This window comes from Peromyscus californicus, unplaced genomic scaffold (assembly GCF_007827085.1).
Source record: "Peromyscus californicus insignis strain IS unplaced genomic scaffold, ASM782708v3 Scaffold_20__1_contigs__length_68692818, whole genome shotgun sequence".
NCBI classification, from domain to species: domain Eukaryota; kingdom Metazoa; phylum Chordata; class Mammalia; order Rodentia; family Cricetidae; genus Peromyscus; species Peromyscus californicus.
The window spans coordinates 68,123,101-68,263,194 of NW_026294503.1; the positions used below are offsets into that span (position 1 = coordinate 68,123,101).

The window sequence follows — 140,094 nt, forward strand, 5'->3', positions numbered from 1 at the left end:
CTATGAGCCTATGGGGGGGCATTTTCATTCAAACCACCACAAAATTTAAAGAAAAAAAAAAAGAACAATACTGGCCAATTGCAGTGGTTTATCTCTTTAATCTCAGTTCTTGGGAAGCAGAGATACTCAGATCTACCTGAGTTGGAGGTCAACCTAACCACATAATGAGTTGTAGGACAACTAGGCTACATAGTAAAGAAAACATGGTGGATGTAGAGATGGTTCATCAGTTAAGAGCATTTCTGGAGGACTGATGGTCACTCTCAACCCTCTGTAATTCCAGCTCAAAGGAACTGAACACCCTCTTCTGGCCTTCTCAGGTAATAGGTATGCAAGTGGGCAAGACATATATGCAGACATATTCTGTGAGTCTTGGGACCTGGAAACCTGACCAGGGCTTTGAGGGAAGAAGAAAGGAAAAACACATAAACAAACATACAAAAAAGCTGGGATCACATGGGCTGTGGGCTCTAATGGAGTCACACCTAATATGAAGCAATAACCTGGAACCTCAGTGCTTTTATTATATATAGCATGGGGAGGAGGAATTAGGTAGCCTAGATAGGAGGTCTATGTAGGCAAGCAGTTTCAGGCTATAAACATCTGAGGGGAGGAAACTGTAGTTGCTAATTTTTGTACACACTGGTCAATTGCTAGTAAACCCTCATAGTTGGACCAGAGGAAAGCTTTGTAGGTCCCATGGGTCCGAGGCACTGGTCTTTGACATGGCCATGTTCATGTCAACAATACATCTACTCAGGACTTCATATATTCTTTACACATTTACTCAAGGCTTCTTCAGCAATCTGTACAGACAAAACATCCCTAGACATAAAAACTAACAAGCAAATACAAACAAGAACACCCCGCTCCCCAAAAAATTGCAAAGCAAGAAAATGAAAAGAAGTTTGGGGCTAACCTGGGTTACATAGTGAGACCGTCTCAACCTTCTAAAAAAAAGTTGTAAGAGTTTTGTTTATTTTATCTTGTTTTTACAGTGGTAGAAACCAAATTCAGGGCTCTGGCACTGAGCCCCAAACCTCAATCCATGAAGTCACAATTTAAGGACAAACTCAGCTAAGTGTGATACTGTATACCTGTAAACCCAACACACAGGAGTCAGAGGCAATTGCTAGGGCTACAAGGCTTGACAGTGTCAAAAAAAAAAAAAAAAAAAAAAAGGAAAATCTGGTGTCATGGCACATGTCTATCATCCCAGCACTCAGAAATTCATGCAGGAGGATCAGAAGTTCAAATGCAGTCTCAATCACACAGCAAGTTCAAGGTCACCCTGTGGTACTAGAAACTCTGTGTCTCAAAGAAACAAACAGAAAAGATAAAGTCACAGTCTTCTCCTCTACAAATCCTCGCCTGGCATCAGTTGCCTGAATATCTGAGTTCAGTCTCCAGAAAGAACCTACATGGTAGAAGGAGAGAACCAACTCTCAGAAGTTGTCCTCTGGATTCCACATGCATGCTGTGATGCAGGTGTGTGTGTGTGTGTGTGTGTGTGTGTGTGTGTGTGTGTGAGAGAGAGAGAGAGAGAGAGAGAGAGAGAGAGAGAGAGAGAGAGAGAGAGAGAGAGAGGCGGGGGGAGCGAGGGAGAGAGCTTGCAAAGTTGCCTGGGCAGCCTTGAGTTAACTCTAGCTCAGTCTTTTTTCTCTTTTTCTTTCTTTCTTTCTTTCTTTCTTTCTTTCTTTCTTTCTTTCTTTCTTTCTTTCTTTCTTTCTTTCTTCCTTCCTTCCTTCCTTCCTTCCTTCCTTTCTTCCTTTCTTTCTTCCTTTCTTCCTTCCTTTCTTCCTTCCTTTCTTCCTTCCTTTCTTTCTTCCTTCCTTCCTTTCTTTCTTCCTTCCTTTCTTTCTTCCTTCCTTCCTTTCTTCCTTCCTTCCTTTCTTCCTTCCTTCCTTCCTTCCTTCCTTTCTTCCTTCCTTCCTTTCTTCCTTCCTTCCTTTCTTCCTTTCTTTCTTTCTTTCTTTCTTCCTTTCTTCCTTTCTTCCTTTCTTCCTTCCTTCCTTCCTTTCTTTCTTCCTTTCTTCCTTCCTTCCTTCCTTAAGTTTTTGAGACAGGATTTCTCTATGTTTCTGGATCGCTGAGCTAGAATCACAGGTGATTGTGAGCCCCAGCTGTAGGTGCTGGAAACCAAATTACAGTCCTCTACAAGAGTGGCACACACTCTTTTTTGTTTGTTTTTTGTTTTGTTTTTGACAAGGTTTCTCTCTGTTGCAGCTCTGGCTGTCTTGGAACTTGCTTTGCAGAACTCCCAGAGATCTGCCTGCTTCTGCATCCCAAGTGCTGGGATTAAAGACGTATGCTACCACCGCCCTGCAAGAGTGACACACACTCTTAACTGCTGAGCCATCTATCCAGCTCCAAACATCAGATCTCCTGGAGCTGTAGTTACAGGCAATTGTGAGATGCTAGATGTTGGTTCTGGTCCTCTACAAGAGCAGCAAATACTCTTAACTGTTGAGCCATTTCTCTAGCTCTAATTCTGAATTTGTGAGCCTCTACCTCCTCAATGTCTGAATTATAGGTATGGGCTACCACACTTGGTTTATGCGGTACTGGGGATTGAACCCAGAGCTTCATGCATGGTAGACAAGCACTCTGCCAACTAAGCTGTATGCCCAACCTTGCCTCGCCTTTCTTCTTTCATTTCTTTCCCAATTCCCCCTTCTTTCTAAAGCAGTTGTTCTCAACCTGTGGAACTTGACCCCTTTGGAGTTGAACAACCCTTTCACAGGGGTCACATGTCAGATATCCATCATATCAGACATTTACATTATGATTCATAACAGCAGCAAAATTACAGTTATGAAATAGCAACGAAAATAATTTTATGGTTGAGGGTCATCACAACACCAAGGATCTGTATTAAAGGGTGGAAGCGTTAGAAAGGTTGAGAACCCAGTGGTTCTAAGACTCTAAAGGCTTTCATGTAGCCCAGACTGGCATGATTCTTGTTATATGGCTCAGTAGCTGAAGCTGGCCTTCAACTCCTGATCTTTCTGCCTCTGCCTCCCAAGTGCTGAGATTACAGATATGGGCACCATACCCAGCCTTGTATTTTTTTCCCTTTTAGACAAGGTTCCATGTGCTTCAGGCTGGCCTCAAACTCAATGTCTAGTTGAGGATGAACTTCTGATCCTCCTTCAACCCAGGGTTTAATACCAAATTAAACTATAGCCCAAGCTACTTGCCTCTCTTTTTTTCAAGAGGCAAGACCCTACTCTCTTGTCCAAACTGGTCTTAAACTCCCAGACTCAAGAAGTGATCCTCCTGTTTTAGCCTTTCAAATAGAATTAGAAGAGGTACAGGACAGTCTGGCCAAAAGCCAGATTCTACAGGTTTTTAGAAAAATGTATCAACAATTTCATGTAGCTAGAGTTTTCCTGCCTGGCCCACAGTCAGGATAAATCTCTCTCACCTGCCAGTCCCACAGCCACTCAGACCCGACCAAGTAAACACAGAGACTTATACTGGTTACAAACTGTATGGCCGTGGCAGGCTTCTTGCTAACTGTTCTTACAGCTTAAATTAATCCATTTCCATAAATCTATACCTTGCCACATAGCTTGTGACTTACCGACATCTTCACATGCTGTTTGTCATCATGGCGGCTGGCAGTGTCTCTCTGACTCAGCCTTCCACTTCCCAGCTTTATTCTCCTCTTTGTCCCGCCTACACTTCCTGCCTAGCCAATGGCCAATCAGTGTTTTATTTATTGACTAATTAGCAACACATTTGCCATACAGAACATCACACAGCAATTTCAGGCCTGTTGGTTCATACCTGCAACCCCAGCTTGAAAAACCAAAAAAAAAAAAAAAAAAGAAGAAAGAAAAAAGGAGAGGTGTTGTGAATGAATATGATCAAAACGCATTGTATGGAACACTGAAACAATTAATAAAAAATTAAAAACAAAAAACCAACAATAACAAACAACCCCACCAGATCTCTCTCTCTCTCTCTCTCTCTCTCTCTCTCTCTCTCTCTCTATATATATATATATATATATATATATATATATATATATATATATATATATATATATATTTTATTTTTTTTATTTTTTTATTTTTTGGTTTTTCAAGACAGGGTTTCTCTGTGTAGTTTTTGTGCCTGTCCTGAATCTCACTCTGTAGACCAGGCTGGTCTCGAACTCACAGAGATCCGCCTGGCTCTGCCTCCCAAGTGCCGGGATGCCGGGCATCAGATATATTAAATAATAAATAATTGAATGATTGAGCGTTTAGCAAAAAATGTTAGTATTACCATTAAGCTGCCAAAGCAAGTTCTCAGAACCCAAATGGCAGCTCACAATCCCACTGTAACTCCAGTTTGAGGGGATCTGATGTCCTTTTCTGTCCTCTTCAGGCACTGGGCATGCAAAGGGTGCACAGACATACTGTCTTAGTCAGGGTTACTATTGCTGCAATAAAACACCATAACCAAAAAGCAAGTTGGGGAGGAAAGGGTTTATTTGGCTTACACCTCCACATTGATATTCATCATCAAAGCAAGTCAGGACAGGAACTCAAACAGGGCAGGGACCTGGAGGCAGGAACTGATGCAGAGGCCATGGAAGGGAGCTGCTTTCTGGCTTGCTCAGCATGGCTTGCTTAGCCTATATTCTTATAGAACCCAGGACCACCAGCCCAGGGATGGCCCCACCCACAATGAACTGGATCCTCACCCATCAATCACTAATTAAGAAAATGCCTTACAGATGGACCTTATAGAGGCCCATTCTCTCTTCTCTCTGTCACATAAATTAACCCATTTATTGCAGACTAGGCAAGTCTCAAATGGTAGCACATCTATGGTCTTTCAGTTCCTCCAGTCTTGTGATGGCAGACTTGACTGGGACAGAAGCTGTAGGTCTAAGCCACTGTTTTCATCCAGGAACAGAGAGTGCCAGATGCCAAGAGCTTGTCTCTTCATCTTGGTCTTTCCACAGAAGAAGCAAGTGTACTTGGCATGCTGGCTGATTTCAATTTTCTTCACTATTTTCTGGAGGGAAGGACCAGAGCAGGTCCCATATTTCCCAATGATCACAACTTTCTTGGTGCATTTTAGCCATGTCGCTGGAACCAGCAATTTCTCAGGTTCTCTCATTTTAGATAACTCTAGCTTGTGTCAAGTTGACATAAGACTATCATACCTTCAGGCAAAACATCCATATAACAACAACATTAATAATAATAAAATAAAATAACAATACAAGAATAGTGTAGTTGTTTTTTTACTTTTGAGGGCCTGCCACCCAACTCCCAAATAAATACATGGAGACTTATTTTTACGAATGAATGCCTAGTCTTAGTTTGGCTTGTTTCTAGCCAACTTTTCTAACTTAAATTATCCCATTTTGTAGGCAGAGTTTCTCTGTGTCCCTGCCAGTGCTCCCCAAATAACCACACAGAGATGTAATATTAATTACAAATGCTTGGCCGATGCTTTGGCTGGTTTCTTTTTTCTTTCTTTCTTTTTTTCTTTCTTTCTTTTTTTTTTTTTTTTGGTTTTTTTGAGACAGTGTATCTCTCTGTATTGTTTTGGTACCTGTCCTGGATCTCACTCTGTAGACCAGGCAGGCCTTGAACTCACAGAGATCCGCCTGCCTCCCGAGTGCTGGGATTAAAGGCCTGAGCCACCACCACCCGACTTGTTTCTTTTTGTTGTTGTTGAAGATTTATTTATTTATTATGTATACAGTGTTCTGTCTGCATGTATGTCTGCATGCCAGAAGATGGCATCAGATCTCATTATGGATGGTTGTGAGCCACCATGTGGTTGCTGGGAATTGAACTCAGGACCTCTGGAAGAACACTAATGTTCTTAACTGCTGGGCCATCTCTCCAGACCACTTTAGGCTTGTTTCTTAGTTAGCTCTTATAACTTAAATTAACCCATTTCTATTAATCTATGTGCTGCCTGGAGGCTCGTTTACCTTATGTACATACTTCTCATCCTGCTCACTCTGTATCTCATGTCGTCTCCTCAGACCCTGCGCTTCTACTCCCAGCATTCTCTCCGTCCCCCAAATCCTGCCTAGCCTTCTGCCAATCAGCTTTTTATTAACAATGAGAGCAACACATCTTCACAGTGTACAGAAGCATTATTCCACAGCACTGTTTCTCTTTAACTACGTTTTGTCTCTGGGCTTTTTATCTTTCTTTATTCTATATTATCTTTCTTTCCTTTTCACTCGGTGGCTGGGAGGCTGACCCCTGGCATCCTCCTCTCCTCCTTTTCTTGCTCCTTGCTCTTCCCTAAAATTCTCCTATTTATTCTCTCTGCCAGCCAGCACCACCTATTTCTCTCTCCTGCCTAGTTATTGGTTATTCAACTCTTTATTAGACTAATCAGGTATTTTTAGGCACACAAAATAACACAGCTTTACCAAGTTAAACAAATGCAACATAAAAGAATGCAACACATCTTTGCATTATTAAACAAATATTCCACAACAGGATAGTGTTCAGATTAGATAACTGTCCATCAGTAGAAAAGGTCAAACCAGGCTGGAGAGATGGCTCAATGGTTAAGAGCACTGGCGGCTCTTCCAGAGGTCCTGAGTTCAATTCCCAGCAACCACATGGAGGCTCCCAACCATCTGTCATGAGATCTGGCACCCTCTTCTGGCATGCAGGCAGAACACTGTATACATAATAAATAAATCTTTAAAAAAAAAAGAAAAGGTCAAACCTAGCTGAATGTGAAGGTACGATGACACACAACTGTAATCCCAATACTTGGGAGGCATAGGCAGATGAAATTCTGTCAGTCAGGGATACTTAGTGAGACCCTATTGAAGAAAACAAAACAAAACAACCTTCACACACACACACACACACACACACACACAAAAAAAAAAAAGAAAGAAAAAAAAACCTGCCAAATTTTCATCTTGTCTAGATTTGAGCCTTGTCAAGAGAGACCACCAGAAAAATCATTACTTTCCTTCTTGGAATTAACTATGTAATTCGTTTATTAATGAATTTTTTCTCAGTTCTGTTCTGAAAGTATAAGAAAAAGTTGGTTAAGTTTGAATTCACATTTAGAAAGTTTCTAGAGAAAGATTTCAAAGGGTAGTGGTTTTGATTTTTCTAGGAGCTGGGAACTGAGGCATGGGAGAACCAAACTTCTACAAAACCCTTCCCTATTGTGAAATCCCGTCATTCACTCTCTCACTCTCTCAGAGAGAGCACATATGTGTGTGTGTGTGTGTGTGTGTGTGTGTGTGTGTGTGTGCGCGCGCGCGCGCGCGCGCGCACACGCGCGCCCATATATACCCGAGAATTGTACCAAGGTCTTCTGGAAGAGAGCAGCCAATGTTCTTTTTTTCGTTTTCTTTTCTTTTTGTTTTGGTTTTTCGAAACAGGGTTTCTCTGTGTAGCTTTGAAGCCTGTCCTGGAACTCACTTTGTAGACCAGGCTGGCCTCGAACTCACAGAGATCCACCTGGCTCTGCCTCCTGAGTGCTGGAATTAAAGGCGTGCGCCACACCACCTCCTGGCTAAGGCCAGTGTTCTTAACCACTGTCTTACTGTGTAGTCCTGTCTGGCCTGGAACTCTTTATGTAAATAAGGCTGTCCTCAAACTCAAAGATCTGTCTGCCTGGGATTAAAGGTGGTGTCACCACGCCCAACCACAAACCTTCTCCTTTACTCAGAATATACCATTCTGATTCCTTTCTGCCTTGGTCCTTGTTCTTCCAATTCTCTCTGGTTTCCAATGACCTAATATCCTATTTCTTATTAAGCCAAAGGTTTAAAAAAAAAAAAAAAGTGTAGTGGGGATTGTCCATGTAAATGCAATCCCATCCTCCACCTGCAAGCCGAAAATGGGCGGCAGATTCCCTGGAGCTGAGAGCTGGGAACCGAACTCAGGTCTTCCACAAGAAGAGTATGAGCTCCTAACTATTGAGCCGTTTTTCCAGTTCCCAGACATTAAAAAAAAAAAAAAAATTGTATTACATTAAAATATTTATTTATTGGATATGTGTTCGTGTGACCCGGTGCACACCCTGGGGATATAATTCTGGAGACCTTGACTTTCTAGTTAATCTCTGGTTATAGCTGGTTAGCTCTAACGGCGAACTCTCTGTGAGGTTGTTGGAATGACCCAAGCGAACTACAGCAGTTGTGGATATCCCGCAGGACCTAATGGGGGCGCTAGGAATCCGGATTCGGGCAGGACTCTTCTGCAAAGCCCATGCTAAGGGCTAGAGAGACGTAGCACCCCCTACAGCGAGTGCGGATTAGAGGCTGGCGAGATCACGTGGTCTCCTCCTACCAATCGCAAAGTAACACTCGCTTCCTCCGTTCCCCATGGAAACAACTCCGCTCCCAATGACCCTCCCTCCCCTTCTGTGGTGAGGTTTTGGCCTTTCATTGAATATTCCGGGTGACAATCAAATACTCGCTCCTTCTGGCTGGACAGTTCGCTTCCGTAACACGAGCGACTACGCTGACTGGTCAGTGAGCGACGCTTGTCATAGCCTTAGCCAATGTTGCTTTTCTGGGGCGGGGCCGAGTGAAGACTCGGAGCCAATCAGCGGTGACGCTGCTTGTGCGCCTCCACGTCGGCATCAGCTGCGGTCAAGATGGAGGCACTGATCTTGGTAGGAGCTGGAGGGCCGGTGGCGCCGCGGTGGTGTCCGGAGGGTCCGGGAGGCGGGGTTTAGCAGCTGGGCCCGGGAGAGGGGAGTTCAGGCAGGCCTCGGGGGCCGAAGCTCCCGCTGTCCGAGGAGTACGAGTGTGGCCTACATGGGACCTAGAGCTGCGGTTCGGAGTAGGAAGCCTTTCCGGGAAGAGAGCAGAGTCCTTAGGACAGTTCTGAGTGTGCTGGCTGGGGGTCCTTGAGGTTCTCCCGGATGGTTAGTATGGTGGATCACACCTGCTTGAATTTCCCCACACCATCATATTCCCTCCAAGTTGCAACAACAGAATAGATGTGTTTTGTCACCCTCAGGTACTCCTTGTGGTGGTCAGAATTCGATTATCTATTGGTAATTCTATGTCACGTTCCTCATGTTTTCGATTTCTTGTTAATTCTTAGTATATAATTATGTCATGATTGAGAATCAGCACTCCATCCAAGTTCTAGAACACCTAGTAGAGCTAGTATAGATTCTGGAATATTTTCCCTGACTCCTTATTCTGCCCTCCTCCTTCAGACTTTAGGAACTCATACTGTAGGGTCCGTTGTCAGACTTCTTCCTCTGGTTACATGAGTGTTATAGTGGCTACAGGAGTGCATTATCTCTCTTGTCCGTTGATCTTTTCTGCTTGTTCAAACAAAACACTATCACGTTAGAACAGGACAGGGGCATTGCTTTCCAGTGCACTGGTGGGCAGTTTGGAGATGCGTGAGTCTGCCTGTCTGTCTGTGTGTTAGTGTAGGAATTTAACTTCCAACTTCTTTCTTTGGGTTGGGTTCCAGGGTTGTTTCCAGAGTCTTCCTTGGCTCCTGTTTTCCTTTAGATTCCTTATATGTATACATGTCAAACCCTGTCAGTAAAAGAGAAACAAGTTTACCTTCTCTCTTTTTTACAAGAAGAAAAAAGTATGTATATATATATATATAAAAAAGTATGTATATATATATATACTTTTTTCTGTTTTTTGAGATAGGGTCTCTCTCCCTTCCCCCCTCCCCGGAACCCCAGCTATCCTGGAACTTACTATGTAGACCAGGTTGGCCTCAAATTCAGAGTTTCGCTTACCTCTACCTCACAAGCTCTGGGATTAAAGGTATGTGCCACCACCACAACTTGTTTTAGTTTTTTGAGTGAGGGTTTGTAGGTTATACTGGAATCAACTTTTCCACATAGCCAAGGCAGACCACCATGCCTACCTGGCGTTTATGTGGGGATTTGAACTCTGATTTTCATATTTGTATGGCAAGCACTTTAACTACTGACCCATCTGTCTATACCTTCTTACTTCCCTTCTTTCAAATGTCAGAGAATTTATTCTTATATGAGTTGGGCAAGTTGGAGCAAAATGCTCACTATCTTTGAGTAGTTTCAAGTACTTACTGTACCAGTCAGTTAACAAATTTTTCAAATCTGATGACATGTGGATAAAGTCTGTGGAATTGGTTTCCTTGGACGTTTTTTTTTTTGGTTTTTTTTTCGAGACAGGGTTTCTCTGTGTAGCTTTGCGCCTTTCCTGGAACTCGCTCTGTAGACCAGGCTGGCCTCGAACTCACAGAGATCCGCCTGGCTCTGCCTCCCGAGTGCTGGGTCCTTGGACGTTTTTAACCTTTTTAGTCAGGTGTGGTGGCTCACACCTATAACCCCAGCTCTCAGGAGACTGAGGCCATATTGCTGCTAGTTTGAGGCCAGCCTGGGCTACCTCGTAAAACAGAAATTAGCCGGATGTTGGTGGCGAGTGCATGACTTTAATGCCAGCACTCTGGAGGCAGGGTTCGAGGCTAGCCTGGTCTAGAGTGAGTTCCGGAGTAGCTAGGACTGTTACATATAGAAACCCTGTTTCAAAAAACAAAACAAACAACACCCAAAATTAATTTAGTGGAACCAGCTTAAAGAATCAGGAAGGTGCCGGGCAGTGGTGGTGCATGCCTTTAATCTCAGCACTCAGGAGGCAGAGGCAGGTGGATCTCTGAGTTCAAGGCTGGCCTAGACTACAGAGCAAGTTCCAGGACAGCCGGGCTACCCCATCTTGAAAACAAAAATAAACAAACAAAAGAGTGAGGAAGGTGATAATTGAGCATCCCTTTTACCATTGGCTCAGTTGGACTGGGTGTAGTGTAAGAGCACATGGTCTAGCTGGCTTTAAAGGCCCTATACTTGGCCCCTAGCACTGGGAGGATTGAAGTCATGCAGGGTAATCTCTGTCATTTCTCTTCCTCCTCTGTCCCTCTTGTACTGTATGGTCTCTCTTAGCCTGCTTCTTCCTCATTCTTCCACTTTCTGCTGAACTGACCTGCTGCATGCAGGAACAGATCCTTGCTAACTTGCTTGGATACCCTTTACCTTTATTTTTAAAACTACACTGAGTCTTTGCCACTAGTGTACTTTTCAATGAAGCAAAGTACCAAAACTCCATTCCATTTTGGTTTCTTTGTTCCCAGAACAAATCTCTGTTTTTTGAGACAGTCTCATTATGTAGCCAGGGCTGGGCTTGAATATGTAATCTCCTAGCCTCACCAAGTTTTTCTCTGATGTTTCTGTAGGTTCTTACACTTCTTCAGTGTACAGAATTTTCCTTCAGTGATCAGTTATATAAAGTTTTTGTTGAGGATAAAATACCTACAGGTAGCTGGGGTTTGTAGCTCCTATCTTTACTACCAGCACTTGGGAGGCAGAGGCAAGTAGATCTCTGTGAGTTCAAGACCAGCCTAGTCTACACAAAGAAACCCTGTCTTGAAAAACCAAAAAGAAAGAAACAAACAAAAAACCTAAAACCTCGTGTGTGTGTGTGTGTGTGTGTGTGTGTGTGTGTGTGTGTGTGTGTGTGTACACACACGTGTGTACACATATATACACCTTCTTCTGACCTTGGGCTTCAGGCATGCAGGTGATACACACATAAGCAGGCAAAAACAGCCATACACATAAAATAAATCTTGAGGAAAAAAAAAAAGCATTCCGGCCTTAGCTGGTAGTCGGATTTGTGTGATCTTCCTTCAGTCCACTGTCTCTGGGTTTCCAGCCTGTCCTGGCCTTGGCCTCCTCTTCTGCTGTCTCTCTTTTTCTCAGTTGTTAGTGGAGAAGGATCTACAGGTCACCATTCTCCATTTATAATCTGGAATCTTAATAACTCACGCTTTCCTTTGGCCTTTGCTTTTTTCCACCCTCAAAGCTGAGTTACTGTGGCAGTTCAGATCCGTAAAACCTTCGTACGTAGATTTTTTTTTTCCTCTTCCTATTTCCAGGTTTTAATTAAGACACTACTTTTCCAATGTCTTACAGGTTAGACTTCAGTCCTATCCATTGTCTCCCCTTAATATTTTATCCTAAAACTGACAAAATTCTGATTTCCATGTCTCATTCAAATATCAGGCCATCTGAAGTGCACTAGAATGTACACGTATCTGGAGGAGGAAGCTGTGGGACACATCAGTGACTCAAAGGTTGATATTGTCTCCGTGGCCTTTGCTTCCTGAATCATCTTAATGGGGCTTTTGTTAAATTCCTTTGGCACTAACAGTAGAGGTACTTGGCCTAAATGCCCCTCCCCCTGCTTTGGGCAAAGGTATCAATTACATTAAGCCCCCAAAGCACTCCCATCTCGTTCCTGGCAGTCCCCTGTGCCCCTCTCCCAGCTGTGTCCTCGCTGGTGCCTGGCCCCTCCATTTCGTTAGGAGAAGCAATCTCCTCGTTCCTGCACTGTGGAGATATATTTCTCAGCTAGGGCTTGAGCAGTGCCAGCACTGCCCCCGGTGAGGTCCCTGGCAGCCATAAAAATTTTTATTGTGATTATGTTGGTGTCGGGGTGTCCATCTGGGTTATTGCACACCTAGTTTAATTGATTGAAGTTTAATTTATTGACACTTCAAATTAAATGATCAGAATAAACTGTGCTGTTACTCTGGCCGGCTTGTTTTAATGGTTGATTGCTAGAAGCAGACCTTGGCTTGAACTAAAACCCCCAAAGAGTAATTGACGCTGCTTCTAACTCTCCCCATGTCTTGCCCTCCAAGAAGACCTCGTTATAGATTTCCGACATATTTATTTATATATTTTTTCCCTCTCCCTTCACAGTGTTGGGAAAGAGTTGGTCCCTGGCAAGGTATAAATTATATCAAAGGTCTAGGGGAACCATCACATGGTCAGAACGGGAGGAGGAGGTCTCTACATAAAGAAAACCAGACCCTGGAGAAGCCAGGTCCTCCCTGGGAGGCAGATTGAGAGTGCAGTGGCCTAGCTGTGTGTGGGAGCCTCGAGGCAGGTTAGGCTCTTTCTCATCTGCCTTCTTGCTACTGTTTCTTATTCCAGTATTATGACTTGGCTTGATATTGAAGAGTATTGTTAGAAAAAGAGGAGCTAGAGGGGACAGTAAGGATGGAACAGGTGTCATCAGTGCTTGTGCGGCCACTTATGCTGGAGTAATAGAAGGAATACAGCTGATGAATATGCCCTGGGAGGCTAAATCCATGTGCACTGTGAGGTGCCAGTGTTGGTGAGGGCCTCCACATTTGTCTCTTGTAGTTTGGGCCAGAGTGGTTTTCTCTCACAGCAGACTGTTAGGTTTCTTCTGTCCTTAGATTGCCTGGCTTCTGTCACTTTCATTTCTTCAGGAAATCTTTTTGTGTAACTTAATTCATGTGCTGCAGATAAAAGCTTATCTTGGTGCTGGGGATGTAGTTCAATTGGTAGAGTTAAGCTTGCCTAGCATCCTGTAATTGGGCATGGCTGTACACATCTGTAATCTTAATACTCCATAGATGGAAACAGGGAGATCAGAAAGTCAAGGTCATCTTCAGCTACCTAGGAACTTGAAACCAGTCTGGAATATATGAGACCCACCCCCACCCCCAAAATAAAGAAAAGAAAGTCTATCTTTTACTGTTTTTTTCTCCCTTCTTCCTCACAATCAGTATATATGACTCCATTTGTACTCAATTGATCTGAATAAGTTCTGTCAACCAGTTATCCTGAACTCCTTTGTGTGTGTATGTGTATGGGGGGTGGGGTCCTAAATATGTAGTCCAGGCTGTCATCAGTTTATGATCCTCTTGCCTCGTCTTCCTGCACTCAGGAATTATGGGTATGTGCCACCAAGCCTGACTTCCATCTTTTCAGAGGCTACTCATCTAGTTTTTAGCTCTTTTTCTCAGGAGCAGCTGGCAGAGGGCAGCAGGATTAATCATGATATAAACTATGGCCAAGGATGCACCAGAAATGGATCTGTAACTCCCAGCGCTAAGGAAGCTGAGGCAGAAGGACTCCTATCCAAGTCTAAGAGTTCGAGGCCAGGCTGAAAACTGTAGTAAGATCCTGCCTTGAAAAAGAAGTGAAATTCACATTAAGAAATTAAGAGTTGGCTAGGTAGTGGTGGTGCACGTTTTTAAACCCAGCACTTAGGAGGCAGAGGTAGGCGGATCTCTGAGAGTTCCAGGTCAGCCTGGTCTACAGAGAGAGTTCCAGGACAGCCAGGATAGTTAAACAGAGAAATCCTGTCTCAAAAAAAAAAAAAAAAAAAAAAAAAAAAAAAAAAAAAAAAAGAGAGAAAGGAAGGAAGGAAGGAAGGAAGGAAGGAAAAAGAAAGAAATTAAGACTTTAGGGTCTCTGTCCAGTCAGGTGTGGGTACATACCCATTTTTCTATTACTTGGGAGGCTTAGCTGGAGGATTGCAAATTCCAGGCTATACACTGAGCCCTTGTCTCAAAACAAAATATCCAAGGGCTAGGGATATAGTACAGTGACGTAATACTTGCCTAACATATACTCAGCCTTAGGTTCCATCCATCGCTAGCACTGGAAAGAAAACAAAAGATGTCTCTAGCCTCGTTTGATTTTCTTTTTTTTCCTTTACTGACTAATAATGTAAGTGTGAGCTTCTGAACTACCCAAATCAGGTGGTAAGATGTTCTGATGTAGCCCTCAGGCCTGGCTGAGGAGTGCATCTGATTTCAGCTTGCTCTGTTCACCTGGTTTTCAGCAGTACTACCTCATTTTTGTGACTCTTTTACCTTGGTAATGGCTGAAGAGTTAGGAATTGTGTGACCCCTGTGGAGAAAGTTCTTCTGCAGCTAGATGTCCTAAGCTTTCAGAAAATACCTAGGCGTCTGGAGAGATGACTTAGCACTTCAGAGCATTTGCTGCTTTTACAGAGAACCCAGGTGTGGTTCGCAGCTCCTACAGTAGACCATAGCCTTCTCTAACTCCAGTGGTTACTCAGACATGTAAAATAAATCAGTCTTTTAAAAGACAAAAGCAAAGACCTGGTACTTTGCGTTCCCAAAGAGCTCGAGGCTTGGTTAACTTGTCCAGTTTGGTCCCCAAAACTGGCCATTGAAAACTAGAGGGTTATACATAGTTCTGATCCTTATTCTCCCTGCAGGCTGTGTGAGATTCTTGGTCATACTAACTTATAAAGGCCACATATTTTTATTGAAGTTGTTAACTGGTTGAAGGGAAATCACTCATTTTCTCAAATTTTCCTCTTCATATTCTTTTTTTCTTTTTGGCTTTTTTGAACAGGGTCTCACTATGTAGTTATGGCTGGCCTGGAACTCACTATGTAGACTAGACTGTCTCAAATTTTCAGAGATCAGCCTGCCTCTGCCACCTGAGCGTTGGGACTAAAGACACATGCCACCAAACCAGGCTCTTCGAAAAATCTTATCTTCAGAGGAAAAAATCATTTAATTCTAAAGCTAGTCTATGAACTTCTTGAAGTCATAACTGTGTGGTGTGGTTTTTTTTTTTTTTTTTTTTTTGATGGGAACAAAGGCCATAGACTTTATCAGCTTATCACAAGGGTCTGCTGTAATTAAAAAAAAAAAATAGAGGCATTAACCTTAGCTTATCTAGGTCCAGCCTTTCACTTCTTTGAGGAAGCTGAGTCTCAGAGAAGGCAGGGTAGGCAGGGAGCTTGAGTTAATGTCTCATCCAGAATTTAGACTTCAGCTCCTCTAATTGGCAGAAGTTTTGTCCCATGCCTGTGCTTTCCATGTTTCCATGTATGGGCTAGGAAGATTGGTGTGTGTGCGTAGGAGGCCAGAAGCTAACCTCAGGTGCCATTCCTCCCCAGCAGCTGTCTACCTGGTTGTTACTATTTTTGATTTGACAAGGCTGTCTGTCTGGTAAACCCAAGGGATCCTCTCATCTTTACCACCCAGTGCTGGGATTGACAGTGCAGACGGTGCATGTGATTAAATGCACTTGGGTTTTTGCCTCCCCCCATTTATTTATTTATTATGTATGCAGTGTTCTGCTTGCGTGTATCCCTTCAGGCCAGAAGAGGGAGCCAAATCTCATTACAGATGGTTGTGAGCCACCATGTGGTTGCTGGGAATTGAACTCTAGACCTCTGGAAGAACAGCCAGTGCTCCTAACCTCTGAGCCATCTCTCCAGCCCACACTTGGATTTTTTTTTTTTTTAATGGCTCCTAGGGCTCAAGCTCATGTCCTCATGCTAGCATGACAAGTATCTTCACCAACTGAGCCATCACCCCAGATCTTGTGTTTTGTTACTTTATTATTTTTTAGGCAGTGAACTTGTTATAGCTGATGATCTTGAGCTTGTGATGTGGTCGTCCTATCTCTACCTCTTGAGCGGCACTAGGATTACAGACTGGTACCATGTCTGGTTTTATGTAACACTGGGGCTTGAACCCAGGGCTTCATGTGTTCTGGGCAAGCACTACAACTGAGCTATAGTCTCAGTTCCTAGGAAGATTCTTCTTCTTTTTGTTGTTGCTGTTGTTTTTTATTTTTTCAGACAGGGTTTCTCTGTGTAGCTTGGCTGTCCTGAAGCTAACTCAGTAGACCAGGCTGGCCTTGAACTCACAGAGATTGGCCTGCCTCTGCCTCCTGAGTGGTGGAACTGAAGGTGTGCTCTACCACTGCCCAGCTTTGTTACAGTTTTAAATTGGTTAGATCCATTGCTAAGCCAAGGCACCCCCCTTTTGCTATGGCCCCAAGAATGTCTTTCTAACAAGGGAACCCAGAACTTTCCAAGAATCTCAACCAGATTTTTTTTAAAATTTTTATTTTATTTTATATGTACAAGTGTTTATTCTTCATGCATATATGAACACCATGTGCATGCTATACCTTCAGAGGCCAGAAGAGGGTGTCAGAACCCCCTGGAACTGGGAGCTGAGACCTGAACCTGGGTCCTCTGCAGGAGCAGTAAATGATCTTAACCTCTGAGCTGTCTCTTGTTGATTCATAGGTCTTTTGGTTTTGTCACCTAAGTGAATCAAATAGTTAGTCATAGTTTTAAAATATTATGTTTCTCTGTGCTACACATTGTTCCTCCAAGCTTTTTGGTGTCAGTACAATGATCTTACCCAAGTATTCCCTCACTGTTACTGTATATGTTGTCAGTAGACTTAATTCCATAGTTTGTTGTTGTTTGTACTTGTTTTGAGACAAGGTCATTTGTCCCAGCCTGTCCTAGAATTTGCTAAGTAGCTGAGGATGACCTTGAACTTCTTATCCTTCTGTTTCTACCACCTGTATTCCAGGGCTACAGGCATGTGCCAGCCACTACTGTCAGCTTTCCGTGTTTTCTTTTCTGAACCCATTTCTATTAGTTTTACTTAAAATACAAAATACACACAAATAGAGTTTGGTGGGTTTTTGTTCTTGAGTTTTGTTTTGTTTTTTGCTTGTTTTGATTTGTGTGTGAATTAAACACAAGATCTCTTGAGGTCTCATACCTTAGGCAGACACTCTGCCCAAATAGCTTTGGCCCCAAACCACTGCCTTTCTAGCACCATTTGCCTGGGCTATAATCATGAGGAAGCTGCAAGTCAGTAAGAAGGCCCACAGAGGGCAGCACTTGGAAGGACTCTTCTCCCTCTAATCCTCCCATTGTGGGTAGTGGGGCTCCGAGACATGATATTTTCACCAGGCTTCCAGAGTCCCTAATTGAGATCAGAGAGCTATTTGCAGCAGTCTAGTTTCATTTAGCATTTCAGCTGTCCTGAGGATGAGGACAGCTTTCTAGTTTTCTTGATAATAAAAGCAGACATGAAAATCTATCCTTGCTACTCCTCCTCCCTCAAGCCAATCTCCCTATCCATCATTTCCAGGCACTATTAGCATTTGAGGTGAAGTTCTGTTATACACTCAGGCTGTGGCTCTGAAAGTCAGTGCATCACAGAACTTTGTCTCGAAAGCTTTCTAGCAGCTGCCCATTTGGGAAGTGAGAGGAAAGAATAGACCTTTTCAGTCCTTTGAATATGGTCCTAAGATTGTAGAGTCTTTTTTTTTTTTTTTCAAGAGTCAGCATTAGCCTAGTCCATCGTCCAGGAATCATTTCTTAGTATCTGGGAGTTATTTATAAATGTGCCCTTTGCAAAACTTAGAGGGAAATTGCATTATCAGTAATGGCTCCTGGAGCCTTTAAACTGGCTGGTTTTATGACATGAAGGGAACTCTCAGGCTTCCCCACTCCTGAGAGATAAAGGCCATAGGGTGAGGAGGGCCCAGCTAGAGTTAGGAGGTGGCGGGAGAAGTAAGAGCCGGCTCCACTACAGCAGAGTGATGCTTTCAAGTGGCATTCCTCCTGCCTGAGCCCTCAGCTTTCCTTGTTGTGGCTCTTCCTCTGCAAATCTGAAATGGTCAGACTTTTGTCCTGCCTTCCCTCTGTTCCCAGAACATTAGTGCCTGAAAGCTGGTGTCTCCTTCCTTACCCTGTCTTTTGTCCTACCCAAGAAGACTCTGTGCTTCTGCTTTGAGGTTTCTTTGATCATATCTTCTAGGAAGCCAGTGAAAAGAGCCAGGAGCAGAACCCTGGGCTATGTTTCTCAGTTGTCAGCATGCCTGTTTAGGTGCTTAGACCGTGTTGGCCACAAGAACATTGGCTCTCCTACTTGGCAGATAGCCATTAAGGATTTTGGCATGCGCTGAGGTGGGGGAGTGTGCTCCCATTTCTTCCTGGAATGCCAGACTCTGGCTGCAAGAACAGTCACTAATGCCAGATTAAGGTCCAGTTTCAACTTGTGGGCAGCTAGCCCTCTATGGTTGCTGTGAGTGTGGATGGAGGGGTATAACCATTTCCTTTTATTGGGACTTTTTGTCCGTTAAAGAAACTCATTCCTATTGAGGGCTCGATTTTGGTACTTGAGAAACCAAGTTACATAGAACAGAGCCTGCTCTGTGTGCTGGTCTTTCTGTGTGGAGCTGGGAGTTAGAAAAGCAACTTCTGTTTGTGGCTTTTTAGACTAGACTCCGAAGGCTTCCCTCTGTCAGACAGCACAGCCCCGCTGCAGAGGAGGTGCTCTTGTCCGTTGTTCCAGGGAGCAGTGTGTCTGGGGTGGGCAGTTTTAAGTGTGTCAGAGAAGGTGGGTTGGTGATAATATCACCCCAAAATAGTCTCACTACAAAATCCACTTAACTGTAAAATCCAGTTCTAGCACATCATCACACTAAGAAATTTCTTTTTAAATTTTATTCTCAATTTTGAACAAATACTGAGAGTTCAGGATGTGCCAGGAATTGCTCTGGATACTTGAGACGAACTGACTGACAAAACCCAGAGGTTGATAAACGTTTTGTTTTGTTTCTTTTTTCCTTTTGAGACATGGCCTCATCAAAAATTACCATCCTTAAGAATTCAAGTCTGGCCAAGTGGTGATGGCACGTGCCTTTAATCCCAGCACTTGGGAGGCAGAGGCAGGTGGATCTCTGAGTTCAAGGCCAGCCTGGTCTACAGAGCGAGTTCCAGGACAGCTAGGGCTGTTACACAGAGAAACTCTGTCTCAAAAAAACAAAAACAAAAACAAAAACAAAAAAAAAAGTTGGGAAAACAAAGCTTACATTTCTTAGATCATTTTCTTTTATTTTCTTTCTTTTGATTTTTCAAGATGGGTTTCTCTGTGTAACAGCCTTGGCTGTCCTGGAACTCACACTGTAGACCAGAGCTGGCCTCAAACTCAGAGAACTGCCTGCCTCTGCCTTCCGAGTTCTGGGACTAACGGTGTGTGCCACCACTGCCAGGCTCTTATCCCCTTTTCTTTTTCTTTTAATTTATTTTATTCTTATGTACATTGGTGTTTGTCTACATGTATGTCTGTGTGATGGTGTTAGATCTTGGAGTTACAGACAGTTGTTAGCTGCCATGTGGTTGCTGGGAATTGAACCCTGGTCCTCTGGAAGAGCAGTCAGTGCTCTTAACTGCTGAGCCATCTCTCCAGCCCTCTTATCCCATTTTCGAAAGACTGGGTTAGTGAGCTGTAGGGGAGAGGTTAGCAGTTAAGAGTACTGGCTTCTGCTGGGCAGTCGTGGCACATATCTTTAATCACAACAACTTCAGAGGCAGAGGCAGGCGAATCTCTGAGTTTGAGGCCAGCCTGGTCTACATAGAGAGTTCCAGAACAGCCAGGGCTACACAGAGAAACAGCACACTGGCTTTTAAACTGGGTGGTATGGTAGTATACACCTCAAATCCAGCACTGGGGAGGCAAAGGCAGGCAGATCTCTGTAAATTCAAGGACAGCCTTGTGTACAGAATGAGTTCCAGGACAGCCAGAGCTACATAGTAAGATACTGTCTCAAAAGTCACTGGCTTCTCTTCTAAAGGACCACGGTTCAATTCCTAGCACCCACAAGGCATTTGTTGTTTTTTTTTTAAAAGATATATTTATTATGTATACAGTGTTCTGTCTGCACATATCCCTGCAAGCCAGAAGAGGGCACCAGATCTCATTACAGATGGCTGTGAGCCACCATGTGGTTGCTGGGAATTGAACTCAGGACCTTTGGAAAAGCAAGCAGTGCTCTTAACCTCTGAGCCATCTCTCCAGCCCGCCCCACAAGGCATTTGTAATCCCAGTTTTAGGACCTCTTCTGGCCTCCAAGGGCACCAGCCATACAAATGGTACACAAACATACATGTAGACAAAACACCCATACACATAAAATAATAATGTAAGTGATGGTACTTAGGAGGTAGAGGCAGATGAATCTTGTGGGTTCAAGGCCAGCCTGGGCTACATATTGAGAGACCCTATCTCAAATAACAGTAATAATAAAAATAAATAGAAGTTAGGAAAGCCTGGGTTAATCCCCAGTTCTCTTTTTTTTTTTTTTTTTTTTTTTTGGTTTTTCGAGACAGGGTTTCTCTGTGTAGCTTTGCGCCTTTTCCTGGAACTCACTTGGTAGCCCAGGCTGGCCTCGAACTCACAGAGATCCGCCTGGCTCTGCCTCCCGAGTGCTGGGATTAAAGGCGTGCGCCACCACCGCCCGGCTCTAATCCCCAGTTCTCTTAAGCTAGGGTTGCTTCTCTACATGGAGTCCCCTCCTGGAGCCTTACTTTACCTCTGCGGGTTGCAGTTTCTGGATCCTTTGCAGTGACTCTTTTTTTCTTTCTTTCTTCCTTTCTTTTTAAATTTTTATTATTTTATTTTATTTTCTATTATCAGCTTGATACAGTACAAATTCTTATTCTAATAGTGAAATGTTTCACTGAAGCTTGCCCAGTGATTGAGTAAAACCAAAACTTATTATAAGCCACAGTCATCCTAGGGTCCGCCCTGCTATGTCACCTCCCTGCCAGTGACTCTTTCTTACGCCTCGTGTCTTTGTTAAGCATGTTTTGAAGATGGGTGAGTTTCCTAAGACCAGAAAAGCAAAGCAGACAGTCTTGCCTTGGCACAAGAAGTAGCAGAAAGTAGTATTTATTGGTGAGATTGTCAAATAATGTGAGCAACAGAGGCCTTCTGTACACAACGCCAACTTCTCTCACTTTTCCCTTCTGAAAGTTATGAGGATAGAGAACACCAGACTTAGTAAAACAGCTTTTCCTAAGTCATCTGTTTGCAATTGAAGGTGTTAAGTGTAACTATTACAGCTGAGGCTGTGATGCCTTTGTGAGCCAATGTCAGCAATTCTGTTTTATTCTGGGATTTGTTCTGTTTTGTAGGGGAGTGGCTAGAGATTAATCCCAGGACTCCCTGCATACTAAACATGCACTGTAGCACTGAGCCCCACCCCTAAGCCCTTAGTTCCTTTGGTAGTGAAAGAAAACTCCCGGACCCTGGACTTCTCAAATATTTTTCTGTTTGCCACACTTAAGATTCAGGTTGATTCTTATCCTAGCAGATTAAGTGATAATGGTTCATATATAGTAGAGGAAGGGTTTCATATGTGAGTTTTTGGATGGTGTCTGTCTTGGGGAGCTGGTGTGTGTTTATGTGCACAAGCATTCACACGTGTGTGTGTGTGTGTGTGTGTGTGTGTGTGTGTGTGTGTGTGTGTACACAATGCTTTCCTTCTCTTCTGTGTTTGGACAGCTTAGAGTGGCTTGCTTTAAACCTCTGCTTTGGGATTACAGTGACTTCTAAGCACACAGCCTTCTTTCAAATTGAGTAGTGCTCATTCATTAGCATGGTCACATTCCATGCCCTACCTGTATCCAGGAGGCCAGGGAGGATGGGTGATTTGGAAAATGACTTGGCCTTAGGACCTGGAAATAGCAGCATGACCTACCTGATGAAGGCCTATGAGTCTGAGACTGTTTCTCTGAGTCTGCTTTGGAGCCCTTTATGGAAACCTTCCTCCCTCAGTTCAGTTCATCCTCCACTTGGTTATTCTCAGGGGGAGGTATTAGACCTAACCTTGCTGCAGTAGGGGACACATACAGACCCCTGTGTGACTCTTTGCAGCCCAGTGGGACCAAGGAAGGAAGGTATTAGGCTTGTTAGTAGTGGGAGAGCCCTCAAAACTGAAGGTGTGTTCATGTTTCTTCAGGAGCCCTCCCTGTACACTGTCAAGGCCATCCTGATTCTGGACAATGATGGAGACCGACTCTTTGCTAAGGTGAGATTTCCTTTCATATTAATTTAGGAGCAGGACAGAGACATTGGAGATTTAAATGTTGGGACTGGCCCTACTAACTCAAATTCTTCAGGAATATGCTGATTTTGAGAATTCTTCATCCTAACTTGACTACTCCAGATAAATCCAAGTTGGCAATCTTCTCTTCCTTAGAGTGCTTTCTTTCTGCTGTGCTCAGACCTTCAACTTCCTCTCTCATTCTCATCAGAGCAGGGAAGAACTTTAGAACCTTAGTTCCAAAACAAAACGCTATATCAGTTTTAGAAGCTGCCTGTCTGTGTCTGTTCCATCTGTCCTGACTGTCCTTTCTGCCCCTCTGTCCCTCTCTTACCTTATCACTCAGCCTGAGTTTTTCCAGGGAGTCTTCCAGTTTCTGACTTGTAGCCCTAGGTTTGTGGTCTTCACCAAGCTGCATGCCCCAGTGAGGTGTTACTAACTTTGGATGGATTGAGAGGAGAAAGGACACCCCTCTCCTTCATTCTCCCCTCCTGTAGAAATATCTTCTGTCCCTGGTGTATTAACTCTGGGTGAGCAGAGCATAAATCACTCAGCAGGTGGAGATTAGTTAGAATTCACCAGCTGTTCCTCCCTGTAATTGGATGTAACTATGCAGGACACCTTTGGAAACAGTTATCCAGTTACTAAATGCCAGACCTGTCATAGGTCTTCAGCTGACTGCGACGGATTAGCCCCTAAAGAGCAGGCGATTTAGCAGCCCTCATCTCCACCCCCTTGCTAAGAGTGCTTGGGAGTGGGCTCAGTGAAGCGCTCGACTGCCCCCTTCTCTCAGCTGGCAAGAAGAGCCAAGATGTACAGGAGAACAGGGCAGAGACTTGCCTTGCTGTGGAAGAGATTTGAATGGCCTTTCTCCACTGCTCAATAAAAGAGTGGTCTTCCAGCCATGCTGTGGTGCCCCACAACTTTAATCCTAACACTTGGGCACTCAGGAGGCAGAGGCTGGTGGACCTCTGAGTTCAAGGCCACCCTGATCTACAAAGCGAGTTCTAGGACAGCCAGAGCTACACAGAGAAACCCTGTCTGAAAAAACAAAACCACCCCCACCCCCCCACCCTCCAGAAAAAAGGGACTGGTCTTCCTGCAGTGAGGGGAGTCTGAGGAAGCATCTCTGCATCTAATGTTGCTTATTTCTCCAGCACTGTCCCTGACAAGGGCAGCTCCTAGGAAGCATGTGGTGGAAGTGTCCTTAGGACAGTTGGTAGGTCTCTGCCTTCAGAGTCTTAGAAATGGCGTGTAGGACTGTAGGATTGATTACAGCACAGCCCTTTCCTTTTTTTTTTTTTTTTCAACATTTATTTCTCTTCTTTTGTGGGTGTATGTGTGTGTGCTTGTTAGAGAAGGCCAGAGAACAACTTTCAGAAGTTGGCTCTCTCCTTCTACCTTGTGGGTTCTAGAGATCAAACTCAGGTTGTGAGGCTTGGCGGCAAGCACTTTCTTTTCTCTCTCTTTTTTTTTTTTTTTTTTTTTTTTTGGTTTCTCGAGACAGGGTTTCTCTGTGTAGCTTTGCGCCTTTCCTGGAACTCACTTGGTAGCCCAGGCTGGCCTCGAACTCACAGAGATCCGCCGGCCTCTGCCTCCCGAGTGCTGGGATTAAAGGCGTGCGCCACCACCGCCCGGCTCTTTTCTCTCTTACTTTCTTCTTTTTCCCTTTTTTCTTCCTTCCTTCCATCACTCACTCCCATCCCCTGCCTCGGTAGTCTTTTCTTTTCTATCTTAGTATTCCTCTCCCACCCCATGCCTTGAAGGAGAGATATACAAGACCCCAGAGTAGAACAGTCTAATCATTCTGGGCTCACAGCTATGATGACCCAGCCCTGTCTCCTTTCCCTCCAACTAGTACTATGACGACACCTACCCCAGTGTCAAGGAGCAAAAGGCCTTTGAGAAGAACATTTTCAACAAGACCCATCGGACAGATAGTAGGTCATTCTCCTTCACTATTCCCTGTGTTGGGGGGAACCATGGGAAGGGGGTGTCAGCAGAACTGCAGAAAAAGATAAAATGACTCGGCCTCCTCTTTCTTTTTTCCTCCTCCCCTCATATAATAAACTCTTCAGAAATGTAATGGGGAGGTGAGTGTACCTCACACGGGAATACCGTGCTGGAAGCTTGGCTGTTAGCTACCTGTCTAGTCCCTGGATTTATGAGCCTCACTTGACAAATTTAACTGCAGCTCTGCTCATTGTACCGCAGCCATTAGGGCAGGTAAATGGAAGCCGGTAAAGGTGACCGCTCTGCATTTTACCTCCGAAGGATCGCTGGTATCCTGCCTCATACACCGGGAGGGGAGTAAGTGCAGGGGCAGGGGAGGGCTAGAGAGCGTACATTGAGACTCCTGGAGTTCCTGTGTCCCTTCTGCCACCCCCCAAACGATGGATGGCTTTAGTGCTTGGGGTCACTTCAGTTGGCCTTTCCTTGGCCCACATAGCTGTCCCCAGGAATTCATGAGAAGCTTGTTCTGCCTCCTCTTCTCTCACCATTCGGTTTCTGCTTTCTTCCCCAAGGTGAAATTGCCCTGTTGGAAGGGCTGACAGTAGTCTATAAAAGTAGCATCGATCTCTATTTCTATGTGATTGGCAGCTCCTATGAAAATGAGGTGAGAATCCCTGCACATTTGCTACCTCTGATGTCATTTCTGAAACCATAGATGGGACACAGCCATGGGTTTTGGGCTTTGTAGAGCCACATTCCTCTGATGTCTGGCAAGGTCGTAAAGAAGTCCTTTAGAGATCCCTGTCAGGTTTACAAAATGGCCCAGCCAAAGAATCAGTCAGAAAGGAAGCTTTCCCCAGGTCTTTTTTTTTTTTTTTTTTAGGGGCAGGATCTTACTGTGTAACACAGGCTGTTTTCAAATTACATCTATTTTCCAGGTGCTGGGATTACAGGCATGAGTCACCATATCCAATTAGAATGTTTTTGGTATCCTTTCCTACACAGTGGTGTTTTAGATTTTGTTTGTTTGGTTTTGAGACGGTGTCACACTGTAGCTCAGGCTGGTTTCACACTCACAGCAATCCTCCTGTCTTAGCCTCTCCAATGCTGAGATTATAGATATGAGTCAGTATGCCAAGTTCCCACAGTGTTGTTTAAAGGTAGATTTCTGAGGTGTGGTCAAGGGTGTGTGTACTCTAGATCATGGTGAAGCCATACAGTATGAAGAGGTCACTGATGAAGTCTCACAGTGTAAGTGGGGCTGTGAGTGTAATTCTAACCTTCCTGTATGCAGGAAAAACTGTTTCTTTCAGGTGGTAGTAACTTCTGGGAGAGTAGACAGGTAAATAAGCCACCAGATAATTTTCCATCACAGTTAAGAGATTGAGAGACCAGGTCCTGCTGAGCTCTTACTGCTGTGCATGTGCTCTGTGAAGTACATTGTTTAAGCTTGGCAGCACTTCTGTGGGTTGGAGGCATTACTGTTTTTGTTTTGCCAACAAGGAATCCAAACCACAAAGAACCATATAAAATTACTTGTATTTGGCTTTTGTCAAACTACAGAAGTGGCTGTTTCATGAAATTCAGCCCATTTATTCTCTCAGGCTAACACATGTAGAGTCAGTCAGCTGAGATTCAAACCTAGTTCTGACTCAAGAACCCAAGCTGGGGCTGGAGATGCAGCTTAACTAAGTGAAATGTGTGCTTAGCAAATTTGAAGTCTTGGATTTGATCCCTAGTACCATTTTTACAAAGGACCTCAGGGTTGGGGGCGGGGCGCTGGAGAGATGGCTTAACAGTTAAGAACATTGGCTGCTCTTCCAGAGGTCCTGAGTTCAATTCCCAGCAACCACATGGTGGCTCACAACCATCTATAATAGGATCTGATGCTCTCTTCTGGCATGCAGGTATACATGCAGAGCAGTACTCATACATAAAATATGAATAAGTAAATAACTTTTTAAAAAGGACCTTCTGCTACCTTCCTCTGGCCTCAGCTTTTGCTTGGTTAATGATTTCTCTCTTTATTAATCCATCAGGTAGCTTGGTAAAGACATAGAAGTAGGGGCTGGAGATGGCTCAGCTGTTAAGAGCACTGGCTATTGTTCCAGAGCACTTGGGTCTGATTCCCAGCACCCACATGGTAGCTCACAAACTGTCAATGACTCCAGTCCCAGGGGATCCAGTGCCTTCTTCTGGCCTCTTTGGGCACTTCATACATTTGATACACAGATTTAGATGCAGACAGATATGCACATACATTAAATAAATTAGCCAAGTTTTAAAGAGACATAGAGGCAGAAAGGCATGGCAGTGCACACTTGTTATCCCAACACTTGGGAAGTATAGTCAGGAATTCAGGATCATCCTCAGTTATATAGCTAGTTGAAGACCAACCTAAGCAACGTGAGACACTACCACAAAACAACAAAAACACAGCTGGAGAGACTGCCAAGTGCTAGATCGCTTGCTGTTCTCTCAGTGTACTTGAGTTTGGTTCCCTGCATCCGTGTGGGGCAGCTCACAACCCTCTGTAACTCCTGCTCCAGGGGGATCCAGTGTCCTCTTCTGGCCTCTGTGGGTACCTGTACACATGTGGCACACACACACACAAATAAAAATAAACCTTTAATTAATAAAAAGCAAACACTCAGAGGACTAAGATACATTGAGGACTATGTCAGCCTTAAAACAAAACAAACAAACAAAAAAAAACCTCCACTTAGCTGGACGGTGCTAGAGCATATCTTTAATCCCAGCAGGCAGGCAGATCTCTGTAAGTTAGAGGCCAGCTTGGTCTACAGAGCTAGTTCCAGGACAGCCAAGACTATACAAAGAAACCCTATCTCAGAAAAAAGAAAGAAAGAAAAGAAAAGAAACCACTTGTGGAATTGTTTAGCAGAATTAACTTCTCTGAGAAACTAGAGTCCTTCATGTTATGTCTCTGGGCATTTGTGAAAGCCTGTGCATTGGCTGAGGAATAAAGTGGAGGATTTTGCTTTGGGTTATCAGTTTTAGGGCCTTGAACCTTCTGTCTCCTTTCTCAACAGTTGATGCTTATGGCTGTTCTGAATTGCCTCTTTGACTCCTTGAGCCAGATGCTGAGGTGAGCCGACATTCTCCGTTTAAATTTGGAAAAGAAAGTACTTATCCCTCAGGGCCAGGAATTTGTGGGAAATCAGAGCCACACCAGGGAGATAGTTCAGTGTAAGAAGCTGGGCTTGCTATTTGTGGGTAACTCACTGAGGTGGGTAGTGGAGAGCGTGGTCCTCATATGGAATAATTCTCTTACTAAGGGACGAAGGAGAGTCCCTACTAAGGATGAATACTCTGTGCCTTTTCTGTCCCTCCTTTGGCTGTCCTAATGATTGAAGCCAAGGGTAGGCAGCTGTTCTACTACCGAGCTACTCACCCACACCTTTTATTGTGTTTTTCTTTTAATTTAAGACAAGGTCTTACTAAGCTGTTTTAGAACTCTGTAACCCAGGCAGCCCTTGAGTGTGTGATCCCCTGCTTCAGCCTCCGGAGTAGTTGAGAGTACAGACATGCACCATGGCGGTCTGTGTCCACTCTGTCGTGTCCAGTGACTCTGACAGTGCTCTGAGCCCCCAGGTGCTTTCCTAGGCTTTGTTCTCTGCAGTTGAAGGTGGGGAAGGACAAGGGAAGTGTCCCAGGTGAAACATCCCTACCTTGGGAATGGAGGAAGCATTACTTATTTCCCATTACCAGCCTTTATAGTCTTCCCTTGTACATAGAATGGGTTCACTGTGCTCTTTGCTCTCTTTACCTCCCCAGTAGTCCTCTGTTCCCGTGCACATGAGCAAGAGAAAACATAAGATACTTTCTCTGAAAACATTCAAGGCTCTGAACTTTACCCACTGCAGCTCCTAAGTGAACGCATTATAGAAATCCATCCGGAGTAGAACAGCAGGCGCTCTCAGCCCACAAACCAGCAGGCCAAAGGCTCAGGTTTCCTCAGGAAGGGGGATGATTTATTTCCCAGCCAGGTGAATGAATAGACTTCATTTCGGGTAATCTAGAGAAAAGAGTCATACTGACGGATGTGACAGGCCCCATGCACAAACCACTGGATCTGTGACTGGTGGATGCAGCCCCAGACTGTTCCTAGCCCCTCCTTGGCCTTTGTTTTAGGGCTTGAACAGACCTGGGGGGAGGGGGGAGAAGCAGAGAGACTTCAGAAGTTTGTCAGAGCTTGAGTGCAGATAGGATTTGCATTCCACCATCATCAACTCCAGATTGTAAGCTGTATTTTTTGTTGTTGTTGTTTGTTTATTTTACAAGCAGCTTCACTAGCAGCAACACTCTGGATAACCAGCCTAGGAGTCAGAAGCCGGCCATTTGAAAACCTTTCTTGACATTCTGATCACTATAGCTCAAGGGCTCTTACCTTACTCACTTCTTAGTGTGGGACAGTCATTGGCCTAGCTTAGGATCTCCTATTCAGACAGTGACCCAGGATTCCTTTCACACACAACCTGATTTTTCTCTTCTTTTGGGGATTCAGGAAAAATGTAGAAAAGCGAGCTCTGCTGGAGAATATGGAGGGGCTCTTCTTGGCTGTGGACGAAATTGTAGATGGAGGGTGAGTTCTCTGCCCTGTCTGGATTTGGAGTGGGGAGAGGAGGTTGCTTCCCCTGTTCCAAGTCAAGTGGGCTGACCAGCCAGTGATCCTGACCTCACAGTAAGTTGGTCCTTTGGGACAGGACAAGCGAGCAATGATCTTCTTTGTATTTGTAGGGTGATCCTAGAGAGCGACCCCCAGCAAGTGGTACACCGGGTGGCTTTGAGGGTAAGCAGGAATGTGCAACACCCATCTCTCCACAGGTCCTCCCAAGCCAGTCCTGCTGAGTGTAGCTGAGGATCCGGCTCATAAATACATCCTATCTTCTCTTATCCTCTCACATGCATGGCTCCTTCCCCTGGCCTTTCCATCTCAGTGTACCAGAGAAGCAGAGGAACTTGTTTATGTTTCTAATGTGGCATCTAGAATTTTGTATGGTCTTTGCACAGAATGGGCACTTTAATGTAAACATATTGAATGAACAAAGAAGAAAAGAAACCTTAATTTCATGGTTCTGAAACTATAAAGGAACTTGAGGTTGGCTTGTTGCTTCTTTGAGAATGGATCCAGTCATCAGAGGCATTGGAGTGTCTTTCCTGCCTTAGTCTGATGGAACTCTCAGGAAGTACTTATTTACCAGCACCTCAACCCTCCTTGGTGCTAGTGACACCAGAAAGGGGGTCTTTGAGTTACTTGTGGGAAGCTTTGTGTTTGCTCAGGGATATGACAGTGAGTGTAGAGAATCCACCTGTAAATTGTATGGTTCAAAGCTGAACAGAGCAGCGCTTCCAGTTCCCAGAATGTCCCAGCTCTGACCTCCACAGAGTGAAGGCTGCCAGTGCTGGGTAATGGGAAGTCTTCTCCCTTAACTGCCGTGGGCTCCATTTGCATAGTTTAATCTTCTCCTCTAACATATGTCTCTATGTGGCAAGAGAGAGCCCCCCCCCCCCCCGACTGGCTCCCCCCTTCCCCTTCTCAGGCTGCTGTTGCAGCAGTTTATTTCTTCAAATTAACATGCCGTCGTTACCCATCAGGCCTTGCGGGATCCATTAAACTACCCCTGGCTCCCTCCATCCCCCGCCCCATATTGATATTCAGGGAAGGTCTTCTCTGACTAGGGAATCAGGTCCCCCACCCCAGAGTTGAGGGAGGTAAGGATCAGATATCCTGCTGATTACTTGGAATGAAATAAATCTTTTAAGAAGTCGACTATCCTGCCTTTAAGTGGGGGATGGATAAAAATGACCCTTTTGTGTTCACAGTCCCTCTGGCCAAGTAAAATTGTGGCTCAGTCTTTGGAAGAAGAGACTGAGAAGTTTAGGGCATTTGCCTTTGCTTCATTTTAAAGGAACACTTATTCCTCTATCAGGCTGCAGTCTAAGTGCTTATCTCTGTGTACAGGGTGAAGACGTCCCCCTTACAGAGCAGACCGTGTCTCAGGTATGACTGTCTTCATTCCTCCTCTCCATGTGGACAGGGTTACTACAGAGACTAACAGGAACCCCCAACCTGCCAAGTCTGGATTGAGACCTCACACTCAGTGAGGTTCCCTGGCTCCCTCTTATTCCAGAGCACTGAGACTCATTGAACAGTGTCCTCGGCCCCACTCATCCTTTCACTGAGATCATGACTGTCAGCCTTGTTCTCTGTACCCTTCAAACCTTTCCTGCCTGATACCTCAGTCAGTGATTTATTCCCCAGCAGAGGCTTGCCTTAAGCAGATGGTCTGTGTGCCTGTGAGCACACACTCCTCTTTCTCTTATTATTCAAATGAGGGCTGAGCTGGAATTGCATATTCTGGAATGTGCAGGCTTTGCAGATCCATCCTTCTACCTTGACTGCAGATAGACTGTCTACCTGACCTGGGGGCCTGCAAGGCAGTGGTTCTGGGTTTGCCCAGTAGGAATCCTCACCATCTGGATGTGTAAATCCCCTCTTTATAACTGTGTCCAATAACCCCCAGCTTTTTTTTTTCTTTCCTCCCAGGTATACCTCTTCTCTCTTCATCCCCCCAGTGGATTTGAATTCGGGGGGAATTTCCCAAACTGACAATCCTCTAGGGCTTTAGAGAGCTTCCTCCTATTCTTCCACCCTTGGGATTTTCTATCCCCAGTTCTTCTAAGGAGAGGGAAGGCAAGTGTGGGGAAGGAGAGCCTCAGCCTGCTCACACCCTGTGGCTTGCAAACCCTCCTCAGTGCTGCCTTTGTCTCTGCAGGTGCTACAGTCAGCAAAAGAACAGATCAAGTGGTCCCTCCTTCGGTGAAGATATTCCATGCCCAGTTCCTTGCCCCTCAAAACCCCACATCTGTTGTGACTTCTTATCCAGGCCCCCAACAGATGCTCTTAGGGTCATCGTGGAGAATCACAATGGACCCTTGCACCTCTATCCTTTGTGGGGTCGTCCCCCTCTTCCTTCCCTCTCAAGGGCAGATTTGAATGAGGCAGAGGAAACACCCTCTTCCTACTACACTGGTCCTCCCACCCCCACATTCTCTCCTTGGTTTCTTGGCCCTTTTCTATGGCTGTACTTCAGATCAAAGCAGGAGAAAGAATGTGCTGAGTGTTTTCCTCCCTGTGCCTTAAAGGCCCTCATCCCAGCAGCCCATAAGTCCAGCACAGGGGAGGACTGCTTCCTTCAGCACAAGTGGGTGTGGAGTGTTCAGGGCTGTGCATCTTTGCCTCAGCAGCTTCTCCCCTTCCTGCTGCCCTGTCCTCTGCCTTGGAAGAGATTGGGAACAGCTTACGGGAAGGGGACAGAGCTGCAGAGGAACAGTGATTTAAATGCTGTTGGAGCTTATGCAGTGCAGTCTCTGCCATGATCTGGCCTTCAGCCTCAAAGCTGCTGTGCCTGCACATGAGAACATCCTACTCTAGGTCTGTACCACACCTCTCTGCCTGTATCACCTGTGAGATCTTTGCCTGGTGTGGCCTCTGGTACCCTGGAGCAAAGCCAGACCTTGGAACTAAAACCACTGTAGTGTCCAGAAGAGTTTCTCCACAGAACCGGGGAAGGAAAGGGCCTTAATGACTCGGGCCTTGCCGTGTTCCTTCTCAGCTCTTCCACTCACATTCCTCTGCCTTGGTTCTGCAGTCTGCTGTTGAGCTCTCCCTCTCTGCCTCAGCCTTCCCCGGAAGCGGAGGGTCTGGTGCAGTACCTTTCCTCTAGGATTTGGATTCCCATTCTTGGGTGTCATGTTGCCCCTTGACCCCACATCGCAGTGAAAAATGTCTTAGAAAAACATTCCCGAGCAAGCATTCTGCCCCCTACATTGACTGAAGTGGGCATTCTGGAGGTGGCCTCTGCAAGAAATGGAGTCAACAAAGTCCACCTTGTACGCTACTGTGCGTCAGAGGAATAAAGTGAATCTTCCAAACTGCCTTTGTGTGATGGTTCTGTTCCTCCCTTTTTTGGCATCTATTCCTGTACCTCCAGCCCCTCGCCCCACCTCTTCTTATAATATTTCTTCCTTCCTACCTCAGAGACTCCCCAGCACTCCCCCCTACCCCTAATTTACGGGGCTGTTTGCCTCCTTGGCATCTCTTGGTCCCCTTGCCTGGAAATTGGCGCCAGGGGTGGGGTGGGGATGGTATTTTCTCAGTGGGAGACTCAGGGAACTGAGTTCTCCCCCACACACCCCCAAAGCCAGCTGCCTGCTCCCGCCTCAGCCATTAGTAACCCGGAGACGCGCACCTGCGTGGGGGCTCTCCTCCAGCCCCTACTCCCTTCCCGCACCTCCCATTCCTCTGAAACGGCGCTGAGCGGGTTATTTATCGGAGCCAGCGCTGCTCCAGAAGGTCAGGACGGTGGTGTAAATAACCTCTTCTCGCCATTTCCCCGTCCCTCCAGAGCCTCCTCCCCTCCCCCTCCTCCACCTTTATTCGCACAAATGAATGTGGCTGGGCTGGCGTAGAGCCTGGCCCTGCATCTTAATGGGGCGGTGAGCTCACAAGATGGATTTAGCTGGGGGTTTTATGGTTGCTGCGGCGACAGGAGAATGCTTTGGTTTTCTTTCCCCCTTCCTCTGCAGGATTTTAAGGAGGGGGCAGTGTGGGGACTCCTCCTCTCCACTGAAATTTGAAGGGTCTCCTCAGTCACCTCTACTGTTCCAACATGGGCCTACAAATCCAGGACCTACAAGGATAAGGGAAGGAGGAAGGAGGCAAAATGGGAAGAGCCTCTGCAGGGCATGAAGCCTATGGTTTGAACAGCCCTTTCTCTGTGAAAACCTGGAACTTGGGTTCAGCAGCTGTGAAGCACCTGGGCCCAAGATCCCCCTAAGCATATAGAAAGCTATATACTGGACCATCCCGGCTTGGTCCCTGCACTGGTGGGAAAAGAGCTATGATGCCAAAGCTATGATCTTTGACTGTCTGATCTGTGAGGAGCAATGCTCAGCTTTAGCCCCTAACCTGCTTCTCATGGCCCTGTATAGCCCTTGGCTCAGGAGAGCAGGATTATTGCGCAGTTGAGGGCTGACAAACAGATACAGCATGGAGAATGTAGTTCTTTCTGTTCAATTCTCAAATCCCAAATTCTCTGACCTTGTTTCTTCAGCCTTCTGTTTCCCAGCAGAACTGAAATGTTGGTGCCCCTGCCTACCCAGACCTTTGGCCAGCAATTTTCTTTTGAGACTCTGCAAACCCATCCTTAGCACTGACTAAAACAGACACAGCAGGGGCTTGGACTGTCTGGTTTGCCTCCCCCTCCTGTTTGTGAACCTTTCTCCCTTCCCTAGGGGATTCAAGGAGGCCCTCCTCCCTTTTTCCCCTTTGGCTGGGAAAGAGACTACAGTCTGAACAGTGCCAGACACCTGCCTGCCAGATGTGGCGATTCCCCATGCTGGCCCTACCCCACTGTCTCTCTTTTCCCCACCCCACTGAGCTCAGGCAGAGGGAGCCCCCCACAGAGTGATTTACTGCTGCAGTCTCCTCCTCAAGTGCCCCCTTCAGGCCTCTCTCTCTCTCTCTCTCTCTCTCTCTCTCTCTCTCTCTCTCTCTCTCTCTCACACACACACACACACACACACACACACACACACACACACACACACACACGCCTGGTGCCCATGCTCCCCTCTTTTCCAACCAAGACCAGAAAGCCTCCTCCCACTTCGGGGCCCTGGGCTGGGGGAGCTCTGGCTCCCTCTCTGACTGAAGAAGGAATGGGTGGGTGAAGGGTGACACCCTTGCTGCACCCCTGGGAGAGAAATCAGCAGCAGGACTGAGGACAGTGGCAGCCAGAGCTGATGTCATTCTCAACAGGGAGGACAGGAGTGGAGTAGGCTAACAGAATGGGACCAGCATTCCAGAACTAGATACAGAGGTCCGGGGCCTCTGAGAAGTTCCTAGGTAGACCAGAGACATTGACTGGGGCTGTGTCGTGGATATCAAAGTTTCACATGTCTGGCTGGGTCTCATCTAACCCCACAGGCGCCCCTTCAGTCAGACCCCAAACACTCAGGAACTCCAAGCCCTTGCCCTTCTTTCTTTGGTGTCTTCCTGGGTCTCCCTAGGTCCTTTTCAACGTGGCACTTCTCTCTCTGTTCACCTCCTAGGCACCCCGTCCTCTACTTCCTGGCCATAGCAGAACCCACCAGGATTCCACTAAACAGGGACCCATGTAAAACCTGTTTTCCTCCCATCCATCCTTGTAACCTGACATCCAAAGGTCTCTGCTGGGTTGCAACAGGGTTCATGGTGGAACTGAGGCAGGAGGATGAGAGTGTCAGAGGCTGGACACATGGAGAGTCCAAGGAAGTAAGGGAAGGGGAGGAGGGCAGAAGAAGAAAAGTGAAGCAGTGAAGGCAGAGGCAGAGAGGAGTGAGTGAAAACCTATACAAAGAACATCACAGGCTAGAGCAGAGAAAAAGAATGGAGGTGGAGATAGGAAGGACACAGCAAGAAAAGGCTGGGGGTGGGGCAGGAGGGGGCAGGCTGGCTCTCCTGGGCTGCTTTATGCTGACAGGTCATAAATCATGTATATGCACATGTGCATATGACACATGTATGTAGGGGCCTGAGGTGCTGAAAAGGATGGCGTCCACAATATTATCCTTTTAGTTGCCTCTTCCTTTGAGGCACCTCACCATGTCCCAGTATTCTTGATGCTCCAGGGACCATTCTGAAGGTACTTCCACATCTTCTCAGGAACCCTGGCTTTCTCACTTGGAATACAAGCCTGCTGGAATGTTCAGGATCCACAGACTAATCAGAAGGCCCCATCCCCTCAGAGCACACCCCATGGCTGCCCACCAGCTGCTCCTGTCGGTCTTCTCCTCCCCCTCTTCTTGTCTGCCCCCTCCTCTGCAGCAACCCCTCCCCCAGACTCTGACCCTCAGCCTGCCTGGGGCCTGGGTCAGAGGGGAGACAAAGACAGGATTTATTACCAGTGTAGAGAAGCAGCCAGAGAGCAGGGCTGAAGGCAAGGGCTGACCTCCCTGAGATACAAGAAGCTGGAAAGCGGGGCTCTCCTGGCTCCTGCTCAGCCTTGCTCTCTTCATCTTCTCTGAAAACAGAGAAGATGCCCCTGAGGCAATCTTTGGCCTCTAAAGGAAAATTTGAGAGGGAAACAGATGAGACTCATGTCACAGGGTCACTCTCCTACGGATATTGAGTAGGAACCAGGCCTCCAGTTGTTTCTTCGGTTAGAAAGATCAGGGAGGAGGCTGCCAGATGTGGTACAGAGGACTACTTTCTAATATACAGAGGGTCCTCACATGGCAGGCCGGTCAGATCACCAGCAGGAAGGGAAATGGGGGTATTGAAAGGCAGGAGGCACAGTCCCACTGGAAGATGAGGCAGCAGGACTGGTTAGGGGTTACCAGCTCCATCTCCTGGGTTTCCTCCCTGAGATGGCACTCAAAGGGTAAGGAAAGCTGCCTTTGAAGCAAACACAGTCGGCCTGAGATTGTCTAGTCAGCAGACAGGATGTGCTGGAGGAGAGGCTAGTATGATCCAGGGGGTTCCGAGAAACCAGACTGTCTCTACTGTGGGTGGATCCTGAACGTCTCCCGCTAGCTGCCCTTGGAGGCCCCTCCAAAATCTTGGTGCCCCTGGAATACAACACCCTGCTTTCTGCTTTACCCTGCTGTTTCCAAAGAAGGACAGACACTAGAGTAAACTTCAAGCAAGGGCAAGGTGGAAGTACCTGCAACCCATTCCTATCCAGGGCTGATGAGGGAAAACTTGGGGTCTGCTCTCAGACTCCTCTACAAGGAGCAATCATTGTCTAATTTCTGATGAAATGCTAGAAGTTGGAAATTTTACTGGGAAGGGTAATGGATTGGGAGAAAACAAAAGAATTGGGAGGGGGCAGGAAAAGGGAGAGGAGATCCTGTCTTTTTTCCTTACTCCCCCTTCCCTCGATTGAGGAGGCAGATTTACAGCCTTGGTGTTGGGGGGAGGTGAGCATAAGGAAGACAGATCTGCAGTTTTGCCCTCTGAGTGTCTGGGTACTTAGCTTTAACTCCCCCATTAGCATCAATCCCCATCTTGCTGCCCATCCGTCTTCTGACATCAGCTCCTTCCTCTCTCTGCAGGCCAGGCTTTCTGACCCTAAGTGGCTCTTAAAGGGCCAGTCTAGACCCTTTTCTTTCCCTCCTCTCACTGGGGTGGGGGAGGGGGGGCAGCAAATTGGTGCCTGTGCATATGTATGCTGTGGCCATCCTTGCTGAGGCCAGTGTCACCCAGGGTATGGGTGGGAGCAGGGTGACTTCCCCAGTTCTCTGTAGACCTCCCTATGTCATGGCCCCTATCCTTTGTCTGCTACCTCCCCAAGCCTAGAGCAAAGACGCTGCTGGCCAGGGGCTGAGGACTGGAGAAAGCATGTGGATCCTTAGGCAGATGCCCCCCACCCCCACCCCATTTCCTGGAGGCCCAGGGCAAGGAGTGTTTTTAATTCTCAGCCAGCAGTGGAGGTGGGCAGGTTGGGAATGGAGACTCTTAGGAAATGCATTGGGCGCCACATTCCTAAGCCTCCTTTCCCAAAGATCCAGGCTGTGGGCTCGGTGGGAGATTTCAAATCCCTTCTGTGAAGGAGATGTCAACCCGGAGAAACCTGATTGCTAGCGCCTCTCCCTAGTTCATTTCTCAGCAACTGAGCTTAGAGACGCAGGAACAGCAGACTCCTCCTGGTCCTCTGAAGAAAGGCTGTAACTGCCCTCCAGGGTCTCCAACAACGACAGGATGCTCACAAAGTTCCTCCCTGATCTGCCTTCCATCCTATCTGTAAAACTCTGCAGGCATCAGAGGGGGCTCTCAAGGATCGAACCGTTCTCTCTTACTGGCATCAGACGCCCACCACCCACAGCCCCGGAGCTCCCTCTGGCTTGGAGATAAGAGGGAGCCGCTGGTGGGGTTCTTGGGAAAGTGGCCGTGTCCGAAATAGGAGCCCTCACCGCACCCCAGCGGCCCCTTATTTATCACCCTCCAAACCTCACTCTCAAAGAAGCATAAATATTCCTAATTCCTGAAGGCCGAGCCTGAGCTCGTAAATCTAAGCGGGGTTGGGGTGGGGTGGGCTGGGAGGGGTCCCGAGCAACAAACGCGACAGAGCTCCCACGGGCTGCGCGCCGCCGGCCTCCTGCCCGGCTCGGCGGCCCTGCTCCTCCAGCGGCGCGGCGGGCACGCGCGGATGCGGGGGAGGGGCGCGCGGCCTGGCTCCCAGCCGCGCCCGCCCCCCCCCCCCCCGCCTTCGCGCCCACCAAGCTGTAAATCAGGGCCGAGACCGCTGGGCCAATAGCAACGCGACTCGTAAATCGGCCTGTCAAGGATAGCCAATGAGAGGCGGCGTTAAATCAAGTCCTGTCAGCGCTCAGCCAATGAAAGTCTCTGGGCTGACCATAAATCTGCCTGCGAGTGACAGCGAAAGTGAGAGAGTGTGTGCGCGCGAGCGAGAGCTGGCGGGCGGGGCCGTGGAGAGGCGCGAGGCGGGGACGGGCGGGCGGGAGTGAGACTGCAGTCGCCCGAGAGACGCCCAGATGGAGAGGGACAAAGAGAGGCCACGACAGCGCGCGGGCTCGCGCGGGAGGTTGACAGAAGTGGGGATACAGGCGCTGACTTCTTATCCGAACAGTGCGCCCCAAGAGAAAAGCCCCAGGAAAGCCGTTTCCCGTTCCCTTTCTCCTAACTCAGCCTTTATTGAAATTAAGAACGGAGATGAGTGCAGAGCCTCCCCACCCCACCCCAAGGGTGAAAAGGCAACTTCCTTGCTAAATTTCTGTCCTTTGGTCTTGGGACACTTTGTGTCCTCTGAGTCTCCCAGCCCCTCACCCCCGCAATTGAAGATTAGGAAGTCACTCTGATGTCTACTTGCAATACCTACCGTTGTTCCCTTCTACTTTGAGGAAGCTTTTGAATTGCCTTCAAGGGATGTGAAAAGTGAACCCTTTCACAAGCCTTCAGAGAGTTGTCAACCTTCAGAATCTTGGGAAGACTGAGCAGGAAGGACTTTTAGGGTTCGCCTGGTCACCTGATCCAGCTTCCACAAGGCAGCTGTTCAGTGGTGGTTAGTCCTTAATGCTGGCAACAGCTCTGGTTAGACTTTGCCCTCAAACCACAGTTTATCACTTAATAGCCTTTTGACTTTGAACAAATTAACCTGTTGGTGTTTGCTTTCACATTTGTAAGAAAGTATAATAGATCGTCATGGGAATGTTATGCTTACATGAAATATCTTTGCATGGTTTAGCACTACACAAAGAGTGTCCCCCGATTTCCAGCTTTCTACAGATCATGAAACCTGAAGCCTAGAGTGGCCTAGAGGTCTCAAGTTCATGGAGCTTGTCACTCAGGTCCTTGGTCAGGTCTCAGCTCCACAATCCCAGGCAGCTGTCTTTGCCCTGTCTCCATAGCCTCAACTTTTGTTTGTTGGCTGTGGAGAACACCTAGAAACACAGGCTCTGAATTAGTTCCTGAGTGGGGTGTCTTTCTATTCTTATTTCAATACTTAAATTTTTTCTTGTTTCAAAACAGGCATTTGGGGATAGAAAGGGGCCACATGCAGCAGGGGCATCTTGTCAACCCAACTCACATTCCATTCCCAGTACTCTCATGGTGCTCACCCAATACCTTACTTACTCTGTCCCACCTTAGATAAGGATGGAGGCTCCAGTAGCTAAGCACAGTGACTCACACATGAAATTCCCACCTTCCAGAGCCTGAGGCAGGAGGATCAGGTATTCAGGCCAGCCTCAGCCACATAGTGACACCCTGTTTCAAAAGAAAGAAAAAACAATGGTCTCAGCAAGGATTACATGCCTGTAATATTTGTTTGTCTTGAAAAAAAAACACACACACACTCACACAAAAACAAAACAAACCCAAAAAACTAAACCAAAACAAAACCCCCAAAACATCCTCATTTTCCTTTCCAAGCTTGTTTTGTGTGTGTGTGTGTGTGTGTGTGTGTGTGTGTGTGTGTGTGTGTGTGTGTGTATATGCTCGTGTAGGTGCAAATCCTGAGCCTCCACCCTTGGTCAGGGATCTTGCTGGCACTTTCAATATTCAACCGGAAGTCAGAAAGGAAGCGCAGAGAACCAGCGCCATCTGGTGGACATTATGCTTTCAGGCGATCGTTACAGAATGATGATGCTTGGGAAGGCAGGGGTGTGCCCTCCCAACATTTCTGCCGGGCTTTCCTGGGCCTGGACAGGAAGATCGGAGGAAGAGAACTTCCCATGTACAGCTGCCACCCGCTAAGTTCGATTCCATTTTCCCAGAGCACAGTCTCCACCTTGACTGCCCTCTTGCTTGGGGGCACAGTGGACAGGATTCATCTCAGGGGCATAACCTGTAGAGTTAAATAAACCTCCTGGCCTAGATGGGTATCCTGGCAGCAGTGGTGAGTGGTAAGGCCTGTTTTATTAAGGAAAAAGACACACACCTGTAATCGGGCTGTGACTAGGGCAGGACGGTCTCAAGTTTGAAGGCAGCTTGGGCTATATAGCAAAACTATCTCAAAGGAAAAAATAAAAAGGGAGAGAGAAAGCTAATTCTCTCCAAGTACCATACATGTCCTGCAACCTAGAACCCTGTCAGTCACAGGCTGTGTCTATCCCTGGATAGCTGCTCTCTACCTTGCTCGAACACACCCCAAAACCTCAAATACTAGGTTCCAGTTCCTGACTTAGATCTTTCTTTCCCAGGTAACCACTCCTGGGCCTTAAAAGCATGCAATGTGGGCTAGAAACACGGGCTGGTCAGTGAAATACTATGCAAACATGGGGACCGGTGTTTGGATCTCCTGCACATATGTAAGAGTTGTGCATGGCTGTGCATGTCTGTAATCCCAGCACCGGGTGAGGCCATGTCAGGAGGGTACCTGGAGCTTGCTGCCCAGCCAATCTAGCCAAATTTCTGAGTTCCGGGTTCAGTGAGAAACACTGTTGCGAAAACTAAGGTGGAAAGAGACCAGGGAACACCCCACCATCACCACACACACACACACACACACACACACACACACACACACACACACACACATGCGCAGAGTGAGATGCATTTATTAATAATTGACCTTGCATAACGCAGGGCTGACACATTGATTTCTGGATGGGAAAGCAGTGTACCCCAACACCACTGAGGTCGTCTGTGAAAATGTCCAAGGACTGAAAGGCGGGGCCTGCCCTCTGTGGGCCACTCCTGATGCTGGCCTGCCCTGGTGAGTGAACTGACAGCTCTAATGGAACCGACGGAAACTCTGTGGCCCACGTTTCAGGATGAAGCCATATGCGTGGCGGAACTGGCGGTTCATGGCTGCGTAGAGCACCGGGTTGATGCAGCTGTTGAGCCAGGTGAGGTTGGCAGCCACCATGTGCACTACCGGCGGAGCGCGGCCCCTGGCGTCCAAAATGTTGAGCAGCAGGAAGGGGATGTAGCTGAGGGCGAAGCATAGGAACACTGCAAAGCACATGCGCGTCACCTTCCCGAACTCCGAAGGGGCATTCGGGGCTCTGCGCGCTCCTGCAGCTTCCTGGGGCCTGTGATGCGCTCCAGAAAGGCCTGTCTCTGCAATGTGCTGGGCTGCCTTTCTGGTGCCCTGGCCCCCCGCTTCTGACGAGTCACCTTCCAGGGTCTGAGTAGTCGCAGCACTGACTGGCTCAGATGAAATCCCCTCACTGGGTCCTCTTGAGGCAAGCCCGCTGTCTAGCTCTTGGAAGTGGCCAGGCATGGCCTCATCTGTCCCAGCCACCTGGTGAGAGCGGATGCTGGCTCGCTGCAGCCGGTATTGGTCTAACGCTCGAGCCGCACGCTTCACTTGGCGGTGGATGAGGCAGTAGAAGACGCCCACACTGCTGAGCCCAAGCACAAAGAAGATGCCCATGAGGATGGTGGTGTAAGGCCGGCCTCGAATGCGATCAAAGCTGCAGGTGCAGACCACTGGCACCAGGACAAACACGTGCCAGAGTGGGGCAAAGCTTGCCACCCCCACGATCCAACTGCCCACCAGTGCCAGCACGATCCCCTTGGCACTGAAAACCTGGGGAAAGAGCTTAGGGTGGGCAATGAGGAGGTAGCGTCCTAGAGCAATGAGACAGAGGGTGAGAATGGAGACAGAATTGGAAGTAAAGAGGAGGAGCCCGAATATTCTGCAGAAGATGGCGCCTGTGCGCCAATGGAGGTGGAGGTATGTGTCCACGGAGAAAGGCTGCAGGAGTGTGCAGTAGAGTAGATCAGCCAGGGTGAGGTTGGCAATGAGCAGGTTGAAGCGAGTTCGGAGCTGAGGACGGATGGCCAATGCCAGCAGGGTGAGCACATTGCCCACGGTGCCTGTCACAGCTACTACCACGCCCCAGATAACGGCAAAGTACCGATAGCTCAACACGGACTCATGGTAACAGGAGAAGTTGGCATCCGAGGTGTTCCACATGATGGAGACTGAAGGGAGAGGAGAGGAGATGGAATGAGAATTCGCTCTTCATCTTGCCTCCTTTCAACAGCTGTGTCCCTCACACCCTTCTGCACCTAGAACTTCAATTCATGACTCTGAAAAGCCACCGTCACACCACTTCATCTCCAAGTTCCCAGCTCTCTCCTTAGGCTCTCTCTGTCCTTTCCTTCCACATTCTTAGATTTCTTTTCTAAATTCTTATCAAATGTCCCTTCCGGAAACGTTAATTCTGTGTTTCCCCAAACCCCAGGCCCCTTCAATATGTGTGGGATGCTCCCCGTGAACCTGGCAGCCTCCAACATAATTCCCTCCCAGTTCTTGAAGACCAGCCAGGAGTCCTTTGTCCTCTTTGTTATGTAGCTCACACTGGCCTTAACTCACAGTGATTCTCTGGCCTCAGACCTGTACCGCTATTCTCATCACCTTAAATATTCTGGTTGTAACTACCTGGAAAATGAGAGGACTAAGAAAGTAAGACTGTGTAACACACACACGCACACACACACACACACACACACACACACACACACACACACAGAGTGTACACACAATATGCTTACCTGAGGTTGCCAATTTTCACACTTTCTTCAGTAAACAAAGTCTAGCTCACCTGAAGAGCAGCCCTTCCTTGGGGCAGTCAGCCTTCCAGCTGGATATACAATGTCTCCTACCATGTTAGACCAAAAGAATAAGAAACTCCCTAGTTACCCAACCTTCGCCACTTCCTTCCCCACCTCCAGCCAGTCCTACTAATTTTATCTTGGCTACTAAAGTCCGAGCTTCTCTCTTGAAATTCCCCTGCAACTTACTCTAGAGTTGTCTCATTCTTTTCTTTATCCTTCCTGAAACCCAAATGATGTTTCCTTCCGTTCTGCGAGGCAGGGCCTCTCTAAGGTCATTGCTGAGAAATGTTGAGCAGGGAGACAGTGTCAGATCCTCCAGACCACTTCTGTTTTTGTTTGTTTGAGACAGGGTCTGACTCATTATCCCAGCCTACCCTAGAACTCCAGAAATTCCCCTGCCTCAGCTATTTGAGTACTGTGAGTATAAGCATGAGTTACCACACCTGACTGGGCCATTTCTCAAGAGGTCAGAAACCAAGACCAGGTTCTAGAAGCAATGGTAGAACCACTGGGCTTGAAACCCAGAGAGCTTAGGCTTGTTTTGTAATAACAGTTCCTTTCTTCTCTTCAGAGTTCAGAGATGATTTACATCAGAGGGTTCCAAATGAAACTTCAGTACATCTGAGAAGTGGAGTCAGATCAAAAGATAAGGGTTTGGAACTGGCAAGATGGTTCAGCCTGTAAAGGCACTTACCATGGCCTGAGTTGTATTTTAGGACTTACATGATAGAAATAGAGAATCAATTCCTGCAAATTGTTCTCCAACTTCCATACAAGTTCTGTGTGACATGTGCATCTATAAACATACACATAAATAAATGCAATAAAGCTTTTTTTGAGGCAGGGTCTCATTATGTAGCCCTGGCTGACCTGGAGCTCATTATATAGATCAGGCTGGCTTTGAACTCACAGAGATCCACTTGCCTCTGCCTCCCAAGAGCTGGAAATAAAGGTGGGAGCAGGGACTGGTGGTACAGGCTGATAATCACAGTTACTCAAGAGGATCACAGTTCTTAAGATGTGTCAGACTTACATAGTGAGTTCTAGGCCTTGGTAATTTTAGTGAATGACAATTTATCTCCAAACAAAAAGTTAATTTGGCTGGCTGGTGGTGGTGCAAACCTTTAATCCCAGCATTGGGAGGCATGGGCAGGTGGATCTCAATGGGTTCAAGGCCAGCCTGGTCTACAGAGCGGGTTCCAGGATGCCAGAAATGTTACACAAAGAAATGAAAAAAAAAAAAAAAAAAAAAAAAAAAAAAAAAGATAAGTCAGTGGTAGAATGCTTGCCCAGAATGTATAAGGTCCTGGGTTCAAGTCTCAGAATTGTGTGAACCAAGTATGCAAGTATGGTAGTGCACACCTTTAATCCTAGCACTCAGGAGGTGGAAAGAGCAGAAGTTCAAAGTTATCCTCAACTACTAAGTAAATTTGAGGCTAGCCCAGGCTACAGGAGACTCCTCCTTAAAATAGATAAATAAATTGAGGCACAGTACTCAGGAGGCAGAGGCAGGTGGATCTCTGAGTTCGAGGATAGCCTGGTCTATGTAGTGAGTTTCAGGATAGCTCGGGCTACACAGAGAATCCCTGTCTCATAAAGCCATACCAAAACAAAATAAAACCACAGATGCTTAAGTGATCCAGGCTGTTGACTCCTGCTTGCAATCCCAGATCTTAGGAATCAGAAGCAGTGGGCTTCCGGACATTTTGAGGCCAGGCTGGGAACAAACTGAAACTGTGCTTCAAAAACAAACAAATGGCCGGGCGGTGGTGGCGCACGCCTTTAATCCCAGCACTCAGGAGGCAGAGCCAGGCGGATCTCTGTGAGTTCGAGGCCAGCCTCGACTACCAAGTGAGTTCCAGGAAAGGCGCAAAGCTACACAGAGAAACCCTGTCTCGAAAAACCAAAAAAAAAAAAAAAAAAAAAACAAACAAATGATGACTCCGTGTTTTGTGGTGGGTTGGTGGGGCTGCTAATTAATGAGACAGAAGATCTAGGGTGTGGCTCAATGGGTAGAATACCTAGAGTTCAGTTCCTAGCACCGAAAGGAAGGATAAGGAACATGGCAGGAGGAACAAGCGTAGAGAGAGGAGTGAATAATATATTCCATTTTGAAACATCAAGTTTGGGGCATGTCAGTTTCCCAGCCTCTCCAACTCATTTCATCTAGTCCCTCTGCCATCTTCCCCACATCAGACTCAGCCTATTTACATTTTTCTTTTTATATTTATTTATTTGTTTGTTACTTGTGTGTGTGTGTGGCAGGGGAGAGAGGAATGTACATGTCACAGTACAATGGACAACTTGAGGGAGCTGGGTCCTAAGGATCAAGGACTAAAGTCCTTAGAGTTGGTAGTCAGCCCCTTACTCACCAAGTCCCTCATTCCTCCATTCCTTCCTCTAAAGGGTTGCCTTTGCCCTCATCCTTCAGAACCTCTCATCTCTCTTTAATATATTTATTTATATGAATGGGTGTTTTGTCTGCATGTATGTCTGTGCACCATGTGCATGCCTGTTGCCCAGGGAGGCCAGAAGAGGGCTTTAGCTATCCTGGAACTGGAGTTACTCACTTGACATGTGGGTGCTGGGAATTGAACACAGGTCCTCTGGAAGAGCAGCCAGTGCTCTTAAACATGGAACCATCTCCCCAGTCCTAGTCTCTGTCTTTTTTGAGCTCCAAAGTAAAAAACCTATTTGCTAGGCTGGGGCCCCACTTCAGTTGATAAACACACCTCCCCTTCCTCTTTCAATCAACATCCTACCCTCCCTCCTGTCTTCTGCAAGACTGGGAAGTGGGGAGAGAAGTGAGAAAGACAACCATTCAGGGGACCAGTGCAGACTCTGGGTTTGAGTCTGGTGTTTTTGGTTTTCTTGCCCACTACCCAGTAGAGCTGGATGGCATGGCATGAGGGGATGGGGTAGAGAGGTGTGTCACTCAATTCTTATGTGTTTGGGCTTGATTCTGCGGTTGAAGAGTTACCCAGCGCCCCAAGACACAGGCCACTTGGGGCCTCATGAGAGAGTATTGTAGATCTGTAGAGGGCACAACCTCGATGGTCTTAGATAAACAAGGTCTCGAAGAATCCTCAAAACTCAAGTCTGCTTGCTGGTCGAAAACTGAGGTTCATGCAGGACAAAGATGGATCCTGAGTCAGTATATGAGGCCTATCCCTGCTTTCTCTGTTTTGTTGGTGTGGGTCCCCATTATAGACACAAAAGCCTGGGTTCTTTCCTTTGTCTGGGTTTAGACCCCTCTCCCTAGAATTGTGAGAAACGCTAAGGGAACAGAAGACTCCTTTTCTGCGTTCTTAGCGCCGCCTAGTGGAGTTGTAGAGAATTCTCAACAGCCTCGGCTGAGGATTCCTTCTGGCCGAGTTTACAGGGCTTGGTACAGACTAAGATTCCCAGACTCTGCTGGCTTCACACGACCTCTTCCCAATCTCGTTTCCCGTCCTCCTCCTTGGGTGTCGGTCGGGCTTCCTCACCGTAAGACACACCTTCCAAACGAATCGCGCCCCCAAACAGCAAGCAAAGACAGTTTGAGTCCGGGGCGCCGAGGGCAGAACGAATCCAGACTTTATTGTCAAGGAGAGGGAAAGAGGGAGGGCGAAGGTGGGGGGCCGGGGTTGCTACATTGTCAAGCAGAAAGAGTCCATGGGGAGGGGAGGGCCAGTGGGGGCCGGTCCCCATCCCGGGTCGGCGCTGGAAGGGCTGACCACACGGAAACCACAGAAGGGACAGGTTGGGGGTCACGCCCCCGCCCGAGTTGTGCAGTGGAGGTGTCACGGGAGGGGCAGCCATGAGGTCTAGGGATTGGGATAGGGAGGCTACAGACGGCAAATCCTGCGGAAAGGGGTGGGGCGGGCGGGGGCGAGGCTTCTATTGCTTTTTGCTCACAGTTTTGCGGAAGGCGAGGCGGGGGTGGGCTTGGACTGGACACCCCTTGCCCCCCTTGGTACCCCTTGGGCGATGGGTGCTGGTGAAAAGAATGGAACCCGGACCGGGGAGGAAGGTGAGGAAGGTGAGGGTCTATGAGGGCATCTCCTTGGTCCCACCCAAGTGCCTGAGACGCCCCCAAGTGCTGCCCCCTGCAATGGGCCCTACTGGACCTGGGGATGGGGCATGGTGCGGGGCGGGCACAGTGAGGTTGCAGGCGGTAAAACCAAAGTGCTTACGAGGGACCCAGGATCCCGCCTGCCCCCCTCCCCCTGCGGAGGACGGGTTTGTTCACGGAAGCGCTTTAGTTTGGGGTAGGGGGGCCGGAGTCCCAGAGTCCGCTTATTGCCAAGAAAATCCATATTCTCCCCCCGGGCCCCGACCATGGCTTGTGAACCCCGTTTTGTGCTAGGTTTGGAGGGGAAGGGTTGGATGGACATGGCTTTTGGGAGGGGGTGTCTCCGAGGGGGCTCGGGGGTGAGACGGCCCCCCTCTTTTCTAGGGGAGAGGGAAGGACAGGGGGCGGGGTTCCCTGAGATCTGGGGTGTTCCCCCCCTTCTTAAGCCCCCCTCCCCCGCTACCCCTCCCCTTTCCTGGAACCCCGTACCTCGGGGTGGGGGGAAGGAGAGACCTTTCAGGGAGCGCCGGGAGGAGGGGCGGGCTGGGAGCCCGGAGGCCTGGGTCCCGGCTGGAGGTGGGGGATTTAGTGGGAGGGGTTCAGGGTTGAGGTCAGTAGGGGGAGAAAAGGATGGGTCCGTGCGCAGTTCGGATGGGTCCTGGGGCCGGGTGGAGTAGAGGATGTGTGATCGGTGGTCCCTGCAGAAGAGGTGCGGCTGGAGCTGGGCGCAGGGACAGCGGAGAGCCTGCTGCAGCGGCCATCACCGCAGCCACCGCCAGGGGGCTGGGGAGCAGGCCACCGGCCAGGGACTTGGGCAGCTCCTTGGAGAAAGTCAGTGTGCCCTGCAGCAGGCAAAGAGAGGGAGACAGAGGTCGGGCGAGTGGTCTGGCAAGCCCAGCCTCTGCCGGCTTGCCCAGATTCCTTTCCTACTCTCCTGGTCTTCCCATAGCCCAATTCCCCAGCATCCAGGCCTCACCGCCAGCTCCGCTGCGCCCCTAGGCTTCTTGTGACGGCTCAGTAGAGGATTGGGCTTCCCGGCCACGCCATCTCGGTGCCTCCTGCTGGAGATGTGCTGTGGTACAGTGGGTAGTGGGGCTGTGAGCTTTTAGCAAAAAGTAACCCCCAGAGGCAGGGCCACAGCTAAGCACCCGGACATACTTCCTTTTGAGTGGCCCTTACCCAAGCTCCCTTCCCTTCAGTGGGTCAAGTTCCTCAGATACCCTGGGATGGGTGTAGGACTCACCTGTTTCAGCTGGACCTCCGAATTGACCTTGACATTGCAAATCTCACAGTGGAAGGTTCGGTCCTGGGAAGGAGCCTCTGGTTCCCCAGGAGTGGGAGGCCCCAGTCGAGGGTAAGCTTTGATGGGCCCCAGCCCACTTCGGGCCTCCAAAATTGTCTTGTGCTTAGTACCTGGCCCACGGAGGAAGAAGAGGAGGGCAGATAAAAATTCTATAGGCCTACCAGGCCTCAAATGCCCACCACCTTCCCAGTTAGAATGTGTGAATGAATGAGGCAAGTGTGGGATTTTTTGGAGCCCTTTGGGACCCTCCCAAGCACAGGGGGGTCTGGGGAAAGGGGAAGGTGAATGAGGAAGCAAGAGACTAAGAAATAGGGGAAATGGCTGGGAAAGGAGACTGGTTGGCGGCAGAGGACCCAGCTAGGCTAGAAGGCGAGGGAGGCAGGATGCAGAGGGGTGGGAGTAGGCTGAGGACAGGAGACTGGTTGGCGGTAGAGGACCCATACCTTTGTTATGTGCCTCGAGCTGGGATAGGGAGTTCACAGCCACCTTGCACAGTGCACAGTAGAGCAGACGCTTAGCCTTCTCCTCTTCTTCCTTGCTACCCCCAGGCAGGGAAGCCGGGGCTGGAGTTCCCCCTTCGCCCTTGGTTACACCCTGTCCAGACTCTGGAACACTGGGAGGGGATGGGGAGCCAGGCTGTTTCTCTGGGGATCCTGGAGCTGGACCCAGGCCATTCTCCATGGAAACTGTTTGGTAAGAAACATGGGGTCATCCCAAATGGCTCTTCATGTGCAGACCCACCCCCATTTCCTCGAGGGTAAGAGCCCAGGAGTCAGTCCCCACCCTGTTACAACAGCCGTGTTCTCATGCCCTGGGTCACAGCCAAATTCCATTCAGCTGCCACTGGCTGGATGTGTGATTGCAATGCCTGGCTTACTCCCCCAAAGCTGAGGATAGCCAAGGGGTAACCAGGCTACCTTTAGGATAAAGCTGGCAGCCTGCCCAGCCAGGGGGAAAGGCAGAGACCCAGGATTCACCCTACCATGCCTGCTGGCCAGCCTGAGTTTCCTGCCAGGACAATCCCTTCCCAAACCCCTCCCTGACCCTCAAGGAGAACACCAAGGAGCAACAGGAAGGGGCAGAACCAGGAGGAGGAGAAGTCAGGAGAGACAGATGTAAGCGTAGCAGAGGGAAGCAGAAACAAGAACCGGAGAGGGGAAGAAGCAGGAATCCAGGCTGCTCTATAATTCATGGCTCGATTAAAGATGCACCGGCCTTAGGCCTCTGCACTGGGTTCTCGCTTCTGCAGGGGAAACTCTAGCACTCCCACTCTTGCTCCAACAGCTGATCCAGTTTCCGGGTCATGGGGAGGGTTGTGGTGGAAGAATTCCTAACCCCTGTAGGTGTGTGCTTGTCCATTCTATGACCCATCCTTTGTGTCTCCTACTCATTCATGACATCTTCCATCTTCATTCCAAACCAGACAGCACATCCTCATCCCAAACTGGACAGGACATCATGGTTTACGAAAGCAGTGTGTACAATATCTACCCCATGTCCTCAGAAAGTGTGCAGGGACTAAATGAGGTGGTGTGTGTAAAGCATCTACAACAATAGTAGTCAAGAAATGTCACCATCACCTGCTCTGCCCATCCTTATTTTATAGAGGTGTTAATTCACTAAACTAAGATGATCAGACTCAGAAGCAGCCAGAGCACAGTTAGAAATCAGGCCTGGCCCCTACATCTTTGAATGCCAGAGGGTTGGTTGCATATGTGTATGTGCATGTGGCCACAGTGGAGACCTGGATCCCAAGCTGGTGATATAGACGCCTGTTTCTCATTATTTTTAGGGTGGGGCAAAAAAGACAGGCCAGAATAAGAGGAAATGAGGACAAGGGGAATGTTAGGTCTCTCTGGAGTTGGCCAGACTGATATCTGTGGTAATCCCAGGGTGGGGTGGCTGATATCTTTCTGTCCCTGGATTCCCTCTATCCCAGTTCCTTGGAAGTATGGTGGAGGATGGCCACCAGCCATTAGGGGAAAACAAATGTGAAGTTGCTTTTGGTAAAGCTGAAAAAGACCTCAAAGATTTTTAAGTTTTTCTTTCTTAACTTGGTTTCAAGAAGTTCACAGGTTCATCCAAGATCATTTAGGGAGTCTCGTATACATGGCCTCAATCTCCAGGGAAGCTGGTAGGTTCTGATGTCCCTATTCCCTTTGGCTAGCACAGAGGGGCTTCATCTGGATTAGACGGATGCCTCCCTGTTCCTGGGAAAGCTTGCCAGGCAGCCTCACCCTAGCCCCTCGCTGAGTCACTGGGCAGTGGAGAAGACAGACAGTAGGGACTCTGTTGAAAAGAGCTGAGGCAGGGGTGGGTGGGGTGACAGGATGGAATTTTGACATCACTATGCCTGGCTCCAGGACTCACCTTGGGTGTTATTGGGAGTGGGGACGGAGGGAGGAGAGGAGCAGAGGGGGAGTTCTGGGAACTGGGAAAGAACAGAAAGACAGATCAGTTGAGAAGTATGAGGGGGGTTCAGACACACCTGGACGAGGGGTTACACCATCCCCGCTTGGGGGGGTGCTGCCTGCTGGAGCTGGGTCTGCGGATTCCCGGACACTGGGCTCCCGGCCTCGGGTCTTGGCAGCCTCAATGCCTTTGACTCTTCGGGCATGGCGATTACCCTTGTAGTGTGCCTCAGCCTGGCTCTTCAAGGATGGAGGAAGAACACAGAGTCTGAGATGACATTTCGTCTACTATATCCTGCAGAGCTCCTTTAGGTCTCAGGGCGGCCTCAGCAGGCTGGAGTATGCTCTGCCTATACCCCTGCTGTGTAGAGCCCATGCTGACACACTGGTCATTGCTGTGACTCAGATGAGCTTCTCAAGCTTGAGTCCCTGGGAACCTGGACCCTGACCTAGTCCAGACTACACTTCACCACCACACCCAGGAACTGGCTGATGACTAGTCCTGAGTAGAGGAAAGAGATCCTCAAGCCTGCAAGAGAATACTGAACTGGGGAAAGGCAGGACACGCAACTAGTTGGCATTTCAGACACCAGGCCTAGAAGCCTGAGTTCTTCTTCTGCCTGCTCTGCGGTTTTCACTAGCTCTGTCCTGATACTCCTCCTAGGCCTCATTTTCCTGGAGCTTCCATGGACACCTTGGAGGACCCTGGCCTCCAGCCCAGCTCTGGAGACAGGGGACAGCAGCAGAGACAGCTGTCAAAACAGACACTCGATGGGGAGGAAGAAGGGGGAGCTGCCTGCTATTGGCTGTCTTTTTTTTTTTTTAAACTATTTTTATTTCAAAACTGTGGTTTTGCCTGCATGTCTGTCTGTCTGTTGGCTACCCTGGACCTGAAGTTACAGACAGTTGTGAGCTGCCATGTGGGTGCTGGAAATTGAACCTGGGTACCCTGGAAAGTTTCATAGCCAGTGCTCTTAACCACTGAGCCATCCCCCCAGCCCGTTATCAGCTTTCTATCCCTCCAATCTTGTTCCCTCCACCAGCAAATGGAGTCAGGGTTGGGAGAGAGGATGCTTGGAGTCTAAGCAAGGAGGCCAGATTCTAGTTTGGTTCTGGCTCTACCCAACCACTGCCTGCCCATCCCCTCCTCTCCCATTTGTGCCACAGCTAAGAATGTATAATCTTGAGGTCAAAAGGTCACCTAAACAGGGATAGAAATACAGGTGTGGATAGGCAGGAAAACAAGATTGACAGGAGTAGAGCCTTGGTGTACAGGGCCCAGCAGTATAGTGCCTGAGTATATGTGTACACGGGCTGCATAGATAAACAGTATGTTTTTTTTCCCCCTACTCAGCAGAATAAGACTTTGCTGTTTTTCTCCCAAAGCTTTAGGGCCTGCACCCTGCAAGGTCTGGACCTAAATAGACGTCCTGATGGGGCTTTAGAGGGAGGAAATCTGGAAGGATTCTCCTCAAGGGCAAAATCCCAGGAGGGTGTAGAGATCAGACTTGCAATGTGATTTGGAGGGAAGTTAGAAAGGACATATGGGAGGTTGGATGGAAGTGGGAAGGGTCGTTTAGCAGATGCCAAAGGGGACTTAGGCTCTGTGGAGAGCCAAAGAGGCCAAACTCAGCACTAAGGATGGAAGGTTAGAGGTCATTCATCTTCCCTACTCTTCTGTTTCTGAATAGGGAGTGCTTCAGCCCCAAGGGGCAAAGGGGCCAGCCAGCCTTGGAGGATTTGTCTACTTTCTGATAGAACACACAGCAATGTCCAGGTCTGGTGGCACAGGTTTGTAATCATAGCTACTTATGAGGCTGAGACAGGAGGATTGAAAGTTCAAGGCCTATCTAGGCCAGAGTAAACTAGATCGAACCTGGGAAACTTCTAAAGCCATGTCTCAAAATAAAAAACATAAAAAGGAGCCAGAAGCTGGTCTGGGTGTGGTGGCATATGCTAGTGAGATCCAGGACAGCCAGGACTATGTAGAGAGACATTGTCTCAAAAAAAAAAAAAGAAAGAAAGAAAGAAAAAGCTGGGCGGTGGTGGTGCACGCCTTTAATCCCAATACTTGGTAGGCAAAGGCAGGCAGATCTCTGTGAGTTAGAGGCCAGCCTTGTCTATAGAGTTAGTTCTAAGACTCCACAAAGGAACCTTGTATTAAAAAAGAAAAGAAAAGAAAAAGAAAAGGGTTGAGGACGCAGCTCAGTGGTATAGTACTTGTCTACTGTGTGCAAGGCCCTAAATTCAATCCCTACCACCACCAACACACACACACACACACACACACACACACACACACACACACACACACACACACACACAAGCAACCAAACCATAGCAACCACTTGTCTCAAGTGTCTTCCACTAACTCCTGCCCCCACCACAGGTCTCCCATTCTGTGTTCTCTCTCAACACCCCTTAGTCACTGCTCCTCACTCAAGCTCCCATGGCTGCCCCACCACTCACCAATAGGTAGCAGCTGGCCTTCTTACCTGAGAATTGAATCGGATTTGACAGACATTACAGGAAATGACCGGCCGCTTGGTCTTGAGCAAGGGTCCTCCAAATGTGTGTGAGAGCACAGCCTTCTGTACAGGGTCCATCTGTGGATGGTAGGTAGGGTGAGCTAGGAATCTGCCCAAACTCATCTATTAACCCTACTTCCCCACATCAGCTGAGCTGAGGTAAGCCAAGGTCCTTAAGCCCTCTGCCTCAGGCCTCAACATGCTTAAGGCTCTGAGCCCCAGTTTTCTGGTTCTCTCCAGACCAATCTTCACAGCCTTGGAAGGGACCTGAAGGACCCACTGCTCCCATTTCATAGGAACTAGAAGTGGTCTGTCCAAGGCCACACCATGAATTAACAGCAGAGCTGGAAGTTGGACCTGGTCTCTTACTCAGGTTCACCACACCTTCAGGGTTCAACTGTTACCTTGGCCTGTTTTCTACAGTGAGGCCAACCGTCAAAAGATATCCAGAACCTAAGTGTGTTAGGGTGACAAGTCGGGCAGTGGTGATGCATACCTTTAATCCCAGCACTCGGGAGGTACAGGCAGGCGGATCTCTGTGAGTTTGAGGCCAGCCTGGTCCACAGAGTGAGTTCCAGGACAGCTAGGGCTTTTTAGAGAAACCTTGTCTCAAAACAAACAAACGTCGCCGGGCGGTGGTGGCACATGCCTTTAATCCCAGCACTCGGGAGGCAGAGCCAGGCGGATCTCTGTGAGTTCGAGGCCAGCCTGGGCTACCAAGTGAGTCCCAGGAAAGGTTCAAAGCTACACAGAGAAACCCTGTCTCGAAAAACCAACCAACCAACCAAACAAACAAACAAAAAAATCAGAGGTTCTAGGGCTCCTGAGTCCTTTTAGCCCCACTCTGGGGTACAACTGTCTGCCAAATTCAGCTTTTGGTCCCAGGAGACAGATGTTTCTGGCTTCCTGTCTCTGGGCCCTGTCTCACCCACACTTAGGTTCTGGATATCTCTCAGCCTCTTTTTTCCTTCGGTTTTTCGAGACAGGTTTCTCTCAGTAGCCCTGGCTATCCTGGAGTTTGCTATCCTGAAGCTCACTCTGTAGACCAGGCTGGCCTCCAACTTATGGAGATAGGCTTCCCTCAGCCTCCCACGTGCTAGGAATAAAGGCGTGCAACACCTCCATCAGCTGGAGGTTCTGGATCTCTTTAAGTCAGCACCTTCTAACAGGAATACAAGAACTCAGGAGAGAATTGGTGGTTCTATCGGAGAACAGGGAAGAGGAGAATGGGAATAGCTCTGGTCTGAGTGTGCCAGAACCTTCTGAACCTTCTCTACCTGTCAGCATCAGCAGGACTTCAGGGCAGAGCTGATGAGCTTATAGGGATTGGGAACCCTCTCTGCTCACCCTGGGTCAGCATATGCCTTCGCAGTCTCCGGCCAAGAGCTCACATGAGGTGTGTAGATGGGGAGGACAGGGGCTTCTCTGAGGCCTTCTGCTATCAAGGGATACAGCTAGGGGCCCAGAGGCACACAGACAGCCTCCCCGAGCAGTCCTCCCCCTTCACCCTGGTGGCCAGGGAGGGATGAGACTGGAATGCAGCTAGGGCTAAAGAGACTAGGAATAGCCGGGAACTCTCAAAACAACTTAGGACTGAAACCTTATTTTCCAAGGGGAGAGGGCTGAGACATAGTTGCTGATGACTCAGGGGTCCTTAGCAACTCACTTAAGTCTCTCTGTGCTCAGGTTTTAGGGTTTTCCATGAGACAATGTGAGGGATAGAACAGGAGTCTCTCCAACTGCTTGGAGTTACTATCGGGAAGGGGTCCCATTGAACTGAGTGCTGACCTATGTCTGTCCCATTTTGGTAACAGTGGATGCTGAATTGAGTTCAGATAACCAGTGTGACAACTGTTTCACTGCTTGAAAGCCCCAGTCAAATACAGGAAAAAGTATGTGTGCGTGCATGAGCATTAGACAGGCTTCGATCGGTCTGTGCATGGGTGGAGTGTGAATGAGTGTCATGTACTGTGGATATCACTCGAAGATCAACATTTCTTCGTCGAGGGCTTTGCTGACACTGTGGATGGTCAGGTTGTGTAATCTTCAGCTCTGTGTTTATCTGTACAAATGCATGATATGTTTGGCAGAAAGAAAGACAGACCAAGTTGGAGACAGGCTTTAATCAGAGAGGGGAGACAGATTGCTGCTCTCAGCTTCTAGTCTCCACGCCTCAGTCCTTCCTTTTCAGAGACACCCCCACCCAGCTCTGCCCCAGGGTTCTCATGAGCCCTGGGCTTCCTCACATGCTGGGTGGGGAATGGGAATTCTGCCCAAACAGAAACCTAATATGGGCCAGGAAACCTAAGTCGTATGAAAACGGTAGGGAGAGAACAGGATGGAGAGGAGAGAGCAGTCTCCTGGTTCCGTCTGTACCATCGCCCCAGCCAGTTCCCAGGAAGGTCTGAGGGCCCAGGATCCCAAGGATGAGTTGTGAACTGACTACCCCAGTCTCTATCCCCTCACAGTCTAGGTTCCTGCCAGGTCCCTCTTCAGGGGTGAGAGGCTTGAGGAGGGAGCCCAGCCAGCCTGCCCCACCCTCTTTTCGAGGGACCGAGGAGACAGCTGACTGAAGGTGAGGGCTCAGGGCCCAGTCCCCAAGTAGGTGGAATGTGAGCCACTGAGGTGCTCCTCTAGACCAAGGTCAGGAGGCCCTGGTGACCTAGATGGAGGCTCCCTAGGGAAGGGTGGAGGTCAGCATCTCCCAAGGCCCATTTCATTCCAGAGACCCTTCCCTGGGATGCTGGCCTAGACACAGCCTGGCAAACTCTCCGGAGCAGTCCTCTCTCAACCTGCCCTCCGACAGAGGTGAAGGGGAATGGCTCCCTGAAACGAATCCGGCAAGGAGGGAAGGGCAAGGGGGAGCGAAATCAGATCAGGAGCAGGAGGGGGCCTGCTATGATTAGGCTTCCTCTCATTGCTCTTTATCGGATGGAACCCACTACTCCCTGTCCAACCACCCACATCCCTACCCCACCCATTGCTCAAAATAAGGCGACAAGGGAAAGGGGTGGAACGGCAGGGATGGGAAGACCCCAGCAGACAGGACTGACACGGGCCAGAGGGAGCTGAGGGTGTCCAAGGAGCAGGTGGGGAAGGGCTGCTGGGAGAGGGCAAGGCTGGAGCACAGAGGTCTGGGCAGCGTAGTGATCTGAGGGTAGGTGTAGGACCGACGGCAAGTCTGAGATTTGGGGGACTCCAAGGACCTGGGAAGCAGAGGTTAGCGTATCCAGCAAGGTGGCAGTAGTCGGGGGCGCCAGTTGGGCTCCAGAGATCGGTGAGGGCCGCGCCGCGTGGGGGATGGGCGACCGCCGAGGACTGGGCGAGAGAAGAGGTGGCCGGCCCCGCAGGGCGGGCGGGCGGGGATGGGGTGGGGGGGCGCTGCGGCAGCCGCGGAGGCGGGGAGGGAGGGGCCGGGTGGCTTACCCTGCGGGGCCCTGGAGGCCGCGGCTCCATGGCCCGGGACGGCAGACCCAGGCGGGGGCCGAGCCTGGCCGGCCGGGCGGCCCGGGGACGCGGCGCTCGTTGCCCGGGCGGCTCGGGGCTGTGAGGCCCGGCTGGTTGGGAGGAGGGGAGGCGGCGCCGGTCGGCCCGGAGCCCGCCCCGGAGGCGGGGCCGAGGGCGGGCCTGGACCGGGGGCGGGGACAGGGCACAGGAGAGGAAGGCCAGGGGGCTCCCGCGAAGAAAGCTGGGGATCGCGACTAGACACTACTTCCAGGAAAGGCCTTGTTCCGGCTCGGGGCCTCTCGGCCAAGCGGCAGGGGCATTGACCTGGTGACCTCGGCTACCAGCACTTGGGTTCCTTCCTGGGTCCAGTGACCGCCCCAGTCCTGTGCATGACCGTGTTTGTCTAGTTCAGACATCTATCTGCTTTTTCTTTCACCCCTTCCGCCCTGCTCCATGCTCCTTTGCAGACAGCTTTTCCTAAACAACCCTTTCCCAGCTTTCTCGGCGCACAGCCCCTGTGACCCCGCCTTTAACAAGTCACTTCTCTCACATGGGTGGGAAACCAAGCCCGGGTACCCAAGATTCTCAGCGACTTCTCTGGTTGGTGGAGCTTGGGGCTGCCAGAGCAGAAGTGACCTCAGAGTGGTGGACGTCGACCCTTAACCTCTTCCCACCTCCTCTCCTGGGTTCGCCACCTGCCCTAGCACCAGGTTCCCAGAGCTACGCTTCGTGCACTTGCTGCCCTCTGGTGGCTAAGTGCGACGACACCGAGAAGGCCAAAGAATCTCCACTGCCAGGACTCCTCATTTTCCTTGGACAAGGCAGGCCTCTGTCTCTGGGTCTCATATCCTAGCTCCCATCTCACCCAGAGCAGCGACCAGAGAGATAAGTGAAGCTGGGTGCTGGTTTGAGAAGGGCCGACTTTGGGAGACAGTGAAGGATGTCCAAGAACAGAAGCAAACAGTGAACTGAGCAGGGGGAGAATGAGGGAAGATAATAATGTGAAGTGTCTGAGGGGCAGAACTACCCATGTAGGAGAGAGAGAGGGAGAGAGGGAGAGAGAGAGAGAGAGAGAGAGAGAGAGAGAGAGAGAGAGAGAGAGAGACTCTGCCATAATTCCACCACCACCACCTACTGTCGATCGAGCCCTTGGAATGTGCCAGCTCTGCACTGGGCTCTTTGCTTGCATTATCTAATTTAATCATCACAACTGCGATTTGAAGTAAGTACTATTATTATCTTTACTTTGTAGATGAAGGAACTGAGGTTTAGAGAGGTTAGATAATTTGCCCAAGGTCATAAGCTAGTAAGTGGCTGAACTGGGATTTGAATTTAAACCTGGGCAGCCTGACTCCAAAGCCATGGACTTAGCTGCTGCACAGGCCTTCCGAAGGCGGGTGCGCAGCTTTTCTGCAGTCCTCATTCCTCTGCAGAATCTGAACTGTCACGCAGCCTGACATTCTCCCTTGTCCTCTCCACCTCTACAGAGCAGACTTCCCTCCCAGCCCCTCCAGCTGCTGGCTCCTGTACCTTTGGCCAGAGTGGCCTCCTGTTCCTACCTACCCAATTCAGCTTATTTTCTAGGGCTGTGGCCTTAGTCATCCCACCTTCCCTTTCTTTTCTTTAAATAATGGTAGCATTAACTAGTGACTAGGCAGCAAAAGTTTGGTTGAGCACTAGCCCTGTGCTAGGCATTATTATTTTGTAATACAACTCCACACAGCCTTGTGAATTAGTACAATTACTGCTCCCCACCATGTTTTGTTTGTTGGACAGTCTTACTATGTAGTGAAATCTGTCCTTGAACTTATGATCCTCCTTAGGTAGACCAGACTGGCCTCGAACTCACAGAGATCCACCTGCCTATACCTCCCTAGTGTTGGAGTGTTGGGACTAAAGGTATGCACTACCACCGCCTGCCTCAGCCTTTTAAGTGCTGGGATTACAGGCATGTGCTGCCATGCCTCACCAATATCTCATTTTATAGTTGGCAAATTTAAGGTTTAGGATGGTTAAACAACTTGCCTAAGGGTGTAAAGCCAGGAGTTTGCAACATTAATTTATATCCTGGAAGTCAGATGCTCAGGATGGTGCTGCTTGCCGCCCTGCTGCTGTGGCTTTCATGCTGTGGCTTTATTAACTATAATTTATTTACTCACTCCTTTTGAGGTATTGGGGCTTGAACTCATGATCTCACACATATCAGTGCCCTACCACTGAACTATATCCCCAGGTTTCTCTCTTTCTTTGTTTATGACAAAGTTTTACTTTAGTTCAGGCTAGCCTAGAAATCACCATGTAGCCCAGGCTGGCTTGAAATTCATGGTGACCCTCTTGCTTCAGCATCCTTAGTGCTGAACCACCACACCTGGTTCCAAACATAGGAACATATCTTGACTAGTTCTCTGGTTTGCACTTGAAAAGTGTGTGTGTGTGTATACAGATGGCTCATTGGTTAAATTTCCCTGCTGCTGAGGCTGATGATCTAAGTTCAGTTCCTAGGACCTATACAGCAGAGGGAGAAAACTCAGTGGAAGGAAGAGAACTGATTCCCACAAGTTGTTCTCTGACTCCCACATGCCTGCATGGCATGTATATACACATCCCTACCCCTCACCCTCACAATAAAAATAAATAAATAAGATGTAATCCTGGTATGGTAGTGCACACCTTTAATCCCAGTACTCAGGAGGGAGAGGCAGGTGGTCCCTGTGTGTTTGAGGCCAGTCTGGTCTACACAGTAAGTTCCAGACCAGTTAGGTCTATACAGTGAGACCTGTCTAGATAAAGTGATAGACAGACAGATGGATAATTTAATAAAAAGAAGAAAGCTTGCATGCCTGTAATCCAAGCACTTAGAAGACTGAAATGCAAGGATCTTTGTGAGTTGGAGGCCAGTCTGGGGTACATAGAGAGAACTTGTCTCAAAAAAACAAAAACAAAACAAAAGCCAAAAACAGAGAGAGGGCGGGCAGCAGTGAGACCCCTTAGATGGTATGAGCACTTCGTTATGCAAATCTGAGGATCATTGTTCAATCCATGGAACCCACCATGGAAGAAGGAGAGAACCAGTTTCCAGGAGCTGGCCTCTGGCCTTTATCACATGCTGTAGTGTGTGTGTACACATGTACACAATAATAATAATACGTTTTAAACACCAAACATCAACAAAATATGCTTGATAGAACAAAAACATTCAAAATGCAAAAGAGTATAAAGTTGGCTCTCCTTATTCTGAGGTCTAAGCCTGTGGCTTCAACTGATGGTGTGCTAAGAATGTTTGAAAAAATCATGCCTGTATTAAGCATGTTCAAATTTTCCCTTAATGATTTTTAAATTTTATTTATTTATTCTTCTCATATATTACATCCTGACTGCAGACTTTAGTATTTTTTTATTGCATGTATTTACTTGTGTGTATGGGAGGGAGACCTTGGTGTACACGTTCATGCCACAGTGTGCTTGTGAGGGTCACAGGGCAACCTTCAAGAATCAGTTCTCTTTTATTATGTGGGTCTGAGAGGTCAAACTCAAGTCCTCACATTTGGCAGTAAGCACCTTCATCCATGGAGTCATCTTGCTATCCCCAGACTTTTTTCCTTGTCATTATTCCTAAAACAATACATTTGTAATGTGTACTATAAATAACCAGATGCAATTTAATGTATAGCAGATATGTAGGTTATTTGCAAATATCAGATTACTTTATACAAGGGACTTAAACATCTACAGACTTATCACTCCTGGAATCCTGGATCCAGCAATCATGAATGACAAAAGATGATTAAATAATAAAAAGTACATCTAGGGTTCGGGGCAGTGGTGGCGCACACATTTAATCTCAGGAAGCAAAGGCAGGTGGATATCTGGGAGTTTGAGGCCAACCTGGTCTACAGAGCAAGTTCCAGGACAGCCAGGACTGTTTGTTACACAGAGAACCCTGTCTCAAAACAAAAGTCTTGGGCTCCAGAGATGGCTCAGCAGGTGGAGGCACTTGCCAGCAGGCCTGACCACCTGAGTTTGATCCCTGTATCCCACAAGATGGCAGGAGAGAATCAACTCCTGATTTTTCTTCTGACTTTCACACTTGTACCTGCACTCACATACACAAATAAAATAATATGACCAATAAAATATTTTAAAATATTTATTTTCATCTTATGTGTTATAAAGGTTTTATCTGCACAATTGTCTGTGCACTGTGTGTATGCCTGATACCCATGGAGGTCAGAAGAGGGCACCAAAGTCCATGGAACTGGAGTTATAGATGGTTGTGAGTGGGTAACCAAATGGGTCTCTACAAGAACAAGTGCTCTTAACCACTCAGCATCTCCTTGAATAAATATTTAAAACACAAAACAACAGTATAAAAACACCTCAGAGCCAGGTGAGACAATGCACACCTTTAATCTCAGCACTTGGGAAGCAGAGGTAGATGGATCTTTGTGAGTTCTAGACCAGCCTAGTCTGTATAGTGAGTTCCAGGCCACTTGGGGCTATATAGTTAGACCTTGTCTCAAACAAACAAATAAAACAAAATAAAAACAACACAAAAACAACCCTGCATCTCAGTCTGGAGAGAAGACTCAGCAGTTAAGAGTATGTGGGGTTCTGCCAGAATACCTGAGGGCTCTGATCCCAGCACCTACGTCGAGTGGCTCACAACAGCTTGTAACTCCAATTCCACGAGGCTCTGATGCCTCTGGCCTCCTTAGGCACCTGCACTCACATATACATGCCCACATACTGGTACATATATAAACATAATTTTTAAAAATAAAAGTAAGTCTTTAAAAAACCCATATCTCTGTTTCCTAACTATAAATTCTCCTTCCCCCACAGAGTGGCATCATCTGTAATTTCTTGGGTGTCCATCTTGTGAACATCCAAGCGCCCACATATAAATATCCCCCCCTTCAGTTTTATAAACAGAACCTGCTATTTTATAACTTGCACTTTCGCTTTTTTAAAAATTACATTTTAATTTGTGTTATCTGTGGATGTATGTGTACTGGAATCAGTTCTCTCCTTCCACCATGTGGGTCCCTGGGGTAGAACTCAGGTCATAGGTTTCATGAAAAGCAGCTTTACCCACTAAGCTATCTTACCCCCATTCCCTCCTCACTTTCTCTCAACAGAGTTTCACTCTGTAGCCCAGGCTGGCCTTGAACACTTGTGACCTTTCTTAGTTGCTGTTTGTTTGTTTTTAATGACTCCAGTCTCATGTCCCAACTTCTTGAGTAGCTGGCATTATAGGCCAGTGCTACCAGGCCGGCTTTAAGTTTTTTATTATCACATGTGTTGGTCGAAGGATAACTTTGTGTACTTGGTTCTCTCCTTCCACCTTTATGTAGGTTCTAGGGATTGAACTCAGGTCTCCGGGTTTACATGGAGAGTGCCTCAGACCCGCTGAGCAGTCCCACCCCTAGGTTTTATTTTTAGATCGTCTTGATAGATAGCTGAGGTGTGCCTGGAACCTATGACCCTCCTGCTTCTGTCTCCCGAGTTCTACCGTTACAGATGTAACCACCATGCCTACTCTGTTATTATTATTAGTTTTCTTTTTAATGTAGTGCTGAGGATTGGACCCAGGACCTCAAGCACCACAGACAGAAGCTCTACTTTTGAGGGGACCTAGAGAGATGGTTTAGCAGTTGAGTACCTGATGCTTTTCCAGAGGCCCCACCTGAGTTCCTGAGTTCCATTCCCACCACCCGTGTGAGGTAATACCAACTCTCGTCTCCACAGATACCTGCACTCATGCACACATACCCACTGTGTACACAGACACACAACTAAACTATTTTTTAAAGAGTTCTACTTCTGAGCTACAGCCTCAGCTTGCTATGGTCACACCTTTAACTAGCTCCTCTAGAAGCAGTAACACCATGGAACTGTTGGGACAGCAAAATGGCTGTGTGAATGAAAGTGCTTGTCATCAAGCCTAACGGCCCGAGTTCCAGCCCCCAAACTGGATGGGGTGGCAGGAATACACCTGTAATCCCAACCCCAGAGAGGCAGAGGCAAAAACCCAAAGAACAAACAAGCTAACAAATAAACAAGAAAATTTACATGACTGGACTAAGGATGAGTCTCAGATGAGTCGTTTAGCCCTTTTGTTTCTTCATCTGTAGACGGGGACAATACTGAGGCTGCCGAGACTGAGAAGAATGTGAGGTTAGACAGAGGACAGCGTTCCCTGCCCTTGAGCTCGAATGACACCAGCTCACTTGTACTTTCCCGAAGTTCTTCTCTAGCTCTTGTTCATGTGATTTGATTCAAACCGGAATGTTCTTATGGCTACTTCCCTTCATTTATCTTATTTTGTTCGATTTTATGTGTATGAAGTGTTTTCCTGGGATATTCCATTTTTTTTGTTTTGTTTTGTGTTTTTTTTAATACTTTATTTAACTTTATCTTATGTGAATTGGTGTGAGGGTGTCAGATTCCCTGGAACTGGAGTTACAGACAGTTGTGAGCTGCCATGTGGGAGCTGGGAATTGAACCTGGGTTCTCTGGAAGAACAGCCTGTTTTGTTTTGTTTTGTTTTGTTTTGTTTTGTTTTGTTATGTGAGACAGGGTCTCTCTATGCAGCCCTGGCTGTCCTAGAACTCACTCTGCAGATTTTTGAACTCACAGAGATCTGTCTGCCTCTGCCTCTCCAGTCCTAAGATTAAAGGCGTGCGCTGCCAAGCCTGGTTTTGTATGAAGTGTTTTGTCTGTATGTTTGTGTGTGCACCACATTCACGCCTGGTGCCCTCAGAAGCCAGAAGAGGGTACCAGATCCCCTGGGACTGGAGTTACAGATTTACAGATGGTTGTGAGCTGTCATGAGGGTGCTGGGAGTCAAACCCAAGTCCTTTGGAGGAATAGCTGAGCTCTCCAGCCCTTCTCCAAGGCCACTTTTACAACCCCATGAATATGCTGTGTGTTTTGACACATGTCTGAAATCCCAGTACTTGGGAGGCTGAGACAGAATCCCTAAGAGTTTGGAGCTAGTCTGGGCTACACAACAAGATCTTATTTCAAAAAATAAAACCAGGGGTTGGGGATTTAGCTCAGTGGTAGAGCGCTTGCCTAGCAAGCACAAGGCCCTGGGTTCAGTCCTCAGCTCTGAAAAAAAAAATAAAAAATAAAATAAAATAAAACCAAACAATACAGAATAAAAACTACTAATGATTCTTCAGAGTCCAAATCCTAAGTCCTTGTTCCAGCTAGGTTAAGTCTTTTCTTCTCCTTTCCTTTATCCTGCTTAACCCCAGCTGGCCCCCTAGGTTCCCCTACAACAGCAAGTTTTTCTTTCTTTGTTTCTTTTTCTTTTTTGAGACAGGGTTTCTCTGTGTAATAGCCCTGCCTGTCCTAGAACTCACTCTGTAGACCAGGTTGGCCTCCAACTCAGAGATCCGCCTGTCTTTTCCTCCTGAGTGCTGGGATTAAAGGCGTGCGCCACCACCAGCAAGTTTTTTTTTTTTTTTTTTTTTTTTGATATCCCTTGAGCTCCAATGCAAACTAAATGCTTTGAACACAGCTCTTCATCAGGTTATAGTTAATTTGCTAGTCTTCCTGATAAACAATGAGCTCCCTAAGGGCAGTGACCAACTGATTCCTATGCCTCAACACTGGGTGCAGTTATGAGAATATATGTTCAGCATTGTGTTTTTACTAAGTTGCTTTAAAAATAATATATATTTTTTTCTGTGCAGGGAATTGAATATAGGGCCTTACTCACGCTAGGCAAGTTCTTTACCACTGAGCTGTATTTTAAGTGCTTTCACCCACTTTTTTTGAGGCTGGGTCTCATGAAATTCAAACTTGCTATGTGGCTGGAAATAACCTTAAACTCCTCATCTTCTTACTTCTACCTTCTGAGTGCTGGGGTTACAGGTGTGCACCACTACACCCAGCTGAAATCGCCTCTTTATTAGTGTTTCTGTGACAATATTTGTTTATTTATTTTCTAAAGATTTAATTATCATGTATACAGTGTTCTGCCTGCATGTATTCCTGCATGCCAGAAGAGAGCACTAGATCTCATTATAGATGGTTGTGAGCCACCCTATGGTTGCTGGGAATTGAACTCAGGACCTCTAGAAGAACAGCCAGTGTTTTTAACCTCTGAGCTATCTCTCTAGCCCAAGAATTTATTTTATGTGTATGAGTGCTCTATCGACTTTATGTCAGAAGAGGGCATCAGATCCCACTATAGATGATTGTGAGCCACTGTGCAGTTGCTGGGAATTGAACTCAGGAGCTCTGGAAGAGCAGTTAGTGCTCTTAACCACTGAGCCATCTCTACAGCCTGTGACAAATTTATAAATTCCCTTCTGCTTTGCTGCATACATGCTTCTCTCCCCTTGGATATAAGGTCACTAAGATAGACCTGTCTTCAGCTTACCCTCCTGTTAGCATGGGTCTAGGACAATGCCATTCTTACAGTCAGTGCTAGGTTCCCTCATCTGTAGAACGAGGCTGGTAACAATAGCCACCCCAAAGGATTCTGTAAAGGTTAAGATGTGACAAACACTTTGTAAAAGTCAGAGTGCAATGCAAATTCTGGTTTATGTTTCTGGAAGAAGTTTGGGGGTTGCAGCTATAGGCTAACTCCCTCTCTTCCCCCTCCCTCCCCCTCCCTCTCTCTCCCTCCTCTCTTTTTCCCTCTCTATCTCTGTCTCTTTTTTAAGGACTTATGTATGCCAGGCTGAGGATGATCTTGAATTTCTAAACCTCCTGAGTGCAGGTATGCCCCATCACACCTCATTTATGTAGTATTAAGCATCAGATTCAGGGCTTGTTGGAATTACATTTCGGGCACATACTGTGTCAACCAATGTCTACCAATTACTAAACCCTCAGCTTCTGCCGTCCCATTTGTCAAACAGAAATACTAGTGTCTACTTTGCTAGATTGTCTCTTTTGGGGTGATTTCTTCCTCTCAGTCACAGAGGCCTGAGCCCTGGTCTCATCCTTAGCTTACCCTTCCTCCTCTCCCCTATCCCCTCAACACTACTTGGTTACCATGGCGGATCAGTATTTCCTTGAAAACACCTCACCAGTCTTTCCTTCCTCTCTTTCCCATTCTTACTGCCCATTTAGGCTTGTAAGTCCAGACAGCCTCCTCCAGCTTTTGAACCCTTCATTGGCTACCACAGTCATCTTCCCCAAACACAACTCTTACTGAGGCATTTCCCTGTCAAAGAATGGACAGTAGTTCTCTGTTTCTTTTCCTATTAATTATTGATGACTTTTGCCACCCCTTCAAGTTCTGTAACAAACTGATCCTACCCACCCAGCTGTGTGCTCTAGAGAGCTGGGGATGGTCCAGTGAGTAAAAGAGTAGCTGTGTAAGCCTGATGATCTGAGCTCGATCCCCAGGACCCGCACAAAAAGCTAGATGCCATGGCATGCATCTACAACCCTAGCACTCTTATGGTGAGATGGGAAGTAGAGGAGAATAGGTTGAAAGCTGACAGGCTAACTAGCTTGGAGTACACAGCATGGCAGAAACACTGTCCTCCACACTCGTGCAAGTGCATGTGTTGTGTGCACCTGCACACAGGCATACAGACATACAGGACACATCAAAGGGGAAACCCATAGCTGTGCTAGCCTTCTCGTCCCTTCCCTCTTCCCCAACCCAGTGTCCTTGGCTATTTTACTCCTGACAGCATTACCACTTAGGCTTCCTTACTCTCTGTATGGCTGAGCACTTCACAGAGGGATGAGTGGGACAGGGCAATGTCTGGGTGACAGGGAGGGCTCAGCAAATACTCTGTTGTTGTTGCAGTTACTATAGCACCAGAGAGCCAGCAAAGGCATGCCATCAGTGATTAGACATGAGGAACACAGGGTCACAGGAAGTGAGGATGAGTTAGGCCTACAAGAAAAGTACAGTGGTAGACCGGGAGTGGGGGGTTCAGGGTCATGGGCGGGGGAGAGGCAAATGGACTATACTCACTGTGCTGTAGTTGCTGAAGAGGCCCAGGGTTGGGGCTGGCTCCAGTGGAAAGGGCAGGATCTGCTTGAGGTCCATCGGGGGCTGCATGATGGGGGGCTGCCGGAGCAGAGGGAGGGGCCCTGCCCGGCTCAGGCTGCCTGAAGGGCAGAGAGAACGAACATTCTGTGGGGTAGGAAGACTGAAGCTTGGAAGCCTCACCCAAGTTCATAGTACTACTCCCTAGATGAGGCTCCTATACTCAAAAGTGTGCCCCCAGAGTGTGAACCATACACATACTTCCCCTGCTGCTCAAGGAGCAGACCCTCTGTGGGCCTAGGGACACAGGCTGGTCTTCCCTTCTGGGTGGTTTTCACTTCCCCCTTCTGCAGCCTCCTTCCCTAAGCCCTTCAGGCTTTTGACAGACCCAAGAAAAGCCTAGACCTCCTCTGCAGACAGCCTGCCCCTGGACCAAAGCCCCAACTCCTCTCTCTGTCTAGAGTTCCCTGGGTATATGAAGGCTTGTTGCATCCCCAGAACAGATTCAAGTGGGTGACTTATCCCACTGTCCAGAGGGGGACATCGGGGGGCTGCTGCATCTGGCTCCCTAAGTTATGATGCAGTTCAGGTTATAATTCTTGAGTAATTGTCACCATCTCTGGGTACCATTTACTCAAAGCTCTTCTGTAGCCCCCTCAGTCCTATCAGACTCATTAGTCTGACCGGGCAGGCTCAGTTCCAGCTCTGCAAGAGGAACCTCGGTCAAAGCCTCTGGGAGAGGAGGGCCTGCATGTGACCCCAAGGGGAAATGAAAGTCCAGCTAGCCATTCAGTAGCACCCCGAAACCTCTTCCCCCTGGAGTCCTGAAAGAGGCTTTACCAGGTTCCAAAGGACCCAGCTCAAAGGTACACAGGACCCTCTGGGTTTCTGCTGGCCCAGCTACCTTCTGAAGAGGTCTTTGTCCACCAGCTGGGCAGTTCCTGCTGCCCTCCACCACTCCAGCACCCCTGCCAGCAGCAGGGGTTTCTGGAACAAAGGCCAGACCAAGAGACTGCATGCCTGGCCCTGGACCTCCCTTGACCTTCCTAGGGTAATGGGTCCCCAGGATCGTTTCTTGTTCCCTCCATAAAGACACCCCTGTCATACCTTCAGAAGCTGGTACTTGCTGCCCCCAGGCAGTGGCCTGGCCCTGGCCCCCTAGGGGCCTGGGCCTGACAGTGTCCCCTTCCCTTGGTTCTGCCCTCTGCCCCCTTCCTTTGCCATCCCCCTCCCCCAGCCCAGTCAGTAGAATCAGCCAATCAGAGTCCTGGAAAAGTGGGGCAGAGGGGAGGGCGGGGGAGCAGGGATTAGGGGAATCTGAAGCGAGAGGGAGGGGGTGGGGAGGGCTCAGGCACAGCTGGGGGTGGAGAATGAGGTCCAGAAAGGTCTGGAGGGGTCTGTCTCTTCCACTCAATGCCAAGACTGGAGGCCACTGTGCCAGAGGCAGACAGGGGTCAAAGCTGCTGGGAGCTTGGTTTCCAAATTCTAAGGCCTGAAGAAGATGTTTACCTTTGGCCTTTGAACTGTTAGGGTTCTGAATGCTGTCCATTTCTTCTTCTGGTACTTTACATTTGGAATGCTCGTGTGTGTGTGTGTGTGTGTGTGTGTGTGTGTGTGTGTGTGTGTGTGTGTGTGTGTGTAGAAGAGAGAGAGAGAGAGAGAATATACATGAGAAACAGTGGCAGAAGCAGGAATAGGTGACTAGAAAAGGGACAGATACAGAAAAGAAAAGGCTAAGGGTTAGAAAGTGGGAAAGGGGTTTAAAACCAGCAGGACACTGCTGACAGGCAGCATGCAGAGCTAGATGAGGACAGGAAGACCCTGGAGCAGAGAACATAGGTGAGAAAGATGAAGGTGAAGACAGGGACAGACAGACTGATCATCTCTTCTTCCTGGTCTGTCTCTTAGGCCTCTCCCCTCTGCCCCACCCCTCCTTACTGCCTGGCACACCAGGGCAGCCTTAACGAGCCTCAGGAATGGTGAGAGAAACCCGAGTGCTCACCGTGTCCCCCGTTCCCACTCCCAGCAGCTGGTTTGGGGCTGGCACTTCCACACCAGGGCACCATGTACTACGGCTTGGCTCCTTGACCTTGTCCCTGGCTGTCAACTCTCTAGGATCCCACTCCCAAAATCCAATTTAGAGGAGAGAGATGAGTTCCAGAAAAAGCCACAGAGAAACATTGAAAGAACCACTATGTACCAGGTAATGAGCAGGAGTCTTATCACATGTAAGCTTGGAGAAATAGCAGTTTGGGAGATGGCTGTGATTCTATGAAGTAGCCAGTATTGTTTCTCCCATTCGGCATGTGAGGAGACTGGGACTCAGAGAGGTTAAAAAACTTGGCTGATGTCACACAGCCTTAAGTATCGGGGCTGAGAGTCAAATCAAGATCTGTCGCACTCTAGCAAATTCTTCCTCTGCTACATTGCTCCCAGAGGGCTCTCATTTAACGCTGAATCGGAGAGCTGAGCACAGACTTGCATCTGGTTTAAGCAGAGAATGGGGAAAGCAATTCCTTGCTTTTCCTGGGTGTGGAGTCCTCATTTAGCTTTAGAAGAGGAGAGATGGAGGAGAAGAGACAGAAGCCACTCAGCTCCCTGTAGCCTGGAACTGATGTGGAACAGGGCTGGGGTGGGAAGTGGGACAAGGGGTGAGCTGAGGGCAAAGTGAGGGGAGGGAGAGAGGTGGGCAACTAGTGAGGGGCTGTCCCCAAGCTCTCATGGCTCTTCCACTCTGAAACCTGAGGTGGGAGAGGGGCAGATGGCAGCTTAAGAATTGGGTGAGCAGAAAAAGGGCTCTTTGGGGCTGAGACTCAGTGGTAGAGAGAGCACTTGCCTAGCCTGTGGGAGGCTCTTGGTTCAATTTCTGGCGCCTCACTGCCCTCCTACTCTAAAAAAGCTCCATGGTTCTTGGTTTCGAGGCTCAGGTACATCCACCCTTTTCTAAGAAAAATAGTTGCCACTTTTTGAAGCTTATTCTTTTCTTTCTTTGTTTCTTTCTCGTTTTTTTGTCTGTTTTTTTGAGGCAGGGTTTCTCTGTGTAGCCCTGGCTGTCCTGGAACTCACTCTGTAGACCAGGCTGGTTTCGAATTCACAGAGACCTGCCTACCTCTGCCTCTGGAGTGCTGGGATTAAAGGTGTGCACCACCACTGCCCAGTTTATCTTTCTTTTTTCTTTTCTTTCTTTCTTTCTTTCTTTCTTTCTTTCTTTCTTTCTTTCTTTCTTTCTTTCTTTCTTTCTTCCTTCCTTCCTTCCTTCCTTCCTTTCTCTCTCTCTCTCTCTCTCTTTCTTTCTTTCTTTCTTTCTTTTTTTTTTAAAGGCTGTCCTGGCACCTGCTATGCAGACATACAGACCAGGCTAGCCCTCCAACTCACAGAGATCTTCCTGCCTCTGCCTTCCCAGTGCTGGGATTTAAGGTGTACACTACCACAACTGGCAATTAAAAAATTACTTATTTTTATTTTTATGTGTATGAGTGTTTTGCCTGCATGTATCAAAGTGCACTGTGTGTGTACCTGGTGCCCTCAGAGGCCAGAAGAGGGTGCTTGATCCCCTGGAACTGGAGTTAACTGTTGGCTGTGAGCCACCACATAGGTACTGAAACCCAACTCAAGTCCTCTGCGAGAGCAGCAAGCGCTGTTAACTGCTGAGCCGTCTCTCCAGCCCCCTGAGGCTTATTCATTGACCGGGCCTCATATGCACAATTTCCCATGAGATGGTTTCACTGTGCTAACTGGGTGAGTAGTAGCTGGCTTCTCTGACTGGCTCACTCTCATTTCTCATCTGTCAAACTAGAACAACAGTACCTGCCTCCGAGAGTTGATGACAAGATTGAACGAGTCTGTGTAAAGTGCTGGCACGACATACTGAGCACTCAATAATGTTTGCTGAATAAATGAATTCTTTTATGATAAATGATGACAGTTGGTTCAGATAGGGGGTGTTAGTAGACCAAGGTCACACAGCAAGTGGGGAATTTGAACAAGTTTCGCCTCCCAGTAAGGTTTTCAAATATTATGCTTTTCTGGGTAGACTGGAGAAGAAAAGGAAGACGAAGGAGGAGGAGGAGGAAGGGGTGGGGAGGAACAAGTCCAAGGCTTTTGTCATGCTGCAGGAAGGTTGGAGGAAGAGAAGGAGAGCAAATTGTGTGTATGTGTATTCGTGAGGTGTGTGGCACCCAGGTTAGGCAGGGTTGGGAGGAGTTAGGGTCGGGCTGGGGCAGGCTACTCTGGAGGGAAGCTTATTAGTGTAATTACCTCCAGCAGACATAGCCCCACCCCGCTCCGTGGGGGATTGTTACATGTTCTATTTAAGACAGCTTCCAAGGCACTATAGAGGGTGAGCTTGCAGACCCTTGGGCGGCATCCATCTGTCCATCCCCAAACCCTGTTTAGTCCTGGGGACTTTGCTTGCTGTACCCAGCTTCCTGCATCTCAGTGAGGGCTGCTCTTTCCCCTCCTCTCCTAAAAGGTCTGGCCAGGTCCTGAGCCATGGCTCCTGGGCTTTCTTGGGTGGGCTGGGAAGGTCTGGTGTAGAGAATGGGAACAGTCCGGGTGAGTCTGCCATGAACTGAGCTGTCTCCGGGAGTGGCCCATCTGGGTAGGGCAGGATCAGGGAAGGTTTTAGGGTAGGGCTGTGATTTAGTGGCTGTCTCACAAGAATGCCACTGAAATCGGAGGGGTTTTGGGGTTAGGACCGTGGGTGATCAGGGCCCCATGCTGGTGAAAGGTACACCATGGGGCTAAGATGGGAATCAGCCTCTGAGGCCAAAGGGGAGATTGGGATTTCATCTTTAACTACCTCTTCTCCTTCAGGCCTTTTAGTTTCTTTCCCAGAAATGCCTAAAATCAGGGTCAGGCTAGCAGGGGAAGCACTGAACTCTTGTATCTTATCCTTTTGCTCAAGTCCAATGAATCTGTCCCCTCTGCCTCAATTCGTTCATCCCGGCAGAAGACAGGCTGAGGGCTGGAAAGGCTTTGAAGTCAAAGATGAAAGAGACAAGGGGATGATTATGCACAACTAAAAACACCAGCCCTAATAACCTCAGGGTATATGTGGGTGGGGGTGGGACCTTGAGGGAGGTGGTGCCTAGGATGGGAGGGGCTGACTGCAGACCTTTGGGAAATCTTCCTAACCTGAACAGAAGAGCCTCCTTCCCTCTCCAGGTTCCTGCCCCTCACTAAACCAGGGACTTATTTGCAAAGGACAGTGGCAGCCTAGAGAATCTGAACTCGGAACCGCCATCTTGAACTTTGAGGCCCTGATTTTTTTTTTTTTTCCCCAAGACAAGCTCTGGCTGTCCTGGAACTCACTCCGAAGACCAGGCTGGCCTCGAATTTACAAAGATTCAACTGTCTCTACCCACCCCCAGCCCCCAGCTGAGTGCTGGGATTAAAGGCGTGTGCCACCAGTGCCCTGATTCTTATGTGTGTTTTAATTTTGTTTTGAGGCAGGTTCTCACTCTGTAGGCCAGGCTGGCCTTAAACTCACTCTTTAGCCCAGGCTGTCCTCAACTCCCAATAACCTCTCTCTTCCCTCAGTCTGCTGGGATTATAGGCACAAACCACCACATTCAGATGAACTGGGAAGGGATGCCTTGTAAAGAACTCAGACCCAAATACCCTAGTATGGTTCTAAAGGTGGGTCTTGAGTCCTGGCAAGCAGTTTCTCCACTCTCTTCTTCCTTAAAGCAGGTTGGGATGTAATGGGGGTGGGGGTGAGGGTGGGGGTGGGGGTGGAGAGGCTAAGGTGTATGGTGCACTACTAGGCTCCCACCCCTCTGTGGACTTGGCACCAGGAAGGACTTAATTATAGCGTCCTCCAGGGAGATGGTGGAGGCCAGTTGGTGGCAGGGTCCAATGTCAGAGAATTTGGACTCAGTCTTCTTGTGGCAGGATGTTGGCAGGGTTTTTCCAGGTCTCTGACACCTAGTTCTCTGGGGCCTCCTGACTAGGGCAAACAAGGCTTAGTCTTGGCTGTTCTGGGCAAGCAGGATGCTGCCTCTTCAGCTGGCCCAGGGTACAGCTAGGACACAGGGATCACACATGCTGGCAGAATATGGAGCCTGTGTGTTAGGGTCCTGAGTTTGAACTGTGTTGGGGTGTCCTCTGGAGTTGGGACAGTATTCACAGAAGGACAGGGCACCTGCTAGAGACAACCTTGGAGAGGAGGTCGGTGACAGACATGCATGCCTTGGTTCTCTCATTCATTTAAATAGCTGTGATGGATGGCCAGTTGCAGGGGGTAAGGTATAAAAGTCATGAAAGAATGAGACCACACAGCAGTTAGATGGAGGAAGGAGGGTAGAGTGGGAAAAGGCCCTCGTGAAGTTAGTGGGGGTACACAGTCAAAGGAAAGGAAAAGAGACAGGAAGAGGGCCTTGGGTGAGGGATGAGAGCCAGGGATAGCGCAGCCCTCCGGCATCAGCATAGAGCCAGGTGTCCTCGGTGGGGGCAGGGAGACCACAGGTGTCTGAGAGTGGTAGGGGGGCTCCACCATAAACAGGGCCCTGGAGCCGGCCTAGCCAGGGTGGAGGTCAGAGGTCAGAGCAGGCCCTGCGCTGCTGTGGCGGCAGGGTTGTGGGCAGGGGCTGCTGCAGAGCCCGGAGTACAGCTAGGCCCTCTCCTCCCCCATCCCTGGGGCTCCCTTCCCGATGTAGGTCATGAAGATGGGGTGGCCAAGGCTGACGGACTGGCTGTCAGAGCCCAGCGGGACTTCCCTTCCCCCACTCTGACTTTCCTTCGTCCCTCGGTCTCCTGTAGCCCCCGACCCAGGTCTGGGGTGGAAGGGAAGAAGAGGGGGAGAAGGGCCCAGGCAGCCGGCGGAGGGAAAGAGGGGCAGGTCCCGGCGTGTCGGGGCAGGATGGCTGCGGAGACAGGATCTAAGCCGCAAGAGCCTGGGATGGACAGTTTCCCACCCGCTCTTTCACCCAGCCCCTTATCTTCACCCGTCATGTTCCCACCTCCCACCACACTCACCTCGAAGCTACACCCAGCATCTTCTCCCTCCACCCCCCACTTCCTCCTTTCCTTCTTATCCTGGGCCCAGAAGGCTGTCGGAGTGCCAAAGCCAAGGGTGGGGGAAGGCGCTGGGGGTGACGGGTCAGAACCTTTACCTCAACTCCACCAGGCCAGGACCAGCCCCCTCCCCTAGTCTCTCGTACACTGTCTTATAATATTCATGAGCCTCATGAATACGCAATGTTCTCATTATGGGGCGGGGGTCTCACTTTCTCGGCTTTCCTTTTGCCCCTCCCTAGATTACCAGGAGAAGCAGCAGCTAGGGGAGGAGGGGAAGAGGGGACCCCAGATGTGCAGCCAGATGAGGGGGGAGGGGGAACGAGTGGCAGACCGGCGGCCGCAGTCACCGCCGTGCCGAGTGGGGGGGGAGGTGACCCAGTGAGAAGGAACCAGATACCCGGAGCCCAGAGTCGCGGAGACCACTCACCGAGGATCATGCTGGGGACCCAGGCGCCCGGGGTTCCGCGTCGTTCTGTCCCGGGGGCCGTTCTGGCCGGACTGGGGGTACGGGGGGGGGAGGAGTCGGGGAGGAGCAGGGCGGGCCGAGGCGGAGCGGGGGCGGGGCCCACAGCAGGTGAAGACCGGAGGGGGCACCCTAGCACCCGGGGCTCCGCGAGGGGGCGTCCTGGCTGCCTCCCACTTCCTCCAGCCTTTCAGTTGCCGGCCCCCCCCCCCCCCCCAATCTCTGGGCTTTAGGATGTGGCTTTAGCTGGGGCTGGGGAACAAGATGGTGAGAAGCGATGGAGGAGGAAACTAAAATGCCTAGGTTCCCGAGGGGCTCAGTCTGAGGGCGGGAAGACGCATTCTCGGTTGATAGGGGGCCAGGATTCTAAGTGCTCTGGGGAGGGACAGAACCCGGGTTGAGTGGGGTAGTGATGCCCCACTGGGTCCAGGGGGTGCAGTGAGGATGCCTGGGTCCCAGTTTGTTCTTTCGCTTCGGAGCAGGACGTCGGGATTGGGTATCAGAGGTGAGTTGGGGGTCTGAAGATGGATCCGAGATTGATCTCTGATAGGGTTCTTAGGGAAGCTGAATGAACAGACTGCAGCAATCAGTGGTCCTGAGGAGGTAGAAATAGGAGCTTGCAGTGGTGATCGCTAGGGCATTTGGAAAATGACGGAAGGTCAGAATCAGCAAGACACAACCTTCTAGAGATGTCCTAGACTGAGTTGGGGAGGAGGAGTATCTATCCCGGGCTTAGATGCAGGACACTCCCCACCAAGGAGAGCTTTGATTCTGGTGGCAGGGGTGTAGACGACGGCTGGAGGGAACGTCTGAGGATGGGGTGTTCCTAAGACAAACAGGATGAGGCTGGAGTGTGAGAGTCGGGGAGGTATCTGGGGAAGAGGCAGCTGCTACCGCAGCCTGAACCTGTCTGTACCTGCCGCCAGAGGGAGGGCACCAGGCAGAGTTCCCAGAAGGCCAAGCAGCCAGCTTTAGGCCAACCCCAGGCAGAGGGAAAGGGGATGAGACTGGGAATTGGAACACTCAGGGTTTAGGGAGGGTGGAGGCAAGGGTGAAGAGCAGGGTCAAGAGTGGTAGGAGTGGATCCAGAAATATTCGGGAAAGGAGGGCATTTCCAGCTTCTGGAGGGAAGTTGGGGCCTGGTGGCCAATTCAGGTGCCGGAAGTTTGGGCTGCTATCGTGAGCCCCAGCCATGTCTGCCTTCCTTATGTGAAAAGCTGTTTGCAACTACCCAGATGCTCCAGCTCAAGGCTGAGTTAATGATGGGTGCCAGCACCTTGGTCTTTGGGTCCTGTGATCCTGCTTTGAGGAAAGATGTGGGACCTCTGGGTCCACCAGAGGCAATCTAACCTGTCAGATCCCACGGCACTTCTATAACAGAAAGCCTGCTTCCTAGATTCAGCCCCTCCTCTCCTCCTCCAGGTTTCTCCCCTGGGGAAGAGACAAACTAAACAAGGGCCAGCACTGGTCTTGGTTGATCTGAGGGCACCCTTTGCCCTTCAGGCCTTGTCCAACCTGCCCACACTGTCCCTAGGGTCTCTGAGTTAGGCAGAACTCAGAGGAGGGGTTGCTTAGCTTACTATGGGAGGCAGCTGGCTGGAGGGTGGGGTGACCTTGCAGGCAGCTGGGAGGGGGAGCATTGTGTTGGGTAAATTCATTATTGATGAGCCCTGCACCCCAGGCTACTAATGAGTCCAGGCCGACTGCCCTAATTGATGTCAAGAAACTTGAGACCCCCAGATCATCTTCCCGCCTGCCAGCTGCCTCTTCTGAGCCCCTTACCCCCTCCCCCATCTTCAGCTGCTTTGTTACTTCCTCCCTCCTCTTTTCCACCTTCACCAACACAGACAAGGAGAGGGTCAGGCGGCTGATCTCCACAGCCTCCATGCTCCTCTGGAGAGTGGGAGACACATTCTAACTGCAGGGTCTGGAGGTTGAGGAGGCAGCTCAGCTCAGAGGAGAGTCAAAGAAGTAAGCTCAGGGATGATGCAGGTACTAGATCACATCTGTGGCATGCCTGCACCCAAGGAATTCCTTAATTAGAGGGAGATCTTGTCACCCTCTTCTGGAGCAAAGGCACCATACAGTCACACCCAGGACACCAGCCCTTAGTCCTAGCCCACTTCCCTTCTTCATTTCCTCCTCATTACAGTGGAGACATTTCAGACCCAGTCCCTAGAATTGGTGTCAACCTTCCCCAGTAGGATCTCCTTGAGAATTCCTGCTGTCCTTGGACGTACTGGGCACTTCGCTGCCTCATGTCTCTGCTGCCTCAGTCCTCTTGCCTTGTGGATTCTGGAAAGACACTCCATAAGTATAGGACTGGAGTGTGGTTCAGGTAGCTTACCTGGAGGAATATTTGAAGGTGTTGTAAGAGTCTGAGTTAATAATAATAGCCCTGCTGAGGGGAGAGTTGGGTCTCACACCTCCCTGCCACAAAGTCCCAGAAATTTGTGGCTATGCTGCCCTCTGGTGGTAAAATCCTGGTCTAGCATGACACAACCATCTTCGCCCTATTCAACTTCCTGCACGTCAGGACAGACCTTGAGAAAGAGGACCCCGGGGCTGTCTCATGTGGCATGCTTTCTCTTTGAAGACCTGAGCTCTCCGGCATGTTGGTTAAGAATGAGGGCTTTCACAGATGGGCAACACTGAATGTGACTTGTTCTGCTATGCAGTGTGTCCTTGGCAAGTTACATAAGCTCTGGGCCTCAGTGTCTCCTAAAAAAAATGGAGGTAATGGTACCATCACAGGACTGGTAGAGTTTAGATGTGGGTGAAACATTTATCATGCAAGCCTGACAACTTGGGTTCGGATCCCCAGAACCCACATAAAAACCTGACTTGTATAATAGCTTGTGTCTGAAATCTCATTGCACCCCTGAGACACAGAACTGCCAGAAGCTTGCAGGCCAGCTAACCTGTGGTATTCAGCAGTAAACAAGAGACCCTGCCTCAAGCAAGGTGGAAGGCAAGGACCAACATTCAAGTTCAAAATTGTCTTCTGACTTCCTGTGTGTGGTAAACTCACATGCCCAATTACAAGCGCACACACGTGCGCAGGAAGAAAAATTAAGAGATCATCTATATGAAGTATTTAATGCCCTTACACTGGCACACAATAGTAACTCCAACACATAACCCCAAAGCAGGCTGTGATTAAAGGCCCTTGTCACCAAGACCTGAATTTGATTCTTTTTTTTTTTTTCTTTTCCCCAAGACAGGGTTTCTCTGTGTAACTAACTGCCCTGGAACTAGCTTTGTAGACTAGACTGGCCTTGAACTGAGATCTGCCTGCCTCTGCCTCCCAAGTGCTAATACTAAAGGTGTGTGCCACCACTGCCCCTGCCCCGTTTGATTCTTAAACTCACTTGGAAGAAAAACAAGTCCTCCAAGTTGTCTTCTGACCTCCGTTATGTGCTGTGGCATGTGGCCCCTCCCACAATTCACACAAAATGTGCAAAACAAACAGAAAAAACTAACAGGCTTTCCTTCTGTTTTATTTTTCTGATTTAAGGGAAGCCCAGGTGAGTGTTTTATGCAATCTTCCCTCACCTTTCATCAGGACCTCTCTGCATTCTTCCATAATTCTCAATCCTAAAGAGGAGAGATTTCTTTCTTTGCTCCTTGGTGGTAGGGAAGTCTGGATCTGGTGGGGACTGGATGAGGAACAACAGACAAGCTCCCACTTTTTTTTTTTTTTTTTTTTGAGACAGGGCTTTTCTGCCCTGGCTGACTTGGAACTCACTCTGTAGACCAGGTGGCCTTGATTTCGGAGATCTGCCTGCCTTTGCCTCCCGGTCTGGGGTCAAAGGTGTGTGCCGCCACTGCAGGTTCCTTTCTCCTCTTCTAGTCTCTCTCCCTTGGGTCTCTTGCAGTCCAGGCAAGCCTTGAAATTATTATGCAGTGTGTAGCTAAGGATGACCTTGAACTGATTCTCTGGCCTCCATCTCCAGAATTCTGGGATTGTAAGCATGTGTTACCACACCTAGCTCCCTTTCACTGTCTTTTAATCATCTAGAAGTTTGTGGGGTGGAGGAATCTCACTCCTGGCTCCTAGTGGGAATAGGCCCATGGGAGACAGACATTTCCTTTTTACCCTGCTTTCTGGGTCTAGGATAGTTTGGAAAGTAGGGTGGAAGGACAGACTGCAACTTTGGTCAGTGGGGGCAGTGGGTGGGGTTTATTGCACTTGCAACAGAGTTTAAATAAGTTGGGGGTGGGTTCTGGAGCAGAGGGAAAGGGTGGGTGGGGAGGGAAGGGCAGCATCAGTGCAGCTGGTGGGCAGAACCCAGGTCCGGCAGGCCTGGGGCTCCCCATTCTCTGGGGAATGAGTGAGCCTGTTTGGCCAAGCTGAGGTTCCAGATATGTTGCCACTGTGGCCTGGTTAGGGTCCTGGGCAATTCCTGACTTCTCCTAAGTCAGGGTTGAATAGGGCCCTAGACCCAGGTCTGCAGCTGACCCAAATGCCATCCTGGGTCTGTGAGCATACGTTCTTAAAATCTGAGACTGGGCTCCAGATCAATCCCAGGCCCCAGACTGGGTCTGGCTCCATTCTCATTCTGACTCCCCTGGACCTGGGTCTGGGCCAGCATCGACCTTTGTTTGGGATTTGTCCTGAGCTGGTCCTGCAGCACCATCCACGGTTAGTGTTCTTTATTGGCCCTCTAGGATGGGGGCTATCGGAGCTGCCAGGTCTCACTCCCCAAGTCTCCGGTTCTTAGCTGCAGGCTTTCTTTGGATCTCTGGGAAGGCCAAAGATACATCTTTGCAGTCTGGAACCAGACGGGAAGTCCTGGTGGTATGCCTGGCCCACAGAACCATGACTGGATTCCCTAATTACGGCTCCAAGTTGCCTTCATGAAAGTCTCCAAAATGTAAAGGCTGAAGGAAGGCTGGGGCTTCTGTCCCTGGACCTGAGGCCCCCATCCAAGAGAGGGCATGTGTAAACGAGGGTCCTTCACAGTGCATGGGGGGAAGGATCCCCAGCTTCTTGTCCCCCAGCTCTGGCCCTTCAAGTATGTCTCTGGGCTAGGGAGAACAGCTTCTCCCCAGCCCTCAGCACCTTCAGGAAGTGCCTGGTCCCTCCCTGTTGGCAGGTAAGGGACTGGCTCTTCAGGATCAGGAGTCTGGGATCAGGAGGACTCAGGCATCTGAGGTGGCTGGAGGCTTGAGCTGAGCTTTTTCCATGGCTGTGCCGTACGGGAGGGAGCGTTTGAAGAAGCCAAGCTGATGAGAAAGGAGGCACAATGAGAGATCATATTCATTCTACTAGGGAACCAGAGGGATGAGGAACCTCCTGCCTCCAGCTTCCCCATCCTGCCAAAGTGGCTTCTGAATACACGTTCAGATACTTCCCCATGGGGTCCAATGGATGTGGGAGGTCTAAAATCAGGGGTTTACTATGAGGCAATCTCTTGTCAGAGTTTTAACAATGCTCCCAGTAAGCCAGGAAGGGTAAACAAGTTCAATTCAAGTGCCATATCTGATTGCCCAGCAGTGGCCGCCACCTGTAGGATATGATTTGTTGTTCACTGCCACAGTTTTCGAGGAAATGACAGCACAAATGCCATCATGTATTTGCCATCTGCAGTTTTGCAATATTGGCAAACTTATCCCGAGACAGGAGGCTTCTTTCTAAACGGGGGCTGCAGACTGAAGGGAGGGGTCCAACAGTAAAAGACAGGATGGGGGTGTGAGGAGCCAGGGCAAAGATGAGGGCCTGTGCTGGAAAACAGATCTGAGAGTGGCTTTTTAGGTTCTACTGTGTAAAAGGTGGAGCCTGGTAGGAGGGTAGCCAAGCCAGGGGCAGGGTGTGGCTGACCTTGTAGAGGACATAGATGAGCAGACCTAGGAGCAAGAGGCCAAAGAGGATGGCTAGGATGATGATCCACAACGGGACACCATTGCTGCCTTCTGCCTTGGTCCACTGCACAGCTGTGGCCACCTGGGGACAAGCCAAATGACACTGAGAACCCAAAATTCTTCCTACCCTTTTCCTGGCTACTACTGACTATTGGATCTGGATCTAACTCTCATTTTTAGCTAACAGCATTATAAACTTAAAGATGGAAGAGTCTGACGTGCACAAGTGTCTTTTTGTTTTTTGAGAGACAGGGTTTCTCTGCATAGCCCTGGCTGTCCTGGAACTCACTCTGCAGACCAGGCTTCGAACTCAGAGAGATCCGCCTGCCTCGGCCTCCCAAGTGCTGGAATCAAAGGCATTCACCGTGTCTCTTGTTTTTGTGTTTCACATCTGCTGTTTTCTCCACCCAGAATCTTCCTTTCTGGGACAGTTAGCCTAGTCAGTTTCCTCAGGCCTCAGATTATACACCACTCCTTCCAGGGAGGAAGGAGAACCGGGTTTAGGTATTCCTATGACATGTTCCCATAAACTGTCTGGTATGTGTCATGCTGACATCATTGCCTTCTAGGTTGTGAACTCCAAAGCAGAGACACCATGTTAATCACCTACAAAGTCAGGAAATATTTGCACAAAGAAAGACCAGCCTGTATCCATGTCCTCACCCTGCTTCTGACATTCTTGATCCTGCCTTCTTTGATCAAGACCTCTGACCTTGAACTCACCTGAAGTTTCTTTTGTGGCAGCTGCCGAGGCAGGATCTGGTAGGGCATCTTCAGAGCTTCATACACAGCCTCACACTGCAGGCTGAATGGCTGGTGTTCCCGCTGTGGGTGGAGAAAGGTGGTCAGGGCAGCCCCTCTTGGGATCTAGAGGACACAGGGCTTCCCCACAGTTTGTCTCAGGATGTGATCACTCCCTATTACGGACTCACTCTCTCTGATTCTCTTGATGTTCCTTATGAGAAATAGTAAAATTGAATAATTATAACTGAATAATGTATAATCAGATGACTATGTGTCTAATAATTTTTTAATGATGAATATGGGTTAACATCCAGGACCATGGTTGATACATAATGTGTGTTCAGTAAATGATAGCTTTTTCCTCTTCCTGTTTCTGCTTGTCCCCTCACTATGGATTCATCTTGTCTCTCTTAATTTTTTTTTTAAATTACAGTTGTGCGCATGTGTGTTCTATGTGTGTGTATGTGCATATGTGTGCATGTGTGTTCTATGTGTGTGTATGTGCATTCTATGTGTGTGTATGTGCATATGTGTGTGCACATGCCAATGCACATGTTCCATGACACACATGTGGAGGTCAGAGGATAACTTTTACAAGTCAGTTTTCACCTTCCACTTTGTTGAGGCTGGGTCTCTTTTGTTTCTGCCACTATGCTACATACCACAAGCTAGCTGACCCACCAAATTCAGTTTTTTCCTTGGGTTCCAGGAATTGAACCCAAGTGGTCAGGCTTGAACAACTAGTCCATTTACCCACTGAGCCATCTCCCCAATCTTCTTTCCTTTCTTCTTATTTATTTTTTAAACATTGATGTATTTATTTGTATGTGCTTGGGCATGCACATGCCAAGGCTTGCCTATGGAGGTCAGAGGGAGTCAACTCTCTTTCTGTAAAGTGGGTCCTGGACATCAAACTCAGGTTGTTAGGCTCAGAGGCAGGTACTTTACCCACCCACTGAGCCAGCTCACAAGTCTTCTTCTCTTCTTTCCTTCCTGTGTATGGTGTGTGTGAGTGCATATGTAGGTGGGTCAGAGCCTGAAGTCTCATACACTGAGACAGGCTCTCTCTCATGTGCATGTATGCGTATGGTTTGTGTTTACATGTGTGGGTGGGTCAGAGGCTGATGTCGGATATCTCATACATTGAGACAGGCTCTCTCATTGAACCCAGAGATCACCATTTTGCCTCAACTGTCTGGCCAGCTGACTGTGGGGATTCCTTATTTTTGCCTCCTATGTGCTGGGATCACATACACGTGGCTGCCACACCAGATAGGCTTTCACTTATGTGAAAACTCTAGTCCTCATACTTGCATGTAAGTGCTTTACCCAAGGAGTCAGCTCCCAGCCCACTCTGGTGTTTAACCTGTGGGTTGAGTATGCACTCTACCACTGATCTGCATTCCCATTCCCACTACTGCTCGCTCTCTCTCTCCCTCCCTCCCTCTTTTTGTTTTTTTTGAGACAGGGTTTCTCTGTGTAACCCTGACTGTCCTGGAACCAGGCTGGCCTTGAACTCTGCCTCTTGCCTACCTACTGCTGGGATTAAAGACATGTGCCACCATGTCCAGCCTGATTTTCTTTTTGTGTGTGTGGTTATTTATTTATTGTTTGTTTTGTTTTGTTTTTTTGAAACAGGGTTTCTCCGTGTAGTTTTGGTGCCTGTCCTGGATCTCGCTCTGTAGACCAGGCTGGCCTCGAACTCACAGAGATCCACCTGGCTCTGCCTCCCAAGTGCTGGGACTAAAGATGTGTGCCACCACCACCCTGCTTATTTATTGTATTTTTTTGAGACAGGATCTCACTGTGCAGCCCTGACTGGCCTGGAACTCACTTATGTAGACCAGATCGACCTCAACTCAGAGATGCACCTGCCTGTGCTCCTGAGTGCTGGGATTAAAGGTGAGCGAGTGCCATCATGCTGGCCTCTACTGTTCTTCTATCAGGGCCAGAAAGGGAAACAGTGGCTGTTTCTACTGTGGCCACGAGGTGGCGCCGAGGACACACAACTGGTCTAAACCAGGGTGAGGGAGGGAGCTGTAGTTTGTATGTTTGCACAGTTGCCAAAGCAGAGGAGGAAGGGCAGACAGCAGGGAGAGAACAGGGTCAACCAACTAGGCCCAAAGGTTGGGGTCCGGGCTGCATAAAGCTCTCTCACCTGCAGGAAGGTCTTGGCCCAGACTCGGAAATGCAGCTGCAGACTCCAGCTCTCTTGGCGGTGCAGTGGCCCAAACTCACAACGCAACCTGAAACACTTGGCTTCAGGGCATTTCTGGAGAAAAAGAAGGTATTTGAGCCCAGAATTCTACTTTGGTAATCCTGAGAACTCAAACCGGTGTCCAGTGATTGGGACAAACTCCATTCCCTGCAATGACTTACCAGGACTTGTGGCCCTGAGGTGGTAGCGCTCCTGCCCGGAGCCTCTCTTTTCCGCAGGTGGTGTGGGGCGCTGTCGGGATCCAGCTGGAGGGAGAGACATTCTTACTGTCCCTCCTGCTCATTACAGCACCTAAGTCAGCCTGAACCTGAGTTCCAGAGCAGGAGCCCGGCTCCCGTCTCTGTCCCTGTGTCCAGCCAACCCACCCACTGCCAGAGCAAGGCACCCACCTTGTTCTGCACTGAAATAGGAGATGTGTAAAGAAATCATTAAGTCCCTCCTGCCTCAGGGCCTTTGTACTGGTTGTTTCTTCTTCCATCGGGAATGTCCTCAGCCCTGTCTTTCAGGCTTCAGTTAATTCATTACTTACTTTTATCAAGACAGGGTTTCTCTGTGTAGCTTTGGTGCCTTTCCTGGAACTCACTCTGTAGACCAGGCTGGCCTGGAACTCACAAAGATCTGCCTGCCTCTGCCTCCCGAGTGCTGGGATTAAAGGCATGCGCCACCACTGCCCGGCCTTCATTACTTACTTTATTTAGCAGTGCTGGGATTGAACCTAGAATCTTGGGCATGCTAGGTAAGTGTCCTCCTACCTGGCTAATGGCTACATCTTCTAGATGTTTCCCATCATTATGTCGACTTTGTATCCCACAGCATATTAGGTCCACTTGCCTGTTTTCCTTCTTTCCTTCAAGAGTTCTCACTATGTAGCCTTGGCTGTCCTAGAACTCACTATGGAGATAGGACTGGCCTTAAAACTTGTGACTATGTTCCTGCTCCAGCCTCCTCTAAGTGCTGGTGATTAAGATGACAGGTGAGCTAAGATTACAGGTGTCACCACCATGCCTGGTAGCTCTGCACCTTCATTACTTTCTGTCCATCTTCTTTTTTCACTCAGGGTCTCATGTATATAGCTGAGGATAATCTTGAACTTCTGATCTTCCTTCCTCTCCCAAGTGCTGGGACTATCGGTGTACATGCCAGGTCTCATCACTTTTCAACAGCCAATTATTTTTCTTTTTACTTATTGTTTACCAGCCTTCATTAGACGCAAGCTCCAGGAATGTGGGGACCTTGTGAGTTTCATTTGGTGTGGGGTTTTTCCTAGTTGTAACTGTAACCCTTACTTCATTAAGTGTTGTTTGCAAACACACATTCTCAGAGGGCCAGAGGACAGGTCTGAGAAGCCTCGGAGGAGGGACGAGGTGGCATAGACCTGGGAGCACACCAGGAGAGTGAAGACTGCCAGGCCAAAGGACAGAAATGCAGCAGATATGGGTCTTTTTCCTCCTTCCAGATCTTGTGGAGTCTGTCTCCCCACCACTTCCAGTAGCCTCCAGGCAACCTTTCCCAGCCCCACGGCCCCAGTCCTTCAGCCCATGCCCATGTCCAGGTTCTTACCTCCAGGCCCTGTGAGTTAGGGGTGTAGTTGGAGGTACAGTTGCTGAGTCCTGTCACCCTGGTCACATAGAGGAGCTGCTGGCCTTCCAGAGCCTGGGGACAGCTGAGCTCCAGCATGCCCTGGCTAATGGAGCTGGGGCCGTGGTTGATGAGCTAAGAGGGAATAATATAATACAACTTTCTGAAGGGAAGGCTGGCTTGATAAAGAGGCCTAGGTCACCACCCATACACCCTGCATCAGGGCTCCTGTCTGAGAATTGAAGGAACACCTGAAGGCACTATAAAATCTACCTCAGCCATCACTTTTGAGACAAGGTCTCACTCTGTACCCAGGCTGGCCTGGAACTTACTGTATAGATCATGCTGGCCTAGAACTCGCAGCAATCCTCCTGATACAGGCCCCCTTTGTAAGTCAATGGACTGGTGTGTTCCTCTTCTGGCTGTCTCTCAGAGACCCTCAGTACTCACCAGGCCGTCCCCTCTTCTCCACTAACCCAGGTCCTAGTCACTGTCACTTATACTGGCTCCTCTTTCCCCCATCATGTGGCTTGACCCCCTGGCTTTGTCTCCCAACCCTCCTCACCTCATAGACATGGTGGACAGCAGGGCCCAAGTCTCCCTCCTTCTGAGGCTGGTCTTGGGGATACCAGTCACTGACTGGGAAGAGCACAGCTTCAGGCTTGGAGACCCTGAGGAAGGAGATGGGTTAGAGCAGGCAAGAGGAATCCAAGTGTCCTCCCCTAGAAGTCCATCGCCCTTCCCTCTAAGGGCCCCACTCTGCTTGGGCACTAACCCATTAAGGGAGACCTGGGCCTGAGCCTCCACGGAGAGCGGGAAGGAGACCATGTTGCTTTGTGAGTTGTTCAGGTTCTTGCTGTGGGATGGAGGCAAGAGTGAAGCAGTTTGCTGAGGAGGCACCAGGCTCTGCCACCTGCCCCACTCTCCCTTCTTCCAGTCTCAACTCAGTCCCAGCTCAGGTCCAGTCACTCCCTACCTGAAGATCTGGAAGTCAAACTGGATGGTTTTCTTTGTGTCTCGAAGATGAGGAACAGTGAACCGAAGGCCACCCCAGAGCTGTGAAACGGAGGAAAGGGGGACTATTGGATGGGGTGTTGAGCTGTGCGCTGGGGCAGCGGGACCCTGTCCTGTACTCTCCCCGATCCCTTCCTTTTCCACCCTGACTTACACTGGAGCCTGCCTTCATGGGGTTGCCCAGGTCACACACCAGCTGTCGGCTCTGGTTCACAGCAAAGTAGTCACAACTCAGGCTGGAGAAGTTCTGGGGACAGGCAGGCACAGGCCAGTCAGGCTTTGGCACCCTCTGGAGGGGATCACCACTGCAGCCCCATTTGAGAGTCCCTTCTCACCCCTGGGTGTCTGACGAGTCCTGAGTACTCAGCCTCCAGCGGGGCTGTGACCCGAAGCTCAGCCTCATAGGCGCCACCCTCACCCAAATTTTGGGCATGGAACGTCAGGTTCAGTGAGTTCTTGTCACCCAGGTACACGTGTTTCTTCTCCCTGAAGGGGACATAGGGTAAGGACACTGAAGAATGAATCCACAAACCAAGGCAATGGGGCATGGTAATAACACAGCTGGACTAGCCTTGCTGATTGGGCCCTAGCTCTGGCAAGCATAAGGTGAGGTGCTGCATGCACAGTAGTGCCCTTAATCTGTCTAGAGTCAGAGAAATGAATGCTCCCTGTAGACAAAGCTGAAACCCAGAGATGCTTACAGATCTCACAGCTAGAGTATCCCTGACGTTTAGTCACGTGACAGTCCTACTCACCCATACACATCCAGCTGCAGGTCAGGCACACAGATATTGTCCTCACCGCAGTCCAGCAAGATTTGGGCCTGGGAAGCAGGATAGCTTTGAGAGGGGTCCTACCACCCCCTTTCTGGGGCTCTGCCTCAGATGCCAGGCCTGTCCTCCCAAGTTCTTTCCTTACCTTGTCCTCTATCCGACTCTTGCTCTGGTAGTGTAGGACTGGCTGGAGGCCATGGCTGTCCATGGGGGCATTGGGGTCCAGGGAGAAGTTGAGGGCGATGTGAATCGGGGAGAGTTTGTCTCGGAATTCTGACTCATTCTAAGGCCAGGGGAGAGTGCACAAGATCAGGGACTCTGGGGCCTCAGTGGCCTTGCTTCTTTGACTCACTTCTCTTATTATCTGTTTAAGACCCAAATTTAACAATCCCCATTGCTCTGTGGGTCTAGGCTCCTGGTGTCTGGATCTTCTGATAGAAGGGCTTCTTTTTTAGCCTCTCAAGAATCCCATGACCCTCAGGGGGAACCTCACAGAGACAGACAGACAGACAGACAGACAGACAGACACACACACACACACACACACACACACTCAGGCTAGGTCACCCCCACCCTCAAGCCATACCCTGAGGTAGATCTTCATCTCCCTGCAGTCCTCCCGAGCCCCGTTCTGGATAATCAGGGTCTGGGTAAGGGTGGCCTGCTTGGAGGCCAGGAACAGCGCCCGTCGAATCCCTCCTTTCTGCTTCTGCCAGTCCAGTTGGAGTTCTACCTCAAAAGCTGTGGCCAGGAAACATGGTGTGAGTCTGTCTCTCCTACCTGCTGGACTCAGTCCTCCCATCCCACTCCTTGGTCTACCACACTCAAGCAGTCTCCCTTACCTATAGAGTTGGGGACGTGCTTTCCAGAGGCATTGAGGCAGAAGCTAAGGTTGATGCTGGAGAAAGACGGAGGAGAAAGTGCTGAGTGTAAGTGGAACTGGACTCCCACCTGCCTCAGAAAGACCCAGACTAGGTCACCCCCATTTGTCCCTTGCTGAGGCAGACATGGGCCCCCTGCCCTCTGACAGGTACAGATCTCTGCAGGTTCCTGGCTCAGCTCACCAGGACACAGGGTTTCCTTCCAGGCTGCAGCTGCGCTCCTCTGGGTTGAACATGGAGGGGAAGATGGTGAGAGACGCGCTGGCAGATATGATAGGCCGACCCCTGCAGAGTGGATGTGTGGTAAACAGAATCAAGGCTCCTCCGAGGGCTGGGCACCTGCCCCAGGACACCAGCTCCCTCTGCACTGACATTCCCAGTCTTAGTTCTAAAGGGACGTTTCTACTTCCCCAGGCTGCCTCAGTCTCCCTGAGTTCATACCTGTATACCAGAGCCTTGTCCACACCAAAGGACCCAACGATTAGATCTGCAAAAAGCCAAGATACATCCCTTTACAGCAAGCCCCAAATCAGGATCCCCTTTTCCCAGGCTTTCTAGTTTCATGGCTCTCGGAGACCCGAGCTAGGGAACTGCACCATCTGGTGGCAGCTGCCTAGAAATGCACACAACTTACCAGGGTATCCATTGCCATCCAGATCTCTGCCTCCTCGAAGGGCGGAGCCAAAGAAGTCTGGGGTATGGCCAGCTGCCCACAGGGGCTGCAAAACCTGGGAAGGCTTAGTGCTCAGTCCTCCTGGGCCTCCAGGGAATATAAACACGACTCCCTGCTGGGTTTCCCCACCAAATGGAGCCCCAATGGCAACATCTGCAAGACATAACACACATTTGTCATCAAGTTAGGAGGCCAGGTGTTGAAATCCCTACCACAAAACCTGCCCCTCATCTACCTGTCATTCCTGTTCTAAATCTCTTTAAACCCCAATATCCTTGGAAAGTCAAGAGGGCCTGGGTAGTTAGTTTAGTTAACATAAACCCTCTCCCTAAATTCCTGACCAATCAGGCTTCCCCACTCAGTCTCAGCCCCCTGGGCCATGATGCTTACCATTGTAGCCATCTTGGTCCAGGTCCCCCAGGGGTGTCAAGGAGCTTCCAAATCTGCCGAACTCATCTTGGCCAGTGAGAGTGAGGGTGGGTGTGGGCTCTATGCCAGCTGGGTGCTGCAGGTAGATATAAACCCTGCCCACCTCCTGAGGTCTCCCATCAGCTGTCCGCTCCATGAGCAAGGGTGCCCCTACCAGCAGATCATCTAGCCTGCAGAAAAGGGCAGATCCAAGCATCTTGATAACCTGTCTTGTCACAATTTATTGCCCCTATACAGGAAATCCAGGCATTCTGGATGCCCAGGCATTCCCTTCTGTAAAAAAGATCTGAGGGCTCTGATGTAGCATTCAGCCCTCTCCTTGCCCTGACCAACGAGAAGGATAGCATTAATGAGAGTCCAGAACAAAAACTATGAGGAGCACTCTGCCCGCACTGTCCCATCCCCATCCTTCCTGCTCAGGTCTGGAAAATGCACCCCTTCCCCATCACTCACCCATCTCCATTGGTATCAGTGGCAGCCACAGCATAGCCGAAGTAGGAGGCCATCTGTGGGGACAAAGGACATCACTGGGTCAGAACACGGTTCAGTCAGTAAACAGATCAAGAGTGAGTGGATGTTCAGTGGCTCCAGAGAAGGTTGGAAGCTTGACACTATTGGTCCAGAGCTTAGTTGGCAAGAGAGACAACCTGGAGTAAGCGAGGGTGTCCTCACCTGTTCTCCTGAGACATTGTAGAGGGACTGGATGTCTGAGCCATTAAGGATGGTGACCTGAAGATGAAGAGAAAGGCCTGTTGGTCCTGAATGCCCCACAAGTTGAAGGTCTGGGACACACGGGACAGGCATTTCTCAGGGGCACCTAAGCACTTCTCTGACTCCTTCCCAGTTTGCCCGCCCTCCACCTACATGTCTTCTCTACCCTGTTGCTGTTTTGCCCCCCCCTTTTTTTTAAAGATTTATTATTTTTATGTACATTGGTGTTTTGGGTGCGTGTATGTCTGTGTGAGGGTGTCAGATCCCTAGAACTGTAGTTACAGACAGTTGTGAGCTGCCATGTGGATGCTGGGAATTGAACCTGGGTCCTCTGGAAGAACAGCCAGTGCTCTTAACTCCTGAGCCATCTCTCCAGCTCCCGCTGTTTTGCCTTTTTCCTTTAAATCTCTTATGGATTTTCATCTCTACCCAGTAGATTCTAGTGACTAGAATATAAGATCGGTGGGACCAGCAGCATGGTTTTGGTTTTTGCCTCTCAGCGACCAAAGAAGAGCTTAGCAAGCAGGAGGTAAGCAGTAATTGATATCGAATACATACTGGGGTTTCAAACCCAGCAGACTCAAAACTTCCGTTATCCCTCACCCACCAGCATCTACAAGTCCTCACATTTCTGTCTCCTCTTAGCCGTTGACCCAGCAGACCTCCAAGTCTCTTGGATCCTGCTTTCTGCCCTGCTGTTCTGCTGAGACTTGGTGTGAGCCTTCCTAGGACTGCTGGGCATCCAGCCTCTGTGCCTTGGATTTCTCCCACTGGCATTGATGCCAGAGAGCAGATGGAGACTGTTACTCCCCCCTGTGCACCCCAGGGAGCCCCCTGAGCCACTGTCAGTCTCTGTCTATTGGGGGCCCTCCAAGGCTCCTGGTGTCTGGCCCCACGGTCCGTGCTTGTTCAATACTCCCTTACTCTTCTCACCCTCTTTTAGCTTGTGGGGCTACAAACTAGCTCCAGTTTCCTATTCTTTGTATTCTTCATGCCTGTGTCTGGGACTCCCTCTTGACCCATCTGTGCAGAGCCCTCACAGAACCTTCTCTGGCGCACCCTCTCTGGAAAGAGGTTACTGCTTTCCTAAAATGTGTTAGGTTACCTCAGTTGCTTTTCAGGAACTTCCAATTCAGAAAGAGTGTAGAATTGGGAATATGGTAGATATTAAATATTTATCCAGCTGCCCCTAAGCAACATAATTGGTATCTTAGAACCATAGTTTATTTGCAAATTGTCAAGGCTGTTCTCCGCCCGACAGGGCTGTAGTGGGGAACACCATCATGAATGGACAGTGCCTGAGACCTTGAGAGGCTCGTGAACAGTAGCTCCATCAAGATGAAAGCTGTGTGTCTCATCCCACATACTTGACTAGAGGCGCCTGACAAGATGGGATAAGATATCTTAGTCTCATCTCTCACCTTGCCTTAATAAATGTTATTAATCAGACAGCTGTGTGTGGCACCCATCTGTCCGGGCTTTTGTCATAGTCTAATGATAGCAGCTGGCTGTTGTACACTCCTAACAATTCACAAGTGCTTCCATCCCCTTACAAGTGCCTAGTGAGGTCAGAACTATTATTACCCCATTGCACATGGAAGAAGCAGCTTGGAGAGGGTAAGCAGGGGACAGTGTAGCAATAAAAGAACAGACAAACTTATCCAGAGTCAGTGCCAGAATTTGAACCCAAGTCTGACTTCACATGCTTCCTTTCCTTGAACTAGACTTCCGAAATCCTATCTGTTTTCCCCAGAGCCTATGTTCTTATCTATTTTTTTTTTCCTGAGGCTCCACAAACTGCCATGCAAGGCTCTGCATTTAGCCAGGGTGAGAGGCAGGAGATGGTGGGCAGGGTCTTACATAGCCATAGGTGAGGTTCCCTTTGGGCACACCAGCAACAAAGTCTGCAAAAAGAAGAGAAACTGGTGGGTTGAGGGAAGGACAGGACAGACTCAGAACACTGTGTTTTGGGCTCTCTCCAGCCCCCCCGCCCCCTTGGCCTAGCCTGGGGTAAGCCTCACTTACCTTCTGTGTCATCACCACTGAATTCACCCACAGCCACAGAGTATCCTGGGGGACAGAGTGGGTGGATGTTAGCATTGCCTCCTTTGGGACCCCTATTCTCTGGCCCTCAATCCCTTCATAGTCAGCCTCTACACAAGTATGGTGGCAGAGCTGGTCGCGCTGAGTGGGAGAAGCAGGGGAGGCTGGGTGAGGACAGAAGCCCCTAATGTGCCCTCCCATTCTCCCCCCACCCGCTTGCCTACCCAAGTAGCTGTCATCATATATGGAGCTGGCCTGGCGGGTCTGCAGCTGCCCCTGTACAGGATTGATGAGGTATTCTGGGTAATAGGACTTCGAGATCTGCTCTTGAGTGGCGGACAAGATCTGGCCTGGAAGGAGAAGGGAAGGATTAGTGAGTTCAGACCTAGAGGGGGAAAGGATGTGGTGCCAAGGCCTGAAGAGGACAGAGGAAGGGCTTACCTTGCCAGAAGTAGCTCCCCGGTCCACCCAGGACCACATGGCCAGTCTGTGGAGAGGTGAGGGGAAGAGGGGATGAGTGTACCATTTGGTGCTGATCCTGGATCCTCACTCACTGCCCTCCCTCCACAGTCACCTCTCACCTTGGTGAACTCAGCACTGAAGCCCCCTTGACAGTAACCCTGCCCTGCTGCGCTGCTGAAATCTGTGAGGGAAGAAGACAGTGAGGTGAGCTGTGCACTGATGGGCTGACAGGGAAGAGAAGCAGGGGCTGAAAAGGAGACCAGAGTCTCCTGAGCAGCCTTGAAAATGTATATTTTGTTGCTTGGTGGCCATGAAGAAAAAGCCCTGAGCACCTGGGATCCTCACATGGAAATAGTAGGTCATGCCACTCTGGCTCCTACCTGAGCGGCAAGGTGCATACTCCAGAATCCGGGTGAAGTTGTCTGTGGAGAGGTAGCAGGTGCCCACGGGGTCACTCTGTGGATCCTTTTCTGTGCGCCAGCTGTACAGTGGAGCGCATGCCTGGGAGGGCCCAGAGAGTGATTTCAGGTTTAGCCCAGTAAGAACTCCCCAGCCAGGCCTGGCTTTCTCCACCACTGCTCAGCTCTTAGGCACCATACCACTGAGCCCACTGGCCCCTCACCAAGATGGAGGAGCCGTGGGCTCGGACCGTTGCCCCGAACCACTGCAAGGACTTGTACTCCACAGGCTCCTCTCCCTTGGCACTGGACAGTGAGGACTCCAGGATCCGGGAACCTTGGGGAAGTTGAAAGGGGCTGTCACACTGGTTCACAGAGAGGTGACCCTCAGTCTTGGCCCAGGATGCTCAGCATTTCTAGACCCTGAGCCCTGAGCCCTTCCCAAGTTGTCTCCTTGGTTTCTCTGGTTTCCTCTTAGCTATAACAGGACACTTGCACTGTGGTGCTGGGGAGCTGGCGAAGTCCCATGGCTAACTTTTGTCTGTACACCAGCCTCCAACAGCCTTTCTCTCCACCTCCTCACTAGACCTTCCTTTCTGTCTCTTTCCAGCCTAAACTCTGCCCTTTGTACCATTGCCTTTCTCGCTCTTCTTATTCTCCACCTGTCTCTCAGGCTTTTTATTTATTTGTTCGTTTTTAAGACAGTGTCTCATTTGTAGCCCAGGCTGGCCTTGAACTTCTGGCAATCTTCCTGCTTTAGCCTCCTGAATGTCCTTAGGCTTTTAAAAGTCAGTCTGTTTAGGAACTGGAGGCTGTAACTTGGTGGTACAGCACATGTGTGTGTGCATAATCCCTAGCACCCTTTCAGAAATCAGCTAGCCTCCATGTTTTTTCTTCTCTTTTCTTTTCTTTTCTTTTTTTTGGAGACAGGGTTTCTCTGTGTAGCTCTGGCTGTCCTGGAACTTGCTCTGTAGATCAGACTGGCCTCAAATTCACAGAGATCCAAATGCCTCTGCCCACCCTCAGTGCTGGAACTAAAGGTGTGCTCCACCGCATCCGGCTTGGCCTCCACATTTTCATGTTTACCTCTTCTTGCCCATTTACCTCAGTCCTTACCTCTGATGATAGATTTTCTGAATTTATATCCTTGATCTCTTACTTGCTGAGTGACTTCCTCCCTCACAGGATGGGGAAACTAATTCAGTTGCTGTAGGATTAAGTGAGCCAAGGCACTCATGATAGTGCCTAGCATGGAGCAAATGCTCCAGTGCTGGTTGAATATCCTCTGCTCCCTCAGGCCCATCTGCTTGAGGGCTGAGCTCCCTGTGGCAAAGGCTGAATCACACTATAGCTGGTGTGCACTATCACTTAGCTTAGGAACAGAACCCTCTTCAAGCCTCTTCTTCTGTCTTTTGTGTTATGGCCCTGGCCTCCCAGAGTTGTGGGCGATTCAGTGGAAATGAGAGCCACATGTTTCTGAATCATGCCCGCCCTCCTTGGGCTGGGCTGGGAACATGGAGTAAGTGCCATAGGGAGCCCACAGCTAGGAAATGGAGCACCAGAACTACTGCTAGGGGAGCACGTGGTTCTGGTGCTGAGGCTGTATGCCTCGAAGCAGGAACCCCAAGCCCCACCCTCAAGCTGCAGGCCCACCCACCCACTTACTCTAGGCCCCTCCCTGAACTCTTCCAGCCTACCTTTGCTGTCAAATTGAATGGTGGTGCACTGGGCAGGGCTGGTATCCCAGGGACACACGTAGACAGCACCACCCTGCAGAACACCTGGCTGGCTAGTGTTAGCCTTGGGCGCTCCCACCAGCACACTGACCCTGTGAAGGGGCAAGGAGAAGCGGATTAGGAGGGGTCCTATTTCCAGGTCAGTTTCAGGTGGCAGGATGCACCCAGACCTTTGGGCCCAAGGGTGGGGGTGGGGTAGATGTCCCTTGGGTTGTATTTATATCTCAGAAGATGCCACAGATGCCAGAGGCAGGGGCTGGAGTCAGGCGTTCCCACGTGCTGCTGTCACTAACTCCGCTCCTCCCCTCCTCCCACATTCTCCTACCTTCTTCTACTACCAGAGAGGAGGAGCCAGAGTCAGTTCCTGGAAAAGGAACGAGGGGCAGAGGGTCTAGACTCCAGCTTCTCCTTTTCTTCCATCTATCTGCCAAGGTTGGATGCCCAGACCAACTGAGGCTGTGGGCCAGAGGTTGAGGGTGTGCTTGGCACATGCAAGGCCCTCAGCATCAGGAAAACAACAAAACAACAAACAAATAGTACCAAATGCAATGTGTGTCCTTTGGTTGAAAGTAGATTAAAAATATATATTAAGGGACAATTTAGTCCTAGAACCCCAGGTTCCTGTGGAGTCTCAGGGGCCTCACCTATTGTGTACCCTCTCTCCCCAAGCCAAATTTTCTCCCTGGGTTGGAACCCAGGCAACTGGCCACTTAGTCTTGGGGCATGTTGGAGGAAAATGTGAGTGTCGGAGAGGAGCTGGAGCACTGTGAAAACAGGCTGTTTCCTGGGCCTGGCTTGCCCCACCCTGTGGCCCAGAGTAGATCTCACTAGCTGGGGCTCTGCCTCACTTGTACCTCTTTACCACAAAGCAGCCCCAGAAGACTGAACTCAAATCCTGTTCTGTTGGATCCTCTTCCTGGACACACATGCCCGAGATGGGGTCCTCCACTAAGGGAGGGCTCCTGGAATTCCTCCTCTACCAGCCCTGGTCCCTTGGCTCCTGGGCCTCCACACAACTCTCCTCTACCAGCCCTGGTCCCTTGTCTCCAGGTCCTCCACATAGCCACTGCCCTGTTCTCTCTTGGCGCTTTACTCAGAGTCTCCTGCAAGGACTGCATCTGGCAGCCTGGGCAGCTTTCCCTGGCACCCCAGCTCTGGGCCAGTGTCCCGGCCAGGCTTGGCCTCTGCTCTCCTCCCCCGCTGCCATTGGCATTGCTCCTCAACCTCTCTGCCTGCCTGTCCCCAGTACTGCTTGCTCTCTTGATTTAGATTCCTGGGTCTCCTCCTTTGAAAAAAAAAAAAGTAATCATTTAATGTGTATGGATATTTTGCCTGAATGTCTGTGTGGCGTGTGGGTACTTGGCTCCAGGAGGCCAGAAGAAGGTATTGGATTCCCTGGGACTGGAGTTACGAGTAATCATGAGCTGCCGCTGCCGTATGGGTGCTGGGAATTGAACCCTGCAGCCAGTGCTCTTAACTGCTAAGCCGTTTCTTCCTTCTTTTCTGATTTCAGATCTCTGGTCTCTCCACCTCTAATGGTTTTTGTACCCTTTCAGGTTTCAACACCCCCAACACCTACCCCTCTTCTTGCTTGTTCCACAGCCTTTATCACTAGGATTGTGGGTTCAAGAAGGGACTTAGCAGAGGTCACAAAGGCAGGAGTGTCTTCCACTAGGGTTACATATACTGAGGGGGAGGGTCAGGGTCTAAGAAGAGCAAGTGATGGGGTCAACAGGGAAGGCAGTCCCTAGGACACCAGTGGAGTATGGAAGGTGTGTGAGAGGACAGGTGAGAATAAAGAAAGCAGGGGTCCAGGGGAACAAGAGTTGGGGCAGGACAGGAGGTGCCTTAAGTTATAGAGTGGAGAGGGGAGGTGCCAGCTTCAGTTACCCTGGGGACAGGAAATGTTTACTGCCTGTGGCTTCCTGTCAGTTTCCAGCCTCACATTTCTCCATTTGTCTCCCACCCACTGGGTCTCACCTCTCTCTCACTCAGGCATTAAGGCCAATTAGAGGTTTGAGCCATCATTCCAAGGGCCCAGTGACCTTCTCAGGTGAGAATGCCTGAGGCTGACGCCATTGAGAAGCTGCAACCTCAGGGCTGAGAGAGAAGAGAGGGGTGTGGTCCTTCTGTAGTTAGAGCTGCCACAGAGAATTTAGCCCTGGCCTCTTGCACCAAAAAATAGTGAGGGTGGTGGTCTACACAGTAAGTCACAGGACGGCCAGAGCTGCACAGGGAAACCCTGTCTCAAAAAACCAAACCAAAACAACAACAAAAACAGTGAAGGCATTGCACAGGAACCAGACAGCTGCACAGAGTTGGAGCTCTGGTTCTTGCCCTAGCTCAGCATGGGCTTGGGTTTCCTCTTTCTCTGACTTCTACCAAGGTCCCCAGATTTCTTCCATACCACCTGCATTTGTACAGAAACTGAGAAGGGAGTGTATAGTTCAGCAACCCTTACAAAGCTTGTGAAGGCCATGGGCCAGGGGCATATCTGTTTGCTATGTGAAGGTTTGGGGATCCCAGAATGTAGACAGCGGACATGGATCCTGATCAGCCCACACAATCCACGCAAGGCTTCTACCTAAGGCTTTAGTGGTGTGTCCATCTCAGAGTTCTCATTCTAGCACCCACACATACCAGCTGATGTGCCTGTGCCAAGGCTGCCATGTTATTATCCCTATTCTCCTCCTACCCGATGCTTCTTAAATACTGCAGCAGTAGAATCCTCATAGTGATCCGAAAGGGGACTAAGGGAGGGAGGGTCCTTGGGCTGTTTCCCACATTGCAGACTGCCTAACGGAAATCATGCATTTATCTGATAAGGCATACCAGGCTAATTAAAACTTCAAGTGCATTTGCTTTTGACTGGCATTACACCAACTTGTGTGGGGAACCTGGTTATCTCAGGCTGGTCAGAATTTCTGATTGGCAGCTATAGATACTCTTGGTTCATAAAAGATAAAAAGACCATGAATTATCTCCCACTAGACGCTGCTTGGCAGATAGACTCTATTACAGAGTCCGAGGGAAGAAATGCTTGCCATCATTTATCCAGAAGCCTCAGAGGGTTTGGTTAGTCTTTTGAGACAGATGGCCATTTCTAGAAGCCACCGCACAGAACATCTACTGGTTTTAGGACTAATGCAGATGCCCTGTGGGTGCTGCATGTAGGACAGGAAGGCCATCTCAGTCCTGACATTCCTCAACAAGTCCCTAAACTGCTGACCTAGCCTTACGACCTTATTTGACAGATGGGAAAACTAAGTCCAAGAGAAGTCACAGCCATCCGTGGTTGCTCAGAATCTTTCCCAGGATATGAACAGAAGCCTGGAATCCTGGCTCCTAGGCTAGTGTTCTGCCCTGCCCCACTGCCAAATATCCCCTCCTCTCTTCTTCACTATCTCCCTAGCCAGGCTTTTGATTAACCAAGCCCCTGTTCAATATTCAGTTACTGTTTGACTCCCTTGGCTTGACAAGGTCAGGGTAGAGAGAAAGCAGCAGGTTGGTCAGGGCCCAGCTCCCACAATCCTGCCTCACCCCTAGCCAGGCCAGAGGTGCACACCTGCTTCTGGAACCCCAGGTACATTCTGAAGGGGTACACCTGGCTGGCCGAATAAGAGTGGCCTCCAGCAGACAGGCTCACTTTTTAAGCTTTAAGTCCTAGGTTAAGTCATTGTCCCTCCTCTAGCTTTAAATTCTCTCAAAGATGAGTTGCTTTTGATGGTCCCTAAACTAACTTCTAGTTCTAAATTTTTTTTTTTTTTCCGAGACAGGGTTTCTCTGTGTAGCTTTGCGCCTTTCCTGGATCTCGATCTGTAGACCAGGCTGGCCTCGAACTCACAAAGATCCGCCTGCCTCTGCCTCCCGAGTGCTGGGATTAAAGGCGTGTGCCACCACCGCCCGGCTAGTTCTAAATTTTTATGACTTTTGAAGCAATAATATTTTCTCTGCTCAACACAGAATTTTTGTAATAATCCAATGAGAAATTGATATGAAAGCATAAGAGGGATGTAAGGGATTATTATTGCTATCACAGTTATTAGCAAGTACTACAAGCATGTGAGGACTGGGAATGAGCAGTTCCAGCAGGTGGACTGCCTGCCAAGCGTGCACAGAGGCCCTGGGTTCAATCTCCATAAACTGGGTGTGATGGAGGGTGTGGCAAAGCCAGCCTGTAATCCCAGCACTCTGCAGAGGTAGGAGCAGAAGTTCAAGGTCATCCTTGGCTATACAGCTTGAGTTCAGCCTGGGAATGAATAAATGAATGAATGAATGCAAGTCAGAAATGGAGGAAAACTTAAGATATGAATGAAATTGGTGCCAGGAAAATGAAAATCAGAACCAGGACTCTCCCCAGAAAACTCATGCTTTTCGTGTGTTGCCTGAACGTGGGCGGACGGACACCTTTTAGGTGTTGTCTCATTCAGTTCTTAGAGTAAGTTAGATCTCATGTTCAAGGGAAGGTTGGTCTCCAAGGGCTTAAGTAACTTGCTCAAGTCCCAGCCCTTTGGTGAGTGGTGAGCACTCACACCCAGGGCTGCCTGGCTTCACCCCTTGTTGCCTGTGAGACCTCTGCAGGGCTCACCCTGTTCTCTTCATTGTTCAACATGAGAAGCGATGCAGAAGAATCCTGAGTTTTCCCACATGAAGGAGAGGGAGGCCAAGTCCAGCACACAGGTGCTGGGAGGGAGAATATTCTAAGAGGGTTACACACAGAGCAAAGGGGAGGGGAGCAGAAAGTGAGTTGGACACCTGGGTTCTCTTGGGAGCATAGATGAACAGGGTGGGGGTGAGATGAAAAGACTGGGTCCTCTTTTAGAAGAAGCCTTAGGGACTGAAGGATCAGGCCAGGCCCAGATACACACCTAGGGGACAAGGAGTGCAAAGTCCAACAGATATGTCAGTTTTAAAAGAGAACTAGCTGACCGTTTTGTGTGGGGTGGGGTAGGGATAAGGGAGAAGTAAAAAGCCAGACACCCTGATGAGGAAAAACATCCTATATCCACTCCATCCCTTCTGCTCCATTAGGGTTGCGGTAAGAAGTTTGGGGGACCTTGGGGGAGGCAAGGCCTGGCAGAGACTCTAGGCCAGGGTGATGCAACGAGGCTTGGGCAAGAGGCCAGGGTGTGGGGTGGGGACCTTGAAAAGCCCAAATTCAACGTCTGGGGCCTAGTTATCTTTTTTTTTTTCCATCCCTAAGTCCCCCAGACAAAGTAGAAAATCGTCCCTTCCCCAACTGAATTAGCTAGAGTTAGCCCCCTCCCCCACCCCCTAATTAAACAGATAGCTAGAATCAGCTCACCTCTGACAAAGGTCCTATCAAGTCCTAAGATCTCGGGGTGGGGGTGGGGTGCTGCGGTGGGCATAAGGAGGCTCAGAGCTTGGAGGTGGAGGAGAAACTACTGCTGTCATCCAAGGGGTTCAGGAATCTGGCATCTGGGGTTCCCTGTCCCAGAAGCTGGGACTGTCACCTTCCTCTTACTTCCTAGCGTCCTCCCCTCATTTAAACAAACACTTTTGTTTCAGTGTGGCCTCTAACTCTGATTTCCGAGCCTGTGGGCACCCATTTTCCAGGCACTAGGAGTCTAGGTCTGTTTATTACCCGGAAATAAGGATCTCCATACAGATTTTCAGGAACCTTCGTTCTGATGCTCTTGGGCCCAGAAAGCCTAAGTCTCCCCAGCTTCCGACCCTAGTCCCAGAAGTCTGAGTCTCAGTTCAACTACAGCCGACAAGCTACAGGAAATCAGCTTTTCTCTTCCTCCCAAGAGCTGAGCTAGAGGGAAACCGCCCACCCCCCTTCAGGCGCGCGCACACACACCCCTCCCGACACATCCGTGCACCGCCCTGGGCTGATCCCGCCTCTAGCTCCAGCACCCCCAGTGCCGGGGTCCAGGGATTCTCCCTAAGTTTTTGGATCTCCTTGCCTGAAGAGACTGGGGGTGGGAGGCGACGCAGGGAACTGAGGAGAAAGGGGAGGGGGAGCTCCGTCCTACTCCCTGGTCTTTCCCCAGTCTGAGTTGATGGGGGAGGGGAGGATGAGACTGGCCCCCACATAACCTCCCGACCCTCTCTGTCTGTCTGCCCTCTTACTGCACGCGCTCACCCAGCTTCAACCCTCTCAGTGGCCCCACGGAGGATCTCGAAGTTCCTTCCCTAAGGCCCGGCCTCCGCGCCCCCCTCGACTCCCACCCGCCACAGGTCCCCAGCAGCCCACAAATCGCCGGAGACCCTGAGCTTTCTGCGCTCTTTCCTCCTGGTTGGCCTTGCGACCCTGCCTGCACTTCTCCAGCTTCTAGATTCCCGTCCTCTCCTCATGCCACAAGTCTCGACACCGATCTCACACTCCACGTCCGCCACGGTGCCTCCCTGCTTCAGCGCGGGCCCCCAATTCTAGCTTGGGCCCCCAACCCTAGTTCTGGTCCTTTCAAACTCCGCCCTCAAACTCAAGTCTTGGTCGCCTCCAGACCCCGGCGCGCCCCCAATCTCCAGGTGGCCCCCTGCTCCCTTCTCGCCGCCAACCTCGCCACTCACCCGTCCCTTCCTGGCCGGTAAAACTCCACGGAGAAGCCGAAGAGGGAGCCGGGGGGCCCGGAGAGCACCGCTGGGGCCTCCGCTTCTAGGTTGAAGCCCCCAACCTGGAGTGGCGGCGGCCACAGGAGCAGCAGCAGCGGCAGCAGCGGCGGTAGGCACCGGGGCCCCCAGCGCAGCGGCACCGCGTGGAGAGGAGACGGTGGCGACCGTGGCGTCCGGCTCCCCATAGCGCCCGCTCTTCCCTGTCCTGGGGCCACCGACCCGGAGCCGCTTCCTAAACCTCCCAGAGGCGAATGACTCAACGCGGGGAGGAGTTTGCCAAACTCCCGGCTGGGCCCTCCCCCCGGCCGCCGGGCCGGCTGGCGGGGGGACATTCCTGGGTCCCCGGGACGCCGAGGCCGCGCCCCGCACCCCGAAGGGGCGTGGGGGGCCGCACCTCTGAACCCCTGGCTCCGGCCCCAGCTGGAGGTCGGTGGTCTGGCCTGGCTCAGACTGGGCGGGCTCGGGTTCTTCGCCCTCCTCTCCGCTTCCCCTCCCTCCTCCCCCTCCTTTCCAGATGTACAACGTAAACGCTCGGAAAAGGAGTTGGAAAAAGGGAGCAGAGAATTTCCTAATGAGGAAAGGAATCACCTCTGCGGGGTGGAGGGAGCCTGAACAGTGTGTGTGGGGGTCTCCCTCACTTATTCAGGAAAGAAGCTTTGGGGTCGAGAGACAAGGGACTCCTCTGGCGTCCATCCAACAGGGATTCCCCCTTGCCTTCCGGGGCCACCGGGTGCCTGGGTTCGGGCCAGCTGGATTGGGGACTCTGCAGCCCAGGCACTGAGTGCTTCCAGGCAGCCTGCTGGAGCAGCTTCGCTGGCTGCGGGAGTTCCGCGGCTGCCCCTTCCTAAACTGGTAGAGTGGAAAGCACAGGAGTTTGAGGTCTCAGTTCTCTAGCTTCTCTCTAAGGTAGGGTTTGGAAGTCTCTGTTATGGCCCTTTCTTGGATTTGGCAGTTGACCAACTGGCCAGCCCCCCAATTCAGTGCCTTCATCATGATGCCTGATTTCCTGGAGAAATCCCAGAAAGATATGTGATGGGTGGCAGATGTGATGGTGGTGGTAGGGAGTCTTCAAAGGGAACCAGCCTTCGCTTTCTGTTGGCCGTCTTGGTCACCCCCATAGCCTGTCTAAGTAGAGGAAGGAGGTTTAGTAAGTGGAGGTACCTTTCTAGCTCCTAGCTCAGGCGGTGTGTGATGAGATCACCTTTCAGGACTCTAGTCTTTATCTTACTCTGGGGGATGGGGAGAGAGGCCTGGAGTCTCCCCTAATCTCCTTCCCTTTCTACTCCCTTCTCTGCCTTTTTCTTCCAGGACTTCTCCCCTTCTGGAACAATGCTCCCAAACTTAAATCCTGCCCTTGTGCCTTTCCTTCTCGTTTGCTTCGCTGTGGCCTGTGGGGTTTCCGAATAAAAGTACCAGAGTCAATTTTTTTTTCTTCCTGCTGTGTGCTCCCCTCCTTCCTCACTCGGGTACCCTGCTTCCTCTCCCCAGTCACCCAGTTAGGTGTTCAAAACTCCCGTCTCCAGAGCCAGTTGCAGCCCCAGCCAGAGGCCAGCCGAGCAGACCATAGCCATGGTGGCTCCGCCCCACTTTCACAGGTTAGGACCCCAAGGAATCTGTGGGTCAGGATCTGAGGCAAGCAGAGCCCAAAGGTAACCTCTGGTGAGACCAGCCAAGGGGAACCCCCTTGGAGAGAAGGATGGAGCCTTATTGTTTATAGAGATCCATGTGAAGCTTGGGTCTCACATGTGAATCCAGTCCTCTCTTTTCTCAGCCCAGACTCTTCAGACTTTTCCCAGGATTTAGGATCTGGGGAAAGAGGTGGCTACAGCTAGGGAGGTGTGTGACTCAGACCCTCCCAGGAGCCTTGGTGGGGGACAGGGGACACAGTGTCCTGCCCTGGTCCTCCTCCTCAATTCCCCAACATTGGCCAACTCAAACAGGCCCCCTCCCTGTCCATTCCTTGCTCCTGTTTACACAGGAGCCCCTTAGTCATTCTCTGGCTAGCTTCTCTGCTCTCCCCAATATCCCTCCTCTCTTGGCTCTCCTGCCCTTATAAGTCCTCACCCAGCGGCCTTCTCACTTGTCTTGCCTTCGCCTAGCCTCCCTTTCGTCTGCTTCTTGTTGAATCTGAGCTGGGATTTCTTCCTGCTTGGAGGTGGTTCAACAGTAACCCTCCAGGCCAGTTATAAGAGGATCCCTGGAGGCTATCCATCCAGTCTTTTTCAGAAGAGAAAATTGCTGTAGAATGATGACTTGTTCAAGATCACATGGCTAACCATGGAGAGTCTAGGACCTGAGTGCTATTTTTTTTTGTTTGTTTTTTACAATCATTTTTTGTGTGTGAGATCATGCACAGGTAATGACACACGTGAATGGGTCAGAGGACAACCTTCAGAAGATGTTTCTCTTATTCCACCACGTGGATCCCTGGGATCAAACTCAGGTTATCAAGTCTGAGGTAGCAAGTACCTTTACCATTTTGCCAGCCCAGCCTGACTTGGGTACTCTGACTCCAAACCCATGCCTCTCCTCTGAGCCCGTTGCCTGTGTCCTAGGTCTCCTCTTAACCCCTTTCTCCCTGCTCTGTATCTCACCTCTCTGGCCAGTCTGTGGGCCTCTGTATATCTCTGGTTTTCCTTTCAGATCTGACATCTCTGGTAGCCTCTGTCCTGTGGTTCAGTGGTAATGATTTGCTGGGATGGCTATTATTAATCATAGTGTGCTCCATGATGGAGGCAGAGGGTGAAGGACAAGACCAGGACACTCCCCGAGCTCCTGCTGTCAGCAGCTTGACTGCCTTGAAGGCTATAAGTTTAGAAGCAGAAGAGTGAATTTCCACAGGGGAATTCAGATGCAGATACAAAGCCTAAAGTCAGGAGTCATACAAAGCTCTGACAGCCAGGTTAGGGTGTGAAACAGTAATGGTTTATCTAACACATGCTATATGCTGGGTTCTGGGCTGAGCTTTAAGCTGTTTCTCCATTTAATCTTCCCAAAGGCCCAGCACTGAAGGTATGACTGTCCTAATTTTACTGTTAGGAAACTCAGAGGAGTGGCTAGCAACATCACAAAAAGAAAAAGGCAGAGGAGCACCCAAAGCATCCCAGTACATTCTGAGGCTTGCTCTTCCCAGTGTTAGCCCTCTACAAAGCTGTGCTTCTACAGGGGAGCAGGAATCTTAATCTAGATCTGCTGTCCTTGGGGGTGGGGTGAGGGAGGGTTGTATATACAACCCATTAATCCTGCAAAGCCGGAGGGAAAGGTTTGTATTGACTTCTCTGGGGGAAGAGTCAGTAGCTTCTTTCAGACTCTCAGATGCCTGTAAACAGAGAGCATTGAGGCTGAGTGCACTGAATTTAAGAAGCAGGCTTCCACCTTATGGGGCCTGTAGAAAGCTTGGCTGGATAAAGGGGTCTGAGGTTCTTATGAAATAAAACATCTCAGTAGCTGGACTTACTGGCATATGCTTGTAATTCCAGCACTTGGGAAACTGAGGCAGGAGGATTGTGTATTCTAGGCCTATATAGATTACATAGTGAAATTTTGTCTTGAAAAATCCATAGCCTAGGTGGTGGTGGTACACAGCTTTAATCTCAGCACTAGGGAGGCAGAAGCACGGGGATCTCTGAGTTTGAGGCCAGCCTGGTATGAGTTTCAGGACAGCCAGGGCTACACAGTGAAACCTTGTTTCTGATAAACCAAAACCAAACCCAAACCCAAACAAAACAAAAAAACAGGACAAACCAAAAACATACAACAACAAAACGAAAACCTCATAACCAGGCTGGAGGGATGGCTCAGAGGTTAAGAACACTGGCTGTTCTTCTTTCAGAGGTCCTGAGTTCAATTCCTAGCAACCACATGGTGGCTCACAACTATCTACAATGAGATCTGGTGCCCTCTTCTGGCCTGCAAGGACATACGCAGGCAGAATGCTGTATACATAATAAATAAATACATCTTTAAAAAACAAAACAAAGCCCCCAAACCCACACTGCCCCCCCAACCCTCCTTTCCCAAACCTCTCCTAGCTGGTGTGATTGAAATACAAATGGGTCATAGGTGTGCTAGGACAGACTGATTCCCTAACTCTGGAAACCTGGGCACTACCAGAGACTCCAGGCTACTGGCTTCTGTCCAGAACAGTCTTTCTTTATTTGAGGGATTGCTCAGACTTAATGTTTTCAGAAAAGATGACACAGTTCAGTGGAAAAGGAGACAGAGGAGAGTTTGGCCCCAGAACCCCATCTCCCTGTCCTGAGCTGGAGTGATGAGCAGGTGTGGAACCTCAGTGGAAGGAAAGAAAGAAGTCTGTGAACAGAATGAAGCTGCCGAGGGAGGTGGATCTGCAGAAGCAGAGCAGGAGGCCAGTCACAGCAGAAGGCTGCTGAAGTTGGGGCATTGTTGTCTGTCAGAGAGGGGAGTGGGGAAGTTTAAGAGTAAGCCCTCTGAACTCAAGGACTGTCACTGCCTGACTCAGGTCTCTGTTTAGAGGAACTGATGGCTCCATCATCTGTGAGTCACCATTTACCACCCCCACCCGTCTGCCCAGGGAGAAACCCCTCCTCGTGTCCCAGAGGTGAAATAAACCCAGATTGCACTCTCCTTCCCGCCCCCACTTTGCTCGGAATGTAGGAGGAAGTGGATGAAAGTGTTCACCAGGGTGGCAAGAGCAGTCCTGGGAGATAGATGCTTACATCCTCTTGGGGCTGTGGAACCTAGTGACTGAAATGGTGACTAGATAGTTCTGCAGACACCAAACTCAGAGTTTTCTGGACAGAAGGACGGGGATGAGGCGATGGGCATTGACGAAGAAGGGTGGGGCTGAAGGACACTGTGATAAAAAGGACTAGTTCAGGTACAAGTTGCCCAGTGGAAGGAAGGACCATTTATTCCAACTTTCTTCAGTTTTTCTTTCTTTTCTTTCTCAGCCTTTTGGGAGTCACCAGAAATCTACAGCAAAATTTAATAACCCAGATAAAAAGTTAAAAGAAAAATAAGATCCTCAGGGGCATCCTAAACGTTGACCTTTGATTTGCCCTCTTACCTCACCCCCATTTTTTTCTCTCATTGTTCACCCCTTGCTCATAGTCCCTACCTCTGGAGAGGAAAGGGGTGCCTGGTACTTCTTAGCTGAAGGCCTGGAAGCTGAAAGGAGAGACTCCATCCGGGGTGGGAGCTGTAAGTGGGAGTGTCAGTTTCCTGGGATGGCCTTCCCAGATGTGAGCACATCTGGAGCCCATCAGGGAGGGACCTGGAGCACCAAGATTCCCAGTGCACATCCGATTGAGGCTACAAGGGGCTGTGGATGAGCCAGGAGTTCCCTCCTACTTCCACAAGTCTGCCTGCCATTTCTAGCTCTCTGTGTAAGGATTACCAGCCAAGACAGGAAGTTGAAACATTGTCAGGGCCCTGTCAGGGAGGACAGCAAGAAAGCCAGGGACTGTGCTCCAAATCCAGACATTTCAGTAGCTATAGCTCTTTATAGCTCTATAGAGATGACAGCATCTCTGATCTGGTAGAAGTGTGTATATGTATGTGATTGTGTGTGTCGGGGCAGGGGTGGGAGGTGGAGGGGTGGGGCATGGTTACACTTTGTCCTTAACACATGGCATGAAGCTGGAGATGGGACCCAGCGTAACTACCTGCCTGCTTTTCAGGAACAAGTCCTCAGAAGATCACTAGACCTTTGGCTCTCTTCATCTCTCAACTCACCCCAAACATACACTGTTTCTTTGGCTCCAGATTCCTCCTTGTCCATCATCACCTCACAATGAACACATTTGTTTTCTAGGGATCATGTGCAAGGCTAAGAATAGGTAGACCTCCTTACCCTTCAGTGAGTGCTACCTCTCTCAGGGCTGAATCATGGGGTTTACAGTGACCTCACAAGGGTTCCAGCTGTCTGCTGCAGCAAGCATTGCATAAGGCTAACACAGAAAGTCTCTGAGGCTGGAATTCATGAGGCCAGTGATGGAGTGAGTGAGGTGTGTGTGTGTGTATGTGTGTGTGTGTGTGTGTGTGTGCCCCTCCCTTTCTTCTAGAACAATGGCTGGATGAGGAGTCAAGCCTTTTAAGATTCTTTCATTTGCAGGTGGTGATGGCGGCACACATCTTTAATCCCAGCACTTGGGAGGCAGAGGCCTACCTGGTCTACAAAGTGAGTTTCAGCATAGCCAGGGCTATACAGAGAAACCTTGTCTCAAAAAACAAAAACAAAGCAACAACAAAAAAATGAAAATAAAAATAATTCATTAGTTTATTTTTGTGTGTATGTGCATGAGTTTGCATGTGAAATACAGAGGCAGATACTGGGTATTTTCTTCAATCACTTTCAATCTAGTTTTGAGACAGCGTCTTACTATACCTGAAGCTTAAGAATTTGGCTAGGCTAGCTGGCCAGTAAACCTCAGGGATCCTCCTGTCTCTGACTTTCCAGTGCTGAGGTCTATGCTTTTTTTCTTTTCTTCCTTTTTTTATTTAATTTAATTAATTTATTTTTTGAGATGGGTTTCTCTGTGTAGTTTTGGTTCCTGTCCTGGATCTTGCTCTGTAGACCAGGCTGGCCTCGAACTCACAGAGATCCACTTGGCTCTGGCTCCCGAGTGCTGGGATTAAAGGCGGGGCCACCACCGCCCGGCGAGGTCTATGCTTTCAACCCTCATTTTTTACATGGCTGCTTGAGATCTGAACTTGGCTCCTCATGCTTGCCAGACAAGCACTTTACCACCTCTCCACCTCTTTATTATTTTTTATTTTGTGGTGCAGGGAATTGAACCCAGGACCTTACATATGCTAAGCAAGTACCCTACACTGAGTTATGTCTCCAGCCCCAGGAGTCTTTGTTTTATAAAAACAATAAATAGGGGCTGTAAAGATGGCTCAGCAGTCAAAAGCACTGGCTGCTCTTCCAGAGGACTGGGTTCAGTTCTCAGGACCCACATGGTGACTCACAACCCTCTGTAACTCTAGTTTCAGGAGATCCAACATTCTGGCCTCTAAGGGCACCAGGCATACATACTGTACACACACATTTAGGGGAAACACTCATACACATAAGGTGATTTTTTTTTTCTCAAGACAGAGTTTGTGTTGCCCTGGCTGTCCTGGAACTCACTCTGTCGACCAGGCTAGCCCCAAACTTAGAGATCTGCCTGCCTCTGCCTCCCAAATGCTGGGATTAAAGGTGTATCCTACCACATCTAGTAGCACACTTGTGTTCTTTTAAAACACACACATATACACATAAAAAAATAAAATTTTACAAATAACATTGAATTTTTAAAATCATGTTCAGTATTTTGAAGTATATTGGGAAATGGTTAAATCTAACTAATTAAGAAGAGCATTGCCTCACATGATTACTCGGTGGTGAAGGTACCCTTTTTATAGTTGCCAAAGGGCAACACACCGTGGTTAACTATAATCACTTTGATGGACATAGTGGCACATGATTTTAAACCCAGCACTTCAAAGCAGAGGCAGGAGGATCTCTATGAGTTATAGGCCACTCAGGGCTATGTAGTGAGATCCTGTCTCAAATAAAGCAAAAGCAAAATAAAAAAGATCCTATTGTCACCTTGTATCACTAGATCCTGAAATTGATACCAACTTGATACTAACTATAATCCGGTATCCTTGGACTAACATCTATTTTCCTCTCCTAACTATCTCAGCCTCTGGTAATCACCATTCTCTTCTCTATTATTAGATTGACTTGTTTACAATCCACACATGAATGACATCGTGTGACATTTGTTTTTCAGCACCTGGCTTATTTTACTTAACATAAAAGTCCTCTAGGATAGGATTATCTATGCTAGATCAAATGGTGGTGTTTCATTCTCTATATGCCTGAAGCATATTCCACTGGGCACATGTGAGCCACATTTTTTTTACTCACCCATTGGTAAACACTGGTTGATTCATTGTTGCCTGTTGTGAACAATGCTACAATTTAAGAATGCAGATATCCTTTCAATATACACATTTCATTTCCTTCAGTTATTCCCAGTTACAGGAACTGCTAGATGATTGTATGGCATCACCTCATATATACTAGGTGGCGCACACCTTTAATCCCAGCACTCAGGAGGCAGAGGCAGGCAGATCTCTATGAGTTTGAGGCCAGCCTGGACTACATAGTGAGTTCTAGGACAATCAGGACTATCACACAGAGAAATCTTGTCTCAAAAAAAACCCACAAAAACCAAAAAACAAACAAAAAACCAAACCAAACAAAACTCCCCAAAATCCACAACCACCACCAAAACTTATCTAGCAAAGACCCAGCACCTATCCCTCTCCACCCTACCTCAGCCTCTGGAAGAGGATGAGCTTCCTGACCGTTTGGCTGAGATCCCTTTCAACAGCTGTCCAACAGCTTACAGGCTGAATGCCAGAGGTTTTCCTGTTCCAGGTTCAGATCAACATTTAGCTAGTGTGTTCCACATAACCTAATTCTGGAGAGAGAGGGAAGTGTGTGATAGAGATTGACCTTGGAGGGGAAAATTGGGGGAGTCAGATGTAGAGCTGTGTCACAGGGGAGGGAAAGGTAAGATGGCTTCTATCTCAGGGAAATCAGGCTTTCATTTAGGTCACTTCCTTCCAGCCCAGGCTGCCATGGCTAACCATGCCTCTACAACTAGAGATCTCAACTCTACTCCCCAACTGCAAGGCAATAGCTTACAGAAGTTCCAAGAAGGGTGGGTAAGGAATAGGAGGTGCAGAGAAGGAAAACCATAAAGAGAAGGGGTGAGGGGGAGGAGAAGGGAGAAAGGAAGTTATTATCAGGTGGGGAGTCTTTGGAAAGTGGGGAAACCATCAGAGAGCAGAGAAACAGCTGGAGAAGGGGAAATGATGTAGCTACATGGCAAGACCCTGTCATCAACCAAATAGAAGAGAAAAGAGGGTCTCATATCCTCTGCAGTTCACTTTACTCATTTTGGGCATCTAAACCACCTAAACAAGCCTCTGATGGTGTTATTTTCAGCTCAAAACCCGTGGTTCCACCCTGTGAACCCCAAAGACTGCAAGGGACAGCCAATGGGGCCTTTGATCTAACTCTTTGACTGAACATACAAAGCTCTGTGAACTGGAGGAAGGAGGGGAGCTGAGCTGGGTTGGAGACTTTTTTGTTTTGTTTTGTTTTCAGACAGGGTCTCAACTTGCAGCCCTGGCTGACCTGGAACTCAGAGAAGTGCATCCTTCTGCCTCCTGAGTGCTAGGATTAAAGGCATGCACCACCAACCATTTCTTGAGAATAGAAGTCAGAGCGCTCAGAGAAAAGGGAGAAGGACTAGGAAGGGAGAGGCAGAAGTGGTGTATGAAACAGAAGTGAGAAGGGAGGTCCTGAAAGATGTTGGAAGAGAGGAGAAGGAAGAAAGGAGAAGAGAGGAAAAGGGAGGAAAGGAAGAAGGAATGCGGAGGTAGGTTGGTGTAGAGTCCTCAAGTGTGGGAAGTAGGTAAACTTTGGAAGCTGCTTGAAGGAAAAGTTCAAATCCTCTTCAGCAGTTGGTGAGGAACTCTCCATTGGTCACTGAGAGGCAGCTGCAGTTTGGAGGAGGCAGGAAGTGGGCCACCTGATTTACTTTATCCTCAAGTCCCCCACTCTTCACTTAGGGCCCAATTTTCTATGTCATTTGTCATTTTTAGGTCCTTCAGTGGATCTCATTCTTTGTTGGGTTTTCTACCCTCCTGACCACTATCTTTCGGGCACAGATTTCTGGTCACTCTTCTTCCCACTTGTCACATGCAGGTCATTCTCTCTCCCTGGTCTCTTTAGGTCCAGCTCCTCTGGCCTATTCACCCTCTGTGGCAGGCAGAGATGAAACAGACTGGAGGTGTATCCTGCTCTCTGCTCAGTGCCCCTCCCCCTCCAAGCCAAGGTTGAGACAGTGATGCAACTGTCCCTTTGGCCATTTTCCTGCTCCTGAATCCCAGGAGTGGTGTATGGGGGTGGGAGGAGGGGTAGATCTGAGGTGGAAAGTCTGACGCTGAGTCCAAGCCCCCAGCCCCACTCAGATTGGCTGAGCTCGTCTCTTCAAGCAACCACAGCTGGACATTTTCCATACGATCACCTCAGGGAGCAGGGCAGGGCTCCAGAAACCCAGGCAGCTGACAGTTTCACAGGAAGCAGGCTGCAGGCCAGAGCACCCTACGTGCCTTCGGTCTTCCTTTTTGCTGTGTTCTGCAGGCTGTAGTCCCAGGGGAGGAGTAAGGAAAGGGCTCTAAGCCTGGATAAGAGCCAAAGCTGGACCAGCTTGTGGGTCCCAGACAGACAGGTTTCTTTATCCCTCCACATCAGTGCTCACTGTAACGGCCAGCGTGGGTGATGTTCCTGTGTGGCACGAATGTGTATATGAGCTGGTAACCTGTGCACACACTTACACAGCCTTTGAACTGCGTATGCTTGTGTCAGTGTTTACTAGGATGGGATATCTGTGTCCTGAGTGGTCCACAGGCCAAAGTTGGAGGCGATGTGTGGGTATGAGCCCCTCTGCTTTCTTCTTGTGGTGTGGGAGATAAAGTAGCAGGTTTGAGATGAGGGCTACTTGTTCTCACAACTCCTGTTTCCCCACCAGTCAGCCCTTCCCTCACTTAGCCTTCAGCTCTTTTTTTTTTTTTTCTAGACAGGGTTTCTCTGTGTAGCCCTGGCTGTCCTGGAACTCACTCTACATACAGACCAGGCTGGCCTGGTCTGCCTCTGCCTCCCAAGTGCTGGGACTAAAGACATGTGCCACCACTGACTGGCTGCCTTCTTTCAACTACAGACAACCAGCGGGTCATTAGAGAAACAGAAGGGGTCCCTTTAGTGGTGACACAGGTTTAGGAGGGGGCAGTTCTCTAGCAGTGGGTATAGGAACTGCTGGGAGAATAGGGGACTCTTGTCACGAAGGCTGAATGTTTGCTATTTATTCATGTTTGGTTTTGGCCTTTGGAGATTGAGTTTAGCTATGTAGCCTTGGTTGGCCTGGAAGTTACCATGAAGCCCAGACTGATTTCAAACATGGAGTAATCCTTCTAGCTTTGCCTCCCAAATGCTAGGATTACAGGTGTGAGCCCCTAGACCTAGCTAAACCTGTCTTTGCTGGGGGTGGAGGGGGCTGGAGGCAGCATGGGCAGGAAGCACTTGGCTGTTTATTCCTTCTCTTTCCTGCCTCCTTTGTGGTGGCAGACTGGCTTCCTTCCTTACTTCAGCACCTTGGCTCCCAGCTCATTTCCGCTCTTAGACTCCCAGTGTGGCTCTCAACCTCGACAGCAGAGTTTTTCCATGCATGATCTTTTGGGCAAGGGGACCCCTGGGTGGGTGAGTCAGGGACTGAGGAATGCTAGTGAGATGCCTCTGTATCCTTCCCTCACCCCATTCAAGCAGCTCTGAACTGAGGGAGGGGCTCCTTTGCACTGACTAGATGTGTGGTTTACCTGGGATTGCTTCTCCTTTGTCTTGGGATGTAGAGAACAGGCCTGAAAAGATACCCCAGCCCAGCCCAACCTAGTCTAGCTTCCCTCTTTTGTGTCCCTACTTGGCTGTCTTTGCCTCAATCTGCCCCTGCCCCACCTCCCACCTCCATCCACTGCCCTACAAGTCAAGGAATGTAACTTTTCTCTCTCACTCTCTCATTGATTAGTCATGGGCACCCCATCCCCGTGGGAACCGTTACTCATCCTTGCCCCCCTTCCCAGCAGTCTCCCCAGAATTGGCTTAACTCCTGCAAGAGGTGCACTTAGTCAGTAGTTGGACACCAGAGGTGGAGTGGGGGCAGTGTCCTGGAGAAAGCCACTTTTGGAGCAGTGTTTGATCTTAAGGCCCAGAAACAGAAACCCCCTCCCCCACTTGGTCCACACATCAGGAGCTTGCAACTCCTGGTCTTAGCTACTTTAGTAGCTGTGGTTTGGTTAGCAGGGGTAGGGTTGGGGTAGGGGACTGTTTGGAGAAGGGTCCAAAGCAAATGGGCACCTAGGTCCTTCTCTGGTGCTAGCTTTGAGACTAGGACCTGGAGCCTGCTCTTGGATTTGGCCTGGTGCCAAGGCCTGGCCTCTGTCAGAATCAGACAGGACCTTTCCCAATAAGGAGCCTCCCAACTCTAGGTCCACTCCCTGCTTCCCCCCTTTCCAGTCCCTCCAATAGTTCCTCTGCCCTAAAATAGCCAGGCTTTCCCCTCTCTTCCTCTTTGCCTCTCCCCACACCCAGGTTTGGGGCCCAGAGGGATAGAAGAGAGCTGAAGAAGGGTGAGATTGTACAGGAACCATATGGGCAGGTTTGGAGAGGGGTAATAAGAGCTCATGAAGATACAGGGAACTGGTCACATGGCCCAGGTCTGCATGGGGTGGGGCTGGGGACACAGTTCCTGGAACTATTGACTCTAAAATAATAATAGCTGGTGCTTTTTGGCACAGTGTTTATTCAAAGAGCTCTCTGTGAATTAACTTAGTTGGTACTGCTCCTGTATGAGGGATATCTTCTTGTCTATCTCACAAGGGGAAGAAACTGAAGGATATTTAAACAGGGGATAATTAATATGCTTAAAGTGAGTAGAAAAGCTGATTCAAACTCAGACTGGGAGAAACCACCTATTTTAGCTCTTGACTTAGCTTTTGGGTATTTGGGCCTCCCAGGACAGTATAAGGAATGCTCTTATGGGGCTTATGGGGTGGTGACACTCATAGACGCTGCCACTCTAGTACGCCTATTACAACGTCTACTCCTTGGGTGTCTGGATAGAAACAGATTCTGATTAAACACTCCCAAAGAGAACCATTGATCATTTTAAGAAAAATTTTATTTTTTATTATTTATTTTGTGCATGGGTCTGTTTGTAGGTGCCTGAGGGTGGCAGAGGAGGTTGTCAGATCCCCTGGAGCTGGAGTTACAGGCTATTGTGAACCACCTCTGTGGGTGCTGGGAATTGAGTCTTCTAGATGAGTATCAACCCGTTGAGCCAGTGAGCATTAAAAACAAACAACAAAACAAACAAACAAAAAACCCCTGGTGCCACTTGTCTTTAATCCCAGCACTCGGGAGGCAGAGGCAGTAGGATCTCTGTGAGTTTGAACCCAGCCTGGTCTATAGAGTGAGTTCCAGGACAGCTAGAACTACACAGAGAAACCCGTCTCAAAAAACAAAACAAAAAATCCCCAAATTCCCCTCATCTTATTGTTCATTTTAAAAACAAATTAACCTTATTCTAAAATGAAAAATATAATCAGTTGATTCTCATTTTTTATTTTTATTTTTATTTATTTATTTATTTATTTATTTATTTATTTATTTATTTATTTTTAAGGTATGGTCTCACTCTGTAGCCCTGGCTAGCCAAAACTCACTATTGTAGACCAGGCTGGTTTCAAACTCAGAGCTTGACATGTCTTTGCTTCAGATTAAACACACCCCACTCAAACTCATTAAAACAAAACAAAACAACCAAATATATAGCCTGACATTGTAGTGCATGCCTATAATTCCAGAATTCAGGAGTCTGAGGCAGGAGGTTGGTGAGTTCTAGGTTGTCTGGGATACCTAGGGAGACCCTGACTCAGAAAAACAAATCTGGGGCTGGGGAGTTGGCTCTGAGGGTAGAGTATTTACTGTGCAAGTATGGAATTGGAATGACATGCCCATTACCCACTGTACAAGTGTGAGGACAGGATGAGATCCCATTGTCTATATAAAAGCTATAGCCATAGAGCCGGGCAGTGGTGGCGCACGCCTTTAATCCCAGCACTCGGGAGGCAGAGCCAGGCGGATCTCTGTGAGTTCGAGGCCAGCCTGGGCTACCAAGTGAGTTCCAGGAAAAGGCGCAAAGCTACACAGAGAAACCCTGTCTCGAAAAACCAAAAAAAAAAAAAAAAAAGCTATAGCCATAGGTGTGCATGGCAGCCTTCCTCTCACCCCAGCCTTTGGGAGGCAAAGCCAGACAATCCCTGGAGAAAGCTGGCTAGCTGACTAGACAGACAGCTGAGTTCAGTGAGAGACCTTGCTTCAGTACATAAGGAAGAAAGAAACTGAAGAAGACACCAGAAGCCAATCTTGGGCCTCCACATGGATGTGCACGTGCATGTGAATACTCGTAGGCACACACAGGCCACATACATACTCCAAAACCCAAAACAAAACCAACATCACCAGTTTAAACCAACAAAACAATAATTTATTGCTGAGTGATGTGCAAATGATATACAGGTTAGCACAGAAGCCAAGAAAGTATGACAGGAGGTGGATGTCAAGAGAGGAACGCAAGGTCAGGAATCAACGTTAGGGGACACCTGGGAGAAAGGGGGGAAGAAAAGTTGTGAGTGAAGGACTTTCTGGGGCCCCTGTCCAGCCCTTGCTTATGTTCCAGGTAGTTAAAAATACTGATTTATTTTTTCCCACAGAGAGGAAGAAAGGAAGGGGGATGAGAATTCTTCAAGTCATGAGAACAGGCAGGAACCACTGGGATGGATCCAGGCACTTAGAAGTTCCAACTTGAGCAAGATTCTTCTTTTTTGGCTCTGAAGTTTATCTTTCCTAAATGAGAGTGATTAAGCTAGGAGAGCATTATGGGTTCCATCTTACTCCAACACATTCAGATTCTTATACAGAAACTCAGGGGAAAACCAGGGCTGAAGTCCTTTTGAGGGTCAGGAACAAACAAATACTTGGTAACCAGGATGAGCTCAGGGTTCTGTAGGGGGTGGTGAGGAAAGCCAGTCAGCCAGGCCAGACACCAGAAGTGAATGGAGGGTGGCTCACTCATTCATCTGACCCTGTGCCTTCAAAAACTAAAATCTAGATTGTAAGTATCCTATCCAAGGAGGCTGAAATGAGACACAGCTCTGCACATCTGGGAAGGGTAAATTCCCAGGTCCCTCTGTAATGGAAGTATTACGGAGATGGGAACAGCCAGAGTCATGTTTAGGAAACTAAGCAGTGTACATATATTACCTAATTTAACCCCAAGATAATCCTATGCCGCAGCAGTTGATATGTTCCAAATTAATATTGTAGTTTCTCTTTTTCTTTTCTGAGACAGGGTCTTACGTAGCCTTGTTTGTCCTGGAACTCATCCACCTGCCTCTACTTCCTGAGTGCTGGCATTAGACGTGTGACGCCATGGCCCAGCCCTTTTTTTTTTTAAGGCTTATAGTTCTGGCTTGCCTCAAATTTCCTTTGTAGCTGATGATGACCTTAAATTGTTGATCTTTCTGCCCCTAGCTCCCAAATGCTGGGATCTAGCCATGTCCCACCATTTCAGGCTCTCTCCTCTCCCCCTGTCTCCAAAAGAGTCTCATTCTGTAGCTCAGACTGGCCTGAAACTCAGTATTGGCCCTCACACTAACGGGCAATCTTCCTGCCTCAGCATCACATGGACTGAATTTAGAGGTGTGAGATAACAAGCCTGATTTGATTTTCTCCTTTAATGTTCTCAACAGCTAAAGTTAACAAGGACATTTGATTGATGAGCCATCTTTAAAAGCAGAAGAAGCTGGCATGGTGGCATAAGCCTTTAGTACCAGCACTGGGGAGGCAGATCTCTGTGAGTCTGAGTCACCTTGGTCTACACCAAGAGTCCCAGGACAGCAGGGCTACACGATAAGACCCTGTCCAAAAAATAAATAAATAAATAAAAAAAGGAAAGAGCCGGGCGGTGGTGGCGCACGCCTTTAATCCCAGCACTCGGGAGGCAGAGGCCGGCGGATCTCTGTGAGTTCAAGGCCAGCCTGGGCTACCAAGTGAGTTCCAGGAAAGGCGCAAAGCTACACAGAGAAACCCTGTCTCGAAAAACCAAAAAAAAAAAAAAAAAAAAAAAAAGGAAAGAAAGAAAAGAAAAAGGTAGGAAAGATGGCTAGGTTCCAGTAGGACTTTCTAACTGGTGAAGGAACATCTCTAGAAGTTAAGGGACTTTTGCATCTCATAGGATCCATTCTGGATAGGGCTGTTGGGGTGGGGTGGGTTTGGCTGCCAGCCCTTGAGGATGAGAGTTAAATTGGATGCCCACACTACGTTAAGGAGTAGGAGAATATGACACCTTGATGATAGCACCTCTCCCCACTCTTTTCCTGGCATTTTGAGATAGGATCTCACTGTGTAGTTCTGGCTGGCCACATTGCTGGCATTACAGGTGTGCACCACCTTATCAGGCCTTATGCGGAGCCTTTAGAGATGGAAACAGTGAGTTATCAAGTTGGGGATGTTTTAAGTTTGCAAGGAGACCAGAAGTTGACTTTGAGACTGCAAATTCCCTTTTGTTTTCACCAGCTACTTATTAGCAGGAGAAAAGGAAATTAGATATTAGAGGGACTTCCCTACTGTTTGGGGCTGATAGGAGCCTCTGCCTCCTGTGGTGATTTGTAAAGACAATGCATTCTTCCTTGTCTGTAATGAGCAGGAGCTGGAGGCATGAAAGGTCATCATGTTGCTAGGATTGTGGATGAGGTGGTTTATTTGATGACCTATGACCAGCTAGAAGAGCCTGAGGTTTTTGAGGGAGAGGAAATTTGCCAAAAGGGCATTTGGAGGAGGGTATTTTTGGGCTCCAGCCTAGGGTGAAGTCAGAGACATAAATCACACTTCCCAACTGCCCATTTCCGATTTCAGTTTAGTTCCCAGCCAACAGTTTAGTCAGCTTGCCAGAGGAGTGTGTGGATGGAGGTGGGGCGCTGGAGCTGGAAGCAGTGACTGGGAATGGGGATCAGCAGGGAGTGGGAAACAAGTTCCTATTGGGCCCTGTTGGGTTGGGGTTGGGCTGGAAGGGCTAGGTGTGTGGGGATCACAGTGAAAATGGGTTTGAAAGCCTTGTGTGTTGGTATACTCCTATAATTCCAGCACTTGGGAGTCAGAGGCTGAAGGATCACTGCAAGTTCAATACCAGGGACAGTGAGACACTGTTCCTTCCAAACTACCCCTCCCTGCAAAATCCCAACAAAACAAGAGTGAATTGGAGATTCCTCATCCTGACAAGACTCTCAGCCACACCCAGTCTGCTGAATTCTCCCTCAGGTACAAAACCACCGGGGCATGCTTTGAAGACTGATGCCTTCAAAGAAACACTCTGTCCCACCCAAATGTTGCTCACTTCAGCCAGGAAAGTGCAGATGTTCTGGATGAATAGAACCAGAAGTGAGTGGGGACTGAGAGATGAGGATCTCAGAATGTTATGGTTGGGGAACGTCCTTCTCCTGTGACCCTATACTGTAGCAGGGCTGGAGGATCTTTCTTCTCACTGGAGAACCTCAATGGTCTGCTGTCCTGTGGTGGGCATGGCCTCCTCACCAAGGGATAGGGAGGCAGAGTAGGAGGCACTGGATTGAGTGTATATGTTGGGAGGGGTAGGTGTTTGAGGTCAGGAAGTCCAGAAAGCAACTCAGACAATGGCTTTTTCCGCTGGTGTGGGTCTAGGCTGCTGGATCCTGTCTGACCCCATAGCACCTCCTAATTTGCTTACTGCTTACTAGTCGGGGAGAGGCCCATTTCCAGGTAATTTAATCCAGCCTGGCATCCTCTTCCACGTGGAGGTTGTCATGGTCCCTATATGGTATGGCACTGGCACTTTGATATTATGGCAAACATGCCTTTATTTATGTTTAATCTATTTGTTCCTTAAATTGTTCTCTTGTGTTCTAGGAGACCAGAAGCTTTGGTACAGCCCCCAGTCTAGCAGAACAGTAACATGTGCCTCTTGATATGCAAGGTTAGATTAGATGGAGATCTTGGAATGTTGGAATATGTTTCTAGAAAAATGAGAGTGAGCTGAGCTTAATCCCAGCACTTGGGATGCTAAGGTAGGAGGATCATGAGTTTCAGGCCAGCCTTGGCTATATAGTGAGACCTTTCTCAACAACAAAGAGAAAGAACTAGCCGGGCAGTGGTGGCTCACGCCTTTAATCTCAGCACTTGGGAGGTAGAGGCAGGCAGATCTCTGTGAGTTTGAGGCCAGCCTGGTCTACAGAGTGAGATCCAGGACAGCTAGGGCTGTTACACAGAAAAACCCTGTTTAGAAAAACAGAGAGAGAGAGAGAGAGAGAGAGAGAGAGAGAGAGAGAGAGAGAGAGAGAGAGAGAGAATGAATAGAAGAAAGGAAGGAAAGAAGAGAAACAGACGGGAAGGTATGGCCACTGCTACCAGGGCTTTAACCCGGTAAATTGACATTGAGGCCCTCCATCTCTTCCCTTCCTCCTGCTCTTACCGGAGAGAATCAGACGGCTACTTTCCAGCTCACCATGTGGGTAGAGGACTCAGCATTGTCTCACTAATGTGCCCAATTTATTGTTAGCCTTGCTCCTGTGATTCCAGGGTCTGGAACGCACAGTCATCTTTATTGTTGTCCAGACGCTGAAGCCCTGCACAAGTTCTCTTAACTCTCAGCAGTCCCCTTCTTTTTATGTCTTGCCCTTGTTGTCTAGACTGCATAGTCTGGCACTTAGTTACCTAGGGTATTAACAGAGTTCCTATGAAATTTAGAAACTGAATTCATCTGAATGTACATTTGACAGAAGCAACTATAAATATGTTATGAAAATGATTACATAGAATTATTTTTAAAAAAAGATTTATTTTTATGTGCGTGTTTTGCCTGCCTGTATTCACATGCACTACATGTGTATGCCTGGTACCAGGACCAGAGAGGGCACTGGATCCCGTGGAACAGGAGCTACAGATGGTTCTGATTGTGAGCCACCACGTGAGAACAAACGTGGGTCTTCTGGAAGGGCAGCAAGTGTTTTTTTTTAAGATTTATTTATTTATTTTATGTATATGAGTGCTCTTTACGACAGAGGGGGGCGTCAGATCTCACTAGAGATAGTCCTGAGCCATCATGTGGTTGCTGGGAATTGAACTCAGGACCTCTGGAAAACAGCCAGTACTCTTAACCGCTGAGCCACCTCTCCAGCCCCCATTCCCACCCACTTTGCAGCAAGTGCTCTTAACCAATTTGCCATTGATCCACACCCCATAGTTTTGTTTTTTGTTTTGTTTTGTTTTTTGAGACAGGGTCTATGTAGCCCTGGCTGTTCTGGAATTCACCAAGATCTGTTTGCCTCTGTCTCCAAGTGCAGGGATTAAAGACATTCACCACCATGTCCAGCCATACACAGAATTCTTTCTTTTTTCTTTTTCTTTTTCTCTTTTTGACAGAGTTTATCTGTGTAGCTCTGGCTGTCCTTGAACTCACCAAGATCTGCTTTCCTCTGGTCGCCCCAAGTGCTGGGATTAAAGGCATGCGCCACCACTGCCTGGCTCATAGAATTCTTAATGTAGATTTTTGTGTTAAAGTGCTTTTGTTTTGCACAGAAAATATGTCTGTTATATTGGAAAGAAGACTTGAGTTTGAATGCTGACTCTACAGTTTAATAGATAGGCCACAGCTTGGTATGGTGATATACACCTGGAATCCTAGCACTTAAGAGGCTGGGACTGAGAGTTCCATACCAGCCTGAGCTATATACTCTTGTCTAAAAAAACAAAACAAAACACCAGTGTCAAGCTGGGTGTGCTGGTGCATGCCCTTAATCCTAGCACTCTAGAGATAGAAACAGGTGGATCTCTGAGTTCAAGGCCAGCCTGGTCTACAGAGTGAGTTCCAGGACAGCCAGGGCTACACAGAGTAACTCTGCCTGGAAAAACCAAAATAAATAAGTAAACAAAGTGTCATGTAATCTTCCGGGTTCTCAATATATTCATCTATAAAACAGAGAAATACTTTTTCCCAAGATTTGTTGGGAGAATTAAAGTAATATTCTGTCTGTGCAATCACAGTGCTGAGGAGACTGAAACCCATTCAAAGTCTGAGGTGCTCTTTCTGAATGGGACAAAGTGTGTTTCACAGGCTAGTTCTCGGCACAGTCATCACCGATCCTTACCCAGCACTCCACAGCACAACTCACAACACTTGTCTCTTCCATTAGACCAGGTTCTGAAAGGTAAAGATTGTTTTTACTTCCATTTTCCTGTGGCCTAGTACACTGCTTGATTAGTAAAATGTTATTTGAACACATTGCCTTAAAAAAAAATAACAAAAGGCCTGGGAATATAGCTCAATTGTTTAATGAGCATGTATGAAGTCCCAGGTTTGATCCCCAATTCCCCACTCATACAGGAATGTCATGGTGGCACATGCCTCTAATCCCAGCACTTGGGAGATCAAGGCAGGAGGATCAGGTCACTTTAGCTATATACTGAGTTCAGGGCCAGTTCGGGCTACATGAGACCTCTTTAAAAAAACAAAACCAAAAACGACTTGGGGTTGGAGATTTGGCTTAGTAGTTAATAACATTTGTTCTTGCAGAGGACCTGGGTTCAATTCCCAGCACTCACATGGAAGCTCACAACTATCTGCATCTCAAGTCCCAGGGGATCCAGTGCCCTCTTCAGACCTCTGGGGGCACCAGACGCATGTGTGGTGCATATATGTATGTACACACAGGCAAAACACTCATGCACATTAAATAATAACATAAGGAGCTGGAAAGATAGCTCAGCAGTTAAGAGCACTGACTGCTCTTCCAGAGGACCTGGGTTCAATTCTTGGCAACCATGTGGCGGCCCTCAATTGTCTGTAACTCCAGTTCCAGGGTACCCAACCCCCACATAGACACACATGAAGGCAAAACACACATGAATGCACATAAAATAAAAATGAATACATTATTAAAAATAACATGAGTGCATTTTTAAAATTAAAAAAACTAATGAAAACATGATGACATGCAATTTTGTGACAAATGCTATTTTAAAATATTTTTAGTCAGTCTGTAAAGCTTTTATTGTATATGTATTCATCTTCCATGGTATGTTACATAATGTGTGTTGAGCCCATTTCCTCCCATAATCCTACCCTCCCTTTTTTATTTTTGGATTTTTATTTAGCTGAGGATGATTTTGAACTCCTGATTCTCCTGCTTCCATCTTCCAAGTGTTGGGATTATAAGCATGCACCATCACATTCAGTCTTGTTCATGCATATGACAACCTTGGTTGATTTCTTCAGGTGCCATCCATACACCTTGCTCTTTTTTTTTTTTTTTTTTTAAAGACAGGGTCTCACTTTGTAGTTCTGGCTCACCTGGAACTTGCTATGCTTGGTCCCCATGTGTCACCAGGCCCAACCCTACCTTGGTTTTTCAAACAGGGTCTCTCATTGGCTTGGAGTGCTCTGATTAGGCTAGGGAACTCTGGGGATCTGCTCTCTATCTTCCAGAGCTGGGATTACAAGTGTGTGCCGCCATCACTGACTCCTTTGTGTGGAGTCTGGAGATCAAATACAGGTCCTCATGCGTACACAACTAGCCCTTTATCAATAAAGCCGTCTTGCCAACCATACTAGCTGGTTTTGTGTGCCAACTTGACACAAGCTATAGGAGCCTCAGTTGAGGAAATGCCTTGATGAGATCCAGCTGTAAGGCATTTTCTCAGTGATTTCTCAAAATGTGGGAGGGCTTACCCCATGGTGGGTGGTGCCATCCCTCGGCTGCTGGTCCTGGGTTCTATAAGAAGATGGGCTGAGCAAGCTAGGGGAAGCAGCTCCCCTCCATGGCTTCTGCATCAGTTCCTGCCTCAGGGATCCTCCTCTGTTTGAGTTCCTGTCCTAACTTCCTTCAGTGATGAACAGCAATGCTGAAGCATAAGCCAAATAAACCGTTTCCTCCCCAGCTTGCTTCTTGGTCATGGTGTTTTGTTGCAGCAATAGAAACCTTAGCTAAGACACCAACCCTTTTTTTTTTTTTTAAATATGGAACACTTCACAAATTTGCATGTCATCCTTTCACAGGGGCCATGTTAATCTTCTCTGCATTATTCCAATTTTAGTATATGTGCTGCTGAAGGGAGCAATCTTTTTGTTTTCTTTAAGATTTATATTATATGCTTGAGTATTTTGCCCACATATATGTATGTGTACCATGCACATGTATTATGTACCTGCAGAGGCTAGAAGAGGGTATTAGATTCCCTGGATCTGGAGTTACACTCAGTTGTGAGCCATCATGTGGGTTCTGGGAACTGATTTCAGACCCTCTGGAAGAACAGTAAGTGCTCTTAACCACTGAGCAATCTCTCTAGCCTCACTACCAGTTTTGAAATAGCCTTTAGCTCTGGCTGGGCTGGAACTCTCCATGTTGACTAGGCTGACCTTGAACCTGTAGTGATCCTTAGGTCTTGGCCTGTAGAATGCTGGGATTACAGGTTTGCACCACCACACATAGCTCCTAATGGACATCTTTGTTGTGGAATAATCCTTCTGTACACTGTAAAAATAAGTTGTTCTCATTGTTAACAAAAAGCTGATTGGCTGATAGCTAGGCAGGATTTTTGGGGCAAAGAGAATGCTGGGAGGAAGAAGGGTGGAGTCAAAGGAGTTGAGAGAGATGCAGAAAGAAGCAAGATGAACATACCGTGTTGAAAGAAGGTACTGCCATGTGGCAGAGGGTAGATAAGAAATTAGGTTAGCTGGATGTGGTGTCACACACCTTTACACTTGGAAGGCAGAGGCAGGCATATCTCTGTGAGTTCAAGACCAGCCTGGTCTACAGAGTGAGTACCAGGACAAGGCTCCAAAGCTATACAGAGAAACTCTGTCTTGAAAAAAACCAAAAACCAAAAACCAAAAACAGAAAAAAAAAAAAAAGAAATTGAGTTAATTTAAAATGTAAGAATTAGCTAGTAACCAGCCTAAGCTATTGGCTGATCATTTATAATTAATATTAAGCCTCTGTGTGGTTATTTGGGAGCAGCTGCCGAGACACAGAGAAACTCCATCTGTACATCTTTTTTTTTTTTTTTTTCTTTTTTTTATATAGGAGGATCAATGGTACAAGGCTATCCTTGACTGCAGAGCAAGCTTAGGGCCAGCCTGGGCTATATAAGGCTGTGTCCTGGAAGGAAAGAAAGAAAAGAAAGAAAAGAAAGAAAGAAAGAAAGAAAGAAAGGAAGGAAGGAAGGAAGGAAGGAAGGAAGGAAAAAGAGGGGAAGGAAGGGAGGCAGGGAGGGAGGAAGGGAGGGAGGGAGGAAAAGACCCATCTGTACATCTTGACTGCAACTTTTTGAAAGAGACTAAGTCAGAACCACCCTGCTATTCTGTTCTTGAATTATTTGAGTCAGGATCTTAGGTATCATGAAAGAACCTTGCCTGTTCTGACTGTGACTTTGACCTTCCTGTTTCAACTTCCCTGAGTGCTGGGATTACAGGCACATGCCACCAAGCCCAGTAATTTGGTAATGGGGGATCTAACCCAGGGCTTCATTCATCGAGGTAAACATTCTACCAACTAAGTTATATTCCAGATGCTTTTGAATTCTTAGCCCATTGACACAGAGAGAATATTCATTGTTTTACTTAAACAGAGTTGGGTATAATATTATACACCAATAACCAACATAGATTATACATTCCTTGAAAGTAAGGCTCATGCCTTAAACTTCTTTTGCCTCAAATTATTGCACCAACTTCCCCTCCCACAAAAAGATCAGAGCATACTAAAACAGTTGCGAAAAATGGCAGGTAAAACTGTCATTCCCTTTGACACTGAACATAAAACAATTGGACGAAAAAGACCTGAATCATTCTGACTGTATTTTCTTACTTGAGGCTGAAGATTTCCCAGGGTGCTGAGAACAGGTGAGTATTGTTATTTGTCATACTGGAATCTCCCTGAACTCTGTTCTCAGCACTTAACATGGGATAGCTTCTTAAGCCTGGGTACAGAGGGAAAGGTCTACCAAGTGGAAACTTTCTAATGTCTAATGGAAGCTCACCTGGGCAAAGGAAGTGGAGCTCTAATGGAGGGGAAGTAAAAGTCCTTTCCCAAGGATCAGGTGGACACTGTCAGCCAATGTCATTGTCACTGGGTGGAGACTGGCAAAGAAGAACAGCTCTAGGGGGAAAATGCTTATGAAAGAAAGCATTTAATTGGGGCTTACTTACAGTTTCAGAAGTTTAGTCTGACTTAATATACACTAACACAGTAGAGGCTACACAGATAAGCATCCAGAGTCTCTGTTTGCACCCGTGGATTTATTCTTTATTTACTTATTTTCTTTCTTTTTTTTTAAATAAGGAAGTCTTCATGGATTTGCATGTCATCCTCATGCAGGAGCCATGCTAATCTTCTCTGTATCATTCCAATTTTAGTATATGTGCTGCTGAAGTGAGCACTATTCTTTCTTTTATATGGCTGACTCAAGCTCTTGGCCTTTTCAACATACAGAAGATAGCAGATCTGACTTCTGATCTTCACTTCTCTTTAACGGATGCTCAGTGGTGGGAAAGAGATTGTGGGAGTAGGGTATTGGGAGGTCAGAACTTTTATTTCCCTACTCGTGTGCTATCCAGTTTCCTTAGCTTAGACACAGCTTTTGCTGTGGTTCTGATGATGCTAGACTAGACACCTTCAACACACTTCTCATTTGAAGAGCAGATGCTGGAGGGAGAAAGAGATACCATCTGCCCCAATGCCATCATTTGACAGGAAAATGAGGCCTAGAAAAAAGGAAACAACTTTCCTTCAGTTACACAACGAATATGGGATCGACTTCAGGCATTTTTCTGGAGTGGTGGTGCAGGCCAGCACTTGGGAAGTGGTGGCAGAAGGATCTAGAGTTCAATGGCATTTCCAACTTCCAGACTTTTGCCCCCCAACAGAGTAGAGGGGCTTTGCTACTGTTCTCAGGTAGAGCACTGCCCTTCCTGTTCTCTTGTTCTCCAGCTGCTTGCAACGAGAAACTGAATTATTTCTCCACAAGCAAGAGAAAGCTCCTGCTTCATTTAGTTTGTGGCAGGAAAGCTGCTGGACACAGTCTGTGGAGTCCCCTCTACCTTGGCAGGCTGATTTTACCCAACTGGTGGTAATGGCCTTGTGCCCACGGGCAAGCAATTTGAGACTTGCTGTCCATGAATGCCAGGTGGCTGACTGGAGACCTATACTGCACCTGCTGATCCTGGTGTGAAACTCTTGGATTTGTATATGTGTGAGTTTCAGGAGGGCAATTTTTACACAGACTTAAGGGATTTGGCACTGAAGGTATAGATTACCTCTTTTTGAATTGTTGGTCTGTGGAGGTCCTCTAACCCCCAACCAAACATTACAGGCTACTGCCACTGCTTTGTTACTGTCTCAGTCACTGTTCTATTGCTGTGAAGAGACACCAGGATTACAGTGACTCTTATAAAAGAAAGCATTTAATTGGGGGCTTACTTAACAGTTTCAGAAGTTTAGTTCATTATCAGCATGTCAGGAAGCATGGTGGCATGCAGGCCGATATGATGCTCAAGTAGGAGCTGAGGGTTCCATATCCATAGGCAGTAGGGAGAAAGCCACTGGGACTGACTTGGACTTTTGAAACCTCAAAGTCTACCCCCAGTGACGCACTTCCTCCAACCAGGCTAATCTTTTCAAATAGTGTTACTCCCTAAGCATTTAAATATATAAGCCTATGGGAGCCATTCTTCTTCAAACTACCATAGTTACCCTCCCTTGATGGTAAGGTCCTATTGCTGAAGATACCACATACATGACCTTTGGGTCATGGAGAATTCAAGCTGGTATTCACCTGGAACCTCTATCCCCACTGGCTAGCTTTCACAGTCCTAGAAGGAACTATGTATACTACTAGGGGAGAAAAATAATCAACACTGTTACCCAGCTGTGAACCCTGTAAATCATACTAATGACTGGCCTGGCAATTCATGTCCACTGGTGCATTAGGGGCACAAATGCTGTGGGAGTGACCAATCACTTTCTGACTGGATTTAAAACCTGATCCATAAGATGGAACTAGTACTATTAACTGGGCCAAAAAATAGATCCATGATTAGCTAAGTGATAGGCCCTACGGGAGAACCTAATACTATTACTGTGTTAAATAGACACAGTAATAACCCCCGTCTCAAGCTCTTCCCTTCACATCCACAGATTAGTTCATCTCCCATTCCTTACCAGAGAAGCTTCTTTTTTTTTTTTTTTTTTTTTTTTTTTTTTAACAGTAGATGGTAACTAATACAGAGACCACAACTGGTCAAAGTGCAAAGGGTAAAACTGTTGAGTGCTAAATGGGACAGTTAGGTTACACCTCCTCTCCCCAAAGCTCAGGGATCAATGTAAATGAGGGGGCAGAAAGATTTTAGGAGCAAGGGGTAGTATGGATGTCTGCTGTGAAACAATATTTGCTGGACATGACAGGGCCTTTCTACACATGAACTCACAGAAGCTGTGACTACTTGCACAATGACCGTACAAGATCAAGCCAATCAAAATCCCAGCATAGATGGAGGTAGGTAAGGAAGTTCTATTCCTGGGGAGCTACCAGCAATTGGTGGCTGTTAGGGGGAAGGAGAGTCAGCTCCCCTTAGGAATGTGAACCCTTAGAGCTATCCATGTTCTATTAGATTACCCTGTACTCACAAACACACAGGCATCACTAACTGGACTCAGTGGGTTAAAAAAATAGCCAGGTGTGGTGGTGCATACATTTAATCTCAGCACTTGGTGTCAGAGGCAGGCAAATCTCTGTGAGTTTGAGGTCAGTCTGCTCTACACAGAGAGTTCCAGACCAGCCAGGGCTACATAATGAGACTCTATCTAAAACAGAGACAAAACAAAAAACCAAAGAAACAAAAAGAGATTGAGAGAGCTCTTGAGTGGGCCCACATTTAAAATTGGTCAGGAGAAGAGATGGGGGGATAGGATAAGAATTAGAGGGGGCCAGGCGGTGGTGGCGCATGCCTTTAATCCCAGCACTCGGGAGGCAGAGCCAGGTGGATCTCTGTGAGTTCAAGGCCAGTCTGGTCTACAGAGTGAGATCCAGGACAGGCACCAAAACTACACTGAGAAACCTTGTCTCGGAAAAAACAAAAAACAAAACAAAACAAAACAAAAAACAAAACAAAACAAAAAAAGGAATTAGAGGGAAAGGAAAGGGTGTGAACTTGATCAAAATGCATTATATGATTGTATACAATTCTTAAACAATTAAAAGATCTTGGCACTGGGGAACTGTGAGACAGCTAAGCAAGTAAAGGCACCTGTTGCCAAGCCTGAGAGCCTGAGTTCAAACCCTAGGACCCACATGGTGGAAGGAGAGAACTGATTCCTAGAAGTTGTCATCTGACCTCCTTATGTGGACCATGACATGTGTATATCTCATGTGCACAAACTGAAAAACAAAGGATGCTGGCTTTTGCTGTGGCATGCATGCATCCCCACATGTATCATGCATACACTGAAAAAAAAAAACAAGATATTGGTATTTCCAGATTGTCAGGAGAGATAATACCCCACTGCCAACCTAGAATCTATGGATTTTATCCTGAGTCTGTGCTTTAGGAAAGCTTTTCAAATGTTGGTTACTTTTTTTTTGGAGACAGGATTTCTCTGTATCGCTCTGACTGATTTGGAACTTGATCTGTAGATCAGGCTGACCTCAAATTCATGGAGATCCATCTGCCTCTGCCTCCTTAAGTGCCAGGATTAAAGGCATGTGTCACTATTGCCTGACAGGATTTCACATATCCTAGGCTAGCCTCTAACTTATTTAGTCAAAGATGACCTTGAAGTTTTGATCCTGACTATCTCCTAAGTGCTATCATGTTTAGTTTATGGGGCGTTGGGGATTGAACCCAAGGTTTTGTGTATGCTAAGCAAGCACTCTACCAACTAAGCTATGCCCCTAACCCAACGGGGCAACATTTCTAAGGCAAGGAAGAGAAATGAGGTTTGGGTGTTAGGATGAACACACTACAAAGCAGAAAGAGTACCCTGTTTATGTCTCACAGGCTACTTCTTCGTGGTCATTTCCAGTACAGTCTCAGGCCACCTTAGATTTGATCGCCACCTGCTGGACACCAAGGAGCTCCAAAGTTATGTCTCAGCCTTTTCACTAGAATTTCACCTTTATTACAGGGTTAAATTCTTCATTTTATAATCTGTTCAGGTGAGTTTTTTTCTCTTGGGAGCCAGACTGATAGTCTTTTCAGGGAGACTGGGTACATCCCCCCAACTCCCCAGACTGCCCTTTCCCATCCAAAACATTTTATCCTGAGGCTGGATAAAGTGTTTCATAGTTCCTTGATTCAGGTGCCCCAGGGTGGCTGAACTCTACTCTATTTTGGGAAAACAAACTCAACACAGAGCACTCTTGATACTAACTTCATGTCTCTGTGTGTGTTATTCACATACCAACTAAGCAAAAATATTTCAGAGGGCTCGGGCTAGCTAGCCTAATTCAATTTAATTTGGATGCTATCAGGAAATAGCATCAGATACAGGGGTTGCAGGCTCAGTCCCAAGACTGTCCCCTGCCTTCAGATGCCAGCTGCAATCCTTTAGCTGTTCTATTTCTGACCAACTGGCTATACAGTGAGGTTCCCTACGAACCTAAGTTCTGGGTTGATTAATGTGCTTGAGTGGCTCCCCAAATTCTGGGAAACACATTTGTTAATCATAAGGAATATTAAAGGATACAAAGAGACACTCAGGATGAGTGAGGCATAGTAGAAGGGGCACAGAGTTTCCATGTCCCAGGTATCTGTCATATACTGTTCTCCAGGTCCTTTATCTTCCATAAGTCTGATCAGCTACTGAAGCTCTCCAAGCCCTCCAAGATCTTATGTAGACTTAACAGTGTCTCCAACCCCAAGACGACTAGATGAGGACACCCAGCAAGGCCTGTCTGCTTCCGAAGTCTTCTTGGCCTCTATACAGCATTCCTCCTTCCAGGTATGGGCAAACCTCTCTGGCATGAGGTAAAAGGCAGGCCAGAGAATTTCTTCATGGCCAGTTCCAGGACAGAAAGGCAGGGAAAGATTACAGTCCCTATGACCTGCTTTGGGGGAAAGTAATTCTAATTTTTATAGCCTTCTCTGGGGAGGGAGATATGAGCCAGGAATTGCAAATAAAATCCAAAAAAATATCATACAATCACACCCTACTGCCGACAGGAAGCAGCTGAATAGATGAGACAGGCCACAGGGTCCTTGGACAGGAAGAAGGTATTGCCTTTGCTTGGCTTTCTGTCCCCTCTACCTGATTCAAATATAGGGAACTGGTGTGTTGTTCATGGTCCTTGCTCATTTAGCACAGATAACCACTAGAACCCATTAAAGTCATTTAGTGTTCTGGAAACTGTGAACTAGCTATTCCAACTTGGGCTGCATCTTCAGAATGGGAAGTAATTTGTGAGTTTTGACAGTTCTAAAATAAATCCTTCATTGGTGAAATGGGGACAGCATTAATCTACATCCTCAAGATTGGCCGGGCTGTACAATATCCATGCAGTTCACAGGGCTGGGAAAACATGTAGAAATCTCTCCATCCCCTGCTGACTCTGCAATCTAGCTTGATCAAAAAGCAGTCTTTTCATATTTTCTGAATGCCTCCTTAACATACACCTTTTAAGTATCTTTCAAATTTTTGCTTTAAAAGAAAGGAATTAAGGAGGATTTAAGAAAATGTTGTGGCTAATCTCATGCTATATTCACTTAATGTCATTTCTGTAATGTCTTTTAGTTTACCCAGCACTTTAATGATTTATTTTTATGTGCATTGGTGTTTTGTCTGCATGCATTATCTATGTGAGGGTGTTGGATCCTCTGACACCTGCAGTTACAGACAGCTGTGAGCTGCCATGTGGGTGCTGGGAACTGAAGCCAGGTGTTTTGGGAGAGCAACAAGTGCTCTTAACTGCTGAGCCATCTCTCCAGCCACCCCCCTGGCATTTTTAATTAAAATTTGAAATTGTGTGTGTGTGTGTGTGTGTGTGTGTGTGTGTGTGTGTGTGTAGGGGATATGTGCATGTGAATCCAGGTGCCCAGAGAGGCCAGAGGTGTTGGATGCTCCTGGAGTTGGAGTTGTAGGTGATTGTGAGCTACCGGACATGGGTGCTAAGAATTGAACTCGGGCTGGGTGGTGGTAGCACATGCCTTTAATCCCAGCCTTTGGGAAGTAGAGGCAGGCATACCTCTATGAGTTCTAGGCCAGCCTAGTCCACAGAATGAGTTCTAGGACAGCTAGGGATACACAGAAAACCCTGTCTTGAAAAACCAAAACCAAAAAAAAAAAAACCCCAAAAACCAAAAACCAAAACAAACAACCCCCCCCCCAAAAAAACCCAACCAACCAACCAACCAAACAAACAAACAAAAACCCCAAAAAACTCTGGACCTCAGGAAGAGGAGTACATGTTCTTAACCACTGAGCTATCTTTCTAGCCAGAGCGCTTAGTCTTAAGGGCTTTGGTGCACTTGTCTTACTTAAAACTTTAAAGGATCTGGGCTGGGGACATCACTGAGTTGGTAGAGTGCCTATGCATGCATAAAGCCCTGAGTTCAATTCCTAATACCACATAAACCAGGTATAGTGACTTACTCCTTTGACGCTAACACTATTGAGATAGAAGCAGGGGGACTAGGAATTCATGGTCTTCAGGCAGCTGAGGTCCAGGCTTGGCCTGGGATGCCTCAAAAAACAAAATCCCAAACCCTTTAAAGGGATCTGAGGACATATTACTGTGATTTTACCTTTAATCACTACTATACTATACCTTTTACTTGTGATTAGTTTGTGGATTTTTCATAAAATTAAAAAAATTATGTGTTTTGAGTTCAAGGCCTGCCTGGTCTGCAGAGTGAGTTCCAGGACAGCCAGGGCAATACAAAGAAACTCTCCAAAACCAAAACCAGAACCACAAAAAAATGTGGATGGGTGGTATTTTTGTGTGCCACTTTTTTTTTTTTTGAGACAGGGTTTCTCTGTGTAGCACTGGCTATTCTAGAACTCACTCTGTAGACCAGGCTGCCTTGAACACAAAGATCTGCCTGCCTCTGCCTCCAGAGTGCCGGAGTTAAACTCTGCCTGGCTGTGCACCACTTTAATGCCTGGTACTCAAGGAGGTCAGAAGAGGGTGTTGGATCCCCTGGAACTGGAATTACAGTCATTAGGCACCATGTGGGTGCTGGGAATTGAACCCAGGTTCTCTGGTAGATCAGCCAGTGCTTTTAACCTCTGAGCCATCCTCTAGCTTTCTACATGTGAACTTTTAAAAAAGATTTTATTTTTAATAGCTCATGTGTATGGGCCTGCATTCTTGCACTCTGGTATTTGGGGAGACCAGCAGCATAAAATTGCCTAAAACTGGAGTTATAGGTGCTACTGAGCTCAGGTCTTCCATCTCTCCAGACTAAGTCTGTGGTCTTTCAAAGGACCCAAGTCCTTAAAAACTAAAGCTGTAATTATGTTCCTTGTAAATTCCTAAAAAGACTTTTTTGTAGTGATTTTAGAAACTCTTTTGCCTATACCTGAGGTCTACTGTGAGAAATGGATTACTGTGTGCTGCTTCCACATATTCTGATTCATGATCTGGACATAAGCCCAGGAATCTGCATTTTACAATAAGCATCTATAGCAATTGTGATGGAGGTGATAGATAGCTGGAATATGCTTCCAGAACACTGACTTCGACTATAAAAGGAATGAAGGGAGGGGTGTAACTAAAACAAATCTTCATGTGTAAACCCCACTTCATTTAGCTCTTTGGAGCCATAGCTCTCAACTGGGTTTAGTATCGTCTTGCCCAAGAAATAAACCCTCAGTCATTTCCCTGTAGAGAGGAGAGGTAGCTTTGGGCTGTGTTAGACACTTAGGAAAGTGTGTTATGTGTTAATTTGTTTCCCAATCTGAATCATTTCTGTGCAAAGGTTTGGCTGAAGGCAGTGTGAACTGACATACTCTCCCTGGTGATTTTGTAGTTTTCACTGTAGAAGGCATGTACAAAGCAGGAAGTAGAGTAAAGGGGGAGGTATCAGGGACTAAGCTGGAGTTATATCAAGCTTTGCAGTACAAGCAGCAAGCATTTTAGCAGGGGAGAAAAGGGCTACAAATAGCTTCAGACACCAGTGTTTTCTGGACATCTCATTTTGAGGGAAACAACAAAAATGCATAGTATTGGCAAACCAACCCTTGGCTACTATGTAGAAAGTTTGTGAGTAAATGGTGTTCTGAAATGCAGTTCATTTCATAGAAGAGAATGAATGATAAATCTTGACAGAAAAAATTAGGCCAAAAGCCTGGCAAGCACCTCAAATAGCCCAGAGGAGGTTGCAGGGCCTTAGCAGAAAGAAAGCGTCATTGAATCCCTGGCCTAGCTAACACAGACTAGAGGATGCTTTCAGTGCATTTTAAAACAGACCTACCTTTTGGGATGAGCCATACAGTTCTTAGAAATCACTGATGGTTCTTTGAAGAATCCCACCCCAACTCCTGGGAACAGATTAACAAGAACCCCAAGTTGTGAGATTAGGGAACACAGAGGCTGCTCTGTGATTTAGAAGTCTGACTTGACATGGTGAGAGGTTATCTCTGTCCCTGCTTCCCTCACCTCATTTGATGGTCTCAGAGAATGATTTAAGGACAGGAATTTCCCCCCACCCCCCAGACAGGGTTTTGCTGTGTGGCTTTGGAGTCTGTCCTGGAACTTGCTCTGTAGCCAGGTTGGCCTCAAACTCACAGAGATCCACTTGCCTTTGCCTCTGCCTCCCGAGTGCTGGGATTAAAGGCATGTGCCACCACTGCCTGGCCAGGACAGGAAAATTTTATACAATGATCAAAACTCTAAAATTATTGCATAATTAATCTTTTCCATTTTTTATTTTATTTAATCTTATTTAAAAGTACTTTTTTCTAGGTAAATAAAACCACCAAAATTTTAGTGTTGGGTAAACCTTGGAAGCCATATACTTCCGTTCTGTCTCTTCACAAAGATGACTTAGACACAGAAAGTTTATTTGGCATTTCCAAGGTTATAGGGTGTTCTTGAGACAGGGTCTATTATGGAGCTCTGGCTGTCCTGAACTCACTCTGTAGACCAGGCTGGCCTAGAAAACAGATCTGCCTGCTTCTGCCTCCCAAGTGCTGATTAAAGGCGTGTACCATCCTTACCATGACAGGGCTGTTCTTCAGACTGTACCACTAGTTCTGTCACTGTGTGCATAACCACCTTCTCTTAAGGAGTTCCAACTGCTCACTTCATGCTTGCTCAGTCATCAAGTACGATAGCCAACATATTTTTTAATAATTTATTTTTATGTGCATTGGTGTTTTGTCTGCATAATTGTCTGTGTGAGGATGCCAGATCCCCTGGAACTGGAGTTACAGACAGTTATAAGCTGCCATGTGGGAGCTGGGAATTGAACCTGAGTTCTCTGGAAGAGCAGCCAGTGCTCTTAACTGCTGAGCCATCTTTACAGCCCTAGTTAACATATTTTTGTGTTTTTTTTTGGGGGGATGGGAGTGATGTAAGGGAGAATATGCTGGCATATGGTACTTATCCCTCTGGGCTTTGAGGAGAGAGAGAAGAGGAGAAAGGGAGGAATAGGGAGGTGGGAAAGAAGATTGGGGAGAGAGATGAAAGAGGGAGACAACCTTATGCTAATTATTTTTGGTTTTTCGAGACAGGGTTACTATGTGTAGCCCTGGCTGTCCTGGTATTTGCTCTGTAGACCAGGCTGGCCTGGAACTCAAGAGAGTCATCTGTCTCTGCCTCTGAAGTGCTGGGATTAAAGGTGTGCATCACCACTGCTCAGCTTATTTTCTTAATTTTTACAAAATTATTTGCCATAGCTTGGCGGCAGTGGCACACGCCTTTGATCCCAGCATTCGGGAGGCAGATGCAGGTGGATCTCTGAGTTTGAGGTCACCCTGGTCTACAGAGTAAGTTCCAGGACAACCAGGGCTACACAGAGAAACTCTGCCTCAAACAACAACAACAACAAAATTATTTATCCTAGTTGGGTGGTGGTAATGGTGCAACCTTTTAATCCCAGTACTCAGGAGCCAAAGACAGGCAGGCAGATCTCTGAGTTTGAGGCTAGTTTGGTCTACAGAGCTGTAGTGGTATTTGTTCCGCCCATGACCTTGGGTTATACAGCCCAAAGGAGGCAGTGCTTCCTGCCATCAACCTCTGAGAAGGGGTTGGAGAAGAGTCACATGCCCCTTCTCCCTGCTCCTGCCTGCCAGGTCAGATCAGATGACTTCTGCTGTCTACTCCGTTCTGTAATCATGAGTGTATTGCCTCATTTTATAATTCTGTTACCCATTTAATAGATTCATGTGGATTGATCTTAATATAATAAATAACACCCAGGACAGTCAGGGATATACAGAGAATATATAATCTATTCTAAAAGTATGGGTGTTCTGCATGCATACACGTCTGCATACCACATTCATGTCTCCTGCCTGTGGAGGTCAAAGGAGGGACTGGAATTAGTCATTAGCCATCATGTGGGTGCTGGGAGATGAACCTGGGTCCTTTAGAAGAACAGTCATCACTCTTAACTGCTGAGCCATTGATCCAGCCCTAGATGTTTTATTTATTTTTTTACTTGATACAGGGTTTATGCAACTCTGGCTGTCCTGTGTCTTGCTATGTAGACCAGGCTGGCTTCAAACTCAGAGATCCACTTGGCTCTGCCTCTGGAGTGCTGGGATTAAAGGTGTGCACTATCACATTTGACACCCCAGACTTCTAATCTTACAAAAGAAAACACTGAAGCCCCACACATTAGAGAAAACTTGAGTGCTCAATACACTGAATACTAAGCTTCCTTTTACCCTCCTCAGATGACTAGCTCTCAGATGTCTGTATTAGTAACTCAAAGAAAAAGTATACTGTGGGGTTGTAGCTATGCTGTCATCTCCTCAGGCTTAATACTATTTAGGAACCATAATAGGCTACAGGTCCTTAATGGCTTAGACTGGTGGTGTCCTGAGAGTAATTCCTCAGAGGCCCAACATACAGCTTGCTCCTGAGATGACTTAGTCAAATACCCAATTCACTGTATATTCTTCCTTTGTGCTTAAAATATCTAGTGTGGTTTCTGTTTCCTTCTAAACTCTGACTGATGGGGGCATTTAGAAATGAATTATGGCCAGGCTTTGAGGCCAGCCTGGTCTACAAAGTGAGTTCCAGAGAAACCTCATCTCAAAAAACAAACAAATAAACCAAGTGAATTACAATACAACTCAGTAACTGTTACTAAAGAAAGCATAAGCAGGGTGTGTTGGTACAGACCTCCAATCCCAGAACTCGGAAGCAGAGGCAGATGGAACTCTGAGTTCCAGGCTAGCCAAAGGCTACATTAAAATAAGTAAGTAAATAAATAAAAGGCATGAACACAGAAGAATGTAAAAAGTTTGGAAGTTAATGAGGAGATAACATTTGAGTTGGAATTTGAAGATGAGATTACACCAGGAAGAAGCATCAGGAACAAGTATATTTTAGAAAACAAGACCTGTGGATGGTATGTATGGTCATTAGATTTACTTTTATTATTGTATGTGGATGAGTAATATGACTGTGTACCACATGGGTGCCTGGCTCCCTAGGAGGTGGTTAGTCTTCATGTGGGTGCTGGGAATCAAAATCAGATCCTTTACAATAATAAGTGCTCTTAAACCATTGAGCTCACTCGCCAGTATGGTCACTAAAGAGCACTTTAGGGACAGTGAGTTCACCATGGTTAGACTACGACCATGGTGGGGCTATTGTAAAATGTAGTGGGGTTAAGAGTACTGGCTTTTGGAGCTTGTAGACATGATTACGATTTTGTTTCTTCTATATAGTAACCAAGCAACTCTGATTAAATCTTGTGAATTCTGTGATCCTCAGTTTCCTTATCTACCAAGTGGAAGTCCTGGGATCAAAGGCCTGTGACACCACTGGCCAGCTTTTTTTCTTTTCTTTTCTTTCTTTCCTTTTTTTTTTTTTTTCAAAGGCAGAGCTAGCCTGGAATTTAAGGGCAATCTTCCTGCCTCAGCCTGCTCAGCCTGAATGCTGGGATTCTAAGTGTGAGCTAACATACCCACGCTTCCTTCAGGCCAAAAGAATGCTTTCATGCTTGACATTAACATGGCTCCTGCCACAAGCATCACAGGAAACAACTGCAGGAGTAGGAATAGACTGCTGGACACAAATATAAATGGCACTTTAAAGAAGGGCCATGGGCTGGGGAGATGGCTCAGCTATTAAGAGCACCCTTTGAGCCCTTTTAGGGTGGTGCATGCCTTTAAATCCAGCACTTGGGAGGTGGAACTCAGATCTCTGAGTTCAAGGCCAGCCTGGTCTACAGAGGGAGTTCCAGGATAGCCAAGGCTACATAGAGAAACCCTATCTCAAAAAACCAAACCATTTGTAACTCCAGTTCCAGGGGATTCTGATTCCCTCTTAGGGACTCCATACCTGCATATGGTGTACATACATACATGCAGGCAAACTTTCATGTACATAATAAATATAAATAAATCTTTAAAAAGTCAGCAAGATGGCTCAGCAGGTAACCAGAGTTAGATCCCCAGGACCCTAGGTAGAAGGAAAAGACTCTAGCCAAGTTCCCCTTTGACCTCCATGTCACCCTCTCCCACACAATAAATACGTGTAATAAAACTTAGAAAACATAAGTGTAGACAAACAATTCTTCCAGTCCAGTTAAGCTCTTCTGTAGGGTAAATGAGCAACTGCTTGAGAGCTAGGTGGTAGGTTCTATGTATTGCTTTGCTCAGCACACACATTCCCTCTTCAGTGTGAAGAGGCTGGAAAACCAGAGACAATGGTTGTCCTATTTCCTTGTAGCCAGTTAGTTAATTTTTGTGTTGCTAGGGATTAAACTCAGTTCCTCACACACTCCAGGGAGTGCTCTACCCCTGAGCTGCATCTTCAGCTCTTAGCTAACACCTTTAAACATCGGAATCAAGCTGTCAATCAGAAGCCAGCAGTGGCTCGGACAGGGCACACATTTGGGGTACACATATGGTGTACAGACATACATTCAGGCAAACTTTCATGTATATAATAAACATAAATAAATCTTTTTTTTTTTTTTTTTGGTTTTTCGAGACAGGGTTTCTCTGTGTAGCTTTGCGCCTTTCCTGGTACTCGCTTTGGAGACCAGGCTGGCCTCGAACTCACAGAGATCCACCTGGCTCTGCCTCCCGAAAATCTTAAAAAAGTCAGCAAGATGGCTCAGCAGACACTGGCTGCAATGTATCTGGCAGCTGTAGGAGCAGCATCCTAAATGCAGAGAAGTAGTGGCAGGTCCCTTCATAATCTTTACAAAGAATCTGTACAAGTCTAGAATTTGTTTTAGTCTTCTGTGCCCTGTATAGCTTCCTTAACAAGTACTTTATTGGTTACACTGGCTATAACAGATTCTGTTCTCTGCAATCAAACTCTGTTTGAAAGTGAAATGAGGTTTCTCTTTTCTTCTTTTTCTTTTTTTTTTTAAAGATTTATTTATTTATTATGTATACAGTGTTCTGCCTACATACATGCTTGCAGGCCAGAAGAGGGCACCAGATCTCATTACAGATGGTTGTGAGCCACCATGTGGTTGCTGGGAATTGAACTCAGGACCTCTGGAAGAACAGCCAGTGCTCTTAACCCCTGAGCCATCTCTCCAGCCCCTCTTTTTGCTTTTTCTAGACAGGCTCTCTCTATGTAGCTCTGGCTGGTCTAGAACTCTGTATGTAGATCAGGCTGGCCTTAAACTCAGAGATCTGCCTGTCTCTGCCTCCCAATTGCTGGGATTAAAGGCATGCACCACCATGCCCAGTCTGTTTTTTTTTAAAGAGTAGATGAATCTATCATTTTTGTAGCTAAGTTAAGAAAGGGTGGAGAATAACTTATGAAAGTATTACAGGTTTTGAGAAGCTGAGTGGTAGCTTGCCTTCAACTAAGGCCCCTGATTAATCTCATCTCCTAGTGTTTGTACTATGAAGTCTCCTACTATAAGGAAAAAGGCTGGAGCATAACCAAAAGCATATTGTGAGATGAAGGCGGGTGATTTCTAAGGCTGAGGTCATAAAACAATTACAGCTTCCATCTTACAGACTCTGGGGGAAATCAGGTGGCATGTTGTGACAGACACTGAGAACAGCTGTGCAGAGTCCTATGTGGGGAGGAAGTGAACACTTCTGCCAACAACTAACCCTGACTTGCTAGACACTAAGCCCTTAGCATCAAATTCTTACCTATATCAGAAAACTGCTGCTCTGGATAAACTGACCAAAACCACAGGAAAGTTCCCTACTCAAGATGACTCAGCTAAGCTGATTCTGAATTCCTAAGCCACAGAAATTGTGAGAGCAGTGTCTAATATTGTTTATTTATTTACTTTGGCTTTTCAAGACAGGGTTTCTGTGTAGTTTTGGTGCCTGTCCTGGATCTCGCTCTGTAGACCAGGCTGGCCTCGAACTCACAGAGATCTGCTTGCCTCTGCCTCCTGAGTGCTGGGATTAAAGGTGGGCGCCACCATCGCCTGGCTCTTCCCTATTTTTATTTTAAAAGAACTTATTACATAGCAAGTTCCAGGATAGCCAGGGCTACATAGAGAGATCCTGTCTCACCTGCCCTCTCAACCAAATTTAAAAAAACTGTTGTATTACCTCCAAAATGTTAAGATTGCAGGTATGTGGACCATACCCAGTTTAAAACAGCCTTTAAATAAGGTAAATACAAACACAAATCTGCTGACCAATCTTGTGTTCTCTAGAGTTGGGGCTGAAGGTACTGTTCTGATGTAAGAGTTGGAGCAGGCAGAACTGCCATGTAAAAGGAAAACATTCTGTTCACACACAGGTTTGTCAGATCTCAGTATGGGGCTGGGTGTGGTTATGCATACCAGGAAGGCCAGTACTCCGGAGCTAGACACAAAAGGTTCAAAAAAAAAAAAAGTTAGAGGCCAGCTTGGAATATATAGAGATTTTCAGGCTGGTCTGGGCTACTGTTATGGCTAAAGCAGCTTTTATGTTACACATCCATCTTGGTACCCACCAGCCATTTGTCTGACTCCAATCCCAAGAAGATAAGTTCCCTGACTCAGTGACCCCCACCCAAAAATGTACATCTGTTACTATCTACTTGTTGTGCTATGAGTAACTGTTTTTTTCCCCACTCTGTAACCTGCTTACAAGGATGCCAAAAGATTGTTGTGAGTTGCCTTAATCACTTAACTTGGCAGAACAGAACAGTTTTTACTTTCTTGCATAGACACAGAAGGTCTTCATGGGGTTTTCTCCTTTAAAAGTCCTTATCCATACCCTTCCTTCATGGCAATCTCAAATTTGGCTCAGAGATTTTTCATTCTGCTAGCAGTTAATCAATAAATCTTTTAATCATAACTGGATTGAGCTTATGGTCTTTTCCCAGGGGTCACAAACTCCGTAACAGTACATACTAAGGTACTATTTAAAACCTGAGCCAAAACAAATAGCATACAGGAGATGTAGGTGGACATTTCTGCTATAATTCTGGGAGAGGTTGATGCAGAAGATGGAGAATTTGAGGCTTATACAGAAGTCCCTAACTAAAGAAAGAAAGAAAGAAAGAAAGAAAGAAAGAAAGAAAGAAAGAAAGAAAAGAAAGGAAGAAACAAACAAAAACAAAAACAAACAAACAAAAAAAACAAGCCAGCCAATCAACTCTTCCCCCAAGAAGAAGTAAGCAAAGAAATATACAAGCATTACATAGGGCTGGGATGTCCTCGGGGTAGAATGCTTGCCTAGCATTCTCAAAGCCTTGGGTTCAATCCTTAGTACCCTCTATACACTTTATGCATTGCCATAATCATACTTTACCTTAAGAATGGTAGAAGCAGCCAAGTGGTGGTGGTGCATACCTTCGATCCCGGCACTGGGGAGGCAGAGGCAGGCTTGTCCATAGGGTGAGTTCCAAGACAGCAAGGGCTATACAGAGAAACCCAGTCTTGAAAAAAAATCAAAAATCAAACCGAAACAAAAAGAATGATAGAAGTAGCTGGGTGTGGTGACACACATTTATAATTCTAGCACTTGAGAGGTAGAGGCAGGAGGAAGATCAAAAGTTGAAGGTCATCACTGGCTACCACTGAATTTGAGGCCAGTCTTAGTTACATGAGACTCTGCCTCTAAAACAAAACAAAATGTAAAAGTAAAATGCTCTCCCTTCAGCTTTTACCTGTTATGAAACTTAGTATGAATTATGAGGAAGACAGCTAAAGGATCTGAGAATGCCAGTGTGGTAGATGCTGCGGCAACTGCCTCTCAAGTGAAAGGGTACTGCAGGGAATTATTTCAAGTTAAATTTAAATATTTTCCCTGTTCAGCTCAGGTACTGCTACTAGGAGAGCTAAGCATCACTTGTCATCTACACTTGTTTATTCCTGGAGAGAACATTTGCAAATCACAATGGCAATTTTAGAACCCTTGAAAGAAAGTCAATCTTTGAAAAAGCAAATGTTCTGACTGGAGCAGAGCATGAAAGTCCT

The 140,094-nt window shown here is 48.1% G+C and overlaps 4 protein-coding genes, 1 long non-coding RNA gene and 2 other non-coding genes across 11 annotated transcripts; 2 read left to right on the forward strand and 5 right to left on the reverse strand.

The window, feature by feature from the left end:
• Window positions 1-8,557: 8,557 nt before the first annotated feature.
• Window positions 8,558-32,394, forward strand: Copz1 (COPI coat complex subunit zeta 1). Of its 3 annotated transcripts, none has more exons than XR_008220732.1 (10): window positions 8,558-8,622; window positions 22,399-22,467; window positions 24,341-24,422; window positions 25,008-25,099; window positions 27,486-27,541; window positions 28,961-29,038; window positions 29,194-29,245; window positions 30,419-30,457; window positions 31,004-31,150; window positions 31,233-32,394. XR_008220732.1 is itself a non-coding variant. In XM_052749185.1 (9 exons), exons 1-9 carry the CDS (start codon window positions 8,605-8,607, stop codon window positions 31,278-31,280), a joined length of 534 nt encoding a protein of 177 aa, XP_052605145.1. In that variant the 5' UTR covers window positions 8,558-8,604; the 3' UTR covers window positions 31,281-32,394. The 3 variants fall into 3 exon arrangements, 1 of the variants encoding a protein (XP_052605145.1); XR_008220733.1 differs by lacking the exon at window positions 8,558-8,622 and adding an exon at window positions 8,649-8,877; XM_052749185.1 differs by lacking the exon at window positions 31,004-31,150.
• An 8,108-nt stretch (window positions 32,395-40,502) lies between these two features.
• On the reverse strand, window positions 40,503-43,138 carry Gpr84 (G protein-coupled receptor 84). The gene is made up of 2 exons (XM_052747562.1): window positions 42,467-43,138; window positions 40,503-41,893 (listed from the first exon to the last, which is right to left on the reverse strand). The coding sequence occupies exon 2, from the start codon at window positions 41,883-41,885 to the stop codon at window positions 40,695-40,697; it is 1,191 nt and encodes a 396-aa protein (XP_052603522.1). The 5' UTR covers window positions 41,886-41,893; window positions 42,467-43,138; the 3' UTR covers window positions 40,503-40,694.
• A 2,943-nt stretch (window positions 43,139-46,081) lies between these two features.
• On the reverse strand, window positions 46,082-73,815 carry Znf385a (zinc finger protein 385A). 2 transcript variants are annotated; one of them, XM_052749187.1, is made up of 8 exons: window positions 73,690-73,815; window positions 66,228-66,364; window positions 52,793-52,903; window positions 50,375-50,537; window positions 48,330-48,572; window positions 47,827-47,996; window positions 47,560-47,655; window positions 46,082-47,425 (listed from the first exon to the last, which is right to left on the reverse strand). In XM_052749187.1, the coding sequence occupies exons 1-8, from the start codon at window positions 73,697-73,699 to the stop codon at window positions 47,195-47,197; spliced, it is 1,161 nt and encodes a 386-aa protein (XP_052605147.1). In that variant the 5' UTR covers window positions 73,700-73,815; the 3' UTR covers window positions 46,082-47,194. The 2 variants fall into 2 exon arrangements, with proteins under 2 accessions (XP_052605147.1, XP_052605146.1); XM_052749186.1 differs by lacking the exon at window positions 73,690-73,815 and adding an exon at window positions 67,350-67,468.
• Window positions 73,816-73,947: 132 nt separating this feature from the next.
• LOC128117192 (uncharacterized) lies at window positions 73,948-91,483 on the forward strand. Its single transcript, XR_008220734.1, has 4 exons — window positions 73,948-74,230; window positions 82,132-82,236; window positions 82,499-82,621; window positions 91,225-91,483. It is a non-coding gene; the product is annotated as an uncharacterized LOC128117192 (long non-coding RNA).
• On the reverse strand, window positions 76,895-101,211 carry Itga5 (integrin subunit alpha 5). 2 transcript variants are annotated; one of them, XM_052749188.1, is made up of 30 exons: window positions 99,788-101,211; window positions 93,212-93,342; window positions 91,739-91,851; window positions 91,497-91,617; window positions 91,236-91,297; window positions 91,096-91,141; window positions 90,879-91,004; window positions 90,637-90,681; window positions 90,472-90,515; window positions 88,573-88,629; window positions 88,354-88,406; window positions 87,862-88,070; window positions 87,433-87,624; window positions 87,240-87,285; window positions 86,982-87,083; window positions 86,760-86,815; window positions 86,504-86,658; window positions 86,063-86,200; window positions 85,900-85,967; window positions 85,480-85,630; window positions 85,299-85,391; window positions 85,107-85,186; window positions 84,906-84,986; window positions 84,696-84,801; window positions 84,113-84,265; window positions 82,714-82,797; window positions 82,493-82,606; window positions 80,314-80,415; window positions 79,550-79,672; window positions 76,895-78,954 (listed from the first exon to the last, which is right to left on the reverse strand). In XM_052749188.1, exons 1-30 carry the CDS (start codon window positions 100,159-100,161, stop codon window positions 78,871-78,873), a joined length of 3,309 nt encoding a protein of 1,102 aa, XP_052605148.1. In that variant the 5' UTR covers window positions 100,162-101,211; the 3' UTR covers window positions 76,895-78,870. The 2 variants fall into 2 exon arrangements, with proteins under 2 accessions (XP_052605148.1, XP_052605149.1); XM_052749189.1 differs by lacking the exons at window positions 91,739-91,851; window positions 99,788-101,211 and having other exon boundaries at window positions 93,212-93,313.
• Window positions 101,212-121,533: 20,322 nt separating this feature from the next.
• LOC128117281 (U6 spliceosomal RNA) lies at window positions 121,534-121,640 on the reverse strand. Its single transcript, XR_008220764.1, has one exon. It is a non-coding gene; the product is annotated as a U6 spliceosomal RNA (small nuclear RNA).
• A 2,213-nt stretch (window positions 121,641-123,853) lies between these two features.
• Window positions 123,854-123,960, reverse strand: LOC128117274 (U6 spliceosomal RNA). The gene has a single exon (XR_008220758.1). It is a non-coding gene; the product is annotated as a U6 spliceosomal RNA (small nuclear RNA).
• Window positions 123,961-140,094: the final 16,134 nt, after the last annotated feature.

Excerpts from the sequence above, each read along its gene's own strand:
- Copz1 (XM_052749185.1), top strand. Across the intron at positions 29,246-30,418 it reads TACACCGGGTGGCTTTGAGG|GGTGAAGACGTCCCCCTTAC; the intron begins GTAAGCAGGAAT and ends CTCTGTGTACAG. Across the intron at positions 30,458-31,232 it reads CAGAGCAGACCGTGTCTCAG|GTGCTACAGTCAGCAAAAGA; the intron begins GTATGACTGTCT and ends TTGTCTCTGCAG.
- Gpr84 (XM_052747562.1), bottom strand. The coding sequence starts at position 41,885 with ATGTGGAACACCTCGGATGCCAACTTCTCCTGTTACCATGAGTCCGTG.
- Znf385a (XM_052749187.1), bottom strand. Across the intron at positions 52,904-66,227 it reads TCTTCAGCAACTACAGCACA|ATGGACCCTGTACAGAAGGC; the intron begins GTGAGTATAGTC and ends TACCATCCACAG. Across the intron at positions 47,656-47,826 it reads CGGAGGTCCAGCTGAAACAG|CACATCTCCAGCAGGAGGCA; the intron begins GTGAGTCCTACA and ends ACTGTACCACAG.
- Itga5 (XM_052749188.1), bottom strand. The coding sequence starts at position 100,161 with ATGTCCCCCCGCCAGCCGGCCCGGCGGCCGGGGGGAGGGCCCAGCCGG. Across the intron at positions 86,201-86,503 it reads AGATGAAGATCTACCTCAGG|AATGAGTCAGAATTCCGAGA; the intron begins GTATGGCTTGAG and ends CCCTGGCCTTAG. Across the intron at positions 85,392-85,479 it reads GACTCGTCAGACACCCAGGG|AACTTCTCCAGCCTGAGTTG; the intron begins GTGAGAAGGGAC and ends GCCTGTCCCCAG.